Below are 144,179 nucleotides of genomic sequence, written 5' to 3'. Positions count from 1 at the left end.
TTAATTTCTTAAAATCTATTGTAGTTCCCCTGAAGAAGCCATTCAATATGGCAATCACGAGCCACCGTGGTGCAATGGTTAGCATGCCCGCCTTGCATACACAAGGTCGTGGGTTCGATTCCTGCTTCGACCGAACACCAAAAAGGTTTTCAGCGGTGGATTATCCCACCTCAGTAATGCTGGTGACATTTCTGGGGGTTTCAAAGCTTCTCTAAGTGGTTTCACTGCAATGTGGAACGCCGTTCGGACTCGGCTATAAAAAGGAGGTCCCTTGTCAATGAGCTTAACATGGAATCGGGCAGCACTCAGTGATAAGAGAGAAGTTCACCACTGTGGTATCACAATGGACTGAATAGTCTAAGTGAGCCTGACACATCGGGCTGCCACATAACCTACCCTAACCTAATCGCGAAATATTTGGAAAATAAATAAAATATTAAGACCTCGAGCTTGAAAAATCATTAATTTATTTTAAAATATTAAAATTAAAAATAAAATTTAGATTTCAATTAAATATAAATTTTAAATTAATATAACAATAAAATTAAAATTAATATAATAATAAAATTAAAATTAAAGTAAAATTAAAAATAAAAATAGAATTCAAATAATAACAGGTTGGCTGATAAGTCCCCGGTCTAACAAAGGAAAACACATTTTTTTGGTCAAAATTCGTTTTTATTATTTAACATAGATCCCTTCAAGAGCGATACAACGATTATAACGATCTTCCAATTTTTTTGATACCATTTTGGTAGTACTCCTTCGGTTTTGCCTCAAAATAGGCCTCAGTTTCGGCGATCACCTCTTCATTGTAGCCAAATTTTTTCCCTGCGAGCATCCTTTTGAGGTCTGAGAACAAGAAAAATCGCTGGGGGCCAGATCTGGAGAATACGGTGGGTGGGGAAGCAATTCGAAGCCCAATTCATGAATTTTTGCCATCGTTCTCAATGACTTGTGGCACGGTGCATTGTCTTGGTGGAACAACACTTTTTTCTTCTTCATATGGGGCCGTTTTGCCGCGATTTCGACCTTCAAACGCTCCAATAACGCCATATAATAGTCACTGTTGATGGTTTCCCTTCTCAAGATAATCGATAAAAATTATCCCATGCGCATCCGAAAACAGAGGCCATTACTTTGCCAGCGGACTTTTGAGTCTTTCCACGCTTCGGAGACGGTTCACCGGTCTTTATCCACTCAACCGACTGTCGATTGGACTCAGGAGTGTAGTGATGGAGCCATGTTTCATCCATTGTCACATATCGACGGAAAAACTCGGGTGTATTACGAGTTAACAGCTGCAAACACCGCTCAGAATCATCAACACGTTGTTATTTTGTGAGCTCGCGCGGCACCCATTTTGCTCAGAGCTTCCGCATATCCAAATATTGATGAATGATATGGCCAACACGTTCCTTTTATATCTTTAAGGCCTCTGCTATCTCGATCAACTTCATTTCATTCAAAATCATTTTGTAGATTTTTTGATGTTTTCGTCGGTAACCACCTCTTTCGGGCGTCCGTCCACTGCGTTCACCGTCCTCCGTGCTCATTTCACCACGCTTGAATTTTGCATACCAATCAATTATTGTTGATTTCCCTGGGGCAGAGTCCGGAAACGCATTATCAAGCCAAGTTTTTGCTTCCACCGTATTTTTTCCCTTCAGAAAACAGTATTTTATCAAACCACGAAATTCCTTTTTTTCATGTTTTACAGATGTCAAATTTTGACACGAATCATTTGAAGGATGGTACACCCAGAAAAAAGTGACCCCTTCTTTAAGTTAAAATGAACTCATTGTGAAGAAAGTTGAACTTCGTATAGCGCCAAAGACATTTTTATTTGTTTGAACGATGTGATTTTCGTAGAAATTAGGAATAATGCATTCCATATATTAGTTAACATTTTCCTATATTTATATACCACTATACTACAGAATGAAAAAATTTAACTAATTTGAATTCATATATGGAATGATTTTATTGAATTTTTTTCATTCATTTCGACAAATCTTACACATTTGTGGTAAAACTTTTACTTCATAATTAGAACTGCTTACCTTCGTTTTTAAATACAATTTTATTTATTTCTATAAGCAATTTTATCTTCAATAAAAGACATGTTTTATTAATATATTGAATATATTTATTAAGAATCAACAGCATCGAATCTCTTTGAAATATTAGTTTATTATTCCACTATTTCCAATTTCCGTGTGATATTATCAACTGTAAAACGCACTTTTTCTTCTTCTTGTACTTTTCACTTTTAATAAGTTGCTGCCTAACGATTTTGTCCTCCTTTTACAATTTCAATACCTACAAATATAAAAAAATCATAAAACATTTTTGTTGCAAAAGGTTAGCGTCACTGAATATTACCTGATAATTGAAGATTCCAAAATGAAGACAAATGAAAGGGTTGTTATTCTGCTGGTGTTTTCTTTCTTTATACACTATCACGAACATTGATAGATTTATTTTAAAAAACGAAAATTTTTCTCACTAATTTAAAATAACAAATATTTTATATATTTTATTTGTTATTTATTATATTATTTTACCATATTATTTTTTAACAATCTCTCCGTATACCAAAACAACGCGATTCCAACTAAAAAAACAACCGACGCGCAAATATATCGATTACACCCACGCGCAAACACATCGATTACGATGACAGGTATCGATTACAGGTAGACAATAGAAAAAAATTCCTATATTCTAACAAGTGTATTTCCTTAAGTTTTGAAAGGATTGCATACTTCTTAGTACGAATGAACTAAAATATTTTTCTATGCCATGTGTTGTTCGTATGTATGAAAAACTTTCTATTATAAAGGAAGTCGCAATTATCATTTTATAAGAAATTTTACTAATTTTGAGGAAACTTGGTTTTAGTTCGGTTTTTGTTTATTTTTACGAATGCTTTGTTATCGGTGAATAAAATTTTCTTTTTCAGTAGTAAATTCTTATACCCAGCGAAGAAAATAGTATGAGTAAAATTCCATGCCTTATTCTAGTTAATGAACTAATCCTAACTGCTTACAGTTTAGGATTTTTTTACTGAAACGAGTAAATTTTATTATTTTTCACAAAAATTTACCTTAATGGAAATAAAATGGATAAACTATATTGATGAAAATTTTTTCCTTTAGTTTCGAAGGCACTTTTTTCTGGGTGTACTATATAAAAATAATATGCATTTAATACTAGCGACGCCATCTATGTGTCAGACCGGGGACATATTAGCCAACATGATAATATATAAAATTTATTTTTTTTATAGCTCTCCATATTGAAAATCCTGCAGACTTCCTACTAAGACAATGTTAAATCAAATTTGCAAAATATTTTTCCTAAAACATTAAAATGAGCGGAGTTATTTCCCTGAATTGAGAAACAGTATCTCAATAAAAAGTAAACGAACATAACAATTTTACCTACCCATATAAATTTTATTATTTTATTTTTAATAAATTCTAGTACTTTTTAGCGGCACTTTTGAATTTGTCAATTATCTCATTAAGAGCCGCACAAATAATTTTGATTAAAGCGTTTTTTTTTTCAAACAAAGAAATTGTTATATTATCTTTTTGAAATTCTGTTACAATGTTAACATCAAGCAACCACCGCCCTAAAGAGCTAATCAACCTTATGATAATTGTTTGAACAAATGTCTAAAGTATTAAATATTTAAGTGGGGTAAATTGTATCTATGATGAGTATTTCAAAAACAAAAATAGTAAAACAAGCAGCAATGTGATGGCTAATGATAATGACAATGCTGATATTGTTATTGTTGAAACTGAGGAGAATCCCTGGCGTATAGAAGTCCGTATACAACAAAAAAATACAAATTCCCGCCGTCAAGTTGTTTATTTGTTTATGAAAACTGATCTATGAGATACTAGCGAGAACGAACTTATTGCTCTAAAAACATACACACGCCTATCATTCCATCTTATTCAGATGTTCATCTAATCAAGGCTACCTATATAAGATGGGGTAAAAATATGGAATAAAATAAAATGAAAACAAAATGTTTGAAATTTTTAAGTTTATTTCCCCCCAATGAAATGTTAGACTGCAGGAAATATCTATTACTGAAAAAGCGTATTCTTCTGGGGCAACTCAATTGCCTGAAGTTATCAAAAGATCACCCACCTCAATATATGATAATACACTAAAAAGATATTGCTCTTTGATTTTTGCTTTAATTTTTTTTTCATTCCATCTTGCATCCAATGTTATTATATATCTTAACGTTTAGATATGATGCGTTCTTCTTTTCAGTTTATTATAGTAAATTCAAATTTGTTAAATATGCCTTTCGTAAAAATAATTATGTCATTTCGAATGTGTAAAAACATACATATGCAGGCTTTGAGTGTTATGACGATTAGAATTGTGAGAAGCATCACAATTTTTTGGTTATCATATTTTCCCCCCATTTGTGGTTTGAACAAATGTTTAATATGTTGCTTCTGTTAGATGGATGCTGTTCTCTTATATTTTTGGATGACTGAATGGTTTTTTCCTCTTCCCATTTAGAAAATACTAGACAATGTATGAAAAGAAAAAAATTAACCATCTGTTGAAAAATGATTTCTAGTACAGAGGAATTGGTTGGTTTCTACAGCTGAGGCGTTGATAGACATTGGAAATGTTTGACATCTACAATAGAGTGTAATATTGAAATTAATTTTTCTGAAAAAAAAATGTTTTGAAATTTATTTAAACCAAAGCTTTTATGGTCCAATCCACGCCAATACCCTTCCCTTATGACTTTGGTAAACAAATCTTATATTCTTTAGGGAGTGTGAATTTATATCAATATGCTATCGTATTTTGGAAATTTATTAAATTTCGGTATACTCTAATATCTTTACCACATGTGCTATTATTTATTAACAATTAGTTTTAATGCAATACATAAATCATTAAACAAAATTATAACGAGAAATTTTTAACGAACGGAAAAAAATCACTAAACTTGAAGCTAACTGTCTATGATGTGATTGCACATCGGGCTGAAAACATTTCAAAAGATAAAATGAATGACCTGTTGAAATATACTTTCAATGTTTTAATCTTAGCATCAAAAAAAATCGAATTTAATAATTAACACATGTTTCCAATTAAATTGCTATTGGTGAATATAAAATAAATGTTTGCAAAAAATAAAAATAATTAATTTTTTTGTGGTCATATGAACCAGACCGAAACATACGGGATTTAAACACAAAAATTACCATAGTTGCTTTGATGTGGGTTTATGACAATATTACACCAAATCGGCTAATACATACATAAAACTATGATCCTTGAAGTCGAAGGAAATAATAATACAATGAAACCTCTGAAATGTGGACACTAGAGTTCGACCGAAACCTCGACTTCGGCATTCGGCCAAAAATCGATATTCGGCCACAAATCGGTCTTCGGCGACAACAGGCCGATTAACTGAAGCCGAAGCTTTTTGAATAATTTATTTCGTATTGAATTGTCCCAGTGTTGAATACAAATAAAACGTAAAAAATTATAAAAAATCCTTTTTTGTCATTATCAATATCAAACTATTGAATTTTGAATACTTTTAGTTCTAAAAAATATTATAAAACATGGACTGAATTACCTTTTATTAGTGTTTTTATGTTTTTGTAAAAAAATATGGTAATATTCACACCAAATCTCTTTAATTACAAATTTGAGGAAAATAATCGGCTTCAACCGATTATTGTTTTTTTTTTTTGCCGAACATTGGCTTCGGCCAAAAAATCCGTCAGTAACTCATTATGAATATTGGCATATATCTTTAAATGAAAAATGTTTTTCTTTACCTTAAGGAAATTTTGTCTTACTTCGAAGGGATGCAAAATTTCAAAGATAAATTTAAAAAATAATTTTATAAAGAAAATATTAAAAACTTTCTTTTGATGAATATTGGCATATATCTTTAAATGAAAAATGTTTTTCTTTACCTTAAGGAAATTTCGTCTTACTTCGAAGGGATGCAAAATTTCAAAGATAAATTTAAAAAATAATTTTATAAAGAAAATATTAAAAAAAAAACTTTATTTTAATGAATATAATCAATTTTTGTGATTGGTTTTTGTTTTAATTATTTGAAATAATTATTTTTTTTTTTTAATTTAATTAAATACTTAATTGAAAACATTTTGGTTATATTTTTTCTGCATAGCTTATAGTATATAACATATATATTAAAATTGATTTTAGATTTTTATTTAACTTATTTATTTGACTATTTATTAAAACTTTGTTTTATTTTCATTTTTAGGTAAGTGATGCAAAAAATCTTAAATATATATTAAGCTGTAAGTAATATGCATTGAAATTAGAAAATTTTAGGTGTAACCCATTTCCATGAGCCGATTCAACGTAATTATTTTACCGCTTTATTATTCTCTTTGAGCCCCGTGCTTTTCGTACAATTTCCCTTTACGGGTCATATGCCATAAAATTTGTTTTTGTTTTTCGTTCGTATTCATAAACATTTTCCATTTAATTATAATATATATTTTGGCAATTTCATTCATTTAAATTTAACCATAAACACACCTGTTATATTCCTATTAAACATATATTTGGATAACATGATACATTTAGGGAATCTTTTGAAGAAAAAAAAATCTTTAAACAAAAATCAACAGATAATCTCGTTGATATATATTTACGGACAGAACAGCACTTTTAAGACATTAAAGAAACGTTGACGATCAAATAAATTAGAGAAAAACAAAAACAAATCTTTAGCTAGAAAAAAATTGGCAATCGTTTGAAAGAGGAAAAACCAAACATTGAAAAATATATATTTTCTCTATTTATAAATATATACAAAAAAAAATATAAAGACAAACACACAAGAGAAGAAAAATCATCCGAATATTTAAGAAAGAAAGTGCCCCAAAGGTCTATGCGAATATCGAGAGAGTCTTTCGAACAAGAACATTAAAAGAGATACTCTCCGTGCGTTCATGCTATGAGCATAATGGAGACCGCATTAATTGTAGAACAAATTTATAATTGTGACAATTAAAAAAACTACACTTTAAGACCATAGAATATATTAGCTGACACTTTTTTTGTGGGTTTAGGTTTTTAATTAATTAACCTTAATTTATTCCATGTATATTTAATGGTTGCCATAAGTCTATCTATTACAAAAATTTTGTTCTCATATATGTGTGTATGATATAAAACAACTACTACTAGCATCAGTCTCACTCTCGCTCTCTACTGTGTGTAGGCTGATAGTTTTATGCTTGATTTGCAGTTAGCGAATGATTAAAGCAAAAATAGTCAACAACAATCCAAACCAACACAAAACTCTCTGAGAAACAAAAAAAACGTAATTTTTAATTATAGCAAAAACATTTGCTGTTTCTTATATATATGGACAAAACCTTGTATTGCTTGGTGCAAAAGAGTATCCATCTATTTGCCAAAACAGAACAACTTCGAACCAAATCTCATTTACTATGAAACACTCACTAAAAAAAATCTTTAGAATCGAAATGTACATGTGCCACTGATCACGCCTCACTACCAATTTAAGCATTGTCTGTGAGAGAAATTCAAAAGTAGGGTTGCCACTATTATCTTTTTATAGTAATTTTCCAAGGAAAAAACGCTATGTTGGAAATCTTTAGTTTAATCTTCTTTGTAATAGTTTCAAGAGTGAATGAATTAATTTTTTTAGTAAATTAAATCGAATCGATTGAAAATAAAATTGCTAATAAATTATTGTATTCTTTCAAAATATGTAAATTGTTATCGCCTTTTATCCCAATAACATCCTCTTTACTTTTCATTGTAAAAACATTGCAGTAGTCAGTGTTGTCAAATTAGGGAATTGGGGTTTTTTTTGTTTAATTTTTTTACTTTGGGGATTAGGCTGGGGATATAATAGTGGTTTCTAGATTTTTGTGGGGATATTTCCATCGCCAATCACATAATATTAAAATTGTTGTAGAAAGTGTAATTGCGACGTACAATAAGACTAACGTCAATCTTAACGATTTCATTTAGGTTACGGTAAATCACGTTCTTGTTCACCATCATATTTTAGTAACAAATTCGAAAAGGCCCTATTCTCTTTAGGAAGATGTAAGAAAAAAAATAGAAACTATTATAATTTTATTCTAAACGTGCTCTGGGTTACATATTCGGAAAACGCAAAATTTTGTATAGCCAAAAACTTGAAAGTCATTACAAAGTTTTTATCTTCTTTTCTTGTTACAATTTTTAACCGTCAGGGTAGTGTGCTTGATTAGCTTAATTATATAGACACCTGAAAATATTGTGTTTTGCGAATTTGTATAAGATTTGTATACATTTTAATTACAAACTTTTTTCCTGAAACAAATGTTTGGAAGAATTTTTTGACAATTTTTGTTCAACCACTTAACGGACTTGTAGAAGTCCCTACCAATTAAAGATTTTGATAATATGAGATACCAAGAAGAGAAAACGTTTTTTCACAGACCAGACGATGGCAACCCTGCCACTAACTATCTCCGATTATCTCTATGTATTGGTTTGGATATGAGATGTTTTGAATTTTCAATTCTATATGGCATTTTGTTGTTGTCGTTGTTATAATTTTTGTTTTTTTGCACAAAAACACATGAGAAAATTAAGTGGAAATCTTTGTATGCAGCCAAGAACAGCAACCACAAAATTTAGTCACAAACGAGTAACGAAACACTGCGGTAATAACGGGACGTCGGTTTAGTAATTTTTTCAAGTCTCCTAAGACCATACGAATTGAAAAAATACATATATATAAAAGAATTTTTTCTTTTTTAAACGAAAACGAACGCAAAATATTTTTTTGTATTTATTGTCGATTTTACAAAAAGAGAAAACAAACCCGTTGCGAAAAATTACAAAGCGGTGGTTTTTGTCAAAATCATAATATTTCCCTCCACAAAATTATTGAATAATAACGAAAATATAATTTAAAAAAAATCATCTAAGAATAAATTCAAAACAACGATTTGTGAAAAAAAGCAAAATAAAAAATCCCCGAAATAAAAACAACGTAACCTCTTAACCATAATTACGAAATTCATCGAACGGAACGACCTATACGAGAGAGAGAAAATCATCTTCTCGTCTTCGAAGAAAACTAAAAAACAAAAACAAACAACGGAACGAGTACGAGTAGAGAGCAAGCGATTTGTTGTGGTTCAACGTGGGATTTTCAATATTGTTGGATTAAAAAAAAGTTCTGCAAATTTTAACTTGCAAACTAAATTAAATTTGTGTAAATCAATAAAAAAAATAAAAATATATGTAATTAACGAACAAACAGCAAATACTACATGAGTGAAAATTAATAGAGAGCCCGAAGGAGAAATCGATCACAAAAGAGAGAATTTTCATATTTTTTTTAAATATACGAAAAAAACAATCGAGATATACACGTGAAGCATATAAAAATATATGTGTGAAAATTTTCGAAATAATATAAAAGTAAATAATTCGAAATATTACAAATTTGTTTTAATAAAGAAAATATAAATATCTAAATAAAATAGAAAATATAAATAGAGCCTTATCTTTGAAAATTTTTATTTGAAATTTGATAAAATTTACTGTAAAATCATTTTTAATAACAAACATATTTATGCTACATTATAAAAGCTTTAAAACGTGAATTCAAAGATAAATTTTTGTATAAATTGTTTTAAGATTAAAAAAACCTCACAAAAGGCAAAAGTTCTAGAATCATCGACAATTTTTCTATTGATAATAAAAATATTAATTTTGTATTAAAAACTTCAAATAATAATAACAAAAAAATCAATATCAAAAAATTACATATTCGAATATTTCAAAATTCATTAAAACGACAATAATAAATTTATATGATTTAAAAAAAAATAATTTTTTGCGAAGAGCAAGCTTATTAAAGTTACTGTAAAATCATTTTTAATAACAAAAATATTTATGCTATATTTCAAAAGCTTTAAAACGTGAATTCAAAGATAAATTTTTGTATAAATTGTTTTAAGATTAAAAAAGCCTCACAAAAGGCAAAAGTTCTAGAATCATCGAAAATTTTTCTATTAATAATAAAAATATTAATTTTGTATTAAAAACTTCAAATAATAATAACAAAAAAAAAATCAATATCAAAAAATTACATATTCGAATATTTCAAAATTCATTAAAACGACCATAATAAATTTATATGATTTTAAGTACAAAATTATTTTTATTATTATTCATCTATTATTTTTTTTTTAAGCTGAAGAGGCTAAACATTTATAAAACACTTTAAAAGAAATATAATCATTTTTATTAGACAGAATTTATGTCTTTAAATATAAAAAAATAAAACTTGTTAAGTTTGTTCCCAGGAAAATATAATAAAAACATATACAAAAAAAAAACAACTTTTAAATTAAATGAACATTTTAAAATTGTTTGTTTGCTTACTAAATATTTTATTATATATAGTCATTTGATTTGGGCTAAAAAAATATATAACATTTAATTTATCTTAGTTTTTATGCTTTAATTGTTGAATATCGAATTATTTCAATTAAAAGCTAATAACAATAATAAACTATATTTTGTGATTCATATTTTTTTTGTCGTGGCTCAACAATAAATTCACTTAAAACAAAGGAAATTAAAATCCAAAAAATATGAAACCAATGTTGTTACGCAGATAAATTTTCTTATATTAAAAAAACAGTTGCAAACTAATATAATAATAATTTGTGCTCATATAAAGGGCTAAGTGTAATAATCAAATTTAAATCAGAACAACGCTTTTTAGTAAGACAATAAATTAAAAAAAAATTCATTTTGTATGTGCATGTTACTTCGCCTAATTAAATTAAATAAAAAACTACACTTAATTTAATTAAATTAAATTAAATAAACTATTTTATTAAATTTTTCAATTATGATAAGAATATATTAATTCTTAAATTAAATTCATTAAATAAAAAAATTTAACCAAATCTAAAAAAAGCTTTAATAAAACAAAAAACGTTTGTAGGCATTTGAGCCATAGTTAAATATATTACTTATATAATAAAATTATTATTATTAATATTATTCTTAAATTATAAAAGTTGTTATACAAAGTAATATTTATTGTTGTTGATATTATTGTATTTTATAATTGAATGTTAAACTTTTCAAAAGTCAAAGTCTAAGACTATATGGAATTTTTAAATATTAAGAAAAAATCATTATTATTGTCATTATAGAGAAAAATAAATTTATTTAAATATTTCGTTGTAATTCCTATTTGATAATTATTATGAGCACTTGGATTTTCCCTATAAAAGACTTGGTCAGAGGCGATCGGTTACTAAAAAATTTAGTAACTGAATTTATTGCTCCACATCAACAATTTTCAAAGATATTCACCAATCATAATAAAAATGTAAAACCACCTGAAAGCAAAGACTGTTTTTTATATATCTGATGATATTTATTTTCAAGATATAAAACGAATTTAAAACAACGACTATTTATTTTTTTTTAGTAAGAAAAATAAAACGAACAACAACGATAAATAAAAAAACGAATTTTTAAATAACGATTTTATATTTTTTTAATGTTTAATAAAACATAATATTTTATTAAAAAAATATTAGAATTTGTGCCATATTTAGTTATTTGGTGGTATTGTTTAATTTACAAAAAAAAAAAACAAAACAATTGCTTTAAATAATTGTTAATCATTTATCTTTTCTAAGAAAAGCCTATTGTAAATATTTAGAAAATTTAAAAAAAATTATATATTAAACCAAAAATAAAAATATAACTCCCAGAATTTTAAGACATATTTTATAAAAGACGCTGTTTATATACCTTATATATTTATAAATATATATTTTTTTTTTAATTTCAGTTTTGTGGCTTTAGAATTTAAAAGCAAAAAAAACCTAGTCAAGTCTATTTATTATTTATATATTTTTTAATCCGCCCCATATTGTTTCTATTTTTTGTTATTTTTTTGCTAAAATAAATTTAAGTTAATTGATAAATTTTTAGTATAGATGTTTTAGACAAGTGTATGCGTTTTTTTATACTATATTCCTATACCAAATTGTTATTTATTAATTAAGCTATATGAAAAACTTAAATGTAAAACCGTACCAAGCGTACCATCCCTATAATATACCCTCAAATCAGCAACAACATAACACTCATCATCCACAAAATAATTCGCAGCAACATTTTTCCAATAATCTCTACAATAATAATAATAATTATACGACAAATACAAGATATCACCATAGTCCATATACAACAACAGCCAATACAACAAATTCTAATATTGCCTCACCCCCTAGTCTTCATTTGCCATTGGCTAATGCAACGTCATCAATACAGTTACAAAGTAATAATAATAACAATAACAACAACAATAATAATATTAATACATCGACACCACCTACGCTTGGCGGTTATTTAGCAGCTAATCAACAACACTTACTTCAACAGCAGCAACACCAACAACATTTATTAAGATTACAACAAAATTACAATCATCAACAACAACAACTGCAGCATCAGACTACAACAACACCACCAGCCAATATGTTGAGTATAAATCAAAATAATACCTACAATTATAATTTCCATTTCAATGCACTGTGCGGTGGTGGAGGTGGACCCTCAGGTGGCAGTGGTGGTGGTGGTGGTGGAAATATTACAAACAATACAAACAACAACATTAAATCATACCACAACAATAGCAACAATGCTCTCTCTCGTCCCCAACGACCAAACTCCCTAAACCTCAACGTCATGGCATCTTTGGCCACACCAATTTCCGGCTCCGCCTACTCACTACCATCAGCATCGGCCTTATCATTGTCGTCGTCATCATCATCATCATTATCTTCGACAAAAGCCATTGCTGTTGGTCCCTCAACAGCTCCTTCGTCCCTGGCAGCAACAAGTGGTAATAGTGGTAGTGGCTTTTCCTTTACACCTCCACAATTTTACAATCAAAGAGAAAATCTATTTCATTTCTCTGAGGCGGCTACAGCTAATGCTCACAATTATTTACAACAAAGTTTTAATAATATGCAACAACAACAACAGCAGCAACAATATAATTTACAGCATCATCAACAACAGCAAATGCAACAATTTCAATTATTGCAACAACAATTAAAACAACAACATCAAATGCAATTAAATAATAATTCAATTCCACCGATTGCAAAATGCAATTCATCCAATAGCCTAGCTGCCAACACATCATCATCATCATCTGCAAATGGTGTTACCGGCAGTAGTAGTAATTCAAACAATTTAGCAAATGTTAGTAATAATTCGAATCCGAATATTGTTGCTGCTACCACTTCAATAGCTGCTTCCATGGCATCATCGACTAATAACAGTCACTCGTCGATAACCAATCAAACGAATAATAATAACAATAATATTAATACCAGTAATAGCCACAACAACACCAACAACAATATTAATAATAATAGTCAAAATAATAACAATAGTAATAATAATTGTGATCGTCTTGCCATGGATGCCTGTGAAATTGCCAATTTCCTTGCCAATGAGCTATTTATGCAACAGGTAGTTAATTTTTTGTTTTATAAAAGTTATTATCTACGAGTCTATCTATTTAGAGGTGTAATTTTTTTTATATTCATTACGTTCACTTAAATTTTGCGAAGTAAAGAGCCCTACAAGGGAGTTTCTTATTACGTTTGTTTGTCTTTGAGAAAAAATTATATTGGAAAATATGGCAACCCTAGTCTTCATTGATAGAGCTTTGCTCTCGGACCAAATGTATCAAAATCAGGGATGAAAACTTAAATTTTCAAATTGTACCAACGAGAATACTAAAGTGTTCTTTTTTGGTTCATATTGTACCAAATTTCAAAAATAATAGATTGTAATATAGTAACTCAACTTGTAGAAGGAAAGGAAACTAGCAAAAACCAATCGTAAAATTATCCTAAGTAATTCTTACTTCCAATATTTTTTATACCCTCCACCATAGGATGGGGGGTATATTAACTTTGTCATTCCGTTTGTAACACATCGAAATATTGCTCTAAGACCCCATAAAGTATATATATTCTGGGTCGTGGTGAAATTCTGAGTCGATCTGAGCATGTCCGTTCATCCGTCCGTCTGTTGAAATCACGCTAACTTCCGAACGAAACAAGCTATCGACTTGAAACTTGGCACAAGTAGTTGTTATTGATGTAGGTCGAATGGTATTGCAAATGGGCCATATCGGTCCACGTTTACGTATAGCCCCCATATAAACGGACCCCAAATTTGGCTTGCAGACCCTCTAAGAAAAGCAAATTTCATCCGATCCGGCTGAAATTTGGTACATGGTGTCAGCATATGATCTCTAACAACCATGAAAAAATTGGTCAACATCGGTTCATAATTATATATAGCCCCCATATAAACCGATCCCCCACATCCCCTCACATCGGTCCATAATTATATATAGCCCCCATATAAACCGATCCCCCGATTTGGCTTGCCAGGCCTCTAAGAGAAGCAACTTTCATCCAGTCCGGCTGAAATTTGGTACATGGTGTTAGTATATGGTCTCTAACAATCATGCAAAAATTGGTCCACATCGGTCCATAATTATATGTAGCCCCCCATATAAACCGATCCCCCGATTTGGCTTGCGAGGCCTCTAAGAGAAGCAAACTTCATCCGATCCGGCTGAAATTTGGTACATGGTGTTATTATATGGTCTCCAACAACCATGCAAAAATTGGTCCACATCGGTTCATAATTATATATAGCCCCCATATAAACCGATCCCCCGATTTGGTTTGCAGATCCTCTAAGAAAAGCAAATTTCATCCGATCCGGCTGAAATTTGGTACATGGTGTCAGCATATGATCTCTAACAACCATGCAAAAATTGGTCCACATCGGTTCATAATTATATATATAGCCCCCATATAAACCGATCCCCCGATTTGGCTTGCGAGGCCTCTAAGAGAAGCAAATTTCATCCTTTCCGGCTGAAATTTGGTACATGGTGTTAGTATATGGTCTCTAACAATCATGCAAAAATTGGTCCACATCGGTCCATAATTATATATAGCCGCCATATAAACCGATCCCCAGATTTGACCTCCGGAGCCCCTTGGAAGAGCAAAATTCATCCGATTCGGTTGAAATTTGGTACGTGATGTTAGTATATGGCCAACAACCATACCTAACTAGGTCCATATCGGTCTATAGTTATATATAGCCCTCAGATAAATCGATCCCCAATCACACAAAATTTGGTGCATATCAAGTTCATAATTATATATGACCCCCATATAAGCGACCCCCGTATTTCAATTCTGGCTCTCTAAGTACCTTGCAAAAAGTCCATATAGATTCGTAATTATTTGTAGACTTAACTATACATAATATATACCACGTATGGACTAACTCACAATTTAGAAAACGATGTTAAGAAGTTTTAAGATACCACAACCCAAGTAATTCGATTGTGAATGACAGTCTTTCGTAGAAGTTTCTACGTAATCCATGGTGGAGGGTACATAAGATTCGGCCTGGCCGAACTTACGGCCGTATATACTTGTTGAGTATTAAGTTGAAGAACTTCACAATTCAGGATACCTCGCGCTAGCTGACACTTCGCTCAGATTTGGCCATAAAATCACTTGACATGAGAGAAGTTCCGACTGTCCCTCGATTTTTCACTCGGGAATGAACCATGATCTGGCAGAATTTTCGACATGCCTTCAGTATCAAAACTAAAGTTCAATAGAAATACTGCATAAAATCCTAAATAATAGTTCCTTTAAATCTATTTCAGGATATAAAAAATGATATGTGTGGAGCTCTTTTTTGATGCCTTGAATATTTTTAATATGCATTTTGCATTTAATCTTCCGAAATGTTGATTGTGGATATCAGACAATTTTGTCGATTGGTGCCCTACACCTTGAATTCCCATTTGACTTTAATTGGATCACTAAAGGATGTGAACAAGATAATTTTTATTGGGCAAAATTATTATTATTATAAATTGCCGCTGGGACTTCTAGAACATTTTGGGGGACTTCTAGAACGAACTAAATATTTTAAATTGTACCAAAAAGGTCATTGTAGTACATTTGTACTTTTGGGAAGTTATATGTACCAAATTTTGTATAATTTCACCAACTTTTAAAATCCCTGATGAAAATGTAACCTAACACAAATATTAAGGTGGAATTACATACACAGAAAAGAAAAATATCACAAAATGGTGTTCAATTCAAATTTTAATAAAATTTCAAAAAAATATGCAATTACAAATTTAATTTTAATTTTCAAAAAATATACAATTTAAAATTTAATTGAACCAATAATTTTTTAATAAAACAAGTAAGGAAAGTCTAAAGTCGGGCGGGGCCGACTATATTATACCCTGCACCACTCTGCAGATCTAAATTTTCGATACCATATCACATCCGTCAAATGGGTTGGGGGGCTATATATAAAGGTTTGTCCCAAATACATACATTTAAATATCACGCGATCTGGACAGAATTTGATAAACTTTTACAAAATCTATAGACTCAAAATTTAAGTCGGCTAATGCACTAGGGTGGAACACAATGTTAGTAAAAAAAAATATGGGAAACATTTAAATCTGAAGCAATTTTAAGGAAACTTCGCAAAAAATTATTTATGATTTATCGCTCAATATATATGTAATAGAAGTTTAGGAAAATTAGAGTCATTTTTACAGCTTTTCGACTAAGCAGTGGCGATTTTACAAGGGAAATGTTGGTATTTTGACCATTTTTGTCGAAATCAGAAAAACATATATATGGGAGCTATATCTAAATCTGAACCGATTTCAACCAAATTTGGCACGCATAGCTACAATGCTAATTCTACTCCCTGTGCAAAATTTCGACTAAATCGGAGTTAAAAATTGGCCTCTGTGGTCATATGAGTGTAAATCGGGCGAAAGCTATATATGGGAGATATATCAAAATCTAAACCGATTTCAACCAAATTTGGCACGCATAGCTACAATGCAATTCTACTCCCTGTGCAAAATTTCAACTAAATCGGAGTTAAAAATGGTCTCTGTGGTCATATGAGTGTAAATCGGGCGAAAGCCATATATGGGAGATATATCTAAATCTGAACCGATTTCAACCAAATTTGGCACGCATAGCTGCAATGCTAATTCTACTCCCTGTGCAAAATTTCAACTAAATCGGAGCAAAAAATTGGCCTCTGTGGTCATATGAGTGTAAATCGGGCGAAAGCTATATATGGGAGCTATATCTAAATCTGAACCGATTTCAACCAAATTTGGCACGCATAGCTACAATGCTAATTCTACTCCCTGTGCAAAATTTCAACTAAATCGGAGCAAAAAATTGGCCTCTGTGGTCATATGAGTGTAAATCGGGCGAAAGCTATATATGGGAGCTATATCTAAATCTGAACCGATTTCAACCAAATGTGGCACGCATAGCTACAATGCTGATTCTACTCCCTGTGCAAAATTTCGACTAAATCGGAGCAAAAAATTGGCCTATGTGGTCATATGATTGTAAATCGGGCGAACGATATATATGGGAGCTATATCTAAATCTGAACCGATTTCAATCAAATTTGGCATGCATAGCTATAATGCTAATTCTACTCCCTGTGCAAAATTTCAACTAAATCGGAGTTAAAAATTGGCCTCGGTGGTCATATGAGAGTAAATCGGGCGAAAGCTCTATATGGGAGCTATATCTAAATCTGAACCGATTTCAACCAAATTTGGCATGCATAGCTATAATGCTAATTCTACTCCCTGTGCAAAATTTCAACTAAATCGGAGTTAAAAATTAGCCTCTGTGGTCATATGAGTGTAAATCGGGCGAAAGCTATATATGGGAGCTATATCTAAATCTGAACCGATTTCAACCAAATTTGGCACGCATAGCAACAATGCTAATTCTACTCCCTGTGCAAAATTTCAACTAAATCGGAGTTAAAAATTGGCCTCTGTGGTCATATGAGTGTAAATCGGGCGTAAACTATATATGGGAGCTATATCTAAATCTGAACCGATTTCAACCAAAATTGGCACGCATAACAACAATGTTAATTCTACTCTTTGTGCAAAATTTCAACTAAATCGGAGGAAAAAATTGGTCTCTGTGGTCATATGAGTGTAAATCGGGCGAAAGCTATATATGGGAGCTATATCTAAATCTGAACCGATTTCAACCAAATTTGGCACGCATAGCTATAATGCTAATTCTACTCCCTGTGCAAAATTTCAACCAAATTGGAGGAAAACTCTGGCTTCTGGGACCGTATTAGTCCATATCGGGCGAAAGATATATATGGGAGCTATATCTAAATCTGAACCGATTTCAATAAAATTTTGCACATTTGACTATACTACTAATTGTACTCCCTGTGCACAATTTCAACCAAATTGGGGTAATACTCAGACTTCTAGGGCCGTATAAGTGCATATCGGGCGAAAGATATATATGGGAGCTATATCTAAATCTGAACCGATTTCTTCCAAAATCAATAGGGTTCTATTTTGACCCAAAACACATACTTGTGCCAAATTCGAAGTCGATTGGCCTTAAATTACTACCTAATCCCTTGGTTACAAAAATGTGTTCACGGACAGACGGACATGGCTATATCGACTCAGGAACCCACCCTAAGCATTTTTGTGAAAGAAACCATGTGTCTATCTCGTCTCCTGCTGGGTGTTGCAAACATATGCACTAACTTATAATACCCTGTTCCACAGTGTGGCGCAGGGTATAAAAATCAAACTATAATATATAATTAATAGTATAAATAAAATTTCTAAATGACTTTAGTCATTGATACTCACATTTCTATTATTGGGAGCCATGTGGTGCAATGGTTAGCATGCCCGCCTTGCATACACAAGGTCGTGGGTTCGATTCCTGCTTCGACCGAACACCAAAAGTTTTTCAGCGGTGGATTATCCTACCTCAGTAATGCTGGTGGCATTTCTGAGGGTTACAAAGCTTCTCTAAGTGGTTTCACTGCAATGTGTTTTCAATACAAATTTTAATAAAATTTCAAAAAAAAAAAAATATGCAATTAAATATTTAAGGTGGAATTACATACACAGAAAATACTATCATTCGTAATTTTCAAAAAATATACAAGTTAAAATTTAATAAAACCAAAATTTTTAATAAAAAAAATTAAGCTATAATATATAATTAATAGTATAAATAAGATTTCTAAATGACTTTAGTCATTGATACTCACATTTCTATGATTGAAGACATTTCAATTATAAATTAATGGGATCAATGTACGTTTGTGACCTGAAAATATGCCCATTTCTAAAAGTTATTGTAGTACAATTATACTTTTGAAAAGTTATATGTACCAAATTTAGTACAATTGTACCATCTTTTACATCTCTGATCAAAATATTGGAAATTAAGGTGGAATTACATACACAGAACAGAAAAATAAAATTTCAAAAAAATATGCAATTAAAAATTTAAGGTGGAATTACATACACAGAAAAAAACTATCACCAAATTTTTCGAAATTCTCAAAAAATATACAATTTAAAATTTAATTAATTGAACTAAATTTCTACTACAAAAAATCAAACACAAATATTAATAGTATACAGAAAACAACTTCACGAACATTTTTCCAATTAAAGTCTTAATTGAGTAATAGTATAAATTAATTTTTTAGTTGAGTTTCAATAATTTTTAATTGATACTATCATTTCTGTGATTGAAGACATTTCAATTAAAACTTAATTGGATCAATTAATTTCGTAATTGAAGACAAAAAATATTTTTTTGTGTATATAAATTAAATTTTTAATTGACTTTTGTCATTGATACTAAAATTTCTATGAAAACATTTCAGATAAAAATTAAAGGAATCATAATAAGTTCGTGGACTGAAAAATGCTCTTTTCTTAATTTCTATTAATTTTTTCTGCTTTTTCTTTTTCTTCATATGCTATTACAGTCCTTTGAAAACGTGTCAACAACTTAAATTTCCAAATTCAGACTCGACTTTAAGTAGAAATTGTGGTATATGTCAATTATAAACCGTCTTTAAAATAAATTATTGAAAAGATCTTCTATTCTTGAACGGCGTTTTGCTTTGTAGTCAAGATAGAAAATGTCAACAAATTTAAAGACGATTTCATTACTTTTGAAGAATTATTCTGAATTTAACCAAGTTGACCTAAGTCCAACAATTTTTTTTTTTTAATGTTAAGATACCGATTTCTAAGTCGAATCACTTAAATATAAAGACAAAACGACCAATTTATTAGTTTTCTTTTAATTATATAACTAAATGATTTAGTTATATATCGATGTCTCCATTCCAAAGTACTCTAACGCCCATTTTCATGAAGCTCCGTTAGTGCTCCGTTAACTAACGAACTTTTAAACCATATTATGGGCATAGCTGCCATCTTGCGTATATATTCCATATGCCAGTTAGAAACTTAACTGCTGAAAATTTTTCAGTTAATGTTAATCGGAAAAAAGATTTTTCCATTTTTCTTTCTGTTAACTGGCAGTTAAATCCTAACGGAGCAACATGAAAATGGCCGTAAGTCTAAAAAGTGAATTTTACAGGAAACAAGTTCAAAGTTTTTTTTTTTTTTTTTGGAACCGTATCACTTTTTTCGGTCTTAAAATCATGTTTATTGCAGATTTTTTCTAGTATGTACGAATTCAAAATAGTGATAATAGAACATGGCTAAAAATGCCTTAGACCACTTTAGACCGAAAAAGCTGTTTGCCCTTTTTGGTTTGGAAATTTTTAAAACTTTTGTCACAGGTTACGTACAATATTAACCATAACTTTTGATAGAAGTTTCCATCGACAGGATGCAATTCACATCAATTCGAATAAAAAACAACGAACTCCATCAAAAAATGCTAAGTCGACTTAGCGTACTCTGGAATGAGGACATCGATATCGAGGCCTATATGTTGTTATTTGTTTGTCGATATTTCGCCTTACATTTTGGTGAAGTTTACAGAAATCTTCATCAAAAATCTATCTTATAGACAATCCCATGAAATATAACATTGAAATCCATTTCTTATTCATACAAATCATATATAGATAGATACCCGCCAAGAAATCTTTTAAATTTATAAACATATATTTATATTGCATAGCATTCGCACCTGATCGTAAAATATAAAACAAAATTATGTTGCTCTTAATTTATTTTACCAAACATGCTTCTTGCAGACTTTTTGGCACATTTCTGAAAAAATATATGTACATATGTGAAAAAATGAATACCCGGCAAATATTATTCTATAATCATAGACATGTGTTGTTGACTTTCATTATTTCTTAACCATATATATTATAGATTTTAATGCAAGAGAGAGATATGAACATTGATGTTTGTCATTATTGCGTTTTTATAGGTCACACCTACACGTGATAAATACGAATTTGTATGAGCATATATTTTGGCTTACTTTTTAGTTTTTATTTTTCTCATAATTTGACAATATTATCAACATCTGGTCATGGTAGATTGGAAGAGTATGTTTAAATGTAAAATAAATAAAATTAAAATACAACAGGTATATAAGATCGAAATTTCAGCCGGCCGAATCTTCCATCGAATTTGTATATATCCACCATCGAATTTGTACTTAAGGTATTTGTTAAACTAAATGCAATAAAATTAAAAGAAATTTTTGTAAGAAATTTTCCCCAGCCCAACGATTTTTTTTGTGAGCAGATTCTTCAGCTGTGTCTACACCCTCAAAAAAATCGCTTCTGTAACATATACCCCAAACACATTTTGCTTCAAACATATATATTTTCAGGATTGGTCCAAACAAAATTTCATAATATAATATATGTTTGCATCTAAGCATATTATATTTACAAACATTTTATGTCCCAAACATAATATGTCCTAACATATTAACATATATGTTCCAAACATGTTATGCTAGTTTATGAAAATTATATGCTTGCACTTAAAAATATTGTGTTAAAAAATTTGAGTTCCAAACATATAATTTTTACACCCAAACATATAATTTTTACGTCCGTGTAATAACAAATTTGTTTGAGTATAGGCTATTTTTCTTTTTTTATGCCATTTTTAACCATCCTTTTCCATACGGGGCTATTTACAAAGAATTTAAGGAAAATCCATTTATATTGCTATTCATGCTATTTAAATAATTTGTTTAATTTTTGTTTGTTTCTATTGCACCGACGATCATTGTTATTTTTTCTTCGAAAAACCATCAACCAAAACAAAAGCGAGGCGATGACGAAAAATTGCACAAAAAAAAAACGGCGAACACACGCGTTGTATGAGAGGTTTTATTTTTAAAGATGAACTCGTATCCAAATTTTGTTAGGATTTTATTTAGTATTTTTGTTTTTTCTTTTTATTTCTTTTTGCTTAGAAAATTCAAAACACTTTTTTTATAGTTTTCTTTTGTTTTTGGCTTTTAGAAAAGAATAAAAAACTGTCTTTAATTAAAGTTAATTAAAAGCATTTGTTCTTGGTGTTTGCTTGTTTGTCATCTTATTTGGTAGATGTTTTTTATTGTTTATTCACTCGCATTCCCCATTTTTTGAGAATGGATGGAGAATAGTTGCTGTTTTTTTAATGTAAAAATTTAAATGCTTGAAATTTACTAAAGCATCTGAAATGCCATTAAAAAAATGACGGGAAAGAAAATAAAAAATGACAATTATTTTTATAATTTTTGCTGTTTGTTTAATTTAAACTCCATACTTTACGGTGCTTTGTTGCACTGAAGCTCGAGATTTGCAAAATCTTCTCATAGTAAACTTTTCCAAAAATTCAAATCATCGAATAGTCAGTTCTTGTTTCCCCTGCGGGTATATCTATAGAACCTTTACCTGAGAAATCTTAAAAAAAATATATAAAAAAGTTTTTATTTATAGATTTCCTTTATAGGCCACTGTATACACCGGTCATTTTTGTCAATTACACCCTCTGATGAAGTCACATGAATTTGCCTTCAAACATCAAATGAATTCCTCACTACAATCGGTGCATATCTACCAACTATAATAATTTGCATGTTTCAATTTTCGCTAATAATTATATGTTCAAAAGCCACCACACCTTTCAACTAATTATATTAATAATAGAAAATTCAGAAAAACCAATATATATGTATAACAAACATAAAACTTTAGTAGAGCCAATGAAATGAAACGATTTTTCTCACGTTTAAATCAATAAAAAAATTCACACAAAACTATAATAAATCATTATTTATTTTTATAGTATAAATAATTACTATTGACAAAGATGACTGATGACGGACGGACAGTAAGTATACAGTAAAGTTGTATTTAAAATGCAATTCTATTTAACAGAAATGCAATGAAACTGACAGATGTTCTAGGTATGCGATTTATTGCAATTAAGATGTAAGTGCGCTATTTAAGGGAGTACTTACGTTTTTTTATTCTGTGCTTGTATAATTTTGCATAGATCAGAAGCAGTAAAATGGATTCCATTGTTTTTCCAATAGATGGCGCTATTTATCAGTACTTCGTAGTAGTCCGACCGGTTACCACGGGACTAAATCTCAAAACGGGAGAACATACTCACAATTGAACGAAATAACACGGAAGTTAAAATTTTTTTATTGAATTTTGTCAAAATTGTATTTCTATAGAAAATTTTGTCAAAATTTTATTTCTATAAAAAATTTTTATCAAAATTTTATTTCTATTAGAAAATTTTGTCAAAATTTTATTTCTATTAGAAAATTTTGTACAAATTTTATTTCTATAGAGAATTCTTCAAAATTGTATTTCTATATAAAATACTGTCAAAATTTTATTTCTATAAAAAATTTGTCAAAATTTTATTTCTATAGACCATTTTGTCAAATTTTTATTTTTATTAGGAAATTTTGTCAAAATTTTATTTCTATAGAAAGTTTTGTCAAAATTTTATTTTTATTAGAAAATTTTGTCAAAATTGTATTTCTATAGAATATTTTATCAAAATTTTATTTCTATAGAAAATATTGTCAAAATGTTATTTCTATAGAAAATTTTGTCAAAATTTTATTTCTATTAGAAAATTTTGTCAAAATTGTATTTCTATAGAAAATTTCGTCAAAATTTTATTTCTGCTAGAACATTTTGTCAATTTTATTTCTATAGAAAATTTTGTCAACATTTTATTTCTATAAAAAATTTTTGTAAAAATTTTATTTCTATAGAAAATTTCGTCAAAATTTTATTTCTATAGAGAATTCGTCAAAATTGTATTTCTATTAGAAAATTTTGTCAAAATTTTATTTCTATAGAAAATTTTATCAAAATTTTATTTCTGTTGTTTTTTGATTTCAGCTTAAAACCATGCATTGACTAAACTACTAGTGTAGCTTAACCAACAGAGGAAAAGAATGTTTGTCAAATTTATTTGGGCAAAGCCCTATAGACTGCAAGATGGTTGGATGGACGTACGTTTCGGAATTACCACATTCCTCATCAGCTACTTGAACTGCCTGCATTTATTCTGATAATTGGTTGATGGTTTTGCTGCAAGTAGAGGATGCCGATGAGGAATGTGGTAATTCCGAAACGTGCGTCCATCCAACCATCTTGCAATCTATAGGGCTTTGCCCAAATAAATTTGACAAACATTCTTTTCCTCTGTTGGTTAAGCTACACTTGTAGTTTAGTCAATGCATGGTTTCAAGCTGAAATCAAAAAACAACAACAATGCTTAAAGAACAAAACCAACAATAAAAAAACAAACATTTTATTTCTATAGAAAATTTTGTCAAAATTTTATTTCTATAGAAAATTTTGTCAAAATTTTATTTCTATAAAAAGTTTTTGTCACAATTTTATTTCTATAGAAAATTTTGTCAAAATTTTATTTGTATAGAAAATTTTGTCAAAATTTTATTTCTATAAAAAATTTTCGTCAAATTTTTATTTCTATTAGGAAATTTTGTCTAAATTTTATTTCTATTACATAATTTTGTCAACATTTTATTTTTATAGAAAATTTTGTCAAAATTTTATTTCTATAGAAAATTTTGTCAAAATTTTATTTCTATAGAAAATTTTGTCAAAATTGTATTTCTATAAAAAAATTTGTCAAAATTTTATTTCTATAGAAAAATTTGTCAACATTTTATTTCTATAGAAAATTTTTTCAAAATTTTATTTCTATTAGGAAATTTTGTCAAAATTTAGAAAATTTTGTCATAATTTCATTTCTATAAGAAAATTTTGTCAAAATTTTATTTCTATTCGAAAATTTTTGCCAAAATTGTATTTTTATAGAAAATTTTGTCAAAATTTTATTTCTCTTAGAAAATTTTGGCAAAATTTTATTTCTATTGAAAATTTTGTCAAAATTTTATTTCTATAAAAAAATTTGTCAAAATTTTATTTCTATAGAAAATTTTGTCAAAATTTTATTTCTATAAAAAAAATTTGTCAAAATTTTATTTCTATAGAAAATTTTGTCAAAATTTTATTTCTCTTAGAAAATTTTGTCAAAATTTTAGTTCTATAAAAAAATTTGTCAAAATTTTATTTCTATAGAAAAATTTGTCCACATTTTATGTCTATAGAAAATTTTTTCAAAATTTTATTTCTATAAAAAAATTGTCAAAATTTTATTTCTATAGAAAATTTTGTCAAAATTTTATTTCTATAGAAAATTTTGTCAAAATTTTATTTCTATAGAAAATTTTGTCAAAATTTTATTTCTATAGAAAATTTTGTCAAAATTGTATTTCTATAAAAAAATTTGTCAAAATTTTATTTCTATAGAAAAATTTGTCAACATTTTATTTCTATAGAAAATTTTTTCAAAATTTTATTTCTATTAGGAAATTTTGTCAAAATTTAGAAAATTTTGTCATAATTTCATTTCTATAAGAAAATTTTGTCAAAATTTTATTTTTATAGAAAATTTTGTCAAAATTTTATTTCTATTCGAAAATTTTTGCCAAAATTGTATTTTTATAGAAAATTTTGTCAAAATTTTATTTCTCTTAGAAAATTTTGGCAAAATTTTATTTCTATTGAAAATTTTGTCAAAATTTTATTTCTATAAAAAAATTTGTCAAAATTTTATTTCTATAGAAAATTTTGTCAAAATTTTATTTCTATAGAAAATTTTGTCAAAATTTTATTTCTATAAAAAAATTTGTCAAAATTTTATTTCTATAGAAAATTTTGTCAAAATTTTATTTCTCTTAGAAAATTTTGTCAAAATTTTATTTCTATAGAAAAATTTGTCCACATTTTATTTCTATAGAAAATTTTTTCAAAATTTTATTTCTATAAAAAATTGTCAAAATTTTATTTCTATAGAAAATTTTGTCAAAATTTTATTTCTATAGAAAATTTTGTCAAAATTTTATTTTTATAGAAAACCAGTAAATGCTGTCCAAATTTTGTCAAATTTCTTTTTAATAGAAAATGTTGTTAAAACATTTCGTAAATATGTTAAGCTTTGAAAATTTCTTTACAAAACCGTGTACCCCTAAAGGAAACTGCACGTCACCAGCAAATATATACAGCAAACTGCTGTTTCGGAAAAGACATTTTCACCCTAGAAATTGTGCTGAAGCCACTATTTATCAACCTTTTTGACAAATAAGATTAAAGAACTTTATAAAATAACTGAAGAAAATGTCAAGTACAAATCTCGCCTCACTGCCTGTTTTCTTTTGAGTATAATAATCGGAGACCAAGATCTCTAAAAAAATTCACAAAAATCTTCTATTGCGATTGAATTGTATTTTTGATTATAACGTTTTCTTGAAAGTAATTAAAAAAAATAATTATTTGTGTGTTTGGAAAAATTATAATTGTTTACCATTAACATACACTTAGTGTGCACTTTTGTATATTTATTTAAAACAAACAACCGCACAAAAAAGATGAAAGTTTCTAATGTAGGTGAAAGAACAAAATGTTTACTTAACACTGAACTGAAAAACTTAAAATTAACCATCGATTGCTATTGATGGCATAACAAGAAAATGGAACACCATTTGGAAATTTTCAAAACTAAAAAAAAAACAATGCATATACTTTCTAAAAAAATCAAATTTTGTTTTCTAATAATTTTCAAATGAAATATTGAATTAATTTATTTGTTTCTCCCCTCTCTATGTGTGTTATAGCTCGTTTCTATGGAATGCATGCAAACAGGTGTGCCCACATTGACCACACCCACCCTAACACCCACAACACTGCGTAGCATAGAGGAATCCTTTATTCAACTGACAAGTGAGCCAATTAATGCACCATATCAGGCGGGATTTATACCACCACCATTGGGTTCATACAATGCCAACACAACGAATAATAATACGAATGCCTCAACGATAGCATCAAATCAGACGGCAAGTGGACTTACAACAACGGCCCTTAGCAATACCTATTTGGGAGATATCAGCGGTGGAGCTAGTCTACATGAATATGGCAATCTTAACGATTCAGAAACCGAAGAAAACTCTCAGGAATCATGGAATGACCAGAATTTACATGAAGAAAATTCCATGGCCACAACAGATAATTGTAAGTTGATGATGAGGTTTACATTCTTATAGGACAAATGCTAATGTTTCTTCTTTTTCTCTTTCGTCCCGTATAGCAAGTGCTGCCACGGATACAGCTTCATATCAGAATGGTTTAAACAGCATGGGTATGGGAAATATGAACAATTCCAATTCATCTACCACCAATGATTTCACCACTGTCAATTTGGCTGCCTTGGCTGTGGCCACAGCAGCTGCCAAAATGCAATCGAATTCAGCAAATCTTAACTCAAATACCTCATCAAGTGCCACTACAAAAAATGCTTCAAATGCTACTCCCACAACACGTAGGGGTGGTGGCCGACGTCCAGCTACAAATGCCAATATGACCCCCGAGGAGGAAGAAAAACGTCGAGTACGAAGAGAACGCAATAAACTGGCAGCAGCCCGCTGCCGTAAGCGCCGTGTGGATCAAACAAATGAGCTGACTGAAGAGGTGGCCTTGCTCGAGAAGAAACGTGAAATATTGCAGAAAGAAATTGAATCATTGAATGGTACCAAACAGGAGTTGGAATTTATACTAGAGGCCCATAGGCCATCATGCCAAATGACGAGAAACGATATGTTGGCCGTAAATACACTGGGTAGTTTAATAAATCCTTCGGATAATGCCAATATAACTGGGCTGGATACTACCTTGGCCTCAACGGCCAGAAGTAATTCGCCCATGGACTTGAAACCAGTATTGAATGACACATTATTAGCTCAAATCAAACCTGAACCATTAGATTCTACATTGGATTCCAATTCATCGCTAGATGGTCCTCCCTCGCCCAAAAAGATGTTGCTGACCAACAATAATCCCATGATACCACCGCCCCTTCCCAATGTTGGTACACTTTCCGCCTCTTTGGCTGCTGCTGCGTCAGCTTCTTTGAACACACCCATTGTTACCACGGCTCCCATTAGCTTTGGCTCAGTATTCTCAAACAATCCGGTATTGCAAACTACTATGATTAAACCCAATTCCAAACAACGTCCAAACTCATTGCCCACAATACCAAGGAACACGGCTCAAAATTTAGCCTTAAACATGAGCGATAATAAGCCACCCACAGACATAAATGGTGTGGCCATACAGACACCCTCCACAGGCATGTTCAATTTCGATTCCCTTATGGATGGAGGAACTGGCCTAACACCCGTCTCTGGTCCCCTAGTGCCTACATGTTCATCGCAAAACAAGCATCCCCTGGAATTGGTAACACCCACAAGTGAACCCTCCAAATTGGTGAGTTTATAACAACAATTGGAATTGGAGGAGTAGAGCGCCAATGAGATATGAATAAATCTAAAAAGAAAAAAACCTGTGACATGAGGAGAGAGAGTGCAAACGAAGCTGGTCTTAAAACAAAAACAAAATAAAAAAGAAAAATCTTTTAAAAAATCCCTATTTTTAAGAAAACAAAAAACAAATTCTTACAACTTGATTGAAGAAGAAAAAAAACAAAACCCAATTACTTTTTAAAAGTATAAATAATTTTTTTTAAAGAAAATAATTTTTGTATGTTTAAAACTAAATATTATTTTTAAGTATAACAAAAGAAATATAAAAAACTGTGTACGGAGAAGAAGAAGAAAAAATTAGTATATAAGTTAAATTGTCATTAAAATAATTTGTTGGATTGAACGAAGAAGAAGAAGAGATTGATATATTTTGAAAAACAAAATTATTATAAAGTCCCTCCACCCTATCCTCCCTGTCCATTAATTGATATTTTCCAATGGATTATTTCAATAAGAAATAAAACCGTATCCAACAATAATCACCATATACCCATCATTCGCTTACAAGAAAAAAAAATCTAAGAAAAATATCCATAGCAAGGCAAACGAAAACAATTATACTCCAATATTCTCCTTATAAAAATTCTGGAGAAATGGTTTCAATTGTAGACTAAACTAAAACGTGTGTCTAAAATTTCCAAATAATGTGAAAATCTACGATGACATCAGTGTCACCTGGCAAAATTTTCACATTAAACAAACAAACATATGTTGTTTTCTTTTAATTTTGTTGCTATCCTCTCCGCCCCAAAAATGATTATTCCCTTATTTTTGTAATGCTTTTTCATATAATGTATTATTATTTTTAACTATTTTTATAATAAAACGAATGAAAAATGGAACCCAGAAAACCAATTATATATTTTTTTATAATATAAATAACAAATTATTTTCTATTTTTGCAAAACAAAAAAAAAAAGCCTGCAACACAATCAAAAGAGTAATGAAACAACCAAACTTTTTATATAATTCAACAAGAAAACCTTTTTCATTGTAAATCATAATTACTGTTATTATTGTTTCTTCATTGTATTTGGTTTCTCTTTTAATTATAATTATTATTTTTTTTAATTCTATGTGCAATTATTTAAAAGAAAAACAACTTATATTTATTTTTTAATAAAAAGAATCAAAGAAAACTAAAAAAAACTACAAAATAAACTGAATATTTTTAATTTTCATTAAACTCGAAAAAAAAACAAACCAAGGAAAATATATACGATGATATTTTTAGGAACAACTTTTATATTTTTTAAATATAAACTTTTAAACGAATATTGAAAGGCAAATACAATTGTTTGCTTGCCGTTACTTCGTTCATCACAAGCTAAATTCCATTCAGACAACCCGAGATGTTGAGTTTTTTTTTGGCTTCTTGAGGTCTTACACTCAAAGAAGAGTTCTTTTAACCCTTTCGCTACCGATGTGCACTTGGAAGGACATTCGAAAAAGACACCAAATTCTATTTTTTTGGCTTCTTGAGGTCTTACACTCAAAGAAGAGTTCTTTTAACCCTTTCACTACCGATGTGCACTTGGAAGCACATTCGAAAAAGACACCAAATTCTATTTTCGCACTTAGTTTCGATTTATTTCTCGATGTTATTTGAAAGTAGAGGCTTTAATATAAATAAGCTATAATATTTTTCCATATTGGTGAGCACTAAAATACATTTTTATAAACTTTTTTAAAAATAAACGAAAAATACGAAAATTTGAGACAATTTTTCTACTATATGTTTCTAGTATATGGACATTCATACAAAAACTATAGCTGATACTACTTCGGGTTCTTTTTTGTATTTTTCTCACTCTTTGAAAGATATTATAGGCCAAATAGCGCTTATTTTCGTAAGGCCATTTGGTCACAATTCAAGAATCAAGTTTTCAGAACAAGCTCATATATCTCTTGAAGTAATTGAGGTATGTTCTCAAAATGACAATTTTTGTTCTACATGCTGTTAGTACAAGTAGAAACAGAAGAAAAATTTAAGTTTTTAACATTAGGTTTATTTCGGTAGTGTTTTAGCGGCAAACATTTTTTTGACGCTAAAACATATTCTTTAAAAGTAAATAAAAAATATTAAAGACAATCGTTGCAGCGATTGTCATAAATTCGAACTTATTTGCTCTTTTAAGGAAATACTTCATAGAAAATGGATGTACCACTCGAAACTATTTTAGAACATCTCCGAAGTAATGCACAAATAGGGGGTTCACATTACCCAGTAGTTCCAAATAGCTTCATTTTGATCGTTAATTCAACTTCAACTTTTGATGGTTAAAGACATTATAATTTTTTTTTTTTGCGAAAGCAAGTTTATGGTTCCCTAGTGGGTCGATGAACTGGCCTATAGGCGTTGAAACTTGGTCGTCTCGGATGTATGAAATTTTGCGAATATCTCTAATAGTTCGCGACATATTGACCTTACAATTTATTTTTTCCCAAAAATTTAACAAAGTGGTATCAGTATTTTGGACCTAAATGGATCATATTTTTCTTGTGTTCTTTCCTAAAATGCATTCCTTACAAAATTCTATACATATTAGAAGAAAACATTGTTTACCCACGCTTTTTTTGGCATTTGGACGATTTTTGGGAATGGTATATACAGCAATTTCTTTTAAAACGATTTTTCCTGCAAAACCTAATAAAATACAATGATATCGTAATTATTTCAAAAGTCGATCGATTTTAGTAATTTTTGTCTTTTTTTTTTCTTTATTACATAAGAAGAAAGTCCTTTCAACTACCATTCCAAATATCTACCGTAGCTTAAAATGCGCCAAAGATTTGCACTAAACCTCACTAACTCTGGTAAGATAGCGCATTTCTGTAAATCATATTGCATGGAAGACAACTGGCAGAATGTTCTTCGTTGTTCTAATGGTACTATTACGACATGTCCAGTTTGGCCATCATTTGTTTTGTAGTGCTTCGTACGCAACCAAATGTTGTGGGATTTGGTTCATCTTGAAATACCCATATAGTCGACTGCTATTTACTTTTAGGCTCATAAGCGGAAATCCACGATTGTCGATGACATAGACGTGTTTCAAAACACCGCGATCGTAATTTTGGAGCATTTCTTTCGACCATTCGACACAAACCCTTTTTTGAGCGATTGACAAATTGTGTGGGATCCAACGCGAACTTTTAGTAAATCGGTGTGAAACGTTGGTCTCCCGTGGAGACTAAATGTATCTAAATCTGAACCGATTTCCATCAAACACTTGACCATATCACTAATTGTACTTCTTGTGCTAAATTTTGAAGCAAATCAATGTAAAAATCTGGCTTCTGAGACCTATAGAATACATCCAAAATGCTGGGTTACTGCATTTATATGAGAATTTGGATCAGTTTTTGAAAATGACAAATCGTATTAACCCCCCGAAGTTTTGGGTCAATATATGTCACAGGTGAAACAGGGATCCAACCTTCGAAGTCTAATCATCAATGGTCTACACACCCTTAACATGCTCGAAAGAGTGGAAAACAGTCTTCTGCCAAGGCGTCTGTACTTTGGGAAAATTTTGTCAAAATTTTATTTCTATAGAAAATTTTGTTTCTATAGAAAATTTTGTAAAATTTTATTTTTATATAGAAAATTTTGTAAAAATTTTATTTCTATAGAAAATTTTGTCAACAATTTATTGCTATAGAAAATTTTGTCAAATTTTTATTTCTATAAAAAATTTTGTCAAAATTTTATTTCTATCGAAAATTTTGTCAAAATTTTATTGCAATAGAAACTTTTGCTAAAATTTTATCTCTATAGAAAATTTGGTCAAAATTTTATTGCTATAGAAAATTTTGTCAAAATGTTATTACTATAAGAAATTTTGTAAAATTTTTGTTTCTATAGAAAATTTTGTCAAAATTTACTTCTATAGAAAATTTGTCAAAATTTACCTCCTCCAGAAAATTTGTCAAAATTTACCTCCAAAATTTTATTTCTACAGAAAATTTTGTCAAAATTTTATTTCTATAGAAAATTTTCTAAAAATTGTATTTCTATACAAAATTTTGTCAATATTTTATTTCTATAGAAAATTTTGCTAAAATTTTATCTCTATAGAAAATTTTGTCAAAATTTTATTGCTATAGGAAATTTTGTCAAATTTTTATTGCTATAGAAAATTTTTGTTTCGATAGACAATTTTTTCAAAATTTTATTTCTATAGAAAATTTTTTCAATATTTTATTGCTATAGAAAATTTTGTCAAAATTTTATTTCTATAGAAAATTTTGTCAAAATTTACCTCCATAGAAAATTTTGTCAAAATTTTATTTCTACAGAAAATTTTCTAAAAATTGTATTTCTATAGAAAATTTTGTCACTATTTTATTTCTATAGAAAATTTTGTTTGTCAAAATTTACCTCTATAGAAAATTTTGTAAAAATTTTATTTCTATAGAAAATTTTGTCAAAATTTTATTTCTAAATAAAATTTTGACAAAATATTATTTCTATAGAAAATTTTGTTAAAATTTTATAGCTAAAGAAAAGTTTGTCAACATTTTATTTCTATAGAAAATTTTGTCAAAATTTTATTTCTATAGAAAATTTTGTCAAAATTTTATTTCTATAGAAAATTTTGTCAAAATTTTATTACAATAGAAAATTTTGCTAAAATTTTATCTCTATAGAAAATTTTGTCAAAATTTTATTGCTATAGAACATTTTGTCAACATTTTATTGCTATAGGAATTTTTGTCAAATTTTTATTGCTATAGGAAATTTTGTCAATTTTTTTTGCTATAGAAAATTTTCTCTATAGAAAATTTGGTCAAAATTTTATTGCTATAGAAAATTTTGTCAAAATGTTATTACTATAAGAAATTTTGTAAAATTTTTGTTTCTATAGAAAATTTTGTCAAAATTTACTTCTATAGAAAATTTGTCAAAATTTACCTCCTCCAGAAAATTTGTCAAAATTTACCTCCAAAATTTTATTTCTACAGAAAATTTTGTCAAAATTTTATTTCTATAGAAAATTTTCTAAAAATTGTATTTCTATACAAAATTTTGTCAATATTTTATTTCTATAGAAAATTTTGCTAAAATTTTATCTCTATAGAAAATTTTGTCAAAATTTTATTGCTATAGGAAATTTTGTCAAATTTTTATTGCTATAGAAAATTTTTGTTTCGATAGACAATTTTTTCAAAATTTTATTTCTATAGAAAATTTTTTCAATATTTTATTGCTATAGAAAATTTTGTCAAAATTTTATTTCTATAGAAAATTTTGTCAAAATTTACCTCCATAGAAAATTTTGTCAAAATTTTATTTCTACAGAAAATTTTCTAAAAATTGTATTTCTATAGAAAATTTTGTCACTATTTTATTTCTATAGAAAATTTTGTTTGTCAAAATTTACCTCTATAGAAAATTTTGTAAAAATTTTATTTCTATAGAAAATTTTGTCAAAATTTTATTTCTAAATAAAATTTTGACAAAATATTATTTCTATAGAAAATTTTGTTAAAATTTTATAGCTAAAGAAAAGTTTGTCAACATTTTATTTCTATAGAAAATTTTGTCAAAATTTTATTTCTATAGAAAATTTTGTCAAAATTTTATTTCTATAGAAAATTTTGTCAAAATTTTATTACAATAGAAAATTTTGCTAAAATTTTATCTCTATAGAAAATTTTGTCAAAATTTTATTGCTATAGAACATTTTGTCAACATTTTATTGCTATAGGAATTTTTGTCAAATTTTTATTGCTATAGGAAATTTTGTCAATTTTTTTTGCTATAGAAAATTTTGTCAAATTTTTGTTTCTATAGAAAATTTTGTCAAAATTTACTTCTATAGAAAATTTGTCAAAATTTACCTCTATAGAAAATGTTGTCAACATTTTATTTCTACAGAAAATTTTGTCAACATTTTATTGCTATAGAAAATTTTATAAATTGTTTATTTCTATAGAAAATTTTGTCAACATTTTATTTCTATAGAAGATTTTGTCAAAACTTTATTTCTATAGAACATTCTGTCAAAATTTTATTTCTATAGAAAATTTTATAAATTGTTTATTTCTATAGAAAATTTTGTCAAAATTTTATTTCTATAGAAAATTTTATAAATTGTTTATTTCTATAGAAAACTTTGTCAAAATTTTATTTCTATAGAGCATTTTTTCAAAATTTTATTTCTATAGAAAATTGTATGAAAATTTTATTTGTATAGAAAATTTTCTCGAAATTTTATTTCTACAGAAAATTTTCTCAAAATTTTATTTCTATAGAAAATTTTGTAAAAATTTTATATCTATAGAAAATTTTGTAAAACTTTTATTTCTATAGATAATTTTGTCCAAATTTTATTTCTATAGAAAATTCTGTCAAAATTTTATTTCTATAAAAAATTTTGTCAAAATTTTATTGCCATAGAAAATTTTGTCAAAATTTTATTGCAATAGAAAATTTTGCTACAATTTTATCTCTATAGAAAACTTTGTCAAAATTTTATTTCTATAGAAAATTTTGTCAAAATTTTATTTCTATAGAAAATGTTGTCAAAATTTTATTTCTATAGAAAATTTTGTCAAAATTTTATTTCTACAGAAACTTTTGTCAAAATTTTATTTCTATAGAAAATTTTGTCAAAATTTTATTTCTATAGAAAATTTTGTCAAAATTTTATTTCTATAGAAAATTTTTACAAAATTTTAATTCTATAGAAAATTTTGTCAAAATTTTATTTCTATAAAAATTGAAGTACATCTAAGTTGGAGAGGAACATTTTGCAAAATCCACCAAAATATCAAGAATTCTATCAATCTACCAAAGAGTATCTATGAAATGCAAAATGTAAAAAGAATATTCGCTGAGAAGAAACTTGATTTTTAGGACCGACTTAAGAGGAAAAGGTGTTGCCTTAGTCTTACACTACTTTTTTTCAACCCATGTATAAAATGTTGCTCTTTTTAGTAACATAGAAATTAGCTATAAAACCTTTAAATCCATATAAAGAACTTTACACCCAAAGAAACATAGCAGAAAAGTCTTCTAAAATATACGAAAGTCTGCTAAAAAATATAAAGCAGTCACAGTTTGTTGAAATAGCAAACATTGTCTGCTATTTTTTAAGCTCAATCACACAAAAATATTTTTTAGTTTTGGGTGCAACCACACATCATTACACAATGAAAGCAATATATTAAGAAAATGTCTTGTATTTGCCTTAAAATTTTGAATATTTATCCAATTAAGGAATTGGATAAATTGCTGATCGCATTTTGTGTGAGTGTAAAAAAACACAAAGCTATCCCGTGTAATTAAATTTTGTCTGAATTAAAAATATCTTCTTGTTCCTAAGAATAAATCATTGTAGTTCCCCCATAATTTAAAAATTAAAATGCAAATCAATATATATTAAGACAGGCGTTGTGATATTTATAAATAAAATAACAAACTAGACAAGCATAAATAAAGATTATTGCTTCTTTTATGTAAAAAAAAACACATACCTAATTTTTCTAAAAATTATATGGCCTTTTTATAAAACTGAAGAATTATTATAAATAATAAGAAGAAGGAAAAATTATTAAAACAAAAACATATAAATATATATAAACACAAAGATAAGAATAAAATGGAAATATAGGATTAATCAGAGAGCCTTATATAAAAGTGAATTTTTATTTCGGAGTTTTTTTTTTTAATACAAACTAAATGTATTTTTCTAAATATTTTGCTAAAACTATTGGTAATGTATTTAAATATTTTTATTCTACATATGCATATTAACATTATTAGCTTTTTTGTAAGGGACAAAAAAAAAACTACCAAAAATTCCAATTTAAAAACAAAAACAAATATTTTTATAATGCGTACAAAATTAGCAAACCAAACAAACAAAAAACATGAATATATTAAATCATCTAGACAGAGCAATTGTATCGTCCCTTAATAAAATTAATAAAATCTATTAAAGAAAATAGAAAGGACATTAACAATTTTAATGACAACCACATGGAACATTTTTAGCTTTAATTCATAATAATTAAAGAAATGAAAATAAACTCTAAAGATAAAAACTAATATCTAATCAAATGATTAAAATTTCTTTAACAATTAAAAAAAATATCTTTACAAGTGCATTTTAAAATGTATTAATGTCCAAAATTAAAAAAAAAAAACTAACAAACAAACTGGATGGCATATGAAAAAGAAATCCTTGGAAATGTAATAAAAGGATAATAGCAATAAATAAATAGCAGAGACATGTACAAGAAAATACTATAAGAAACACCAAATGATTTCATTTGATTAAGAAACAAATAAAAATAAAAAATTATGAAAAAATATATCAATTGTTTAATTCTTTTTTATTGGTAACTGGGGAGAAGAAAATATGTTCACAGACGAAATTATGTTTTGTTTTCAATCCCGAAATTAATTGATAAAATTCTAATTAAAATGTTTTTAATCGCAGAAATGATAGTATCAATCACCAACGTTAATTAAAAAATTTATTGAGCCAATTAAAATACCTACCTCGACCTTTAGAATTTTTCAAAACTAGCATAAGTCGACTTTTACAAACTTTGGAAAAGACGACTTTTCGATCTTCGAAGTTGGACTAGTTTTTATACCCTTCACCACTACTGTGGTACAGGGTATAATAAGTTTGTGCAAGCAGTAGTCATAGACCCATCTTAGATTTAAATTCTGAGTCGATTTAGCGATTTCCGTCTGTCTGCCTGCCTGTATGCTGATGTATTTTTGTGTGCAAAGTCCAATTCGCAGTTTAAGTCCTATCGTCCTTAAACTTGGCACAGGGTCTTTTTTCGGCTCAAACACGATCCCTATTGATTTTGGAAAAAATCGATTCTGATTTATATATAGCTGCCATATATATTTATAACCGATCTGGTCATAAATGACGTATTTATCAACCGATCTGCTTCCAATTTCGTATAATCGAATATTTTGTGAGTCTCGTAAATTTTGCATTATATCAAGATTCAGATTCAGATATAGCTCTCATAAAGGGTGATACGGTCAAAATTTGGTCAATATAAACTTGACGTATTTCTTTCAATTTTGCATTTAAAAAACCTGAACACCCCTCATTTTGAAGGTGTGTGTGTGTGTAGAATGTTGCTCCTATTTTGATTTTGGAATTCACTCTTCAGTTGTCAAAATGCCGTCCAAGCAAGAAGAGCAGCGTATCAAAATTTTGCTCGCGCATCGCGAAAATCCGAGCTACTCGCACGCAAAGCTGGCAAAATCGCTAAAAGTTGCCAAATCAACCGTTACAAATGTAATTAAAATGTTTGGGGAACGTTTGTCGACAGCCAGGAAGTCTGGATCGGGGGAAAACGAAAACCGGAAGCCGCTGAGACGACAAAGAGAGTTGCCGGTAGTTTCAAGCGAAACCCTAAACCTCTCTCTCCGAGATGCCGTAAATAAGCTGGGTGTATCGTCTACAACCGTGCATCGAGCCAAAAAACGAGCCGGACTATCGACTTACAAGAAGGTAGTGACTCCAAATCGCGATGATAAACAAAATACGCAAAGAAATATCTGGTTTGGCAAGCCATCTGTACCTGTGGCTTGCAAAGCAGCATTTTCATAGCTTCCGGGACTGTCAACCAAGAAATTTACATGAAAGAGTCTGCTGCCTTTCCTGAAGAAACACGGTTGTTCCGTACTGTTTTGGCCGGATTTGGCATCTTGCTATTACGGTAAAAAGGCCATGGAGTGGTACGCCGCCAACAACGTGCAGGTGGTTCCCAAGGACAAGAACCCTCCCAACACGCCGGAGCTCCGCCCAATTGAGAAATACTGGGCTATTGTCAAGCGGAACCTAAAGACGACCAAAAAAACTGCTAAGGACGAGCAGCAGTTCAAGGCAAACTGGCTTTCTGCGGCGAAGAAGGTGGACAAGGTGGCTGTACAAAATCTGATGGCAGGTGTCAAGCGTGAGGCCCGGCAATTCGGATTTGGAAAAGCGAAAGCCTAACTGAATATTTTTCCTGAATTTTATACTAATTGAACTTGAAAAAGAAATTTAATTTGATTTTTTAAATAAACGATTTTACCGATTTACACGCGTTTTCCCTTGACCAAATTTAAATTTTTGCACAGGGAGTAGAACTATTTAGCAATATAAAAATGCATACCGAATTTGGTTGAAATCGGTTCAGGTTTAGATATAGCTTGCATATATATTCGCCCGATTTGGACTATCAGGTTGGCTGATAAGTCCCCGGTCTGACACATAGATGGCGTCGCTAGTATTAAATGCATACTATTTTTATATAGTACCAACCTTCAAATGATTCGTGTAAAAATTTGACGTCTCTAAGTCAATTAGTTTGTGAGATAGAGCGTCTTTTGTGAAGCAACTTTTGTTATTGTGAAAAAAATGGAAAAAAAAGGAATTTCGTGTTTTGATAAAATACTGTTTTCTGAAGGGAAAAAATACGGTGGAAGCAAAAATTTGGCTTTATAATAAGTTTCCGGACTCAGCCCCAGGGAAATCAACAATAATTGATTGGTATGCAAAATTCAAGCGTGGAGATATGAGCACGGAGGACGGTCAACGCAGTGGACGTTCGAAAGAGGTGGTTAACGACGAAAACATCAAAAGATCCACAAAATGATATTGAATGACCGTAAAATGAAGTTGATCGAGATAGCAGAGGCCTTAAAGATATCAAAGGAACGTGTTGGTCATATCATTCATCAATATTTGGATATGCGGAAGCTCTGTGCAAAATGGGTGCCGTGCGAGCTGACATTTGACCAAAACCAACAGCGTGTTGATGATTCTGAGCGGTGTTTGCAGCTGTTAACTCGTAATACACCCGAGTTTTTCCCTCGGTATGTGACAATAGATGAAACATGGCTCCATCACTACACTCCTGAGTCCAATCGACAGCCGGCTGAGTGGACAGCGACCGGTGAACCGTCTCCGAAGCGTGGAAAGACTCAAAAGTCCGCTGGCAAAGTAATGGCCTCTGTTTTTTTGGGATGCGCATGGAATAATTTTTATCGATTATCTTGAGAAGGGAAAAACCATCAACAGTGACTATTATATGGCGTTATTGGAGCGTTTGAAGGTCGAAATCGCGGCAAAACGGCCCCATATGAAGAAGAAAAAAGTGTTGTTCCACCAAGACAACGCACCGTGCCACAAGTCATTGAGAACGATGGCAAAAATTCATGAATTGGGCTTCGAATTGCTTCCCCACCCATCGTATTCTCCAGATCTGGCCCCAGCTACTTTTTCTTGTTCTCAGACCTCAAAAGGATGCTCGCAGGGAAAAAATTTGGCTGCAATAAAGAGGTGATCACCGAAACTGAGGCCTATTTTGAGGCAAAACCGAAGGCGTACTACCAAAATGGTATCAAAAAATTGGAAGGTCGTTATAATCGTTATATCGCTCTTGAAGGGAACTATGTTGAATAATAAAAACGAATTTTGACAAAAAAATGTGTTTTTCTTTGTTAGACCGGGGACTTATCAGCCAACCTGTTAGTTCCTAGCCTTGCTAACTCATCCGCTTCGCAATTCTCCGGTATGTTCCTATGGCCAGACACCCATATTAGGTGAATATTGTCCTGCTCAGCCATCTCCGTTTTCGAGTTAAGGAACACAGAGTACAAGGATTTTATTGCAGGTTGGCTGTCTGAGTATATATTAATGGTAACATTTTTTGCAACATTACTTCTCAGCCAATTCGCGACCTCTCTTAGTCTTCAGTCTGATAAACATTACAGTGATTAGGTAATCTTTTTGCTATTCGAAGTTCCAGATCTTTAGAATATACTCCGAAACCCCACCACGGGAGCCACCGTGGTGCAATGGTTAGCATGCCCGCCTTGCATACACAAGGTCGTGGGTTCGATTCCTGCTTCGACCGAACACCAAAAAGTTTTTCAGCGGTGGATTATCCCACCTCAGTAATGCTGGTGACATTTCTGAGGGTTTCAAAGCTTCTCTAAGTGGTTTCACTGCAATGTGGAACACCGTTCGGACTCGGCTATAAAAAGGAGGTCCCTTGTCATTGAGCTTAACATGGAATCGGGCAGCACACAGTGATAAGAGAGAAGTTCACCAATGTGGTATTACAATGGACTGAATAGTCTAAGTGAGCCTGATACATCGGGCTGCCACCTAACCTAACCTACTCCGAAACCCCACCGTCCATTTTGGAGCCATCAGTGTAGAAATCTATATATCGTTTATTCCCCGGGTGCACCACGCCTCACTGTTGGGGTTTCAAACTTTTTGTCGAAAAGTGGTTTCATCAGTGTGTAATCCACTACGTTTGGCATATCTGGCATTATTTTGAAGGTATTAAGATGGTTTTAAGGTGTTAAGATGGTTGTTGGTATACATAGTGCACCCAGAAAAAAGTGACCACTTCTTTAAGTTAAAATGAACTCATTGTGAAGAAAGTTGAACTTCGTATAGCGCCAAAGACATTTTTATTTGTTTGAACGATGTGATTTTCGTAGAAATTAGGAGTAATGCATTCCATCTATTAGTAAACATTTTCCTATATTTATATACCACTATACTACAGAATGAAACAATTTAACTGATTTGAATTCATATATGGAATGATTTTATTGAAATTTTGTCATTCATTTGGACAAATCTTACATATATGTGGTAAAACTTTTACTTAATAATTAGAACTGCTTGCCTTCGTTTTTAAATACAATTTTATTTATTTATATAAGCAATTTTGTCTTCAATAAAAGACATGTTTTATTAATATATTGAATATATTTATTAAGAATCAACAGCATCGACGGTCCTTGAAATATTAGTTTATTATTCCCCTATTTCCAATTTCCATGTAAAACGCACTTTTTCATCTTCTTCTTGTACTTTTCACTTTTAATAAGTTGCTTCCTAACGATTTTGTCCTCCTTTAACAATTTCAATACCTACAAATATAAAAAATGATAAAACATTTTTGTTACAAAAGGTTAGCGTCACTGAATATTACCTGATATTTGAAGATTCCAAAATGAAGACAAATGAAAGGGTTGTTATTCTGCTGGTGTTTTATTCCTTTATACACCATCACGACATTGATTGTTATTTTCAAAAAACGAAAAAATTTCTCACTAATTTAAAATAACAAATATTGTATATATTTTATTTGCTATTTATTATATTATTTTACCATATTATTTGTTAACAATCTCTCCGTATACCACAACAACGCGATTCCAACTAAAAAAACCACGCGCAAACATATCGATTACACCCAAGCGCAAACACATCGATTACGAGACAGGTATCGATTACAGGTAGACAATAGAAATATAGGAAAATTTCCTATATTCTAACAAGTTTGTTTCCTTAAGTTTTGAAAGGCCAAGTGTTGTTCGTATATATGAAAAAGTTGTTCGTATATATGAAAAAGTTTCTATTATAAAGGAAGTCCCAATTATCATTTTATAAGAAATTTTACTAATTTTGAGGAAACTTGGTTTTAGTTCGTTTTTTGTTTATTTTTACGAATGCTTTGTTATCGGTGAATAAAATTTTCTTGTTCAATAGGAAATTCAATGGGAAATTCAAATAGGAAATTCAAATTCAATGCCTTATTCTAGTTAATGAACTATTCCTAACTGCGTACAGTTTAGGATTTTTTTACTGAAACGAGTAAATTTTATTATTTCTCACAAAAATTTACCTTAATGGAAATAAAATGGATAAACTATGTTGATGAAAATTTTTTCCTTTAGTTTCGAAGGCACTTTTTTCTGGGTGTGGTGAACGGTTTAATGTAGTCGGGCCCGCCCGACTTTAGACTTTCCGTACTTGTTAAAATTTGGAAAGGATTTTCTGAGCTGCGGTTAAACCGGATAATTTGACGAATTCATTAACCCAATGACGTCTTTTTCTTTGAAAGTGGATTAGTCGACTTTGACACACATCAAAAGTCGATTAGTCAATTTGAATCGATTTTGAAAATATCAAATATCGATTAGTTTACCAAAAGTCGACTTCTACGTTTCAACATTTTTTTTTACAGAAAGGTGAGTACACCTTTCTTTTCTTTTTCTTTGAAAGTGGATTAGTCGACTTTGACACACATCAAAAGTCGATTAGTCAATTTGAATCGATTTTGAAAATATCAAATATCGATTATTTTACCAAAAGTCGACTTCTACGTTTCAACATTTTTTTTACAGAAAGGTGAGTACACCTTTATGTACGGATTTAATTAGAATAGGGTAACTTATATGTCAAACGGAGGATTTGTTTCTTATACTATATGTTATATCAATTATCCCTAAAAAAAAGAATTTTATGAGGTGATGAAACATTTTATCAGCAGGGGGTAATCAAAACACACAATTTTTCATTTTCAGAGGGATTATAGTTGATGAGACATTTCTTAGATACTTGTGAGTTATTTATATTGGAACACTTACTAGCATTTTATATTTATTCATAGTATTTACTCTAGAATTGTGCTCAAATAACCACACATCAATCTTTACGACGTTTTTTTATGGTACTGCTGTAATGTGATGCCACTTAAAAAAGGAACATCCCACTTGCATACATACAAGTGTAGATTCTCGAGTGTGGAGACTCAGATTCCATGAGATTCCGTAGCAACAAGTGACATCTTATTTAATGGATTTCCAAAAAAAAAAATTGGAGTGAAATTTTGAGTAGAATGAATTTTATTTAGATATTTGTTGATACATGAGTACAAGTGTTTATGTAGTTGTAAATTCCATCGGGATGATACGTACAGGTAAGATGTATGGGATGGGATGCTTGGTTTACACTCAAAATAAAATGTTAAAGAAAATATGAGTTCTTATAATTTTAGATTTATTTCAATTTTCTAATTATTTACGTACACGAAAAAATTTTCAGTGAACCAATCTTTTCAAGACTTCAAACCCCGGTTTTCGGTTTTTGTATTTTCAATGTAAAATTGCAAATTGCAAAATGTAAGCAATTACATCTGAGTGTTTTAATAAACGGCAGTGGAAATATTCTCAAATTGGGGCAACGTACACTTGAATTAAAAAAATGTTATCCATCTTTTATTAAAATATCGATTTTTAATAAATTATTGATTTTTTAATGATATTATTATCATTAGATTGTCCTTTACGTTTTTCTAAAAATAACGGCAGAATCAGCTATGCTATTTATTTGTTTCATAGAACAATGGATTCTAAAAAAATCTTTTCTAAACCGACGGTTTTTTTGTTAACTCTGATATCATTTGAAGCTCATAAATCCGATCAGCAAACATTTTTTTTTTGCACTAACTTTTTATTTCAACTTTTTATTGCAACGACTTCTTTCAGCAGACTTTTTGGTGTTTTTGTCGAGTTTTCTGCTGTGTCTTCTAACAAATGTCTTTGTCTACAAAGAAATGTCTTTGCAAATGACAGCTTTCCTTCTTTCAACAAACTTGTTGCTGTTTTAGCAGATTTTTTCTGCTGTGTCTACTAACAAATTTCTTTGACCCGATTAAAAGTAGTTACAGCTTAAGAAAAAAATTGGCTTGATGGTGAGTAATTCACCACTATTGATGGTGAAATAAACACCGATCTTTTTTAACCCGACTTTAGAAAATCACGGTTTTTTATAACTCTAACTCTGATATCATTTGAAGCTCTTAAATCCGATCAGCAAACATTTTTTGCACTAACTTTTTATTTCATCAAGCAACGACTTCTTTTAGCAGACTTTTTGGTGTTTTAGTAGATTTTTCTGCTGTGTCTACTAACAAATGTCTTTGAAAATGACTGTTTTCCTTCTTTCAGCAGACTTGTTGCTGTTTTAGCAGATTTTTTTCTGCTGTGTCGACTAACAAATTTCTTTGACCCGATTAAAAGTAGTTGCAGTTTAAGAAAAAAATTGGCTTGATGATGAGTAATTCACCACTATTGATGGTGAAATAAACACCGACGATGCACTCTCAAAAAAAATCGCTTCTGTAACATATACCTCAAACACATTTTGCTTCAAGCATATATATTTTCAGGATTGGTCCAACCAAAATATTGTTTGTATTGTTCAAACATATTATGTTTCACCTTAGGGCATACACTGGTAGAAAAATATTTTTAAGGCGCCAATTGGTTACATCCATTATTTTACTTGCAGCATACTCTCTAGGTCTCTCTTTCTAAATACATATATAGGCTATTTCTAAGTTAATATATGTTTGCATATTATATTTATAAACATTTTATGTCTCAAACATAATATGTTCTAACATATATGTCCCAAACATGTTATGCTAGTTTATGAACATTATATGCTTGCACTTAAAAATATTGTCTTAAAAAATTTGAGTTCCAAACATATAATTTTTACATCCAAACATATGAAAAACAGTCTTTTTCGTCCGTGTGGAGAAGGCGTACATCATACCATCCATGAATATTTGGTTATGAGAAATTTCGGCACATCTTCGGAGTCCGTTAACATATATCATGCTAGACAATTTAGTCCATTACGATACCACGGTAATGAACCACTTTCTTAGCCCTGAGTGCTATCCGATTCTATGCTTAGCTCAATGGCAAGGTACATCCTGTAGTGAGCTAACTTATTTAGCTCAGTAAAGGATTTTCCATTTTCTGTAGACTTTCTCTTTTTTAGCAGATTTTTTTGCTGCGTCTACTAACAAATTTCTTTGGGTGTAAAATGTAATCTAATGGTCCTACACCTGTTAAAATTAGTATAATTATAATTTTTTTTAAGGTTATGGATACTAGCTGCGATTTCCATACGCAAGGACCTATTTCGAATTAACCTCTACCCATCTGTAACGTAATGTACACTGAAACAAAAGCATGCCCGGTTCCAAAGATTTTGTCTTTACTTTAAAAATTTTGGTATTGATTCCGAGCCAAAGAAGCGGAGAATACAAGTAAGGATACTTTTAAGACACAATTCTCTTTTAAATTTGGGTTTTGGGTTTGGGTTTCTAGGAAGCCAATTTTAATTTTTCGCCTTTTCACCTTTTGTCTTCATAAGCCATCAAAGTCCCTTAAAAACGAGTTAACGACAACTTTATCTTCCAAATTCACACTCGACTTCCAGTAGAATTTTTGCCATGTTTCAAGTAAAAACGTCTTTAAAATAAAGTGTTGAAAAACATGTCCTATATTTGAACGATTTGTTGCTTTGTAGTGAAGATGCAAAAAGACAACAAATTTAAAGACAATTTCATTAATTTTAAAGAATTTTTCTGAATAATTAAAGTCAAGTTGACCTTAATCCAAACATTTTTTCTTTCATGTAATGATACTCATCTTTAATTGAAATTACTTAAATATAAGGACAATACGACTTCACTGAAAAGTTTATCGACTTTTGGAGAAGGAAAAAATCTTTATATTAGAGAAATGCGTCTTCTATGCTAAGCAAAATTCGCATTCGTATTTTAAATACATTAAATCTTTGACCTCACGACAATATTTTTTTCAGTGTACATCTGTTGAAATTGCACCGAATAGAAACATCCCATTGAAACTTGTCATAAAAACTTCTTGTTGCAGTATGTGACTGCACTGAAAAAAATATTAACCTAACTCCAAGGACAAATTTCTTTAAAAGAAAGAAATTTTAATTTAAAAAAGTTCATAATCATTGCTTTAAACATTTTCTTTTTTAAATTTAGGACACAAATAATTGAAATTTACATCCATTCGTTAAAGTAGCATGTCTTTGAATTTTGATTGAATGCAATAATCTTTAATTAACTGAGACATTGAATCTTAGGATTAATGATAAAAAAAACTTCAGATATAGGCTCCTACTTAATATGAGGATATAGCTTCTTTGGTTTTAAGTTTTTTTTTTTTAAATTAAGAAAATAATTTTTGCTTGAAGTATTAGTATTAATTTGGATATTTTATGTGACATTTATTTTGTACATTAATACCTTTGTTGATATATCGCAAAAACAGAACGAAAATTCGATAGATGTAGCCTAATTTTAAATGAATAGGGCCTAGATTTAAAGTTCCATAAAAATTGTATATATTTTAAAGTGTCATCTTTGGCTCGGAATCCAAGTGAACTTTTTTTTGAGTGTGAATTTACAAATTAAACTTCTTGAGCGACATTAAAGCATATTTTCAACAGATCCACTAGCAATTCGTTCACAAATTTTTATTTTATTAATTTCAATTAATTTATATATCCCTTGTAACCATTGATATGAGCAGATCCGAAAATTGGTAATATATGATTATATCTAATTGCTATAGAATTAGATCTGACACAGGTTCGAGTCACGGTAGGGGAAATATATTTTTAATTTTGTTTATAAATTCGTAACCATTACGTTTTCAGATTATGAACGCTGGTTGTTGTTTTGACAACGTATGGTGTCAGTTTTACGTTGTCAGATTGACCCCATCTGTTCTCAGTTTGACAACACATGAGTGTTGATTCACGTTCATGAACGGATCGTTTCGAAATGACCACGCCGTTCATGATTTTTTTCTATGGGTGTGGTTAGATCGTAAGGGGCCAATTTTGAGATCTATCTAGATCTACCAATTTTTTACACAGAATAGTATTATAATAGTGTATTGTTTATTTAATTTAACTTGGTTTAATTTAATTAGGATAAAATAAACTGTGTTTAATTTAAGAGAAACAATTTAGGTGTAGTTTATTTAAACCGAAAATAAAACACTATGATTTACCCCCATTTGGCAATCTGATTAAACTATATTTAATGCAAGTAATTTTTTTTTCGAGTTTTATAATTTTTACTAACCGAATTTTTTGGGTGTATATAGCCGAAATGAATTAACATTTATCTTAGCAGCATTTGAGAGTGACATCTTCAAAATAATCAAATTACAAATTTAAATAAAACAATAACAAAAACAAAACAATCCGAAAAACGAACCAGTATTCATTACACATTCCGAATAAGATCCTCCTCATAAATAAAACAATCTCAAGAAAATCATCAACATCAACGACTTTATATTGCTTTTCATTAAACGTCAAAGAAAAATGATTGATATGGGAAAAACGTTTTTAACAAAAAATGATGCATCCAAAAACCCACCCATATCACAATCTTGGTGAGTGCACTAATGAGTGAAAATAGTCAATTTAAACTATGAGAATAAAAACGCATACTTGTCGGATCTTTTACGAGTACATTACCTTTGCCAAGGAATAGGGTTCTCAATAGGTCGTCTTCTACAAGGCCTTGTAACACACATCACCCAGCCTCTGCTGCTACGCCTTCCGCCCTTATATGAAAATGTTTAATTTTTTAAGTCTATACTGTTTGAATTTTTCAGCTCAGTATGTGAGTTAAACGTCCACTGATAAGACCGCTTTATTTTGTTTGAAAAATTTACTCAATCATCAAAAACGAAATAATATAACAAAAGGTCTTTGGAAATAAAGATATTTCAATAAAGTATTTTTACGTGGTGTTTTTTTTTGTTGTTGTTTTTGCTTTTTTGGAAGTTCAAAAGCCTTTTGTGTCTTCGTATTTGTTGCACTTATTCCTTAGATCGAAGAAAAACCTCAAAAATATGTTGCGCCATGCTATAACACGTTTATTTGGTCGGGGCTCTCACCAACTGAAGGTGTCACCCAATAATGTAATCCTCATTACCGGGTGTGACTCAGGGTTGGGGTAAGTTTACTCTACAAAAAAATTAATCAATCTCATATATGTATTAAAAATCTCGCATGTTCATATATATATCCATAGAATTATCTGAGAAATTATATTTCGGTAAAAATTTAATTTCTATAGGAAAATTTTGTCAAAATTCCATTTCTATACAGAATTTTGTTAAAATTTCATTTCTATAGGAAATTTTGTCAAAATTTCATTTCTATAGGAAATTTTATCAAAATTTCATTTTTATAGGAAATTTTGTTAAAATTTCATTTCTATAGGAAATTTTGTTAAAATTTCATTTTTATAGGAAATTTTGTCAAAATTTCATTTTTATAGGAAATTTTGTCAAAATTTCATTTTTATAGCAAATTTTGCCAAAATTTAATTTTTATTGGAAATTTTCTCAAAATTTCATTTTTATTGGAAATATTTTCAAATTTTCGTTTCTATAGGAAATTTTGTCAAAATTTTATTTCTATAGAAAATTTTGTCAAAATTTTATTTCTATAGAAAATTTTGTCAAAATTTTAGTTTTATAGAAAATTTTGTCAACATTTTATTTTTATAGAAAATTTTGCGAAAATTTTATTTCTATAGACAATTTTGTCAAAATTTTATTTCTATAGAAATTTTGTCAAATTTCATTACTATAGGAAATTTTGTCAAAATTTCATTTCTATAGAAAATTTTGTCAAAATTTCATTACTAAGGAAATTTCGTCAAAATTTCATTTCTATAGGAAATTTTGTCAAAATTTCATTTCTATAGGAAATTTTGTCAAAATTTCATTTCTATAAGAAATTTTGTCAAAATTTCATTTCTATAGGAAATTTTGTCAAAATTTCATTGCTATAGGAAATTTTGTCAAAATTTCATTTCTTTAGGAAATTTTATCAAATTTTCATTTCTATAGGAAATTTTGTCAAAATTTCATTTCTATAGGAAATTTTGTCAAAATTTCATTTCTTTAGAAATATTTTCAAATTTTCGTTTCTATAGAAATTTCCGTCAAATTTTCATTTCTATAGGAAATTTGGTAAAATTTAGCTTTCTATAGAAAATTTTGATAAAATTTCATTTTTGTAGGAAATTTTGTAACATTTTGCTTTCTATAGGAAATTTGGTCGAAATTCCATTTCTATGGGAAATATTGTTAAAATTTCATTTCTATAGGACATTTTGTCAAAATTTCATTTCTTTAGGAAATTTTATCAAATTTTCATTTTTATAGGAAATTTTGTTAAAATTTCATTTCTTTGGAAATATTTTCAAATTTTCGTCTCTATAGAAATTTTCGTCAAATTTTCATTTCTATAGGAAATTTGGTAAAATTTAGCTTTCTATAGAAAATTTTGTTAAAATTTCATTTTTGTTAGAAATTTTGTAACATTTTGCTTTCTATAGGAAATTTCGTCAAAATTTCATTTCTATAGGAAATTTGGTCAAAATTTCACTTTTATAGGAAATTTGGTCAAAATTTCATTTTTATAGGAAATTTTGTAAAAATTTTATTTCTATAGAAAATTTTGTCAAAATTTCATTTCTATAGAAAATTTTGTCAAAATTTCATTTCTATAGGAAATTTTGTCAAAATTTCATTTCTATAGGAAATTTTGTCAAAATTTCATTTCTATAGGAAATTTTGTCAAAATTTCATTTCTATAGGAAATTTTGTCAAAATTTCATTTCTATAGGAAATTTTGTCAAAATTTCATTTCCATAGGAAATTTTCTCAAAATTTAATTTCTATAGGAAATTTTGTCAAAATTTCATTTCTATAGGAAATTTGGTCAAAATTTCATTTCTATAGGAAATTTTCTCAAAATTTCATTTCTATAGGAAATTTTGTCAAAATTTCATTTCTATAGGAAATTTTCTCAAAATTTAATTTCTATAGGAAATTTGGTCAAAATTTCATTTTTATAGGAAATTTGGTCAAAATTTTATTTTTATAGGAAATTTTGTCAAAATTTTATTTCTATAGAAAATTTTGTCAAAATTTTATTTCTATAGAAAATTTTGTCAAAATTTCATTTCTATAGGAAATTTTGTCAAAATTTAATTTCTATAGGAAATTTTGTCAAAATTTAATTTCTATAGGAAATTTTTTCAAAATTTCATTTCTATAGGAAATTTTGTCAAAATTTCATTTCTATAGGAAATTTTATCAAAATTTCATTTTTATAGGAAATTTGTTAAAATTTCATTTCTATAGGAAATTTTCTCAAAATCTCATTTCTATAGGACATTTTGTCAAAATTCCATTTTTATAGGAAATTTTCTCAAAATTTCATTTCTATAGAAAATTTTGTCAAAATTTCATTTCTATAGGTATTTTGTCAAAATTTCATTTCTATATAAAATTTTCCAAAATTTCATTTCTATAGGAATTTTGTCAAAATTTCATTTCTATAGGAAATTTTGTCAAAATTTCATTTCTATAGAAAATTTTGTAAAAATTCCAAATTTTGTCAAGTATAGGAAATTTTGACAAAATTCCAAATTTTGTCAAGTATAGGAAATTTTGTCAAAATGTCATTGCTAGAGGACATTTCTATCTGACATTTTATCAAAATTTCTTTTCGGTGATAAGGCGGGGCAATGTTTCATTTTTTTTTTCATTAAAACAATTAATTAGAAGTGCACCAATATATACGACGACGATTATAGTTTTATCAAATCTTATCAAATCATGAATGGAAAAGATCTAAAACATTGTTTGTTTGTGAAAAAGAAAAAGTATTTTTTATATATGGGAATATATTTATTTTGCTATGGATGACTTTGCCTGGAATCTTCCTTCCAACTGCAATGTATTTTGTTTTATAGGGCATTGATTATACAGTTTAACCCTTTGACGACGAATGACACATATATGGTCCATTTCGTATTTCCGTTGTATAGTCTACAATTAAAACAAAAAATAGATTCTATCGACGTAGAACACATGTAGGTATGAAGTTGTAAATTTAGATTGGAGTATGTGTGCCTACTTTGTGTTGGGGAAAGTAATAAATATGAAATATATGGAATTTGTTCACTAATAATATTTTTATATTTCAGGTATTGGTTATCTGAGGTGGCTGCATTTATAGTATAATGTATATCAACTCCTTTTTTAACGATAACCGTCTAATTCGGTTACATAGTTTTTCTAAAAAGATAGGGACACTAATGGGTCACATGTGTCCCATTCATCGTCTAGGGTCAGAAAAAGGGTTGACCAACACAATGTATGGATACTCATTACTATTATTATCACAAAAAAACTTTAAATATTCTTGGCTTATAAGAAAAATAACTTTTTTAACAATAAATTTGTCAAACTTACAAAAAGTGCTCAAAACCATATACGCATGGTCATGCATACTTGCTAAGTCGCTTATTTTGTTGCTCATGACGTATTTTGTAGTGAATTATATAAAGTATTAAAAACAAATCTGACTATATATTTACCTTTGTCCCATGAAATTTCTCGTAGAAGGAAATATATTTTTTTACATTGTGAATATAAATTCGCAAGAAAAAACGGTTAATTCTTCGTCGTCAAAGGGTTAAGCAGATTTTATTTCCATAGTGGACATATGTATCTATATACCTATCTTTATAATATTAAACATTGTTGAAGTTTACTATTTTGTTTAATGGATATTTTAAATTTCCGCTAAATTGGATAAAAATAACAAAAATACCCATATAAACTATTATCGTATAAGGTAATGACCATAAAAGAACAGTACACTGAAAAAATATTGTTGTGAGGCCAAAGATTTCAGGTTTTTTTTAGTGTACACGCAGAGAAGGAAAATGACCACCCCATTCATTTCATTTCAGTTATTTATTCATTCTATATTCAAGAGCAAAATGTTGTTCGATGAATAGGAACCTTTTATGTTTTCTCCATAAGCATATACATGCTTGCAGAGAAAATCACTTGATTGCGACAAGCATGTTACATGTTCACCGCCTAAAAATATGATTTTGCTTTTAAACATGTTTGGGGTGATCATATACCTTCTATGGGTGTAGCTTCTGGCAAATGCTAGACCACCGCAACTTATGAGTAGAGGACAAATTGGTTTGTCGAAATTGGTCAGTATCGGTCCATGTTTTGGTATAGCCCCATATAGACCGATCTCCCGATTTTACTTCTTGGGCGTCTAGAAACTGTATTTACAATCCGATTTGCCTGAAATTAGAAATCTAGAGGTATTTTGGGACCATAAAGAGGTGTGTCGAAAATGGTCAGTATTGGTCCATGTTTTGTTTCTTGGGCGTCTAGAAAGTGTATTTGCTATCCGATTTGCCTGAAATTGAAAATCAAGAGGTATTTTAGGACCACAAATTGGTGTGTGGAAAATGGGGTGTATCGGTCCATGTTTTGGTGTAGCCCCCATATAGACCGATCTCCCGATTTTATTTCTTGGACTTCTAGAATCCGTAGTTTTTATCCAATTTGCCAGAAATTAGAAATCTAGAGGTATTTTAGGACCATAAAGAGGTGTATCGAAAATGGTCCGTATCGGTCCATGTTTTGGTATAGCCCCCATATGGACCGATTTCCCGACTTTGTTTCTTGGGCGTCAAGAAAGTGTATTTTCTATCCTATTTGCCTGAAATTGAAAATCAAGAGGTATTTTAGGACAATAAATGTGTGTGTATCGGTCCATGACCAAGACCAATCTCCCGATTTTACTTCTTGGGCTTCCAGAATCGGTAGTTTTTATCCAATTTGCCAGAAATTAGAAATCTAGAGGTATTTTAGGACCATAAAGAGGTGTGTCGAAAATGGTCCGCATCGGTCCATGTTTTACTCCCGATTTTACTTCTTGGGCTTCCAGAATCGGTAGTTTTTATCCAATTTGCCAGAAATTAGAAATCTAGAGGTATTTTAGGACCATAAAGAGGTGTGTCGAAAATGGTCCGCATCGGTCCATGTTTTACTTCTTGGGCGTCTAGAAACTGTATTTACAAACCGATTTGCCTGAAATAAGAAATCTAGAGGTATTTTGGGACCATAAAGAGGTGTGTCGAAAATGGTCAGTATCGGCCGATGTTTTGGTATGGACCCCATATGGACCAATTTCCCGATTTTGTTTCTTGGCCGTCTAGAAAGTGTATTTTCTCTACGATTTGCCTGAAATTGCAAATCAACAGGTATTTTAGGACCACAAATTGGTGTGTCAAAAATGGTCCACATCGGTCCATGTTTTGGTATAGCCCCCATATGGACTGTTCTCCCGATTTTACTTATTGGGCTTGTATAATTCGTAGTTTTTACCCAATTTGTCTGAAATTTGAGGACCTTTAAGAAGTGTGTCGAAAATGGTGAGAATTGGTCCATGTTTTGGCATAGCCCCCATGTAGACCTACCTCCCGAATCTGTAGTTTTTTATCCACTTCGCCTAAAATTGGAAACCTAGGTATTTTAGGACCACAAATATGTCAGCCAAATATGGTGTGTATCGGTACATGTTTTGGTATAGCCTCCATATAGACCGATCTCCCAATTTAACTCCTTGGGCTTCTAGAAACCGTAGTTTTTATCAAATTTCCCGAAAATGTAAATATACTGGTATTTTATACCCTCAAAAATCTGTATCGCATTTATTTTTACTGGTCCATTACGTATGTAAGACATCGATGTAGACCGATTTCATTTCCTAAGGGTATAGCAGACGCACTGATCATAAACATTTCTTGAAACTGAAAGTAAAATTTCCAGATTTTACTCCTCGTAATCATTTTAATAATGGCGGAAAAAAACCAACAGATTTAAGATTTCAAATCAAGACTTTATTTCATCATTTACACGAAATGTTTATGATTTCTCTAAAACTCAAACAAAATTGTTTCTCATAAATCCAGAATCTGATCTAGTCTTCATAGGTAGAATCTTAACATTTATCTTCGGGAAGCGTACTGGTTAAACTGATCTGCTTGGGAGAATATCTGTCATCAAATCCCCTGAAATTCTATATATTATCAAATAATCCGCTACGGCGAAGAGTTTTCAAAGTGAACTATTCATGGTGGTGGGTATTTAAGATTCGGCCCGACCAAACTTACTAATGTATGTACTTGTTTTTAATTAAGAAAACCGGTTTTACATTTACCTGGATTTCTATACTGTCATTTATTTGTGCATAAATAGTTTTGTTAATAATTCGCAAAAAGATAATTAAATATCGATTAATGAAATCTTTATCCTACACGCAAAAAAATATTTGTTGTCTTCAATCACGAAATTAATTGATCCAATTAATTTTTAATTGAAATGTCTTCAAACACTGAAATAATAGTATCAATTAAAAAAAATATTTCAATTAATTAAAAAAACTAAAAATGAATTGATCCAATTAAAAAATTAATTGATACTATTAATTTGTGTGATTGATTTTTGTTTCAATTAAAACATTTGTTGAATCAATTAAATTTTTAATTGAATATTTTTTAAAACTCAATTAAGACTTTAATTGGAAAAATGTTCGTGAAATTTGTTTCTGTGTATAGCCAACAAAATATTGACCTAATATGAAAATTAAATTTTAGTACACGCAATTATTACAATATTAAGGAGAAATTTCTTTAAAATAAGGATATTTTTAATAAAAGAAAGTTCATAAACTTTGTTTTAGAAATTTTATTCTTTGAAATTTACGTCCCTGTTTGAAAATCATATGTCTTTGAAATAAGGCAAAATTTCCGAAAAATAAAGAAAAACTTTTTTGATTAAAAAAAATAATCTTAAAAAGCTTTAAAACTAGGCTAAGGCAAAAATAAACAATTTTTTTATAAAAACAATAGTATGTGTCCAGTGATCTTTCTTCACAATTACTGTTTTTTTCTCAGCAATTTTTTTTTCCTATTTTAGAAAAACTTTCGAATGAATTTTATATACATACATATGTATACATTGTATATCCTTTATTTACTCTATTTTGAATCCAATATCAATTTGCCTTTCAGATATTCGCTGGCCTTATATTGTCATTCATTGAATATGACCGTCATTTCAGCATGCCACAATGTCAATTCTGCAGGAGCGAAAATGTTACAGCATCTGGATGATTCGAAGCGTATGATAACAATTGAACTTGATCTACGTGAAGCTGAGAGCATAGGAAGAGTTCAAAGATACTTGCATGATATGCTGAATAATGGAAATGAATATAAATTCAGTGCGCTGGTTAATAATGCGGGTGCTATGTGCTTTGGAGAATTTGAATGGCAGACATGGCAGCAAATTGAAATGCAAATTGAGATTAATTTATTGGGAACAATGCGATTGACCAGAGTATTGATGCCGTTGGTGAGACAACATCAGGCTCGCATCATAAATATAACAAGTCATTGTGGTTTACAGGTAAAAATCAAAAAACAAAAAAAAACATGATATATGGAATTTTATGAATGATTTAATTTAATTTTTGTGGCTATATCTTTGCTAGGCTTTACCAGCCCTATCACCATATGCTGCATCAAAAGCTGGATTACGATTCTGGACGGATTCCCTCCGTATGGAGATGCAACAATATGGTGTTGAAGTTATCAATTTTATACCTGGATCTTTTGTAATGTCCAGCAATATATCAGCCCGCCAGCAAGAGCATGCTAAAGCTATGTATGAGGAGTTTAGCGATGCACAACGTATATTCTATACTCCATATTTCAAACGATTCAATGAATACCTAACTGTGATTTCCGGTTTTAAACCACCAAATGCTGTGAATGATATTGATTTGTTGAACAAATTTAAAGATTCCCTAACAAATACACAACCAAAAGCCTTGTATATACATGAACCATGGCGGTAAGTACATATAGGCAGTATCGATATCGAATAAGCGACATTCTCGAATAATCACACTAAAATGGCGTTTTCGATCATTTTAAACAAGTAGGAACACCACACGCTCACAAAAAATCGCTTCTGTAACATATACTCCCAAACATATTTTGCTTCAAGCATATACATTTTTGGGTATTGCCCAAACATTTATATGTTTGATCTCTACCAATATATAATATGTTTGAAAGCATATTGGTCTAAACAATATATGTTTGGGTAGTCTAAGTTCCAAACAGTTTTGTATTTTTGCATCCAAATTCAATAATGTTGTCTTCCAAAAAACAATATGTTATTATGTGACCATATAATATGTTTGGAAGCATTTTGCACCCAAAAATATTATATGCTTAAAAAAAATTCTCCCAAACAATATTGTGCTCAAAATTTTATTTATTTATTTATATATTTACAATCATAATGAATTATGAAAATAAACAGGTAATATAGGTGCTAACAACATAGGTTTTCGACCTGAATGCTCAAAATTTTGTTTCTGCCCAATTGTATATTCCCCGACATCTTTCTCACTTCCACGAGATTTTTTTAGTTCTTAGCACCTTTTTCTGTAATACAAACATTGTAGAAGAAATTATTCAATTTTATGATTTTTTTATTTTAATTTTACCTTTTGCCGGACGGGGATTCGAACAGCGGACCACACAGTTTGTAAGGATCAAAGAAGTAGCTGATCAATTGCCCAAGGAAAAATAAAATGTTAATTTTGTAATAACAAGCAACAACCACCAACTTAATTCAATATCGCTCCCTGTTAAATAGCGCTCCAAGCTACTAAACACATATATGTTTATAGGCTATTTCTAAATTAATATATGTTTGCATTCAAGCATATTATATTTACTAACATTTTATGTCCCAAACATAATATGTTCTAACATATTAACATATATGTCCCAAACATGTTATGCTAGTTTATGAACATTATATGCTTGCACTCAAAAATATTGTGTTTAAAAATTTGTGTTCCAAACATATAATGTTTATAGCCAAACATATGAAAAACAGTCTTTTTCAACCGTGCAGAAAAGGAAACAAAAAAAAAACAATATATTAAAAATATACCTTGTATTTGGAAAAAATCTGAATATCAGCTTTTGTTTGCTGATATCTTTTAGGAGCTTTTAAGGATATTAGAATGTAAGGTTAAACAAAAATATGTTTAGGGTAACATTTTAAAACCTTAAAAATTTATAAGTTCTCTAGACCATGAAGTGCAAAAATATAACAGCAGACACCGGCTGTTGTTTTTAGCAGACTTTTTTCGCTAATTGTATATATACACAGAAAAACAATTTTCCAATTCAATCATGAAAGTATTTGATCCAATTAATTATTTAATTGAAATATCTTCAATCAAGAAAATGTTAGTATCAATCAGGGATGGAAAATACAATTTTTAAGACAGTACAAATAAGGTATTTTTTGAGCGAAAAGGTACTTTTCACTAAATTTCAAATAAAATTCTATTGGAAAATTATTGTCAAGGGCTCCTTTAGAAATAAAATGTTGACAAAATCTTCTATAGAAATAAAATTTCCATAAAATTTTCTATGGAAATAAAATTTTGACAAAATTTTCTATGAAAATAAAATTTTCCATAGAAAATGTTCTATAGAGATAAAGTTTTGGCAAAATTTTCTATAGAAATAAAATGTTGACAAAAAATAAAAAAAATAATTTTTTGACAAAATTTTCCAAAAGAAAACATTTTGACAAAGTTTTCTAGAAATAAAACTTTGACAAAATTTTTTTGATAGTTTTTGGTAAGATTTTCTCCAAATGTTGGTAGATTATTTTTCTCTCAAGTTTCGACCGTGACTGTAATTGCTTTTATAAAAATTGAGATTTTCTTCCCGCATGAACTTGTTTGCTTTGCCAAATTTGAAAAAGACTATTAGCAAATAAGTTTGTTAAAGACTGTCTCAAAATATTAAAATATTAAATATTTCCATCCATAAAATATTTTCCATCCCTGGTATCAATCACAGAATTAATTAGAAATAAAAAAATGTATTTGATTATAAAATTTTTTGATTTCTTCTGGCACTTTAACTGTTTCAATTAAAAATTTTATTGATTTTGGTCAACAATTAAATTAATTTTTTTAACCCATTAACGCCCCAAATTAAACTGCCGGACAAAAATTGATTTTATGAGTTTTTATAACCTCAGTAACGACTAAATAAAAAGATTTAAATAGAAATAAAAAACAGACACTTTTTAGAAAAAAGGGTGTTCCGTGGAGACATTGGGAAGATTAAATATGAAATTCTCCAAAAATCTCTACGAACTATTTTAAACTTTTCTAATAAAATAAACTTAAAAAGATGTTATATGCGAAGAATTATAGATTTTAGATCACTTGGTACACATAAAGTATTTTACGAAACTGCACTGAATATGACACTTGTTTATCAAATGCCACCAAGTGTCTTTGTTTATAGATCAGATGCAGTATAAGGCGTTCATACGTGTATTTAAAATTACAAAAACAACGGGTAGCTCATAGTTGTTTGACTTTAAACAGGTGCCCACATATTGGGACAGAGGGCGGTAATGGGTTAATTTTATTTATTATATTATTGTTTACTAATTTATAAATATTTTTCATTTTCTTGTAATTTTACAAGAGTTTATACTTTCTTATGAATTTTCCGTTTGTAAATATAGCTCTTCCTTACTGAGTGCTACCCGATTCCATGTTAAGCTCAATGACAAGGGACCTCCTTTTTATAGCCGAGTCCGAACGGCGTTCCACATTGCAGTGAAACCACTTAGAGAAGCTTTGAAACCCTCTGAAATGTCACCAGCATTACTGAGGTGGGATAATCCACCGCTGAAAAACTTTTTGGTGTTCGGTCGAAGCAGGAATCGAACCCACGACCTTGTGTATGCAAGGCGGGCATGCTAACCATTGCACCACGGTGGCTCCCGTCACAAAAATGATAGTATCAATTAAAAAATTAATTGATAACAGGTTGGCTTATAAAACCCCAGTCTAACAAAGAAAAACACATTTTTTTGTCAAAATTCGTTTTTATTATTCAACATAGTTCCCTTCAAGAGCGATACAACGATTATAACGACCTTCCAATTTGTTGATACCATTTTGGTAATACTCCTTCCGTTTTGTCTCAAAATAGGCCTCAGTTTCAGCGATCACCTCTTCATTGCAGCCAAATTTTTTCCCTGCGAGCATCCTTTTGAGGTCTGAGAACAAGAAAAAGTCGCTGGGGGGCCAGATCTTGAGAATATGGTGGGTGGGGAAGCAATTCGAAGCCCAATTCATGAATTTTTGCCATCGTTCTCAATGACTTGTGGCACGGTGCGTTGTCTTGGTGGAACAACACTTTTTTCTTCTTCATATGGGGCCGTTTTGCCGCGATTTCGACCTTCAAACGCTCCAATAACGCCATTTTTTATTATTGTTTTAATTTTTTTTTTTGTTTATATACTTTTGTATTTCTACTTTTAATTTTAAATTTTTTTTGTTAATCTATTAGTGATTTTTATTTAATGTACTTAATGCTTATTATACTTTTATCTGTTTTACTACCAATTTGTAATCAAATGCTATAGATACTTGTCTAATCACATACTGTAATAATAAGATTGTAAATCTTGTTGTATGTGATACAATAAATATATAAATAAATATAAATAGTCACTGTTAATGGTTTTTCCCTTCTCAAGATAATCGATAAAAATTATTCTATGCGCATCCCAAAAAACAGAGGCCATTACTTTGCCAGCGGACTTTTGAGTCTTTCCACGCTTCGGAGACGGTTCACCGGTCGCTGTCCACTCAGCCGACTGTCGATTGGACTCAGGAGTGTAGTGATGGAGCCATGTTTCATCCATTGTCACATATCGACGGAAAAACTCGGGTGTATTACGAGTTAACAGCTGCAAACACCGCTCAGAATCATCAATACGTTGTTGTTTTTGGTCAGATGTGAGCTCGCGCGGCACCTATTTTGCTCAGAGCTTCCGCATATCCAAATATTGATGAATGATATGACCAACACGTTCCTTTGATATCTTTAAGGCCTCTGCTATCTCGATCAACTTTATTTTACGGTCATTCAAAATCATTTTGTGGATTTTTTGATGTTTTCGTCGGTAACCACCTCTTTCGGACGTCCACTGCGTTCACCGTCCTCCGTGCTCATTTCACCACGCTTGAATTTTGCATACCAATCAATTAACTACTATTAATTTTTGTGATTGATTTTTGTTTCAATTAAAAAATTTGTTGAATCAATTTTAATTGAATATTTTTTAAAACTCAATTAAGACTTTAATTTAAAAAATTGTGCAATGAAACTAATTATTTACGAATATTCAATTATATAATTTTCAATTGTTTTTTATATGGAACTATTTTTGATATAATTAAAATGTAAAATGTCAATCATTTTCTCAATTGACTTCATTTTTGAATTTAAATAAAAAGATAGTTAATTTATCAATTGACTTTTTAGTTGGATTGTATTTTTTGTGATATTTTTTTCTATGTATGTACAACGATCAAATTAAATTAACACAATTAACATTTTAATTAAATAAAAATAATTTGAATCTGTACAAACTTGTCCGGGCGTAATGAGTTTCTATATACACAGGAAAAAATATCATTAAAAACTTAACTGACACAATTAACTTTTTAATCGCATTAAAAAAGTCATTCAAGAAAATGAATGACATTTTTACGTTAAAAATTTTAATAGAACCAATTAAAAAATTAATTGAAATTGCCAAAGAAATCTTTTATTTGTTACTTGGTTAAATAATAAAAAGAAACAAAAACAATTTTTTGTTCATAAAAAAACACACATGCTAAAGACTAAGTTGTTGATTTAAGCTATTGTCGCTGAATTTGCTACTACACCGAAATAATTCATTTATTAGTTTTTTTCGAAACTTTCTCCATTAACTTTGTAAGTTTTGAAGGTTTTTAATAGGCTTTTGGTCACTTATTTTTTAGTAAATAAAAAAAATTTGTTTTCATTTTATTTATTTATTATTTCTTTTCATGAACTATTTTTCGTATATTCTTCATTAAAACAACGAAACCTTCAATATATTCAATACGAAGAAATTTTATGAAAATATTTCTTCATTAATTTGCCATTATAACGAAAATTTGTTCATTCATTGTTCGAAATTTTTGTTATGAATATTTTATGAAAATTCAGCATTAAAATTCGTAAAAAGTACCAAAAAATGCATGAAGAAGTTTCAATAAAATTGCAAATTTTCCCTCTGCGACACAATATTGATATTGTCTCCTAGAATGTGTACACCTTTTTTCAATTCAAATCAACGAAATTTTTCAAAGCTCTTTTTCAATTCTCTAACCCAAAGAAGTCAACGAAATTTTTCAAAGTATCAAGCAGATTTGAGTCAATCTATAATGTACCAATGAGTTAATATTATGTATATAGAAGCTAATCCAAAATTTTCAATATTTTAAATTAGAAATATTTTTTATACAATTACAATTAAATTTTCAAGCATTATCTAAATGTCTTTACTTTAATTTTATTAAAAAAATAATTGTATCTTTTAATGTTATAATTGATTGCATTTTGAATTTCAATCAAGTTTTTAGCTGAAAAATTTTTTTTTTGTAAAGGCATGTGGACACCCATATTTAGGCATGGTAAATCTCTAGTGCCGGACATGCTGACATTTGACAAAGAATCGATAAGTTTTAGATTCGATATGTGAAAATGGATAAAAATCCATAATTACTCTCTGAAGTCCAATCAACAGTCGACTGGCAAGGAATAAATTTGGACTGCACTCTAAAGAAAAAGTTAGAAATAACAGCAAAAAATATAGTTATTCTAGCTGGAGAGATTTTTCTATTTGCAGCGAAATTTTAACAAAATTTGGGAGAATAGCTTTAAAGAAAAATAACTAACAACGCCTTTAAGCAAACAGTGATTTCTTTCTCATTTTCTGCTGACCGTTTGCTTTTAGCAGAATTTACAAATGATGATAAACAATAGATTTTATGTTGTACTAAAAAAATTCATAAACCCTACAAAGGACACTACACACATTCAGTTTAAAGCTAAATCCCCCATTTGATAATATAAAAACCCTAAAATGAAATAAAATATTTATTCTTTATTTTTCAGTTATAAACTATATCGTTTATTATTCCGCATATGTCCTACACCTTTAGTGGACTGGTTATGTGTAAAATTTTGTGCAATGCCGACATACCAGCAAGTGCAGGAAGACCTGCATTCATCGACAAATAAAAATTGTATTCAAAATAATTAAGATGATAATTTACCTATTGATGTATTGTTTTCAACATTTTTTTATTAGATTTTTCGCAATTTAATTTTTGTATAAATATGTACGTTTATTTCTAGATATTAAGAAAATTTTGTGGAGTAATAAAAAAAATCATACTCAATTCTAAGAAATTAAAATAAAATGAAAACTATTTGACAAAACATGGCGTAAAAAAGTAAACATAGTCGATGGTTCGAGTGATAATGTAGCAACCTAAAACAATTTGATTGGCAAAACTATTCTAAAACAGGTAAGAATCAGTCTGTAGGCTAGCACTACAGATTTTAAGTCTATTCTATTCGGAGGCCCACCAGTTCAAAAAATAACTCCATCTTCTAGATGGTTAGGTTGGGTTATGTGGCAGCCCGATGTACCAGGCTCACTTAGACTATTCAGTCCATTGTGATACCACATTCTCTCTTATCTAGATACTCAAGAAGTGAATTCGGTTGCTCGGTCTATTGGAGGAACATGTCCACCATCTTTGGTAGATTGTTTTAGAAGTTTATAGCATTGCTTATACCGATCTTTGGCCAAAATAGTATCAAAAGTCTGACTTCTAGGACCTCAGGAACTGTATATGGCCCGATATAGCTTTTCTTCGAATTAGACCAGTCTGTAGACAAAACACGAATCTGAGCCAAGTTTCGAATGGTTGCAGCAGATTACAATTATCTGTCCAATCTTAGTCTACACTCATCAATAACATATATGATCGGATTTTGATATTTCGATCCATTGCTTTTGAAGGTTATAATCTTCCGATTGCTTCAAGAGAAGAAATAATTCTTAAATAATGGCATTCATTTATCCGACCATTTCACATCTAGTCGTGATTTTGTATAAACATATATAAACCAAATCTACAACTTATTGCATTGGAAACGTTTGACCTTTTGATGGTACGAGTGATGAATGGACTTCAAAAGCTGAATTCTACACTTAGCACTCCATTCAAAGTCCGAAAATATGACCATGTCGACGTTCATATCCAGCAAATGACCAAACATAATATTAGGCGAAGGATATCATGATTGCCCGATATTCTCCACATGATACAATTTCAATGCCGATTAGAGGGAGGATAGGGATATCTTAAACAGACGAATTCTTCGTATTACGTAGCGGGTTTTACTTCTTTTCCTTGAATTCTATATACGAATAACGGTCACAAAAATTTTTTATAGATTCGATGTCCTCAAAGATAGACCCACAAGTACAGACATGTGGGATGGCTTGAATTGGGTGAGACCGGTTGCTATTTGCTAATGTTGAATCAAGCTGTGATCGATTCACCAACAATATATATTTCTTCTAAACTTATCGCCGGTTTTAATGTACAAAATAAATGAATGCCTTAGTTCTAATATTTTGTTAATATTGCGCATCAAATTGACCACAACTTTTTTTAAACACTTCCTGGCATTTCACATAATAATATTGTTTTTAACCAGATTTGCCATCTTTTGTTTTTGGATTGTTGATTTAGTATTTTTAAATTGTTTCGGATAAACAAATAAATAATTATATATTTTCCTTTCTTCATGGACACACAAATATTTATCACTCAAACCATATCCCTTTGGGAAAATAATTGGAAAGAATTAAAGCCAACTTGTGTATAAATAAGGACATATAATTTGTTTTTACTACGTAAATAAACCATATTTGATTACTCATAGTGTAGATTTTTCTGTGGTTGTGGATTAGGATTATCCCAACCATTGTCCATTGAGTCTTGGTTGCCTCCTCGACCAAATACTGCCATTAAATATATGAGTACTATGAAAGCTAAGACACCGCTAAGTACCAAAAACCATGTGCGTCTCCAAGGTGGTCGAGAGGATGGGGCATAGAATCTTCTGGACCAACGAGAGAAGATTTCGGCTGGGGTGCGACGAGCATACTTATTTTCATCTCTGTCAGAGCCTCCTATGGGTGATTGTCTTGGGAGCAAAGGACGACGACTGCTGGCTGTTTTTTTGGTTTGATTAAAATAATGTGTCAACTACTACTGTGTACTATACTTTTAGACCACATACTACAAGTTGGGCATAAATACAAATTGAGATTTTAGCGCAAATTAATTTAATAAATTATACTGAGTAGTAATTTTGGGTCAATTTGATTTGATAAGTTTTTATAATCTAAATATTACCGCTTATTTTCTATTTACCAATACTATAAACGCAAAATGCCAAAACTCGCAGAATTTCCTTTGGTTTTTCTTAAATTTGTACTCTTGATTTCAGTTACAATTTAAAAAATCTCAATTTTCATTTGTGGCCTCCCTTTTGTGCGGTCCATATATAAACGGAAAACTTACCATGTATATCATTGCCTGAGGGAGGATTAAATGCATCCATAAGCAAAACGGAATGTGGACTATCATTTTTCATTGTGGTATTAGCAAATACACCACCATTCACTTTGGAACGTTCGACCGAAGTATTACTACTATTTTGATTACTGTGATGTACTTTTGTCATGCCACTCATGGCCGCATTAGATGATGACATATTGGAAAGATTTTTTTGACTTGGGGCAAATTCATCACTTAACTGTAGACAATAGAAAATCAATATTCATTCATTACAAGAAATTGTCATTTGCCACAACTTACCAGAGCTAAACCTAAGCCATTACGTCCCCAATTAGTTTGAGACAGTTTTTGCTTTAAAGCTTCTGCTATAGGTGATATCAAGTTTGATGTTGGAAATATGTCTGTATCGCAAACGGGACAAAGATGTCCACTTGGAGCTGTGTTTGCTGGCAATGCACCTTGACGTGCATTCAAACAATCCCAATGGAACACATCTGAAAGGTAAATCAATATTTACAATTTGTTCCCTAAGCTTGTTAATCTCATACTTACGATAACACACCAAACGAACACATTCACCCTCTTCCAGGCCAGTGGAGCACAGGGTGCAATTTGACACATAGTCACTGTCTCTTAGCCATTGCAAATAAGACTGCACTATGCACTGTAAATTCAAAAATACCGACATGAGATCATTCACACATAAATTATGATTAGTTGTTTGGGTGTGGGAATACCTTGGGATGACTCTGAAGCATACAATGTTCACAAACATTAACTCGATGTTCAAAACAAAACTGATTCGTAACTTGTCTCTTCGGACATTTGCACAAACCCATCTTTTATAAAATTTTCGTTTATTTCTACTCGTATGTAGGAAAATTAATACAACACATTTAAGTGCCTCAAATAAATTAGATCGTATTGTTATTTACTTTATAAATTAACAGTAAATATTATATTCGTTTTAATTTTTTACTTAATATAAAGAAAGAAATGACCCGACTTTTTGACAATTGCCGATGACAGGCCACGTATAGTGTCGTTAATGGACATGGTAACCTTGTTATTCTATGTAATAGTATCTCGTATCTGTTACTAACAGAACCCGTATTTACACTCGTTACTTTTTATTCTCTCACTATAATGTAATCTTTTATCATGGAATATTCATTCGTATCCAATACTTCAATTGTACAACATCTTTCCATTGTAACCATTATTGAATAAATAATTAATATTACTGTTAATCTTATTTAACGCGTGTTATATTCAATTTCAATACACAACAAAGAATTGGCGACGAGGATAAAGCTCAATTTTATCAAACTGTGAATAAGAGTTTTCCTTTAATTAATCAATTTATAAATTCAATTGCCATAACCTAAAATGGATGCGAATCAATTAGCGGCATTATTGGAAGCTATCAACACTATGGCGACAGCCATGAAAAATCAACAGGCAACAATTTCAACACCGGCAACCGCCACCACCACAAGCGTTAACGTTATAACTAATTTCGATGTCTTCGACCCAAAAACAGAAAATTTCAAGACGTATAAAGAGCGATTGGAACTTCACTTTCAACTCAAAAATGTTTTTGATGACAAAAGTACCTGTGCAAAGCTTTTGTTACAATACATTGGATCACCAACATATTCAGTACTTTCCAACATAGCTGCACCTAAAAACGTCAGTGAATTGCAGTATGAGGAAATTATTAAGCTATTAGAATCTCATTTCTGCCCGAGAAAAAATATTCTGGTAGAACAACACAAGTTTCTGAGCGAACTTCAAAATGAAAATCAATCCGTATCAGATTTTGTCTCTGTTTTACAACAACGTTCAGCTGACTGTGGGTTTGTATGTGTTTGTGAAAAATCAGTTGCTGATATCTTTCTTCGAGCCCAGTTTATTAGAGGTATTCGTGATGGCCATATTCGTGAACAACTGTTGCAAACCCCTAATGCATCATTCAGACAAATTGTAGAAAAAGCTACAGCATTAGAGGCCGCAAAAGTGGACAATAAAGCAATGTCATATGGTCCATCAACATCATCATCTTCTGCAGAAATCAATCGCATACAAAAACAAACCAGCAATCGAAGAGGAAGAAGTAGACATCGTAGTCAAGACCGTGGCAGATCATCAAAGTCATCAGTAAAAATCGATTATAATCAATTAGGATTAAAAGGTATGTGTTTGCGTTGTGGTCGTACTAATCACCTTTCAAATGATTGCAGGATCAAAAAAGCCAGCCTACAGTGTCAATCGTGTGGCAAGATTGGCCATGTTCAGCGAGTATGTATTAAGCAAAAGCTCAAACATTCAACCACACATGCAATCGATAGCGACTCAGAAAATTCTTATGATGGAACATACCCCACCGATAACTTTTATGGTGTAAACAATGTTATCGATATCTATCAAAAGCAAAGCCAAATATCAACGGTGGATACACAAAAATTCTATACAACTATTTCGATCGAAGGGAAAAATCAAGTGTTTGAAGTTGATTCTGGAGCGGGGTATACGCTCATACCACAAAGCGAGTTCGACAAATTACATCTGAAAATGCCTTTAAGGAAGACAAACATTTCTTTCAGAACATATACCGGCGATGTGTTCCAGCCTGTTGGAGTTGTGGACGTGAATGTAAAATATAAAAACAACACATCAAAGGAGGAATTGTACGTGGTTTCATCAAAGCACACAGCATTGTTAGGGCGAGTGTGGATTCGCCACTTAAACATAAATCTAAATGATATCGACTTGGAACGTTCTGGCAATGGCAATGGAAAATATATGGTAAATTCGATTGACAAAATTATGGAAAAGTTCAGCGACATTTTTGAAGAAAGAGTGGGCTGTATTCCCGATGCAGTATGCTCTTTAAAGCTGCAAGAAGGTGCAAAACCAGTGTTTGTACGTGAAAGGCAGGTGCCCTTCGCACTGCGTGAGAAGGTAGAAGCAGAATTGGATAGCTTGGAAAGGGATGGCATCATCACTAAGGTAAACACCTGTAATTGGGGGTCACCATTGGTAGTGATTCCAAAGCCAGATGGCAACGTTCGCCTATGTGTTGACTACAAGGTAGCTGTCAATCCACAACTAGTTTCAGCACATTATCCAATAAAAAGAATCGACGAGATCTTCAACAATCTCAAAAATTCAAAATATTTTTGCAAACTAGACCTCTACAAAGCATACTTACATGTCCAGGTAGATGACGAGAGCAAAGTGATACAAGCAATTTCAACGCATAGAGGTGTATACCGTATGAATCGATTGTCTTTTGGCATAAAAACGGCTCCGAGTGAGTTCAACCGTATTTTAGACCAAATCCTCCAAGGTTTAGGGGGGACTATTTCCTACTTTGACGATATTATAATACATGGAGAATCACTAGAGCAGTGTGAGAATCGATTGGTCAAGTGTTTGGAGAGGCTAAAGGCGAATAATCTTCATGTAAATAAAAATAAATGTGAATATTTCAAAACAAAACTAAAATACTTAGGATATATTGTGAGTTACAACAAAATTTCAAAATGCCCAAACAAAGTGAAAGCTATTGTCGAACTTCCAAAACCTCAAAATGTAAATGAATTACGCCGTTTTCTGGGAATGGTCACTTATTATTCAAAATTTATTCCTGACGCCTCTACAATAACAACGCCGTTACGAAAACTTTTAGAAGAAGGAAGAAAATTCAATTGGACACCACAGTGTGAAAATGCATTTACGAAAGTCAAGGAAGAAATCGTTGCTGATAGGGTTTTGGTACCGTACAACGAATCCTTGCCTCTCACTCTTGCCTGTGACGCCAGTCCAACTGGAATAGCTGCAGTGTTATCACATATTGTGAATGGGGAGGAGCGACCCATCGCATTTATTTCCAGATCTTTAACCAAAGCCGAACAAAACTATAGTCAGCTCGATCGAGAAGCATTGGCAATAATTTTTGGTGTTGACAAATTTTTCAATTATCTACATGGGAGAGAATTTACCCTCATAACAGACAATCGTCCACTGTCTCGAATTTTTCACCAACATGCAAAAACTCCAGCGATGACGTCATCAAGGTTACTTCGATACGCTTCATTTCTTCAAAATTTTAATTACAAAGTAGTGCATCGCAGAGGTGAACACAATACCAACGCGGATTGTCTGTCGAGAGCACCAATCGAAAGTTCATCAAAATTCAACCACTTTTTGGATGAAGAAGTGAAGAACATCCAAGATCAAACTATCAATCAAATTTCTTCTACTACGGTGACAGCCGCAACCATAGCAAAAGAAACGGATCGAGACCCTGAACTTTTACAGTTGAAGAAGAACCTCCTGAGCGGAAAGAATGTGGATCCAAGTTATTCACTGCAAGATGGAATTGTATTCCGGGGCGATCGTGTTGTAATACCTCTCAATCTTCGTTCAATTATTCTCAGCGAACTTCACCATACGCATGCTGGCATAGTCAAAATGAAACAGTTGGCCAGAAGGTTTTGCTTTTGGAAAGGCATAGATGCCGAAATTGAAAATTTGGTGAAATCTTGCCCAAATTGCGCAATAGTGAAGAAGAATCCAGCCAAAGTAATCACACATCAATGGGAAGAACCAGGTGAGAATTTTCAAAGGGTGCACATTGATTATGCTGGCCCTTTTCAAAATCATTACTTTTTTGTATTGGTGGATGCTAAGTCAAAATGGCCGGAAGTAAGAGTGATTAGAGAAGCTCCAACCACTGAAAAAACTATAATTCTTTTACAAAATATTTTCGCCACTCATGGTTTACCCCAAATTTTGGTTTCGGATAACGCCACAATATTTTCAAGTAAAATATTCAAAGATTTTTGTAGCCGGAATGGTATTATCCAAAAATTCATTGCGCCTGGCCATCCGGCGACTAATGGACTTGCAGAAAGATACGTCCAAACGTTGAAATACAAACTGAAAGCGATGGAGAATGATAAAGCCACTATATTTGAAAAAGTTCAAGAAATTGTTTATCGTTACAGAGCAACACCTTTAGCAGATGGTAAGAGTCCAGCTTTATTATACCTTGGTAGAGAATTACGAATTAAATTAGACGCTATTCGTCCATGGAATAAATTAAAATCTTCTCCTTCACCTATTAAAGTGCGCCAATTAAGCCTGGGAGACAGGGTGCAAGTACGGTGGTACGATAAAAATAAACCTTCATGGAAATTTGGAAGTGTAAAGGCAAAGTTTGGAAATCTTCATTACCAAATAAAACTCGACAATGGATATGAGCTCAAACGCCACATCAACCAAATTTACAAATCCAACGTGGAAAAGCCAACTAAAACCGTAACGTTTGACTTGCCGCCTAAACCAAAGCCTGTTGTTGAGGAAGTCCGAATTGAATGTCGTGTGACAAATCCTGCCAATGTTCCACTTACACCAGCTACAAGTTCACAGCAACAAACACGTGGAGTATCCACACCACTAAGAAGATCGAGCCGCATAAGAAGGCCTCCAGCTCATTTTTCAGACCACATACGTTTTTAGCCTGGGAGACTATAGTGTCGTTAATGGACATGGTAACCTTGTTATTCTATGTAATAGTATCTCGTATCTGTTACTAACAGAACCCGTATTTACACTCGTTACTTTTTATTCTCTCACTATAATGTAATCTTTTATCATGGAATATTCATTCGTATCCAATACTTCAATTGTACAACATCTTTCCATTGTAACCATTATTGAATAAATAATTAATATTACTGTTAATCTTATTTAACGCGTGTTATATTCAATTTCAATACACAACACCACGTCAAGATAAAAACAACTTGGTTAGTAGACTACGTATCGCATGTAAAACAAAGTACCGTATGTGAGGAAAAACACGTATCCTATGATACGAAACAACTAATCGAACCCTTATGTTTGTTATTTTACGGAAAGAAAAGTTGCTTCTTTGGACCAATCCCCAAGATCATGCACAGTAATACGAGACTCCTTTATGTTTATTCCTTTGTGTTCATTTTACATTTTGAATTTTGGCTTCAATTTGTGAATCACTAACTTTTTATTGGCCCCTATATAGCAATTTTAAGTTGATCTGATAAAACAATATTACTATTTTTGATAATAAAACGTATTATACAATGCTAAAAATATTCATAATGCTTTTTCGTAGATTTTTTAAAAATTATAAATTAATTTTTAATACATATTTTGTTGTAAAATAACAGAGAAAATTTATATATTAAACCTTTAAATATAAAAAAAATACATATTTATTAATTTATTTTTAATGTCGTACATCAATGTTTAGAATTATTTTAGAATTTTTATTCATCTGTAGTCCAATGAGGCTCGGTTTGACTAAGGTAATAACGAATTCTAATTCTCATAATTTGTGAGATCATTTTCAGATCAAAACAAGTAAGTAAAGTAGAAAGTCGTGCGGTTTGACTATATAATACCCTAAACCACCCCCTACTGAATACGATCGGCTACTACACCAAAATATGAAATTTGAGTAACATTGGTTAATAAATAAGAGTATTATGGCTAAATTTTGGGAAAATCTAGCGATATATATATATGGGAGCTATATCTAAATCTGGACCAATTTGTATAATATTTTGCAGGTATGATTGATACCTCAGAAGGCTACCTTGTGCAAAATATGAGTACGATCAGTTAATAAATGAGGCCTCTATGGTCAAAAATAATGTTATTAGAGCCAAATTTTGCAAAATCGGGCGATATATATATGGGAGCTGTATCTAAATCTAAACCGATTTCGATGAAATTGATTCAGTTAGTACTATACAGGACTTAATCTAGCCAACTTTGAGTAAGATCGGTTAATAAATAAGGATTTTATGGCCAAATTTGGCAAAATCAGGCGATATATATATATATGAGAACCGATTTGGATCATATCTTGCAGGTTTGGTTGATACCTCAAAAGGTTACTTTTTGCTGAATTTGAGTACGATCGGCTAATAAATAAGGCTATTATGACAAAATTTTGTAAAATCGGGCAATACAATATGAGAGCTATATTTAAATCTGAACCGATTTCGATGATTTTTACCGCATATTATTAGTACTATAAAAGATTAGAGTAAGTCAAGTTTGAGTAAGATCGCGTAATAAATAAGTTTTTTATCAAATTTGGGAAAATCGGGCGATACAGATATATGGGAGCTATATCTAAATCTGAACCGATCTCGATGATTTTTAGCACATATTGTTAGTACTATAAAATATTAAAGTAAGTCAAGTTTGAGTAAGATCACTTAATAAATAAGGGTTTTATGGCCAAATTTGGGAAAATCGGGCGATACAGATATATGGGAGCTATATCTAAATCTGAACCGATTTCGATGAATTTTTGCAGACTTTAAGGCTGATGAAAAAGATAACTTTGTGCCAAATTTAACGAAGATCGTTTAGTAAAAAAGTGCAATGTGACCCAATTTGTCAAAATCGGGTTATACATATATATGGGAGCTACGAGTATATATAAATTTGATCCGATTTTTAGTAGCGTTCGTCCTTGTGCCCAAAAAACCCTGTACCAAATTTCATCCAAATAGGTTAATAATTGCGACCCGAATCCTGTGAACAACAAATACATGGACAGACGGATGGACATCCGTCGATCGGTATATATTTTATGGGGTCGATGGGTATATATTTTATGGGGCCTAAAATCAATATTTCTGGTAGGCACATTATTTCCTTTTTTTATGCAGTCATTAAACTCAATAAATATGTATAAAATATCCAAATTACAAAAGTATTCCATGTGAATCACAACAAAGCTTATGTAAAGAAATCGGCAATGATGCGATCTTGGACCTGTTTTGCTTTCGAGGATAATTCTGAGCGATATGTTTCATTATAAACCATTGTGTCATTATCAACTATATCGTTTTCTATTAATCCTTCAACGACTTTAACTTCGTGCTGGTTAATGATGTTATGAAGCACTGCACAAGCGTTCACTACTCTCCCTGCAAAATCTGGGTCATAGGAAAGAATTCGCTGAGGCGATATACATTTCCACATTTGTTTGAAGACTTTAAAAAATCTCTCCATGGGAGAAAGAGCTTCATACAAAAACTCGTTGTAGCGAAATTTTGGGCTGCCCTCAGGTTGATATGGTAGGGGAGTCATTAGCCAAGGTTCCAACGGATATTCTGAGTAACCTGATGGGTACAGAAATTTATTGAAATAAATTTTGTATTCTCATTCTCCTAAATTACATTACCAATTAAAAACGCCTCATCGTGTCCATTTTCAAAACTTTTCTCCATAACATTTCTCACACCTGAGGTATTCCAAATGAGCGTATTTTTTCGTGATCCGGGATGTTTTGCATTAACATTCAAAATGTTTAAATTTGGGTCGCATATCTGTTATCAGAAGTTTTTTAGAATTCAATTATATTTTGTGTTTCATTTACTAACCATTTGTACTTTTATTGAATGGATACCCTCGGGATTAACATAAATATCAGCATTCTTTCTAGGTGCCAATATTGAAACATATGTGCAATCTATAATGCCCATAGTTCCTGGTATAAAAGGCGTACTGGACGAAGCAAATGTTACTTTTGCTGCCATTTGCTCTATTTGAGTTTTCGGAAATTTTATGTGACCATTAAATAAGATTTTGTTGATGGCATCCGTTACACGATGTATAGCACGACTTATAGATGGCTGGCTCAAAGCTATGCCCGATTGTTCCCCAACAGGTTTTTGATAACATCCTGTTGCAAAGAAGCGAAGACAAGCTAAAACCTATTTAAAAAATATAATTTTCATTTTTGCTTCACTCTACATATAGTTTTATAAAGTTTACCTGCTTCTCTGTAGATATTGCGGATATTCTACTTCTTCTTAATTCACCATCAAGCTGGTAAATTAATTCCTCTGCTAAATTCGGCGGTATACTGTAAAGTTTTTTAAATTCTGTTGCAGTCAACTCAAAAGGACTGTCTACATTTCGGGGACTATGAAGTTCATCAGATATAACGCTTTTACATGATGAATTTCGACATAGATCGTATGCTAAATACTCAAAAGCCATATTCCGTATTCACTATTGTTTGGCTGACAATAATGTCGATAACATGCACAGCTGATTTTTAACGATAACTTTCTCGGTGAGTACTATATTCAGTTTTCAAGCTGAAACCCAGCTTGTTTTCACGGTTACTTTTTTAAATTAATTAATTTAGATATATAAAATAATCCGCAATCAATTCCTTGGATCGTTTCCATCAATTATTTCGCAAGACGTGATAAAAATATAATCGCCTTCATATATATTTTTGTACTTTTTACACACAAAGTGTTTGGCGAAAAACACGAACATAGTACTCACCTTAAATGAATGAATTATACATTTGACAAATCTACCGAGGTTTATACATAATATTAAACTAATTCTCTATTTTATGATATTTAATGGAAGTTCATGGTGAAATGACCACCTTGTCTTGCACACATGCTGTCAAAGATCTACAATTGGTTGGCAATTAAAGGTGGGTATTAAGTTCGAGTTTAGCCGCTAAAAACGTCATTTTTTCACGATTACTTTTCTTTAATAATCCATTTTAAGGAATACAAACTTTGTGAAAATTTGGTTTGGGCTTTTCCCCTCAACTTATAATAAAATTTGCAACAAATACGTATAATTCATTGTCTTTTCTTACTGATTTAGTTTTCACTTTAGCGATTTTAGCGGCTAAACTCGAACTTAATACCCACCTTAAACCTCTCAGAAATTTTTTTGTTTGCATTTCAGCGTTGTATAATTTCATTTCATTTATTTTATATATTACACAAAGCCTAAAAGGCCAATGCATTAAGATAATAATAATAGTCAAATGATAATCGAATGCGCATTCGATCATAAATTTGAGAGATGTTTTTTTCTTTTTAATATGGTCAGCAACTACTAGTACAATTAAAATGAATCCAAGACCGAATATCGTTTTGTCATGAATAAACTTAAACTTCGTATCAATTCTAAGCTGTTTCCAACACGCTTAATACGAGATATTGATGACTTTAAATGTTGATCCCGATGAAATTGAAAAATATTTATAATTTTCAATACAAAATTCAAAAATTTTAATCGTTTTCCTGTAAAATTTAAAATTTACTGAATTCCTTTTATATATTTTTTATATAGTATGTAACTCATTTATTTTAAAAAATATTATTTCGAAATTTCAATCCAACCAATCCTTCATATATTGGCATTTCGTTGGTGTTACGTCACCAAACGATGAGCAGTTTTTAATAACTGGACATATACCACAAGGCATTTGCACTAAACCGGGTGGGGCCAAGGGGGAATTTATAGCTCGATATACTCTACTTCCATCTGACATCAAGATTTTTTCAGCATTCCCATCATATACAACGGTTTTGAGAATAGTTTCTAAATCATCTTCATCCAAATTTACCTACAAATGAAAATTAAAACGCCATAAAATATGAATAACAATTTCAAGTGAAAAATCTCTTTCGCTCTGTAAATATTATCCTACGCATAAATTTATCCATGAAAATATATAACTACTTACTTTACTAATACCCAAATCTGATATGAATTTATGAACTTCTTTGACGGTACAACATGACATTTGTTTAAATGCTAATGGACCCTCACGCTTCTTTTCAGCATTTTCACGTTTCATTTGTAAAAATCGTAAACATTGTTGATTTAAAACATCAACAAATTCAGCTTCAAAATCTTGGTCTTGGTACCAGGCACCTCCGGTAACTGAACGATCCGGTTCAAGATTGTAAAGCATATATACTTTCTTTTTGCTGGCCTATGAATTGAACAAAAATGTGGAATAATGCTATTTTCATTTTTGCAAAATTAAGTATACTCACATTTACGGATTTCACGGCTTTTATCAATTTCTTTGTTTCCAAATTTTTGAGGATTTTATTTAGTTGGGTCATATTTAAATTCGACTGTATACGAATATCTCTTATCCATATGCCTTTACTACCGCCTTCCTCAATAATACCATATACAATTTTTTCTTCATTGTCAGCATCTTTTGGTAGAGCACTCTTTTTCGGATCCTTTGATCTGTAGACAAGTTTATCACCCTTTTTTAGCACTTCAATGGATCCTTGTTTTAATAGCTTATTTAGTCCTTCCACACGTACAGCAGCTGTTATATCTGGCAAATTTTTCTCTAAATCCTCATTATTGGCCCCGGCTGGTATTCCCTGAATAATAGCCAAAATCTGATGGGATATATCATCGCCTGACATTATGCTGAAACGAAAAACGCAATATGTTAGGAACCTTAGATTCACCATATTAGAATAAAAAGAAATCAAGTTTTGTTTTAACATAACGCTCATATAGACCAATAATACCTTTTTCGAATTTATAGACGATTTCCAATCTGGAGGTCTATTTTTAGGGATGGAGATATTATAGAATACGAATCATTTCATTGAAATAATTATATAAATTCCACAGGAAATTCCAAAGCCTCTTCATTGTGAGGTAGTAGATATAGACATCTACTCTAGTCGGATCCATATACCATGGCCGACACAAGAATTCTCCTTTGAAATAGCTAAAAAAATTCCTAATTACGATAAATATTCCTATGCCGAAAAAGGCGTCATTCGGGCATAAGAAGCTATATCGGATGGTAACAAAATAATCCAATTTCCCACTTATAATTTAAATGAAAACATCCAAAGAAAACTTGTCTCTCATTTTAAAACTAGAGAGAGATATTTACAATGTCTCTTCAATAAAAAGTCCTATTTTTAAAATATCCGAATACAAGAGCTCTCCATTGTGAGGTATTAGCTATAGACCTCGGTCCCATATACCGGGACTGATACAAGAAGTCTCTTTCTCTAAGAATTTTAATAATAGTTTTTTCAGTTATGTCTTGCTCATAGAGATATTTTAATACTAATACTAATTTTATTATTTTGTGGCATTTTTAGTTTGTTCAAATCACATCATTATTGATGTTATTTAATTGCTCCATTTCAATTTGTAGCTTTTTTGCTTGTAAAGCTGTCAAAAACTTTTGTAGCTTAAAATATTCTGCTCTTTGCCGGTAATACTCAGTCTCTGCTGCCACAAGTTCCTTATCTAATTGAATTCTTCTTTTCGATTTGGGAGAATTCGATATTTTAGGTGGAGCCCACGAATCATTGCTGTTATCATCGCAGACAGGTTGTTCAAAACCCACATAATCTACCATACACTACAAAACAACAAATGTTATTGCAAGCAACCAACTATCCAAAATCCAATTATACCTCATCTTCGGCTTCAAACATGTCATCTGTATTTAAATATTCCTCATCTACGCCATCACCATCATAGTTATCAATATTATCCTCCGGGTGTTTTTCTTCTCTGGTCTTAGTTTGGTAATTACGTTCTATTTTTATTTTCGCTACTGGCATTGGGGAGTACGTTGAAAGATTTCTTAGCAATAACTTCATACGTTCCTGGTTTCGTGGTAACTGAAGTCCTTTAATGGTCGCATCTAGCTCATGTTTTGACTTCAAATGGCTTAGAATATTTCCTGTAGTGCCTTGATAGTTTTGTTCATGTCCACACATACGGCATCGAACGCGATCACGGCTTAACTTCTCAAAGAAATGCCATACTAAACTGCGCTTCCTGGGACGAAGGCTATCATCGTATTCATTTTCGCTCATATTGCGTTACACCAGTACAAAAAAAACAGCAAGTAATGGTAAATTGTTTGTCTTTTTCCAGTTATTCTAGACCCTAGAGTATTATTTGGCCATCAAGGTATTAGGCCAAAGTTATTTTTTGTATACAGTTCTCCAACAAATAGTTATGAGCTGGTACCTAAAATTCTTCTCGCGACGTTACACACTGTCAAAATGATAGAGCAACGAAAACTTTGAATTTAGATAGTTGGCAAGACTACTTCCATAACCACTCACATGTCATAATCATACCGTCAACAACAAAAATAACAACCAAGACTCCGTAAACAGTACAGTACAGAATAAACCTGCGTGAAGTTAGCGACGTCGCTAACTTTCGATAACAGGGTTATCGAAAAAATAACAGGGTGACACAGAGACGACAAAAACTGAATTAATATGAGACGGACAGACAGAATATTTAATGAAATTTATGTATATCCGTGCTTAAAAACAACGATTTTTACACAGAATATGGTAGAGAACATCTTTACCTACAATTTAATGTGCCACATGTGCCTGTTCAATGTTATTTAGCTTGGTTATTACTGGGTACTGGTGGTCAGGACACTATTTCCCATGTGGAGTCCAGGAATGGACTTCGTACACAAAAGTGACAACGGATATTGATAGAGGACATCAATACCTACAATTTGGTATACCACATGTATCTGGGAAACGCCGAGTGTAGAACAACATTTTCCAGAAACTGTTGGACGCACTGGTGGTCAGGACAGTATTTCCAGCGCTGAGGCCAGGAATGGACTTCGTACACAAAAGTGACAACGGATATTGATAGAGGGCATCAATACCTACAATTTGGTATACCACATGTATCTGGGAAACGCCGAGTGTAGAACAAAATTTTCCAGAAACTGTTGGACGCACTGGTGGTCAGGACAGTATTTCCAGCGCTGAGGCCAGGAATGGACTTCGTACACAAAAGTGACAACGGATATTGATAGAGGGCATTAATACCTACAATTTGGTATACCACATGTATCTGGGAAACGCCGAGTGTAGAACAAAATTTTCCAGAAACTGTTGGACGCACTGGTGGTCAGGACAGTAATTCCAGCGCTGAGGCCAGGAATGGACTTCGTACACAAAAGTGACAACGGATATTGATAGAGGGTATCAATACCTACAATTTGGTATACCACATGTATCTGGGAAACGCCGAGTGTAGAACAAAATTTTCCAGAAACTGTTGGACGCACTGGTGGTCAGGACAGTATTTCCAGCGCTGAGGCCAGGATTGGACTTCGTACACAAAACTGACAACGGAACTTGGTAGAGGACATCGATACCTACAATTTGGTATACCACATGTATCTGGGAAACGCCGAGTGTAGAACAAAATTTTCCAGAAAATGTTGGACGCACTGGTGGTCAGGACACTATTTCCAGCGCTGAGGCCAGGAATGGACTTCGTACACAAAAATGACAACGGATATTGATAGAGGGCATTAATACCTACAATTTGGTATACCACATGTGTCTGGGAAACGCCGAGTGTAGAACAAAATTTTCCAGAAACTGTTGGACGCACTGGTGGTCAGGACACTATTTCCCACGTGGAGTCCAGGAATGGACTTCGTACACAAAAGTGACAACGGATATTGATAGAGGGCATCAATACCTACAATTTGGTATACCACATGTGTCTGGGAAACGCCGAGTGTAGAACAAAAATTTCCAGAAACTGTTGGACGCACTGGTGGTCAGGACAGTATTTCCAGCGCTGAGGCCAGGATTGGACTTCGTACACAAAACTGACAACGGAACTTGGTAGAGGACATCGATACCTACAATTTGGTATACCACATGTATCTGGGAAACGCCGAGTGTAGAACAAAATTTTCCAGAAACTGTTGGACGCACTGGTGGTCAGGACAGTAATTCCAGCGCTGAGGCCAGGAATGGACTTCGTACACAAAAGTGACAACGGATATTGATAGAGGGTATCAATACCTACAATTTGGTATACCACATGTATCTGGGAAACGCCGAGTGTAGAACAAAATTTTCCAGAAACTGTTGGACGCACTGGTGGTCAGGACAGTATTTCCAGCGCTGAGGCCAGGATTGGACTTTGTACACAAAACTGACAACGGATATTGATAGAGGGCATTAATACCTACAATTTGGTATACCACATGTGTCTGGGAAACGCCGAGTGTAGAACAAAATTTTCCAGAAACTGTTGGACGCACTGGTGGTCAGGACACTATTTCCCACGTGGAGTCCAGGAATGGACTTCGTACACAAAAGTGACAACGGATATTGATAGAGGGCATCAATACCTACAATTTGGTATACCACATGTGTCTGGGAAACGCCGAGTGTAGAACAAAAATTTCCAGAAACTGTTGGACGCACTGGTGGTCAGGACAGTATTTCCAGCGCTGAGGCCAGGATTGGACTTCGTACACAAAACTGACAACGGAACTTGGTAGAGGACATCGATACCTACAATTTGGTATACCACATGTATCTGGGAAACGCCGAGTGTAGAACAAAATTTTCCAGAAACTGTTGGACGCACTGGTGGTCAGGACAGTAATTCCAGCGCTGAGGCCAGGAATGGACTTCGTACACAAAAGTGACAACGGATATTGATAGAGGGCATCAATACCTACAATTTGGTATACCACATGTGTCTGGGAAACGCCGAGTGTAGAACAAAATTTTCCAGAAACTGTTGGACGCACTGGTGGTCAGGACACTATTTCCCACGTGGAGTCCAGGAATGGACTTCGTACACAAAAGTGACAACGGATATTGATAGAGGACATCAATACCTACAATTTGGTATACCACATGTATCTGGGAAACGCCGAGTGTAGAACAAAAATTTCCAGAAACTGTTGGACGCACTGGTGGTCAGGACAGTATTTCCAGCGCTGAGGCCAGGAATGGACTTCGTACACAAAAGTGACAACGGATATTGATAGAGGGCATCAATACCTACAATTTGGTATACAACATGTATCTGGGAAACGCCGAGTGTAGAACAAAACTTTCTAGAAACTGTTGGACGCACTGGTGGTCAGGACAGTATTTCAAACGTTGAAGCCAAAAATAAACATTAAACACGAAAAGGAAAACATAACTTAAAATGGGATTTAATAACTTAAATTCTTTCATATGTACAAAGATCATTTATTACATATTTACAATTAATATCATGTTTTTTCTTTTCAATAATTATTGTTATGACATGTCGATCGTGCAAAGGGTGCATATTTAAAGCACGTGTTTCGTAAGTTATCTTGGTAACTCTGCTAAAAGTGTTATAACACATAACAAAATGGCGGACTGGTGTATAACAGATTCCATGGCATATGTGTGTAAGGTAGTTGCACTTAAAGAGCTCATTACACATATTTTTGTTTTCATTAAAAATGTAGATTATTAATTGCACATAAAATAATAAATTCATTAAAAATGTAGATTATTAATCAAACATAAAATAAATAAATTGATTTATAGGAAGAATAAAATACTTCCTGTGAAAATTGAACAAAATTGTACTTCACATTTTGAGATTTGGACAAAGCGTTGTTAAAACTAGGAAAATTTATTGCCTTGGTGTACTTTATAACTACAACTCAAGAAATTGTACTCTCTCATAGAAGAAAAACTGAACCAAATGTAAAGGAAAAACTATTAGCGCCAAATCATTACCATTTTTACCATACAGTAGTTCTTTTTGACAACTTTTGGGAACCGTACTAAAAAATTCTTTTGCTTTAGTTCATATTGAACTTATATGTACGGTCATTGAACTTTATATCCACGTTTGGTTCATAAAATGTTTGATACATACTTAAAACAAGTAAAAAATCATTGGGCTGTTTAAAATTTCCAAAACATTATAAAATTTAACTACAAACAAATAATTTCTTTGCACTACAAATAAGTTAAAAATAAGTTGTTTTGCTAAGACAGCTTAAATTTACAAATAAAAAAATTATTAACAATGTGAACGTAGTATGATTCTACGTTCACATTGTGATTGAAATCTTTCGTTTTCGAGAATTTTGCCTTTCAATACAAAAGTGAGATATCAAATTATATAAACATTCATATCTAGTGTGAACATAGTACAGTAGTACGTCCTCATTGCAATTTTACTTTTTCGAGATTTGCAAATAGCATTTTCATATTAATACTATGTTCACATTATATGTCTATAGACATATAATGTGAACATAGTATTAATATGAAAATGCTATTTGCAAATCTCGAAAAAGTAAAATTGCAATGAGGACGTACTACTGTACTATGTTCACACTAGATATGAATGTTTATATAATTTGATATCTCACTTTTGTATTGAAAGGCAAAATTCTCGAAAACGAAAGATTTCAATCACAATGTGAACGTAGAATCATACTACGTTCACATTGTTAATAATTTTTTTATTTGTAAATTTAAGCTGTCTTAGCAAAACAACTTATTTTTAACTTATTTGTAGTGCAAAGAAATTATTTGTTTGTAGTTAAATTTTATAATGTTTTGGAAATTTTAAACAGCCCAATGATTTTTTACTTGTTTTAAGTATGTATCAAACATTTTATGAACCAAACGTGGATATAAAGTTCAATGACCGTACATATAAGTTCAATATGAACTAAAGCAAAAGAATTTTTTAGTACGGTTCCCAAAAGTTGTCAAAAAGAACTACTGTATGGTAAAAATGGTAATGATTTGGCGCTAATAGTTTTTCCTTTACATTTGGTTCAGTTTTTCTTCTATGAGAGAGTACAATTTCTTGAGTTGTAGTTATAAAGTACACCAAGGCAATAAATTTTCCTAGTTTTAACAACGCTTTGTCCAAATCTCAAAATGTGAAGTACAATTTTGTTCAATTTTCACAGGAAGTATTTTATTCTTCCTATAAATCAATTTATTTATTTTATGTTTGATTAATAATCTACATTTTTAATGAATTTATTATTTTATGTGCAATTAATAATCTACATTTTTAATGAAAACAAAAATATGTGTAATGAGCTCTTTAAGTGCAACTACCTTACACACATATGCCATGGAATCTGTTATACACCAGTCCGCCATTTTGTTATGTGTTATAACACTTTTAGCAGAGTTACCAAGATAACTTACGAAACACGTGCTTTAAATATGCACCCTTTGCACGATCGACATGTCATAACAATAATTATTGAAAAGAAAAAACATGATATTAATTGTAAATATGTAATAAATGATCTTTGTACATATGAAAGAATTTAAGTTATTAAATCCCATTTTAAGTTATGTTTTCCTTTTCGTGTTTAATGTTTATTTTTGGCTTCAACGTTTGAAATACTGTCCTGACCACCAGTGCGTCCAACAGTTTCTAGAAAGTTTTGTTCTACACTCGGCGTTTCCCAGATACATGTTGTATACCAAATTGTAGGTATTGATGCCCTCTATCAATATCCGTTGTCACTTTTGTGTACGAAGTCCATTCCTGGCCTCAGCGCTGGAAATACTGTCCTGACCACCAGTGCGTCCAACAGTTTCTGGAAATTTTTGTTCTACACTCGGCGTTTCCCAGATACATGTGGTATACCAAATTGTAGGTATTGATGCCCTCTACCAAGTTCCGTTGTCATTTTTGTGTACGAAGTCCGTTCCTGGCCTCAGCGCTGGAAATACTGTCCTGACCACCAGTGCGTCCAACAGTTTCTGGAAAATTTTGTTCTACACTCGGCGTTTCCCAGATACATGTGGTATACCAAATTGTAGGTATCGATGTCCTCTACCAAGTTCCGTTGTCAGTTTTGTGTACGAAGTCCAATCCTGGCCTCAGCGCTGGAAATACTGTCCTGACCACCAGTGCGTCCAACAGTTTCTGGAAAATTTTGTTCTACACTCGGCGTTTCCCAGATACATGTGGTATACCAAATTGTAGGTATTGATGTCCTCTATCAATATCCGTTGTCACTTTTGTGTACGAAGTCCATTCCTGGACTCCACGTGGGAAATAGTGTCCTGACCACCAGTGCGTCCAACAGTTTCTGGAAAATTTTGTTCTACACTCGGCGTTTCCCAGACACATGTGGTATACCAAATTGTAGGTATTGATGCCCTCTATCAATATCCGTTGTCACTTTTGTGTACGAAGTCCATTCCTGGCCTCAGCGCTGGAATTACTGTCCTGACCACCAGTGCGTCCAACAGTTTCTGGAAAATTTTGTTCTACACTCGGCGTTTCCCAGATACATGTGGTATACCAAATTGTAGGTATCGATGTCCTCTACCAAGTTCCGTTGTCAGTTTTGTGTACGAAGTCCAATCCTGGCCTCAGCGCTGGAAATACTGTCCTGACCACCAGTGCGTCCAACAGTTTCTGGAAATTTTTGTTCTACACTCGGCGTTTCCCAGACACATGTGGTATACCAAATTGTAGGTATTGATGCCCTCTATCAATATCCGTTGTCACTTTTGTGTACGAAGTCCATTCCTGGACTCCACGTGGGAAATAGTGTCCTGACCACCAGTGCGTCCAACAGTTTCTGGAAAATTTTGTTCTACACTCGGCGTTTCCCAGACACATGTGGTATACCAAATTGTAGGTATTGATGCCCTCTATCAATATCCGTTGTCACTTTTGTGTACGAAGTCCATTCCTGGACTCCACGTGGGAAATAGTGTCCTGACCACCAGTGCGTCCAACAGTTTCTGGAAAATTTTGTTCTACACTCGGCGTTTCCCAGATACATGTGGTATACCAAATTGTAGGTATTAATGCCCTCTATCAATATCCGTTGTCACTTTTGTGTACGAAGTCCTTTCCTGGCCTCAGCGCTGGAAATAGTGTCCTGACCACCAGTGCGTCCAACAGTTTCTGGAAAATTTTGTTCTACACTCGGCGTTTCCCAGATACATGTGGTATACCAAATTGTAGGTATTGATACCCTCTATCAATATCCGTTGTCACTTTTGTGTACGAAGTTCATTCCTGGCCTCAGCGCTGGAAATACTGTCCTGACCACCAGTGCGTCCAACAGTTTCTGGAAAATTTTGTTCTACACTCGGCGTTTCCCAGATACATGTGGTATACCAAATTGTAGGTATTGATGTCCTCTATCAATATCCGTTGTCACTTTTGTGTACGAAGTCCATTCCTGGACTCCACATGGGAAATAGTGTCCTGACCACCAGTACCCAGTAATAACCAAGCTAAATAACATTGAACAGGCACATGTGGCACATTAAATTGTAGGTAAAGATGTTCTCTACCATATTCTGTGTAAAAATCGTTGTTTTTCAGCACGGAAATACATAAATTTCATTAAATATTCTGTCTGTCCGTCTCATATTAATTCAGTTTTTGTCGTCTCTGTGTCACCCTGTTATTTTTTCGATAACCCTGTTATCGAAAGTTAGCGACGTCGCTATCTTCACGCAGGTACAGAATAATCATATTTTCCCTTCGAAATATTTACAATGCCACTTACCGATAATGAATTGGATGCCGATGAGACGTTCAATATCAGTGAAAATAATTTCGAACGAATTCAAAACAAAGCATCAAAGGTAAAACTCAAAAAGGATTCTCACTTATAACAATTCACATGCGAATAAAGGTTTCCAACAAATGAATTGTGACACGAGTTGCCAAAGTTTTTTTATTATTTATATTTACCGGCATCTTTTCTCACCGGGGAAATAGGCATAATACCCCAATTATATGCTAAATGCCGGTAAAAAATTAAAGTTTCACAAGCCGAAACTAAAATTAAAAGTGCAAAAAAGCAAATATCTGACATTTCTTTGCAAAACATGGCATGGAGGCATCAATTCAATAACTTTACGTTTTTTTAACTTACATAAAATACTATACAATAACAATCACCTGTAAAACGCATATTTAACACCGACCTAGCAAAAACTTGGTAGATAGTTGGGGGTGCAAAACTGCCCATAACCTTAACAAATTCGTCTCACACTCTCATAATTACCATTTTTATAATACGCAAAGTTACATAGAACACTTTCCATGCGTAAAAATTCAATAGTTGGTGCAAAGTATATCAACATCTATTAGTAGGGTATCTGAATCTGTCCGAGAATACATCTTTCACATTATTCTTTGTCTTTTTATTTCTAGATCGGTTATGCTGATGGTGTTACTGACGGGCGTGATAGTGTATTTCAAACAGGTTTTGACTTGGGATATAAAGACGGCTTACGGACTAGTTTTGAAATTGAAAAATATCGCCACTTTTTTGGAAATATAAATACAGAAAAATTGAATGATGTATGTTCTGATATAATGTCTGAGAAAGAAACATATGAAGAACTTCCAGAAAATCGTGTCAAATATTCGCATCATTTCCAATATTTAAATCATAAAGACGAGCCGCTTACTAAAGTGTCACAAATCCAACATGAATATGTCAATGATCTAATGGAGCGATATGAGCTAAAAATGCCAAATGCTTCGGCTTTATTAAGAGCGCACTGCAGTACAAATTAACATAAAAGTTTTGAATGGATTTTTAGTTTTTTTAACTTTAATTTAAATTACAATGTAAATTAGTATGTATGTAAATATATTTGCATGTAAGAATGACAGACATTTACAAATAAAGTCCTTCTGGTGTTCCCTCCTTTTTGCGATAGAGAACACTTTCTTTTGATTTCTTAAAATCTTCGTTGGTGACTTTCATACGTCGCTCACGCAAAGCCATCAAACCAGCCTCCGTACATATGGCCTTGATATCGGCTCCTGATAAATCATCCTTAGCCATAATCAATTCGCTTAGATTGACATCCTCGGCAAGTGTCATACGAGATGTGTGAATATTGAATATACGGCGTTTGGTTTTTTCATCAGGCAGGGGAAATTCAATTTTACGATCGATACGTCCAGGACGAATAAGAGCTGGATCCAAGGTTTCAATCCTATTCGTAGCCATGATAACCTTGCAAAATATCAAAAATGTTAGTATATGTTGGATATTCTTAATTTTCTACATACCTTAACATCACCTCTGGAATCGAAACCATCCAGTTGATTCAGCAGTTCTAACATAGTTCTCTGAATTTCTCGTTCACCACCGGAATTTGAGTCGTAACGCTTTGTGCCTACTGCATCGATTTCATCAATGAACACAATGGAGGGAGCATGTTCTTCTGCAACTCGGAAAAGTTCTCGAACTAATTTAGGGCCATCGCCCAAGTATTTCTGAATTAATTCAGAACCGACGACACGCAGGAAAGTAGCCGACGTTTGATTTGCTACGGCCTTGGCTAGCAAAGTCTTACCAGTACCAGGAGGACCGTACAAAATTACACCTTTTGGCGGTTTAATACCCATTTCTTCATAGTACTCAGGATGTGTTAGAGGTAATTCCACAGATTCTTTTATTTCCTGAATCTGCGTATCTAATCCACCAATATCAGCATATGTTTCTTGTGGTGCCTTCTCTAACTTCATAACCGTAACCATAGGGTCTGTGTCATCACTAAGAACACCCACAACAGCATGAACTTTGTGATTTAAGAGAACAGAGCAACCAGGCTCCAATTGATCTTTATCAACAAAGGACAGTATACTAACATAATGCTCAGAACCAACACTTGTAGACACAATGGCATGGTTATCATCGATAATCTCTTCTAAGTTGCCCACTGACATCGGGGTTCCTCTCAAGTCATCGACCTTGGAACGTTCTTCCTCATTTTTCTCGTCTTGGGGTTTAAGTCTTTCCTGATTGCGTATGAATTCTTCCTCCATCATAAGATAATCCTTTATTCTTTCCAATTTCAGTAACTTCAAGCGACATCTTGTATGTGGAGTTACTTGCGGCAATTTCATGGCCGCATCTGGACCCTTGGAACGCTTCTTCTTCTTTCCTACGCGTGTTGGAATTGGAGGCTCATACTTCTTCTTTTTGTCTTTGTCATCTTTTTTGTCTCCTGACCCGCCTTGCGCTGATTGGTTTTGACCCTAAAAATATATGTAAAACATTCAGTATATTTTTTTTAGAATTATTTGTTAATATAGTTATTTACCATAGTGAGTGGTAGATATTTAACAATTCGTAATTTATTACTATCTTTTTATCGTTTACTTGATGTTTAACTTGCAAAATTGTTCGGCTTGCAAGTCATGTACAGATACCAAAGTAGCAATGGTTATCTGCCTGCGTCAGTTAAATTTTATATACGGCGTCGATTGTTTTTAATTAAAAGATTATAGTGTGTACACACTTTTTGCCTAATGACTAAAAGGCAACCCTAAACAATATATTCAATATGGTGCATATCGCCGCAAAGTAAAACTTCTCCATTGCATTGGAATTAGATTTTTTAAATATTAGAGTTTGAAATGGAACCCTAAAAATTGCAGAACAACTTAAGTGCAACACAAAACGAGTCGTTATAAATTTATACACACATCTTACCGAGTTTCTTTTGACATTGGGCATCGCATTTGACATCGCTCGTTCTTACCTTGTGGCTTTTAGTGTGAATAGCGTGGCTGAACAAGATGGTCAAATCATGGGCCCATATGATTACAATTTTTTTATTTCGACAAAATTTTAAAATGTCAAAATCATATGTTTATGGTGATTGCAGCTCTCCAAATGACACTGCATAGCAAATGCATCTCAAACAAACTCGCGCATTCATAGCTGGAGAATTGTTCAAAGATGACTTGAGGATCTTGGTAACATATTCCAGACCCAAAATACCACGCACATCAGTTTTTAAACTGCATCATAAACTGTTTTTGTTAATAGATGGCGAAGATCCATTTGACTGACTTCCATTCTTAACTTTGGTGGTATAGTCTTATTTGTCTCATATCGGCGTTCCTCGGATGAATTATCCACTTCACAATTACTCATAGGTGACGCAATTAAATTTGAACCTTTATTTCTCTCTGGATTTTAATTATTTTTTCAGGACAATTGAAAGAATAAATAAATGCCACTTTTACCAATGCCATACGATTCTTTTATCAGCTGATTTTGACTTCTTAAAATTGTAAACAACATACTGAAATTTGTTGTTTTTGTTATCGTGATTCAACCTCCTTATTCAGCCATGGTGAATAGCATCGCCATTGAAAACCAAAAAAAAAAATAAATAAATAATATGGCAATGTTTAAAGTTGGTGCTTCGGAAGTAGACAAACGAGCGATACGGACGAAAACTGGCTTGGCCAGGCCTATGACTATACCCTGCCAGCATTTCAAAGTTCCATTTCATCCTCATCGCTACTACAGACTCGTATATGACTTAAAATTCGCTTAAAATTTTGAAAGGTTTATTGGTGAAACATTTTCGCCTTTCCAAATGGAATAAAGTGATCGTTTTTTCAGATATTTTTCCAAACACGCTGCCTCCATCGAGAATAAACAAACTGGGTGATAGACTCTGCAACATGTAACTTGCTACTTCTACAACAACATCATTCACAACAACATTTTATTAATGAAAAAATTATGTTAAATGTGATGTGATAATCGGAAAAATTTTATATTTATAAGAATTCATAAGGTTTAATCAAACTAATAAACATCTAAACCGTCGTGTTTTACTTGACCACAATGATTCTTTTAAACTATCTTCAAATGTACTTTTTCTGATACTTTGAAGGGGCTCTTATTGGCGTCGTTCTAAATTTATCTAAAAAAGCACCTAATAATTGCACTGATGCGATACTTTTTTGTAGTAACTTGGCGTAGTACAACTTCTCAATAGTGAAGGCGCTTTTCCGACCTATTTTGGATATCGTATACTACTGTTTTCGACGTGGTGGGGATTCTCAGAAGCGCCGTCAAATTCAAAAAATGTTGGCAGGGTAGCGCCATAGCGAAATAATTTGGCAATTTATTATATTCTTGTAAAAGTTTCCATAGTTCATTGTAGGATTTTTTGTTTCTGAGGTAAATGTCAATTCAGAATATCTCAAATCGGGATGAAGTTTTGGAAAAAACGATTGAAGGTACGGTGGTTGTGGGGACATATGTGCAAATTTTTGAACAATATGTTCTAGTCAGTAAACTGTATAAAATATAGACCTTATAAATGATTGGCAATAAAATAGTTTGGCAAATCGCAATATTATATTTTACCGTAACGCCGTCATCTGCAATTGGGCCTGACTTCAATGTCTCATCTCTTTTTAGATTGGATTGCATTAAGAAGAAGAGCGTATTCACAACCTGCCACATAGAATGGTCCTACTTGATAATTCATCGGTAATTTTTAATAAATCGTATATGTTTATTGGTATGGCATTGATTCAAAATAAATTTTCAGTTTATAATTCGATTGGAGAAGCTGGCCTCTTCAGCGAAGACAAATTCTTCATTCACTGTTACATTCAAACGATGTAAGTATTAAAGGCACATCACAACAACAAATTATATGCGGTGAAATTTGTCACATTGTAGGAAATTATGGGAAATTGCAGCAAATTGCTTCCTCTTTGTCATTTAGGAAATAGAAAATTTCAGTGCGGCAAATACTAATTCTCCCATTTAAAGTTTAAGCTGATCAATGTAGCTGGAATATCATTTTAGAAAACATTAAACTTGCCAAATTTTTGGCTGTCTATTATTACAGACCATCGCAAACAGACTACCTCTTATTGAACTTCAATTTCTATATCCAGTTTGAACATTGTCACTTTTTAGTGAAATCACTTGAGGGATCTTTTAACTTGTGTCCAGATTGAGGAACTAAATTGTCCAGATTGATTTCGGCTGAATCCAAGAAGTTTGTCAGGATAAGCGATTAGGTGCGATGTTTTTTGTGGCCCTTGAATGCAAAAAGAACACATGTAACATAAGCTGATATCAATTCCGTCTAACCAGGTTAGCATGCTCGCCTTGTATACCCAAGGTCGCGGGTTCGATTCCTGCTTCGACCGAACACCAAAAAGTTTTTCAGCGGTGGATTATCCCACCTCAGTAATGCTGGTGACATTTCTGATGGTTTCAAAGCTTCTCTAAGTGGCTTCACTGTAATGTGGAACGCCGTTCGGTCTCGGCTATAAAAAGGAGGTCACTTGTCATTGAGCTTAACATGGTATCGGGCAGCACTCAGTTATAAGAGAGAAGTTCACCAATGTGGTATCAAAATCGACTGAATAGTCTAAGTGAACCTAATACATCGGGCTGCAACCTAACCTAACCAGGATTTGAAACGGTTGCATTCACATAGCCGCAGGATCATTGTTCCGGATTGTGTTCTCCTCACTGACCGCTGGTATTCACTGATAATCCTTTTTGTGCTTAAAAAACCCAGGTGTAACTCATGCCCTTTGGTATTCACTGCGCATGAAGTTTACCCAATGTTGTAAATGTCTATAAAACACCTACCATGGAGGATAAACTAAATATATACACCTCCGCTTGAAGGTGCGCGACATAGCAGAGAGAAAATCCACGAAATTTTGAGCACAGGAGTGCGCGGTCAACTAATGTTTGACTCGAAATTCAAGAGAGTCAAGCTAATGTGGTTCCACTACTACGAGACCATGAAACCAATAGTGTAGTGCATCCGGCAAATGTTTCCCGAAAAAGGCGAAGACTAACCTAACGACCAAAAAAGTGATCAAAAAACCATCACAGGATCGTACTATTTCGAATTATAAGGAAGACTTTTAAAATGTTGTAGTCTTTTTGTAATTCGTGTCAAATTGGCCACCTGAGGCTTCGAATTACAGAGTCAAATTAAATTAAATTCCGGAGCTTTTAAAATAAGATAACATCGGATGTACTTCTTTCATATATTTCTTATTCTTTAGTGCTTTGATAAAAACCAATACTTGGTTTATTATAAGAATTTTCGAAAAAAAAAAAAAAACAATAATAGAAATATTTTTTTAGTCAATGGCCATGACAGACCAAAACCACGTGAAGGAAACCCTGCCCTGCCTGAACCAGAAGAATACATGTGCCTCATGAGGGCTCAGTCAAAATCAAAAAAGGTAAATTCATAATCATAATTACGATTCAAATTAATACCTAAAAATATCTTTGCAGATTTCTACTGTGGTAAAACATGAAGATGTCCCAAAAATGATGACCATGTATGCCCAATTTATGAAGAGTAATATGGATGGTTTAAAACGGGTTAAGAAAGTCAAGAGTAAAGCAAAGGCCGCTAAAGGATAAATTTTAGAAGTAATTTAACATTTAAACTTAAATCTTCCTACACTGCTTTATGTTTCAATTTTTAGCGCATTTATCATAATTTTTCTACAACACACATGTAAATGGGGTTCAATAGAAACAGCGGAATTTGATTATAAATATGAAAAAAAAAATAGTTTTATTTAAAAACTACTAAGTATACAATGTGGACATAATACGCAATGAAGTTTTATTTTTTTTTACACAATCTAACTACATTAAAAAAAAACTAGGAATAAACAATTGAAAATATTTACTATATAATGGAGAAGAAGAAAAAGGACCAGCACATTTAACGTTTCGTTATTAGACCCTTTTTCTTTAATTGACGTAGTGCACATTTAGCAGCAGTACATTTGGCAATTCGATAGTTTCTACCGATGCCACGATATGTACCTTTACAAAACACTTCAACAGTGACACGAACACGACGGCCATCGGCAAGTTTTTCAGGTTTACTGAAATATAAAATATAATAATAATAATATTAAAATAAAACTCAACATTCAATATAACAAAATTCATACCCAAATTTGGCAGTTTCAGGTTCAAGTTCCAATAGTTCCCTTATAGGTGATTTTGGCACAAAATTACTAAATTGCTCTATTTCTGGCCGCATCATATTATAATACACATGCCATACAGCATCTAAGGACATACTAGAATCCAAAAATATGGCACCAGCCACAGATTCAAAAACATCTCCCAAAGCCTTGGGTACTTCAACATCTTCAGCATCATCACATTCTTCCTCAGATAATAAATAATACTACATGAAAAATCAAATCATTATTATTATGGAATTATTTGTGTTGTGTTATTTGAGACAAACCTCTTCGCTTATGCTATGTCCATTTTCAGTCTGTATACGAACAAATCTATCTATGACCTCATTCAATCCGGGCGATAAATGTCGAAAATATTTATGAAATCCATGCCTTACGGCCAGTGAGGCAAATATTGTGTTATTCACTAAAGCTGATCGTAAATCCGTCAAAGCTCCTGGGGAATGTTGTCTTGGATCCTCATACAAATGTCTTGTTATTAAATAGTCCAACACGGCATCACCCAGAAATTCCAAGCGTTGGTAACAATCTGTCAAACGATTGGGTGTATATGAAGCATGTGTCATGGCTTGCAATAAATATGAACGATCACGGAATTTATAACCCAAAATATTCTCAAATTCCTCATAGCCTTGTAGGAGAGCATCAAGTTCTACGTGGGCATTGGGTGTGTAATGCAACAAAGGTGATTTGGGCGGAGTCCATTCGCCATATACCGTAATCATATTGTCAGAATCTGGTAAAGTGCTACCGGGAACTCTAGGCTTCTTGGGGTCATAGGGTAAACGCTCATATGGTATGACTCTTATTCCCAGCCACGCCATAAATAATAGAGCACCTCTCAAACCACACTCAATGAGATATGCTCCAATCAATGCTTCTACACAATCGGCAACAGATTTATCTGTAACCAACCACAAATATCAAAAAAGCCATAGTTTACCAAGTACCCAATGAAAAAAATTGTTTCTGATTCAATCACGAAATTAATTGATCCAATTAATTTTTTAATTGAAATGTCTTCACAGAAATGATATCAATTAATTGAAAGTCAATTAAAAACTTAATTGGTACTATTAATTTTTTTGTAGTTAATATTTGTTTCAATTAAAAAATTTGTTGAATCAATTAAATTCTTAATCGAATATTTTTTAAAAACTCTATTTAGACTTTAATTGGAAAAAATTTTGGTGGAATTTTTTTCTGTGTATCAATTACACTCACCTGGAATGCTATGTTGAGATACTAAATTGTAGGGAATAAAACAAGAAAATTCATGGGGCACATAACTGCGATCATCCCATTCACGTTCCAGTTTCATTTCATTCATATCACCCGAATCATCCTAAACGTGATAGATATAGTTTTTGGTTTAATTTGATATTTTTTTTGTTTTTGGATACTACAATGACTTACAGCAATATTGCAACCCCATTCTTCAGCCTTTTGTCGTACTAATTCGCATATTTCGGCATTAGTTAGCTTTTTTATATTAACCAAATTTACCAGACTCCAATAATGAGGTGGTATTTTAGCTTCTATTAAAGCCTTCTCCAGTTCTTTGGGGACGTAATAACATGGAGGCAACCAATTATCATTTGGTTCGAATTTCGTTGCGATCATATACTCCCCCAATTGTTTTCTCCGGCCCAGGCGATAGAGATTTAAATTGGCAACTTGTTTAGAGCGCAAATGACTTAGTTTTCCCTCATGAACATTGTCATAGGTAATATACAAATAAGTAGTAATGGCATATTTTAAGAAAGAATCTCCTATACATTCCAATCGTTCTAAATTGATGCCGTCATTGGCATTGGACATTGTTAAGGCTGTTAAAATTATACTTGGACTGGGACCGGGATGCGTCGACAAATCAGGCTGATAATCAAAACTAAAGTTAAGAGCAGGATACTGTTGTGGACTTTCATGTGAGAGTTCTTTTGGGGTTTCATGATCCGTTAAGTGATATTCCTTGCCTTGTGAATCAAAGTCCAATTGAATAGACTTTTCACCATTCTCCTTAATCTGTAGATTCTTTGTATCGTTAAAACTATCGAAGACATCTCCGCAACCTTCTACAATAAACATTTCATTGGGATGGTCTTTTACATATTTAGCATTCAAAGCGTGTAGTATTTCTACATCTAATATATGTTTTAACGTTTGCCTATTATTCAAAAATTCCTTAAATTGCGTTACATTTTCATCTACATAGGGTATGAGTCGTTTCAAAATATCCATTGAGAATTCTGAATCCTGGGAGGTTTCTCGCATTTGGTTATTCGTTTTCTTATCCGGCAGTTTTATCGTTTGATTATATTCAACTAGCATACCAGAACTTTGAATATCTTTCATAAATTGTTGTGTTGATTTTCGGAATTCTTTGATGGATTCTTTTAGATCATCACTAATTTGTGACCTTATATCGGGAAAGTTGTAACCCACTAGCAGGTTTTTGGTTTCTTGATAGTCTCGTTCATTTGCTTTGGTTTCCTGTATTATAGACAATTGTTTATTCAACTTCTCAATATCCTGTTCTGTTTCAATTGTTTCCGCTTCATTTTTTGATGTTAAAACAATGTCATCGATATCAACATAATCCTCATCATCTTCATCCATTTCGGCCTCGCTGGCAAAACTAGATTGCCCGTATGAGTCTACATCTGAGTCATAGTAATTTTTATCTTGGTCATTCTCGCTATCTCCAATGTCTAAGTTAATATCTCGGAAGGTTGGAGAGATAGCCCTTACACTTTTACCACCTGAAAAAAAAACGAAAAGACAAAGAAAATTAAAGGATTTCAGAACCAGCTAAAGAGATTAAAGAATAGCCATATTTGAACAAATATAGAATCTATAAAAAAAATAATTAAAAATTTGAACTTACAAAGTTTAACGTATGGCGGTAATATTCCATCCAACAACTCATCGTATTCCTCATCTTCTTCGCTATCAGTTACAATTTTGTATTCAAGATTCTTGGCCATGTCGTTCGACCATGTACCGATTTCTATGAAACTACCACCCTCTTCCATAAGTTTTCGTTCTGCATCCTCCACAATTTCATTAGCTGTTTTATTGCTATTTCCATCGCTGGAATTAAATATAAGATCTTCAGGAATTTCATTTACACCCGATTCCTTATCTTTGTCATTTGTGTCACAATCCTTATTTGAATCTGTTTTTAAACTTTCTTCTGCTACAGGCGAGGGTTTATGAGCTTTACATTTCTTCAAAACATCCCTAAGACTCCATCCGAAATCTAACATTGGCCATTCTTTATCTTCTGTTAGTTCTGGTTTCCCAAGGCCAATATCACGAACTACATTTTTTCGTATATCGTCGGCTAATAACAATCCATTAATGCGATATAAAATACAGGGTAAACACACCGCTGTTCGCCATAGCGATGCGGGAAACGGATGAACCGTACATAGTTCAGGAACTAGAATTTGTTTTAATTCAAGATTCTCACGTTTCGCTCTTTTTGTTGCTTCTGAACTGGTGGGCAATGCAACACCTTTACGATTTACATAGCGTGGTGTGAGAAAATTCAGTCGGGCACTAGTATGATCCACATCTAAGAGTGGCTGTTTTGGTTGTATCTTTAGGCCATATTTTAGAAAGTAGTAATGCATAAAGGTTAAATATTTTCGACTTGGGAATATACTTAGCGGCGAGAGTTGATGGCATATTTCAGCCACATAGAAGTAGTGTGGTTGATCTTGATTTCGATACCATGGCATGACAACAGCATCTTTAAAAGTATCCGCTGAAAATTTTGTAGCATGACGAATTTCTTCTGGCACTGGTGTGGGCATCATATTAGCATTTTCTTCGATTAATTTCAAGAACTTCCAGTCTATGATTTTTCCCAAACCGTCTTCCGTCTTTACAGTAGGTACTATGAATACACAGTTTTCCGTTGATTCTGGATCAAAGAGCATTAAAAACTTTTTCAATCGCAAAACTTTTGTAAATGTATAATTGATGAATGTGTTGATGGAAGATACGTTCTCCTCAGTGAGCACAATTCGCTGAGGGTGGAGAACTAATGACACCTTAACCTCTCCGGAACGTGTGAATATGGGAAAGGAGCTAACTTTGGGTATTTTCTTAAGCGTTAGAATACCAAAGCCTTGAGATGCATCTTCAGGCGGATAGATTTTACGCCCTCTTGTATTTTGTTCCTCGGGTATGGGACATTGCAGAGTGAGATCCAATAAATATAGATAACATTCCATTCCAGCAGTTGGGCGACAATCACAAAATTCGGAAGCAATCTAAAAAAAAAATGTCCACACATAACGAAGATAAATTGTAACATAGAATTAATAAAGCATAATAAGATTCTGAATGCCAAGTGTAAAGTCATATTATGGAAGCAAATATGTCTTACCCTTTTGTAATAGTATTGTCTTCTTTTAGTGGTACCTGGTCGGGGTTCAGCATTTTCTTGCACAATTTTTTCATCCTGTTCTTCCAGATCAAAATTTTCCCAATCTTCTTCTATTGGTCGGAAACCTTCTTTACCAATCGGTTGCAAATTATTATCCAATTCTCCAGACTTATGTAAAGCTATACAAGCTTGTAATGCTGTCATTCTTCTTGCTAATACATGTGTGGGCATTGGCAAACCAATAATATCATATTTGAGAGGCGAATTAATAGGTAGTCTTAAATTGTATTGATACATGGTTATGCCATTTCGCTCTGTACGCGAACACCGCCATAGGGGTGTGAGTTTTGTAAATGTATCACTTGGTAATTTGGCACAATACTTATTCACTAAGGCTATCGAATTGCTGAGATCGACATAGGCTCCAGTTAGTAATTTGTCCAATGGTTTATATGGTTTAATACAATTATTAAATATGTCGGCTTCTCTATGTTCGCTTTCGGCTGGTTCTGTATTGGCACAATTTTGTAAAAGCATCTGAAATGAAAGTTAAATGATGCTATGATTTTCAGCGATTTAATATTCCTACGGCATTCACATCTGATCCTATAATATGGGTGATGGTTTTGTATTTACAAGGTGATGAGTTTGTATTGGTCATCGAGCCGCATTGCCACAATTGACCGAAGAGACTGATGTCATCAGCATATCAACGTTATTGTGGAAACAATTAGATATACTTGGAGTTTAATTAATTCAATTAAAATTAATTGCAACTATTAATTAATCTTTTAATTGATACAATCAAAATTTTGATTGATGTCGATTGGAAACTAAGTTTTTTTTTAAATTGATTCAATTAACTACTTAGTGAAATTTCAATCCAATTTTCAATTAACTTTTTACTTAAATCAGTTAAAGAATTAATTGAGTTTTGCAATCGACAACTGTTAAATTTAATTAAATTGTTAATTAAATAATTAAATCTTCAATAAAACCCACGAAAATGTTCACTCATTTTTCTTTAGCTAACTTTGTGTTCTCAATTAATTTTTTTTATTAAATTTTAAAAACATCAATCATTTTTTAACTGACTTAGTCATCCGAGTTTAATTAAAAAGTTAATTTTATCAATTACATTTTTTAATTCAAAAAGTTTTCAGAATCAATTAACTTTTTAATTGGAAATATGATATTTCTTCTGTGTAATTTCCCAGAAGGGCTGCCTTACTAATGCGACGAATGAAACTTAAGTTAGTTAATAGTTTGATATTAAAACCAACGTATACAATTGGTTTGTTATGATCGCGGTTGCCACTCAAGCCAAAAATAATCTACAAAAATTCAGAAAAAAAAATTGCTATGGAACGAGCGGAGGTAACATGCTGAGTGAATCATACAGTGAATAGGGTAGTTAGATATATATACTCTCGTAGAATCTTTGTTCATGTAAGCCCAGATGTCCACCGTTTTCTTAATTGTTATTTTTCTAATTTTGTATACTTTCGAATTATGTTGCTGTTTTATAAAATATTTCGTAATCGTACTCCATCTTTTCTTGTTAGTAGTTTTAGGTTCTGTCACTCGGTCAGGGCAAATCAATTGATTATACTTAAGAGTTTTGCCCTATTTGGGTGGATCTTTCGGGGTCAGAGTAGCCCGTGTTTTTAACGCGCTACCCTCAACTTTGAGAACATTCAATGTTTCCTGTCCTACATATCGAAAAAAGCTACTTCTTCATTTTGCTAATCTGACATAATTTTTTTTTGTTTTCTCTTTGTGAATTAATATGAATTATATGGTTTTTAATTTACATGTCCTCTTGATTTGTTTTTTTTTCTGCAGCAAACTTTATAGTATGCAGTGTCCATTACTTGTCTTACCGCTTAATATGATCGTCATGTAAAATTATTAATACTAATCCATAAATATGTGATTTAATTTATACTATTATTATTATTATTTTTTTATAGTATTTTTTCTTTTTTTTTATAAACATAAACATAAATTTATATTTATTTATTGTTTCCTTTTTAAATAATTGTTACCCATATTATTATTATTTTTAGTCTTAAGTCATTATGTTTATATAATTTTGTATTCTATATTTTGGAGTAGTTTTTATTGTAATTTAATCTATATCGGCCCATGGCTTCAAATTACAAAATCGAGAAAATAAATAAAAAAAAAATAAAAAAATAAAATTGTAAATTTTTTTCCTAAAGAAAATTGTGTCAAAAATTTTTTTTTTCTAAAGAAAATTTTGTCAAAATTTTATTTCTATAGAAAATTTTGTCAATATTTTATTTCTATAGAAAATTGTGTTAAAATTTTATTTCTTAAGAAAATTTTGTCAACATTTTATTTCTATAGAAAATTTTGTCACAATTATATTTCTATAGAAAATTTTAACTCTATAGAAAATTTTGTCAATATTTTATTTCTATAAAAATAAATTTGTGAAGTTTGTCTTAGTTGGAGAGGAATATTTTGCAAAATCTACCAAAACAACATTCTACCAATCTACCAAACAGTTAAAAATATACCATTTTTGGTAGAATTCTACCAAATGTGGCAACCTTGATTGTGATACCATATGGACCCATTTTACTCCTAACAGATTGGCTGATAAGTCCTCGGTCTGACACATAGATGGCGTCGCTAGTGTTAAATGCATATTATTTTTATATAGTACCAACCTTCAAATGATTCGTGTTATTGTGAAAAAAATGGAAAAAAGGAATTTCGTGTTTTGATAAAATACTGTTTTCTGAAGGGAAAAAATACGGTGGAAGCATAAACTTGGCTTGATACTGAGTTTCCGGACTCTGCCCCAGGGAAATCAACAATAATTGATCGGTACGCAAAATTCAAGCGTGGTGAAATGAGCACGGAGGACGGTGAACGCAGTGGACGCCCGAAAGAGGTGGTTACCGACGAAAACATCAAAAAAATCCACAAAATGATTTTGAATGACCGTAAAATGAAGTTGATCGAGATAGTAGAGGCCTTAAAGATATCAAAGGAACGTGTTGGTCATATCATTCATCAATATTTGGATATGCGGAAGCTCTGGCAAAGTAATGGCCTCTGTTTTTTGGGATGCGCATGGAATAATTTTTATCGATTATCTTGAGAAGGGAAAAAACATCAACAGTGACTATTATATGGCGTTATTGGAGCGTTTGAAGGTCGAAATCGTGGGAAAACGGCCCCATATGAAGATGAAAAAAGTGTTGTTCCACCAAGACAACGCACCGTGCCACAAGTCATTGAGAATGATGGCAAAAATTCATAAATTGGGCTTCGAATTGCTTCCCCACCCACCGTATTCTCCAGATCTGGCCCCAAGCGACTTTTTCTTGTTCTCATACCTCAAAAGGATGCTCGCAGGGAAAAAATTTGGCTGCAATGAAGAGGCGATCGCCGAAACTGAGGCCTATTTTGAGGGAAAATCGAAGGAGTACTACCAAAATGGTATCAAAAAATTGGAAGGTCGTTATAATCGTTGTATAGCTCTTGAAGGGAACTATATTGAATAATAAAAACGAATTTTGACAAAAAAAAATGTGTTTTTCTTTGTTGGACCGGGGACTTATCAGCCAACCTGTTAACTCAATGGTGGTGGCTTTTATAGAAAAATCTAGAAATTATTGATATCATGTTTATTTTTTTTTTGTCAGAAACTTACCTTTTCAATTTCCCGATATTCTGCCAATTGTTTAACAATTGTATCTGTAGCGATTTTCACATGTTGTAGTTTAAGCATTTTTTCAACGTCAATTAAATATTCCGTATCATGCAAATCCACGTCTTCTCTTTCAGCTAAGCAACGAAAATGCTTTTGTTCTTTGGGTTTTTTATTAGTGTTGGGACTTGAATGAATAACTACGTTATCCTTATCATTAGAATCTTTAGAGTTATCTAAAGCAATTTCATTTAATGCCTCGTTTAGATCCAACACATCAGGATCTTTTGTAGCATTTTGTTTTACAACATCTTCAAGAGTTGTTTTAATTTCTGTCTGTACTTTTTCTTTGAGATCATCAACAATAATATCTAAATTCAACACGTCATAATCTTCGTGCGATTCGATCACAGAATTAGAGGAAATGCTTTCATTCAAATCTAATTTAATGCTTCCATTTGTTGTATTTGGTGACGTGGTGTCGAGGCAGACATCGGACGAGCTTGGCTTTTGGTTGTCGTTTTGATCACAGTTGGCATCTTTTATTGCTGGCGTTACTTCTTTGATTTCCTTTAAGACAATATCACTACCAGCAATAGTTGGTTTGGATGGATGTTTGTTCGTTATAACTTCGGGATTCAATATTTTTATAGTGCCTTTACTCGACCCATATACGAACTTTTGCTTTGTATATACCCCATTTATTTTTCTATCATCATCGTTTTCTTCTTCATTTGATTGTTCTGAATCAGTTAAGGTGTTATCTTGATCCTCGGGTAATTCACAAATGAATCGATGACTTTTATCTGTTAATTGTTCATTGCTTGCGCTGAGATTTTGATTATCGTTAGCAACATCTGATGCCACTAATACCACATGATAGGCTGGTACTGCCCTTGCTCGACCCTTGCACTGTACATAACTACGATATGTCGTTGGGGGATCCCAACGGACAACCAAATTACATTTGGGTACATCTATACCCTCTTCTAGAACAGAAGTCCCTATTAGTACATTGCAGTCATGCATACGAAATCTTTTGAGAACTTCTTCTTGTCTCCTATGTTCTGATTCCGCCTCTTTGGGCTCTGTTATGGGATCAGCTACTCTATCGGTAGTAAATTGACATTTTATGAATTTCAATTCAGGGTCAGATCTGCTCATTTCGGCCAAAAGTTCAAAAAGAACGCGAGCCACAAAGCTAGAATTACAAAAAATTATGGAACATAATGTATCACTACCATCATTATGATCGCGATGATGTCTGCGAAATTGTCGTCTTTTGGGCCGGTTATTCGATGGATGACGATGGTTGGTTGAAGCTGTTGTCGCTGTATTAGTTTGTGAAACATCATTTGGTTTTCGTGTAAGGTTTTGAGAGTTGTTTTCATTTTCACCACTACCTATATTTTTCATAGCTTGGAATTCAGGTTTGACAATTGAATCCAAATTCTCCACTATAGATCTACTCTCCAATTGTTGCTTCTCGACCGCCTGTTCAACACTATGACATTTCGTCTCTAGGATTCTAGAGAGTTTTTGAAAATCCATTTGGTCCAATTCCGTGCTTATTCTTTTTATCGTATCGTTTTTACTGGAGTTGTCCTCTGGCTTAAACAGGCGTAGTACTTCCAATAATCTTAATACCTTAAAATAAAAAGAAGGATACATAACTTTTTCATCACACATGGGACATAATATAAATGTATCGATTCTTTATAATCTTTATATTCTTCATACCTTTGGACTTGAGTGTAACTCAACGCATTCCTTTTGATTGGTCTTAAATTTTCGAAAATTTTGTTCGCATATTGCATGCACTTCTAAAAGAGCTGTATTAACAAGACATAGTAGAATGTAATGTCGTTCATGGGGTGTTTTAATTTTTTGTTTTTCAATTCTCTGGTACATATTGAAAGCTACACGATCTGCTGACCAAGGGCCCATTTCTTGCAAAACTTGCAACATGGTGTCAAGAAATTCGAGTGGTTCCTTTTTTGGATCTGGAATGTCTTTAAGTTCTTCTAGAAATTCATCAGTGCAATATATTTCGAATGGATCATAGCGATGATCATTAAGAAATGCTTTACGTGTAAGCAAAATATCTCGAAGGACAAAGCACAGTTCATCTTGATTGTATGGGGCACATTGTACGATATATTCAAAAGGTTTTGCACAATATCTGGAATAAAAAAAAACATAATTATTAGATGATTAAGTTATTAGTCAGTTTGACTTTTTTCCTAAAAGTTTGAATAAAAATAATGTTATTGCCTAATTTAAGGGTAATTGATATTATAGCATATTTAAGACTCAATAAATTGACAGTTCTTCCTTTTTATTTCCCTGTAAATCCGCCAACTTTTGTATATCAGTCTCTTGAATTCTTGAGAATTGAAGAGAGACAATTTTCGTCTGAGTAAGAATTTGTAATATAGTTGCTCTTTAAGACCAGAACGACAGCAGAAAATCTGCTAAAACAGCAAAGGAAAATCAGCAACTGTTCGCTGATATAGCAAAAATCGTCTGCTGTTTCTAATCTCTACTACACTTTTGTTTAGTTGGACTGAAGAAAACAAAAAAGTAAACTAATGGCCATGGTCTAACCGGAGGATAGACCACCGGTTAGTAAAAATGTCGTATGGGATGAGCTGTTTTATCGACACGATAAATAATAACAAGAAATAATAGAAATCGTAATCCAAGTACATTGGACACATAAAATTACCTTAACACTGTAACAATATCACTAGCAGTTTCTGTTTTACATTGCACCGTTTTCTCCAGATTGTTAAGCATAGCAGAAAGTTCTGCCAAATCACATCCCGCACTGTGGAGGGGTCCAGCTAAGCCCAGAACTTTGGGCATTTCATGTATTTCATCAGCTTTGTAGAATAGCTTAAACAAATTTTTAATATCGTTGTGGACTACGTCCTGATGACAATCTTCCAAAATAAGTAGGTATACATTGCTAAGCTTCAACACGCCTTGTTGGAGCAATTGCAAACATGTTTTTGGATGCAAAATGTAAACATTGAATCCGTGGGGTATTTCGCAATTCGGACTATTACTTTGTTCCTGATACACCTTCAAATCGGTTAGATGTTGCAGCATTGTGAACATGGCCGGTGCCTTATTGCAACTGAGATAAATGCTTATTTTGGAATTAGTCAATGTTGCACGTTGTTCCCGGCTCAACTCTTGTAGTAGTTTTAATGCTATGAAAAATTTGGAAGACTTGTGTCCCAGACATATCATTGTGTTGCGCTCAAAAGCTGACGCGAGCAATTCTATTTGATAGTCACGGGGACTAAATACCGCTGTATGCAAATTATCACACCAATGGAAAGACATGGTGGATGGAATTTAATTGTTTTATTTTTATAAAAAAAACTTGAAAATTGACAAATTTTCCTATTTTTTTGTGCGAATTGTTTGACCGAAGAAATATGACACTTGCTTGAATATAAACAAAAGAAATGCACTGTAATTCAATGTTGCCAATTCCTTTTTTACAAAAACAGACACGTCAAATTGATTAAAAAGCCGCAGTAAACACATGCATTGGAGAAAAGCTTATATTCAATACACTTTCAAAAATTCTTTCAAAGGAAAAGACACTAGCGCGAACTTAGAAAAAATTCACAAAATTTTCTTATTTAAACTTTATTTAAACAATCCGAAACAGACGCTTTTGTAATTCAAAATTGATATGCCGATATAAATTGGCAACAGTATAATAGTTTATCAGAATTGTGACTCCAAGGCAATTAATAATATCCACGAACTTAATAAGTTCACTCCTTGGCAGTAGCTAGACTGATAAAATGTAGAGTTTGTTTTCGACGCATTGCTGGATATGTTACTTGAATTCATCCAATTGTATAAGGAATTCATGATAGAGTCTAATTTACCGTGGAGTACATACAAATTTTGCATTTTCAAACAAAAATTTAAATTTTTGGAAAAACAACATCTCTGACCAATATAATAATAAAGGACCAAGGAAAGATTAGTTTAACAAAGCAAAATCATTGTGAATTGAGATGGACGTCCATAGACCAAGAAATTTTAGATATCTCAAGCATTTCTTGTCGATGGTTACAGATGATATTCCCATAGACCCTATAATACATAGATGATCCACTATTCTCTTTAAAAAACATGTGTCAGTTCCAAAAATTCATTTTCTGACATTTCGTTTTGATTTTTTCGTAAAGAGTCAGTCCCAAACATTAATTTTCGTGCATTTGCTTTTGTTTTGTTCGTAAAGAGCAATGCTGCTCAAAATTAAATTTCGTATTTTCGCGGTTTTGGTCACAATTTTTTGTTCAAATATGAACTTTTAATATATTAATTTATTTATAAATTCTCTGTTGCATCATAAACGTTCACAATGTTATCACAATGGGCTGAATAGTCTAAGTGAGCCTGATACATCGGGCTGCCACCTAACCTATCATAAACGTTCTAATTTTGTGTAAAATTGGCAAACTTACAAAAAGGAAAACGAAAGAGATTGTAAGCGTGCTCTTATTTTTCTCGTTTATTCTTAATCTTCGGAACTGTCAAACATACACCCATGGCACATCTATGTATTATAAGGTCTATGGATATTCACAAATGTATACAAATATAAACAACTTTTGGCAACACTGTTTGACAGCTGCTGTGGAATAGACTGCGGGAATTTAAAAAAAAAAGTTTGTTGATTTCAGAAATGAGGCGATCCAAAGCACCATCCATGGTAAATAAAAATAAACGTCTTTGCGACAATTTTCGCAATAGTCCGGTTGTTGAAGAAACCCATGGCTCAGATCCAGAAGACGAATCGTCCTTAAATTGGGGCTCTAAGAATAATCCCTCTGTTCTTGGCAGAACCAAAAGGGTCTTTAATATTGTCTGGCGGGATGTTTCAAATAAGAAACATAAGACGTGGAAAGGTGATGGCTCCATGGAAGTAAATCTTTCCACCATGAAAGCTATTCTAAAGGACGAAAAAGGAAACTATTTGGGATCCACTACGAGATTTAAGTTGGCGGATTTAATAGAAGACTACCAAATGGTGGTAAGTGGAAAAGAAATTGAAATACAAAATGAGATAAAAGATGAAGATGAGTTTTACGAACTACGTAAGAAAGAAATTACAAATCGTAATTGGGGTTCCGAAGAATGGGCTTCGCCTGAGGAGAGAGCAGAAGAACAGAAAAAGCCAAAAGGTGGATTTTATTTTAAGCCAATTTTGGTATTGAAATCTCCAAAAATATCTCGTTCGTCAATCAAAACAAACCATGACGAATTTAATGAATGCGAGGCAACATGGGGTACCAGCACAAATAAAATGAACAGTTATTTTAGCGATGGTCCAGACTCCAGTATTTATGATCGCAATGAAGAAATTCTGAAGAAAGCAGGAAAATGGGTACAAACTTCTACTTCTACTGCTTTAGAAAAACAAGTTTACCAATATCAGAGCCTCATATGCTTTGTAAAACCTTCGGAGTTACAACAGTATCTCTTCCAGCAGATAAATGAATACTATGCCGAAATTAAAAAATCTGATAATTGCGAACTAAATTCTCTTAATATTCCTCATATCCTTGAGCAAATATGCAATCATCCATCATTTCTAAAACACATAACCCAGTCCAATGATCTTGTTCAATATTTAGCATCTTCTTTGCCTATTTGGTCTGAAATGGGCCCGTTTGATTCTGGAAAGCTCGAGTTTATACAATATTTTATGCAACCCTCCCCTGATAAAAGAATGGATAATCTTGTATTGATATCAAAGAGTTTGAATAGTATGAATATGCTTCATGGACTATGTGATTTCATGAATATAACATGCTTACGACTGAATAACTCTGAATCAGAGGCAAGTAAAAAGCAAACAATAATTGAATATCTAAAAAAGACCGAAGAAAATGAGAGAAAAGTATTACTTTTGAACGATATACTTAATCTAAAGGAAAACAGTTTCACATTTGAAAACGAAAAAATTATCGTTTTTGAAAATGTCGCAGAAACTATGATGGAACTTAAGAAACTTACGAATTTAAAATTGGTAAAAATATATTTTTTAATAACTGCCTTTAGTATTGAAGAATTACTATTTACCTCCAATGAGCTGGATAAACCCGATGGAGAAATGATTGATGAACTTCTCAACTTGTATAAATCTGAATTTGATGATAATGAATGCTACACACATTCAAAAATGGAATGTAAATGCCATGAGCAGAAACAAAATAATGGCTCAAAGATCAGTGATAAATTCAAAATGTTTAAACATTTGATAGCACCATTCGATGAGCAGTTTTTAAAGGTGAGTATTGTCGTATTATCACTTAATAAACATTGAATTCAATTGCTATAATTTTCAGGAGGCATCTTTAGAAAATTCCACCGAGAATCTTATAACAATATTTTCTGCGACAAATCTCTAAGTAATAATCAAATATATAAGCCAGTGGCATATGTAATCACATAAATATAAACAAATTATGTTTTTGTAAATCAATTAGATGTAGCAAATATCTATAAATGTATTTTAAATTTATAATTTCTTTTTCACTTCCTATAAATTTTAATTTATATGCGTTATACAAGTAATGGAAACTGCATTAAAATTCATTGTCTGTTATCTACTTTCATGACACTGTTTTTTGCAAATTCAAATGTTTGGAAATTCACAATGATATTTACAATAGTTTGAGAAATGTAGATTTAAAAAATAAAGTTAAAGTCGACCATCTTGATTTGGACATATTGTCTGAAGCTCGTTTGACCTCGTCAAGAAAACATAAATAAGCTTTTTAAAATAAATAACATAGTAACAAAGGGTAAAGGTGGGTACTAAGTTCGAGTTTATCCGCTAATTTTCACTAAAGTGAAAACAAAATCAGTAAAAAAAGTTATAAAATTATACATATTTGTTGCAGATTTCATTATAACTTGATGGGGAATATCCCAAAGCAAATTTTCACAAAGTTTATATTCCTTAAAAAGGATTATTAAAGAAAAGTAATCGTGAAAAAATGATTTTAGCGGACTTAGTACCCACTTTAACAGTGACAATTTTTGATTTTCGCCTGTGAAACACTAAATTAGTATATTTGGGAATTCTGCATGTCCCACGGTTAAAGTATTTCACCCCAGGCATACCTTCAGGTATGAAATAAAGTTTGAAAAACACCCTCTTATTGTCTCAGGTAAACAATTATCGAAAATAATGACTTCTATCACCGCTTAAAATGGATCAATATATGATGAGTAATGCTGTAATATGAACACAACCTGAATAGGAACAAGATTTGAGTATATAAGAATTTATAAGAATAATTCATTCAATAAACATTGTCATCGTTTTGAATAATGCCTTTGTATATAACCCCATTTTGTATTCAACGGATGCCAACAGCTGTTCCCTTGCAGTTGTCGGAGCTGACAAATAACAACGGCGACAAAATATTGTTTTTCCGTGGGGAGGAAGCTGTCAAAATTTTCTTGTATTATTTTCTCCATTTGTTGTTAACGAATGTACTTGTTGTTGTGCATCCAACCGCGAAAGGAGAGTGAGTAATATACACATATACCCTAATTTTATGCCAAAAAGCACAAAAACCATCGAAATCCCGAAGAAGAAGTGAAATTTTTACATTAGAAATTTAGTTAGAATATTATTGTTTGTGTTAAAAATAGACCATGTCTCATCAAACGGGCATTAAAGGTATGTGCAAAATAAATTGCCCCCCAAATTGGCCTATGAAATTTTGCTTATCTCTTTTTTTCTCAATAGCTAATGAAAAACTATTAAAAGTTTTTGGAAAAGCAAAGAATGGAAAATTACGTGTCATAAAAGTTTCTATTGAAAATGGTAAGTGGCACCTACACACATACACATGTATTGGATAAAACACTCCCGCAGTGAATGCCGCCGCTGCTTAATGAATGATGATCATTGGTTAATTTTTTCTTGCAGAAGAATTGTCTGTTTCGGATACGGCGGAAGTAAAAAAGGATTGGGAAAAAGACTTTGATAAACTTGTTGCTCCGCTGATTGATGATAATGTACCATGTTACATTTTATATCGGCTCGATACAAAATCACAAACCGGGCACGCCTGGCTGTTGATAAGCTGGGTACCGGATTCGGCAACTATACGACAAAAAATGGTTTATGCTTCCACTAAAGCTACGCTCAAACAAGAATTTGGTTCTTCTAATATTACAGAGGAGATACACGCCACCAGTCGAGATGAAACTACCCTGGAGGGGTATCATCGCCACAAAAGGGCATATGCCGCCCCGGCTCCATTGACCTCGCGGGAAGAGGAATTAGCTGAATTGCGTAAGACGGAGGTGAATACAGAAATCAACACAGATACTCGACATCAAACACTAGGTGGCATTTCTTGTCCTCTGTCTGAAGCTACCAAACAAGCACTGAACGATATGCTCAGAGGCTCCTATGATTACTTGCAATTTCGCATTGATTTGGAAGCCGAACAAATACATGTATCACATGCCGCTGTGGTCTCACTTTCAGATCTTCCAAAACAAGTACCAGATGACCATGCTCGTTATCATTTGTATTTGTTTAAACACTCGCACGAGGGTGACTACTTGGAATCCTATGTCTTCATATATTCAATGCCGGGTTATTCCTGTTCCGTTAGGGAAAGAATGATGTACTCCAGTTGTAAAGCTCCATTCCTAGATACTTTACAGTCATTGGGAATAACTGTAGCTAAAAAGGTAGAATGAAACAAAATGTTCATCCAATATAGATCAAACCCACAGGAAGTATTTTCAAAAATCCAAATGCCTAAATTGGAGCTGGTTAAATGTGAAATTTTTCTTTCAAATATATGCGTGGGTTTGGCCTTTATTGTGTGAATTCTTCGCATAGCAATGTGTCTAAACGTGTTGTATAATATATTTTCTTGCAGCTGGAAATTGATAGTGGCTCAGAATTGACTGAAGAATTTCTACAAGAGGAATTACATCCTAAGAAAATGCTCCACCGACCGGCTTTTGCCAAACCAAAGGGACCACCGAATCGTGGTGCTAGACGTTTAACGAAACCACAAGAACAATCTTAAATGATATATTTGATATATGTTTACAAAACTTTTGGTTCCATTCACTTAGCCTTATTAGCTATTATTATGATTTATATATTTTTTGCGTTCTGTATGCGACTGTTAGAAGAACTTAGTTTTCATATCGCATGAAAAATTTAAGTAACAGAAGAAGAGAAGAAATATTGTTTAGCAACGAATGAAATTTTAATTAAATCAAATAGACTGCGTTTTCTTTTAATCTTTATTATTATTATTTTTTTGTGTGCGTTTCTTAGCCTTATTGTAAACAAAAATTTATATATATAATTTTCTTTTTGTTTATTAAATACCTGAGTGCATTAATGGTATATATAATTTTTGCCTAACTATGTATTACTTTCTTATAAATATTAAAATTTTGGACAAATTTATATACAAACATACATGTATTGGATATATATATATTTATTTGATTTAAAGTGTTTAAGTAATGAAATAAATTTCTTGACTTGACTGGTTAATTAAATATTAGTGATTGATGAAGATATGACATAGGCATATTCTTCATTTTACGTCTTACTCAATTTACTAGAATTCTTGTTCAATAAAATTATCATTTTACAAAATTTTTTAAAAATTACAAAATTAAAAATTGTAGTGGATCATTGAATAATAAAAATATTAGAAATACATATCCATTTGAAAAAGGCAATGCGACCTTGAACTTGTTTATTAAAACCGATGATATAAAATAATAGGCCAGTATTTCAAAGTTCGATTTTAAGCCCATCACTGCCATGACTCTTAAGTGCCACTTAATACAATGGCCAACTGTGATGGAGAAATGTACAAACAAAATGAATGTGTTTTATCATCACTTTTGTGAAAAGAGCCATTTTGTAAAAAACCAAGAGTAAAAAGCTTCTTAAAATTTATTTTACAGACATCGGCAGAATATATCATAAATGCAATTTGTAACTCAACATCATTCGGTTATTAACGTAAAACATTATGTTCAATGTGATTTTATTCGTATAAATGTTATACTTGGAAGAATTTATATATTTTTATTCAAATTAATCTTAAAAATTGTGTTTTACTTGACCACAATGATTCTTTTACAATTTTCTTAAAATGCACTTTGTCTAAAGGTGAGTACTATGTTCGGTTTTTTTCACCAAAACACAAAATTAAAAGTACAAATATATTTATGAAGACGGTTATATTTTGATCAAGTTTTGCCAAATAATGGATTGAAAAGATCCAAGGAATTGATTGCAAATAATTTTATATTTCTAAATTAATTAATTAAAAAAAGTAACCGTGAAAACAAACTGGGTTTCAGCTTGAAAACTAAACATAGTACTCAGCTTAAGACTTTGAAGGGGCTCTTATTGGCTTTGTTCTAAATTTATCTAAAAAGTCACATTAGCGTTTCTAGAAATTTTAGCTAGGGGGGCTATAGCCCCTATCTATGGTACAGTAAGGTAATACATTTAAAAATCTATTAGGTTTTCAAATCCTGGGGGGCTAAACATTTTCTGGAGGGGGCTAATCCCTCACCCAGAGGACTTTCTATGCTTATAAAAAGGCACCTAATAATTGCCCTCAAGCTATACTTTAATATAGTAACAGCGCTTTTTCGAGTTTTGCATATCGTATATGACTGTTTTCGTCGTGGTGGGGATTCTTAGAAGTGCCTTAAAATTCAAAAAAATATTGGCAGGGCGATGAGCAGCAAATACAACACAATTTCAATTTAAAGGTGGGTATTAAGTTTGAGTTTTTTCATCAAAGTGATAACTAAATCAATAAAAAAAGCATAAAATTATACATAAAAAGTTTTCACAAAGTTTGTATTCCTTAAAAAGTATTATTAACCACCCTGCCAACATTTTTTGAATTTGGGGGCGCTTCTGAGAATCCCCACTACGTCGAAAACAGTCGTATATGATATCCAAAACTCCTCGGAAAAGCGCCGTCACTATTGAGAAGTTGTACCACGCCAAGTTACTACAAAAAAGTATCGCATGAGTGCAATTATTAGGTGCCCTTCTGGATATATTTAGAAGGACGCCAATAAGAGCCCCTTCAAACAATCAGAGAAAGTGCATTTTAAGATAGTTGTAAAATAATCATTGTGGACAAGTAAAACGCGATTGTTTAGATGTTTATTGTTTTATTAAACATTTATAATAATTATATGAATGAATACTAATAAAAAAAATTCATAAATATAACATTTATAGGACTATCACATCTCATTTAACATATTTTTATTCATTAATAAAAGATTGATGTTGAGTTACATGTTGTAGCGTCTATCAGCCAGTGCTTTTATTCCCAATGGAGGCAGCGGAAAGTCAAAAATTGTTCACCAATATACCTTTTACAATTTTAAGCGAAATAACTATGTTTTCAGCACTTCATTATCGCTTTTATTTAAATAAATTATAAGAAGCTAGTTATGCTTGGTGTTTTACAAAATATAAAATGGCTCTTGTAACAATAGTGATGGCAACATACTTTCATGCGAATAGTGATGGCAAAATACTATCACAGTGTGCGATTGTTGCAGTGTCACTTACGAGTCTGTGGTTGCGATGAGGATGAAATGGAACTTTGAAATGCTGGCAGGGGCCTTATACTACGTTGAGTATTAGGTCGTATTTTTCATTTAACACCAATTCATGCACTGAGTGATAGAAATTTTTAATTATATTCGAACAGTAAGAAATGTGGTGATGAAAAATACGACATGGGTCATAAAATGACACCAACGGAGTATAAGGGTTAAAGAAAAGTAATCGTGAAAAATGGCGATTTTAGCGGCTAAACTCGAACTTAATACTCACCTTAGGGTAGGTACTATGTTCGGTTTTCGAGTTGAAAACCACTTTATTTTCGCGATTACTTTTCCTTAAATAACCAAAATTATAAATGAAAACAAACTTATTCCTGTAAAGTCTTGCCGAAATCTAGAGGAACAAGAAACTACGCATCAATTGAGTTAATTTGTCTGCTTTATATTGAACTGTTTCAATAAAGTAACCACGAAAATTTCAACGCGAAAAGTGAACATAGTACTTACCTTTAAGTATAAAATCCTTTGTCAACATAAATTATACTGCACAATAAAAATGTGGAGAAAATGATTTTTATGTTATAAGATACATAAACATTTCATATAAATTTGAAATAACGTTTTCGAAATAAATTAGAATTCCAATACATATGTATTTCTAATGGAAGCGAAATATGCCTTTATTCGTATTTAAGTTTAGACAAAAGCTATCGTTGTTACAGTTTGAGAGTTTTAACTGACAAAGTACGCGAACAAACCTAGTTGTATACCAAAACAATAAAATTGTTTGATCTGGCAACTTCAATACTATTGCAAAAATCCCGTTAACTTATGATGATCGTCCAGTAAATGGTTAGTCCTTTTCATTCGTTATGTAAGTGTACAAGATATAACAATAAAATGTAAGACGGGTTTTAAGGATGCGTTGAAAGTATTGTTTAAATAACGATTGCATTGAATCTTCGAATTAATGAAGTACATACTATCACATCATAGTAAAATGAAACAATTGCGAAAAGATTTTTAGGTGATTATGACCTTTGTGATAAATTCGCGGTTAGTGTCGTCGTTTCCTTGGACAAAAATTAAAGAAGAGAAAATATCGTTTTCGGTTCATAACAAAAATAATTTATTTAATGTTTTCTAAAGTGATTTTCTTCTCTCCCACTCTCGCATCGTGAGCCTTCATTATTTCCGGCGTTGGTTCATCTTCCTCGGCTGCCAACTGAAATATGTGAAATTTTATTAAATTAAAAAAAAAATGTGCATATAAAACTATTTGTGTTACTTTGTATGACTCTGCAACGGCTTCATCTCTATCGGTTCGCCATTTATATTGCCAATATCGAACTTCTTCCATTGATGTGCCGGATAATGACATTATGAGCAGAGATACTGCTCCACCCATACCTCCTAAGAAACCTCCGATAATACCACCCGCTGCCATTCCCCTCAATCCCATATTGAATTTGTACAAAGCTCCTGATAATGAACCGGCCGCCAAATATTCATAAATGGACGATTTTTCTCTATAGACTGAAACCAAAGTGACAATGCCGCTATAATGGATGGATAGATATTTGCAAGGTAAGTAGATTTCTATTTTTTTATTCCAAATTAATGTCAAAATACTTACTAGTATGAAGTGGTAAAAAGTGCTACACGCCATCCCCATTTTATACCTCCTTTGGCAAAGCTCATTGTAAACTTATCTTGTAATTTTCTCTAAAAAATAGATTTTCATCTCACTGTAGCGAAAAAGAAAAAAAAAAACAAAAATAATTTATCTCATACCTTAGCATCCAGATGCGATTGGAAGGCAGTGGCTTGATTATTCTCCATAAAGTCTATGTATGATGCACGTGATTGTATAATACCGCCATATATAGCCCCCACTAGAAATCCCAAGAAACCGGCTTGATAAATTGAATTCAGCTCTGGAGATATTGAACCGAATTCACTATAGGATGGAATAGTTGTTCATACCTGGTCTTAATATTCATATGTAATATACTTACTCAACTTTAAAGATTTCTTTTATCCGATCCCAACCAGTTTCGTTTGTTGGTGGCCGTTGTATAAATGACTTGTACGTCTTTGTGTCCTTTGATACGACATCATTTTCATCTGAGTGCAATGGTAGAATGCCAAGCATTATCCATTTGCCAGGACGTCGTAACATAGATAGTTTTTGTCTTAACATTATTTTAGACTATGGGAATATTTCGTTTTGTAAACAGACTGCGAATCCGAGATATTCTCAAAAGTACAAATAAGGCAATCAGCTGTTTGATGCTTAGTAAAACATATGATAGCTGTGACAGGCCGAAAAGAATTAGGAATGCCAATTTGGACAATATATTTCAAAGAGCAGTCATTATTCCACCTATTCTATGTGTAGTTTTATTTATATGAAGGCATAAAAATTGTGCCCCTTGCAAATGAAAATGTTATTTATCTTTAACTCCCCCCATGATGCGGATTCCAACTGGCGTGATAAGATAAATTCAACATGGAATTCCATAACCACGCTAAAAGCATATTCCAGTTCCAATAAAACCTTCTATACAAATTTATAAGTTGGCCAAAGACTCGATTACCCAAAAATATCAAATTCTATTGAAAGGTAAGGTCAAAGCATATGAAAAAACGGGAACCCAAACGGCTCCTTAGGTATAGGCAATAATGCAGATATAGGCAATAATGTACGCATCATCGATATCAACGCTGGCACTGTATTGAGTTTTTGTTGACCACAAATCTCTGTATCGGAGGGATAGAACTAACAGGTGACTAACCCGTGGTGCAATGGTTAGCCCGCCTCGCATACAAAGTGTAGTGGGTTCAATCCCAGTTTCTACCAAAGTTTTTCAGTGGTGGATTATCCCCTCTTTGTAATGCTGGTGAAATTTCTGAGTGTTTCAAAAATTTTCCAAGTGGTTTCACCATTCGTACTCAGATTTAAAAAGGAGGTTCCTATTTATAGAGATAATCATGGAAACGGTCAGCACTCATTGATAATTCAGTCCATTGGTACCATTGACTATTTAGTCTATTTACCACAATGCATTAAATCCCAGCAAAAAAAGCGTCGCCAAAAAAGTAGTGAAAGTGTTCTTTTTTGGATCCGGAAGTGGTGCCAAATTGACGCAGAAGCGATGAATTTAACATGGGCTTGTCATAGGACGGATGTCCAACATTTCAACAGCCGCTGCACTGAATTTGCATCACTTCTTAAGGTGTGAGGTGAATTCAGTGTTTTGGATGTGAATTAAGAATTTTTGTGAAATTTTGACAAATAAAAAATTTTTTTATGATTTTTAATACATTATAACGCTTGTCTGGAACGTTTGTCATCAAATATTTTCAAAAATTCGCAATTTTTTTTTTCGGCTAAATTTAAAAAATTTGTACCATTTTATTAATGCTTAATACGTTTTTAACCTATTTGAAACAAATAAATATAAATTTCCCATTAAAAATATGAAAAAAGCGGGTTATAAAAAAAATTGACTCAAATGAACTTCCTGTGCAGTTGAAATAAAGAACATCTTTGGCAGAGCATTTTTGGAAGTTTTTTTAAAGTTGTGTATGGAGAAGAACTCCCAAATTTTTTTGCTCGGATATTCTAAGTGAGCCTAAAAAAGTAACAGACCGACACTATACCTAACCTACCGTAGCCTTATGAAATATATGTATCTAATTAAAATTTTTGCTTATCATTGTGTCTCCACCTTAGGGAGATTCCCTATAATTGCGATAAATATAGGATGAATGGGCATACCTTCATAGAACAGAGAAATTCGGGCCTGTGTCTGTAACAACTGAGAACTTCATGAAAATTTCATTTCCTTCAATATTTGAACAAAACAATTTTTTTAAGGACAAGGTGTCGATTTATTTTATTTAAAACCCATTGTCATATACATACTATAAAAAAAGAAATCTTTAAAGATATTACTTAAATATTGATTATTTATGATATTATTTTTTTTCACTTAATCTCTCCTGCTACTATTCTTTTTCGTTTAATGCTGACCTTATTAGCATTCATATGAATTTTGTCTTTTAAACTACCATCAAACGTGGAGCAATATTCATAGACATTAGTTCTTGGAACAATAATTTAGCAGCATAGGGTAATCGTATTTGAGATATCTGGGTCTTATTCTTACAGCCCTTGCATTCAAATGTGTTATTACGTAAATTAGCGATTGCAATTAGACCACAGAAATTACAAACGTGTATACGATATGGATCGGAGACTTCAAAAAGACGTTCCCTCAAAAATTGTGCTGCACCATGAGATATTTGACAATCACGTTCCATCTCACCGAAACGCAAACCACCATCACGAGCTCTGCCTTCCATAGGTTGTCTTACAAGAATTTGCACAGGTCCTCTGGCTCTAGAGTGAATTTTATCGTCCACCATATGTTTGAGACGTTGATAGTAAGTGGGACCTAAAAAGACTTGAGCGTTGATCTTGCGTCCAGTATGGCCATTGTACATAACCTCATTGCCACGCAAATGGTAACCGTACTCCTGAAGGAAAGTTGAAATTTTTTGTACGTTGACAGCATCGTTAAAGGGGGTAGCATCACCAATTTCACCTTTGTTTGATCCCAGTTTGCCCTGGAGGCATTCAATTAAATGCCCAATTGTCATACGAGATGGAATAGCGTGAGGGTTAATAATAATATCAGGGGCAAGTCCCTCGCATGTGAAAGCCATATCCTCTTGGCGATATTGAATACCACAAGTACCCTTTTGACCATGACGTGAGGCAAATTTGTCGCCAATTTGAGGAATACGTACGGATCTTACACGAATCTTGCAAAACTTGTAGCCTTCACTATTCAATGTCAACATTACTTGGTCCACAATACCAGTTTCAGAATTACGCAGGAAAGTGGAAGCATCTCGTTTAGTAAACCGTTTTGTTGTGCTGTCAAGTTCATCATCGTTTTCGGGTAAAGTCATTGTTTTTCCAATTACTACATCATCACCGGACACACGAATGCCGGGAGCAATAATACCATCGTCATCCAATTTGTCGTAGTGAGCATTACGCATTCCTTGACAGGTTTGCCGATTTGGCTTCTCAAAGTTTTCTTCTTGATCGCCTATACGTTTGTTTTCTGAATCCTTATATGAACGGTAGAACACCGACCGGAAATAACCTCTTTCGACAGCTGATGCATTCAAAATGACAGAATCTTCTTGGTTATAACCGGTATAGCAAAGAATAGCTACAATGGAATTAATGCCGGCTGGTAATTCTCTGAAACGTAGGTATTCCATGGAGCGTGTTGTAACTAAGGGTTTCATGGGATAATATAATACATGGGCCAGTGTGTCCATCCGTACGTGGAAGTTAGTGATATATACACCCATAGCTTGTTTACCTGGAAATGAAGAAGGTACATTAGATTTCATTTTTTCGTATATCGACAAGTGTAACTTACCCATAGCACTTTGATAGGTATTACGGGGAGACTGGTTGTGATCGGGGAAAGGTATAATAGAGGCACATACACCCAATATCATAGCGGGATGAATTTCACAATGGGTGTATGTTGTACAGTAAGCATAATCTTTGTCGTGTTTTAAATCGTAGGGTGACATAGCAATCATGACTGTCTCTTCTTCTAGTGTATCAATATATTCGACTACACCGGAAGCTACTAAAACTTGCCAACTGTAGTTGTTGTAGTCACGTTCCTTTAACATTTCAACATGGGTTTTCTTAAGTAACAACGAACCATTTTCAACAATCAGTAATGGGCGACAAATACGACCTGCGTCAGTATAAATTCTTATTTCACGATCACGAATATCACGAATCATAGACACTTCGGAGACAATGATATCCATCTGTCTTCTCAATTTTCTTAATGTAGCCATCAACTGTTCGGGATCTCTATGAATGCCCACCCAACAGCCGTTAACGAAAATCTTAGTGGCATCTGCAATAGCAGATGGGGCAATTTCTTCCAAATTTTCCATAGACCATTCTTCCAAGAACTCCAATATAGGCGAGGGCTGAGAACCGACAGAAATATAGGCCATAAGAGCCAGATTCTTTACTAGGCCGACAGCAGCTCCCTCCGGAGTCTCGGCAGGACACAACATACCCCACAGAGTGTTGTGTAATTGACGAGGCTTAGCCAGTTTACCATCACGACCAATGGGTGAATTGACACGACGTAAATGTGATAATGTTGAAGCGAAAGTAAGACGATTCAATACCTGAGACACACCAGCACGGGCCTGATGAGCCTTTTTCTGATCGCCCCAATTGCCAGTGGCCAAGGAATAACGCAAGCCATCGGTAATAATATTTGTTTTAATGGCCAATTCCAAATTGAAATCTTTTCCGCGATCAATGAATTTTTGTGTATACATGCGAACTTCTTTCAAAAGATTTTTGAATAGGCCGCGGAACAAAAAGGCCATCAAGGGTCCTGCCAAATCCAAGCGCTTGTTACCTATAAAACCATAAAATGTTTTAGACCATTATAAAGCAACTCTTGTAGTATGCTTACCATAGTGATCCCGATCGTCTAATTCTCTACGACCCAATGAGGCCAGTAGTAAGCGATGAACCATGTAACCCAAGAAGTATGCCTTTTTCGTCTCACAAAAATCGGAAACGCCCACATGAGGTAACATTTCTTTCTGTAGAATTTCTTTTGCGTACTTTATACGTTTATCTTTGGTTACACCAGGACGAGCGCCTCTTGTACCAATAAAATTCAAAGCGACGTTTTGTTCTTGCACTACAAAGGCCTCATCCAATGAAGGCTTAACCATTTCCATCATTTCTGGATCATCAAAGTCATAGATAATGTGTTCCAATATATCACGATCTGCCACAAAACCCAAAGCACGGAATACAATCATTATAGGGATTTCCTGTTTGATATATGGCAGAATGGCAATAATACGTTGACCAATGGCGGACTTTTTAATGTTCTGTGATCCTCGAGCCATCATATTAACCCATAGGGTCGATGTGGGACGTGAACTGTGTTCCAAACATGAACGAATTTCAGCTTTGTAGGCGTATTTGCCATCTTTCATGCTGAACACATAGACTGTGTTTGTTGCCATTTTCTCCTGGGCTATTAAGACCTTTTCGGAGCCGTTAATGATGAAGTAACCACCTGGATCCAAAGGGCATTCATTCAATTCTGTTAAATCACGATCTGTTAGTTGTGAAAGCAAACAATAGGTGGAACGCAACATAATGGGGATTTTGCCGATGAATGTTTTTTGATGTTGTGTTTCCACTGGGGCTTGTCCTTCGACTATTTTCGATTTAGTTATGTCAACATACAATGGCGCTGAATAGGTTAAATTCCTTAAACGGGCTTCATTAGGCATCATAGGGCTAGGAGAACCATCTTTTTCCCAATGTGTAGGTTTCGAAAGATAAATTTGTTCAAATTTCAAAAGGAAGCGAGGCTGAGTAAAGTAAATTATGTTAAATAATGGTTATCTATTGTCTTGAGATTAAACTTACCGGGGTTTCAATTTCTCCCGAGGTGTGCTGGGCTTCGGCTTGTAAATCAATGGCTGGCGAATCTTCCACAATTCGTTGTACGGACATCTGAATGAATTCGTCGAAACTGTCCAATTGTTGCCGTACCAGACCCTTTTCATCAAAATATGCGTTGATAACAATCCAACAGGCTTCCTGCCACAATTCATGTGAAATTTCCTCAGCATTCTCCTCTTCGTACATTTCTTATAAATCATACAAGGAAAAGTTAAAAATTTCCATAAGTTTGTTCAAAATAATTTACTATGTGCTAAATAAATATTTTCTACGGAAATTAAGCAAAATAAATATTTGCATGAAAATAATTATTTTCATCATTTCTCTCCAAATAATTTTCGGCGTTTCTTGTCGCCATATTTTTTTGTTGCATTCAAATGTGGCACATATTTACTTACGGTCATCATTGTCGTACATCATCTTGAAGGATTTTTTTCGCGTAACCCCTCTGGCGGTGTTATATTAATTTTTATTTACTTTTGCACCAGTTTTTTATTAAAATTATCGAAGAAAATTTTACCAGACAAAAATTACCACGCAAAGCGGTTTTCGTGGTTGTGTGTGTGAGACGTCAACTATTGACGTTTGTTTATTTTCAAACGAAGTTGCCACATTGGAGCACAATTTTACAATTAGTTGGAAGCGTAACGTACATTTGGTACTAAAACCGTGATGTATTAACCCTTCGTTGCATGACATTGCATATTTGATATGTTACGTTTTTGCCTATATGACCCTATTCTTTTGGACAGTTTACCGTTAGTTTTTTGGTCTTTCTCATTCTTTCCACGTTAGGGAAACTCTTTGGTAAGACTTGAAAATATGTAGAATTGACAAGTATATACGGCCGTAATTTCGGCCAGACCGAATCTTATGTACCCTCCACCATGGATTGCGTAGAAAGTTCTGCGAAAGACTGTCATCCACAATCGAATTACTTGCGTTGTGGTAATACTTACCGATGGCAAGGTATCTTAACACTTCTTAACATCGTTTTCTAAATTGTGAGTTAGTCCATACGTGGTATATATTAGACAAAAAAGTTATGTATAGGTAAGTCTACAAATAATTACGAATCGATATGGACTTTTGCGCGGTACGTGGAGAGCCAGAATTGAAATATGGGGGTCGCTAATATGGGGGGTCGCTTATATGGGGGCTACAATTATGAACTTGATATGGACCAATTTTTGTGTGATTGGGGATCGATTTATCTTAGGGCTATATATAACTATAGACCCATATGGACCTAGTTAGGCATGGTTGTTAACGGCCATATGTACAAAATACCAACTGACTCGGATGAAATTTGCTCCTCCAAGAGGCTACAAAATAAATCTCGGGAACGGTTTATATGGGGGCTATATATGATTATGGACCACTTTTGACATGGTTGTTAAATATCATATACTAACACCACGTACCAAATTTCAACCAGATCGGATTAATTTTGCTTCTCCAAGTGGCTCCAAAGCCAAATCTCGGGATGGGTTTATATGGGGATATATATAATTATGGACTGATATGAACCAATTCCTGCATGGTTGATGGATACCATATACTAACATCACACCATGTACCAAATTTCAGCCGGATCGGATGAAATTTGCTTTTCTTAGAGGCTCCGAAAGCCAAATCTGGGGATCGGTTTATATGAAACTTGCTTCTCTTAGAGGGTCTGAAAGCCAAATTTGGGGGTCCGTTTATATGGGGGCTATACGTAAAAGTGGACCGATATGGCCCATTTGCAATACCATCCGACCTACAATCAATAACAACTACTTGTGCCAAGTTTGAAGTCGATAGCTTGTTTCGTTCGGAAGTTAACGTGATTTCAACAGACGGACGGACGGGCGGACATGCTCAGATCGACTAAGAATTTCACCACGACCCAGAATATATATACTTTATGGGGTCTTAGAGCAATATTTCGATGTGTTACAAACGGAATGACAAAGTTAATATACCCCCATCTTATGGTGGAGGGTATAAAATGTTATCATAAATATACATAAAACGGTACTAACATTTAATTAAAATGTTTATCGATTCGAAAATTAAATCATGCAACGAAGGGTTAAGGTCAGTACTATCCCTGCTAGCATTTCCAAGTTCCATTTCATCCTCATCGCTACCACAGACTCGTAAGTGACACTAACACAGTCGCCAACTGTGATGGGGGAAGCGTATCAGAAAGTACAAAATGTACATGAAGGTATTTTACCATCACTATTGTCACAAAGCCATTTTATATTTTGAGAAACGCCAAGCGCAACTAGCTAATTATAATTTATTTAAATAAAAACGAAAAAGAAGTGCTGAAAACATGAGCTCCGTTCGAGAACCCGATAATTTTTGATAATTATTACAAATTTTTACTGGAAGTCGTTTACACCAAAACGCCAGCAAAAGAGAGCCGGAGAGAGACTACATTTGACAGTTATGAGATAGAGAAATCAGCGTTGCCGTTTTGGTCCGATCGGACCAAAATTGGTCCAAAAGATTTCTAATTTTTAAATTTGGTCCGATGGTCGGACCAAATGGAATTTGGCCCATTTTGGCCCATTTTCATAAATTTGGTAAAATTTATAATTTTTCCTAAAATTTAAATTTTCTATCACAATAGTTTATGTACAGTGACTAAAGATAAAAAGCTTAAAATATAGGCTAATACCGATTTCACACTGAAAAAAATATTGGCGTGAGGCCAAAGATTTCATGTGCTTAAAATACGAATGCGAGTTTTGCTTGGCATAGAAGACGTATTTCTCTAAAATAAAAATTTTCCCTGGTCCAAACGACTATAAACTTTTCAATGAAGTCGGTTTGTCCTTATAGTTAAGTGACTCGACTTAAATTGGGTATCCTAACATGAAAGAAAATTTCGTTTTACTAAAGTCAAAATGGCCTTAATAATTCTGAAAAAAATTTCAAAATTAATGAAATCGTCTTTAATAACATATTGTTGACTTTTTGCATCTCGACTATAAAACTAAAAAGCGTTTAAAAATAGGAGATATTTTTTAAAACTTTATTTTAAAGTTGTTTTTTACTTGAAACATATAATAATTTTCAGTTGTAGTCGAGTCTGACTTTGGAAATTTAAGTAGTCGTTCAGACGTTTCCAATGGACTTTGATAGCACATGAAGAAAAACAAATTGATATATTCGAATTTGTTCCTAGAATCAAGTACGCAAAACTCAAATTTAAAAGAGAATTGTGACGTAAATTTCTCATCACTTCTATTCTCTGATTCTTTGGCTTGGAATCAATACCCCAATCAAAATCGTTGCTTTTTTTCAGTGTGGGATTAGATACCATTTCAATCACAGAAAATCGAATATTTCGCGTTGATGTCAACCAAAATTGACTTTAAAATTCGACCTTTTCAAAAAGTCAATTTTTCTTCAAATAAAAAAAAATTGAAAAGTCGATGTTTTGATGTGAAGCGCTAAATTATATCAGTCCTTTCTGATTTACTTTACTTTTTTAATAAAATCACTATGTGCAACAATAAAATACTTTTAAAAGCATTTTTCTTCGAAGTTGGAAATTTGGTGATTGTCGTATAAATGTTATATTTATAAGAATTTATAAATGTTAAATCAATCGTGTTTTACTTGACCACAATGATTATTTTACAACTATCTTAAAATTCACTTTTTTTAATAGTTTAAAGGGGCTCTTATTGGCGTCGTTCTAAATTTATCTAAAAAGGCACTTAATAATTGCACTCATGCGATACTTTTTTGTAGTAACTTGGCGTGGTATAATTTCTCAATAGTGACGGCTCTTTTGCGACGAGTTTTGGATATCGTATACGACTGTTTTCGACGTGGTGGGGATTCTCAGAAGTGCCCTCAAGTTAAAAAAATGCAATATAACGAGATCTCGTTGATTTGAGGATTTAACAGCTGTTTTTTGATTACAAGTGGAAAAGGTAACCATTGGAACATTGGTCAGTTTATGATGAATATTATTATTTTTTTGGGTATATTCCTGTTTTAACCGACTCGAGACGAATCGTTCGTCTAGATTGAAACTAAAATAACTTTAAATACATTTGCTAGAAAATCCTGAAATTTGTCATGAACTCATTATTTATGATTTACTATCGAACACCGAACAATTAGGATTCCACATACTTTGGTTTTCGAAATATCAATATGGGATTTTTGACGAATCGTTCGTCTCGAGGCGAACGAAAATGCCACGAACAGGCAGTTAATTAAGGACCGATATTGATAAGTCGCTTTCTTAGGGATTATCAAATTGCAGACTGAATGGAAAGTAAGCCACTAGACGCTCAAGAAATTAAATCCTATTTCTAATTATGGACCTTAAGGGTACATACCGACATCGTGTAACGAATTTAAAGCGGATCGGGTGAAAACTAAGCATTTAGCACGTTTAAGAAATCAAATCTGGGGATCGGTGTGTATGGTGCCTATATCGAAATATGGACCGAAATATGTATCATATTTGCGGCAATCACTTAAAGGTGCAACTGATAGCATGTACCGAGGCAGAACGGCACCTGAAGTAAAAAGAAACCTTCAGGTCTGTCAGGTCGATCTAGGGATCGATATATATGCGCCCTACATCTATACCTTGTAACCTTGCAGATATCTCAATTGGTTCGTAAGTTAGCGTGATTTCTATAGACCGACGAACGAACGGACATGGTTGATCAATTTAGAATTTCACTCACGGTTGGTAGAATTCTACCAAAATTTCACTCACAGTTGGTAGAATTCTATCAAAAATTGTAGATTTTTTCTGTTGGGTAGATTGGTAGAATTGTTGATGTTTTGATAGATTTTACAAATTATGCCTCTCCAACTAAGAGGTACCCCACAATTTTTCTATAGAAATAAAATTTTGACCAAATTTTCTATAGAAATAAAATTTTAATAAAATTTTTTAAGAAATAAAATTTTGATAAAAATTTTTTAGAAATAAAATTTTAAAAAATTCTCTATAGAAATAAAATTTTGAGAAAGATTTCTATAGAAATAAAATTTTGAAAAAAAAAATTTATAGAAATAAAATTTTGATAAAATTTTCTATAGAAATAAAATTTTGGCAAAATTTTTTATAGAAATAAAAATTTGACAAAATTTTCTATAGAAATAAAATGTTGACCAAATTTTCTATAGAAATAAAATTTTGACAAAATTTTGTATAGAAATAACATTTTGAGAAAATTTTCTATAGAAATAAAATTTTGACAAAATTTTCTATAGAAATAACATTTTGAGAAAATTTTCTATAGAAATAAAATTTTGACAAAATTTTCTATAGAATAAAATTTTGACAAAATTTTCTATAGAAATAAAATTTTGAGAAAATTTTCTATGGAGATAAAATTTTACCAAATTTTCTATAGAAATAAAATTTTGACCAAATTTCCTATAGAAATAAAATTTTGGAAAATTCTCTATAGAAATAAAATTTTGAGAAAAATTTCTATAGAAATAACATTTTGACAAAATTTTCTATAGAAATAAAATTTTCAGAAAATTTTCTATGAAAATATAATTTTGAACAAATTTTCTATAGAAATAAAATTTTGACAAAATTTTCTATAGAAATAAAATTTTGACAAAATTTTGTATAGAAATAAAATTTTGACAAAATTTTTTGTAGAAATAAAATTTTGACAAAATTTGCTATAATTTTGACTAAATTTCTATAGAAATAAAATTTTGAGAAAATGTTCTACGGAATTAAAATTTTATTTGTTGTTTTGATCTCAGCTTAAAACCATTGCGTTGACTAAACTACAAGAATGGCTTAACCAACAGAGGAAAATAATGTTTGTCAAATTTATTATTTTGCCAAAATTTTCTATAGAAATAAACTTTTTTTCTATAGAAATAAAATTTTGACAAAATTTTTTGCAGAAATAAAATTTTGAGAAAATTTTCTATAATTTTGACGACATTTTCTATAGAAATAAAATGTTGACGACATTTTCTATAGAAATAAAATGTGAAACAATTTTCTATCGAAATAAAATTTTGACAAATTCTCTATAAAAATAAAATTTTGACCAAATTTTCTTTAGAAATAAAATTTGGCCAAATTTTCTATAGAAATAAAATTTTTACAAAATTTTGTATAGAAATAACATTTTGAGAAAATTGTCTATGGGAATAAAATTTTGACCAAATTTTCGATAGAAATAAAATTTTGACAAAATGCTATAGAAATAAAATGTTGACAAAATTTTTTATAGAACAAAAAATTATGAAAAAATTTTCTATAAAAATAAAATTTTGACAAAAATTTCTGTAAAAATACAATTTTGACAAAAGTTTTCTATAGAAATAAAAGTTTGACAAAATATCTATAGAAATAAAATTTTTTTGTTTGGTAGTTCTTTGGTAAATTTTTTTCCATATTTTGGTAGATTATTTTAGGCTCGTGTGGCAACCGCGATTTCACTACGACCACCGAACGACATAGCTAGTACGGTAGAGGTTATAAAAATGTACCAACTCTCGCAAGGTCATCAGTCTACTATTGTTCCATTTATAATATTTAAATGTTTATTTAATATTTATGTAATAGAAAACAGCTATTTGATTTCATTTCATTTGAATTCGTTCATTATTAAAACCATTTGCAATAACGTTGATTTATTTATACTTCATAATATTTGTTTGTACACAATATTTCGCACGTAATAAAAATTAACTCAATGCATAAATATCTACATTTTAGGGCAATTAATAAATTATTTTCTATGGATTTATTATTCAAAAATATCTAGTTTGAATATTTATGCCAGCTATTGCTTTTGTATATGTTCAGTTCAGTATTTCATATATGTATATGTGGTATATAAAATACAATGTGAATATAATATTCACATTGTTTTGATCCAAAAATAAATTTTGTATAATTTTTAATAAATAAGGGCAATATGGCCATATTTGAGAAAATCGGGTGTACGTTAGTTAAATGAACTGAAAAAGAGAAAAATATCTATAAACAAATGATGTATATGGGATGAAAGTGTACGCGTATATGGGAAATCCCAAACACAGTTTGCAATATCCGTTTTAATAGGTTAGGAAAATAAAGGAATTATCTTTCACATTTAAATCTGGATGCCAGTATTTTTCCGGACACATTTCTCTCGAGGAGTACACTGCACAAACTGCACATTTTAAATTTTTTGTTAGTAACTCGATTGTAAAAAGTAAAAAGATTAAGCTCGCTTAAAGGATAGTGAATAATCAGTTTTGTTCGCATTCAAATCTATCTACGAATGGTAAATTTTCCTCAACGATTTTATATTCAAATTCAATGTTGTGGCAATTTGGCTCCACTTAAACATCTGGTAATTGGTTACTAATGAAGACATCACTATCAATCATAATCTTCTTGGTGGGGGTTTTCATCCATCACAAAATCGCTGAGTAAACTCCAATGCTGAATACTTCGTATTTGTTGATTTAAAAAAAAATCGATGGTCATAATACGGCACAGCGTGGTAAAACACAGTAGCCACTTCAAATGTCTCTAAAGACTAGCTAATGGTTTCGTTGCTTATTATTGATGGCTTGGAGGGTGAGCAATAATGACAAAATTGATTGTCGTGAAATACACCGATTGTGGAGTTTGATTTTGTATTGGCCGTTGGTCTTCTTCTTCGTCTACCAAAAATCATATGCCATCAATAGTTTTGTAGCTATGTATGTACCTTAGTTACTTTAAAGAACACTTTAAGCCGATTTAAATCTATGTTTCTTTATATCTAGCCTCACAAATGGCTATATAATATTAATGGTGTATTAATTAAATGCCTCCCCACCTTCTTCTAGTCCGGTGTGACATTAGTAAATTAGAACGTTCTTTGATTACAGTAAAATCTATTTCAAGGAAACTTTTATTTCGAATTTTCGATTGTATTCATTAGGCATTTTCGTTAGTATTTCGTGATGAGATAATTGTGTAATTTGTGTTTGTTTGAAATTTGAAAATGTTTGGTTATTGATCATTTCTAATTTCCTGTTGCAATTCCCATAATATAATTTGAATATTATATGTGATTATTTAAAATTATTTTTAAAATTGTTGTATATTTATTTTTAGACAATAATAGTTCAATGAACTTATGAAAATCTTTTCAATTCCATCTCGGGTTAGTGTACACGCAGCGAAGAAATATTATCACCTCAAACATGTTTCAAGAGCAAAATGTTATTTTTCTATGGTGACCATGTAACATGTTTGTCACTAAAATGTTATTTTCTCGTCAAATATAACCAGCTTGCCGAAATCAGATACATGATTTCCTAGACAAGAACATGGTTTCGAAAACCATGTTAAATGGTCACCACCCAAATATAACATTTTGCTATTAAAACATATTTGAGGTGATCATATTCCTTCTCTGGGTGTATGTACTTGCGGAGAGAAACGTCTTTGGGACTGAAAGATAGAGCGAGGAAGTAAAATATTAAAATAGTAAAATATTCTGACTAGAATATTTTATAGACCTATAACATTTTTATCTTAACAATGTTCGACGTAAATGTCGCAAACGAAAATAGTACCATCTTAACTAGATGTTTTTGGGACCTAATTTTTAGCACATTACACCCAAAAAAAGGTTTACTTGGATTCAAAGATGTTGACCTTCTCTTAAGGATTTGGCATTGGTTCCGACCTAAAGATCTTTAAAACAAAGGTACCATACACTCAAAAAAAATGGATCCTCTGCTTCACTAAAGCCAATTTAACTTTATTTTACTTCATGGACTTATAAAATTGGAAGTTGTTCCACAAACATTACTTTTAAAGCGCATCCCGGCATCCCCTAACGATTTTTTTCACTTCCGATACAATCCTTTTGGGCAAGTCTTAGAAAGTACGGAATTAGGCCGTTTTAAGTGCTCATTTATGTTTTGGGCAATTAAATTTCGCAAAAAAATTATAGAAAATCAATAAAAAAGTAAACAAAAAATAATAAAAAACTAGTATATTTATATGGCCGTAAGTTCGGCCAGGCCGAATCTTATGTACTAGAGGTGTGCACGTGAGTAATATTTTACTCACGCACACTCACGAAAAGAAAATTTGTACTCACGCACACTCACGCACGAAAATACCGTGACTCACGAAAAATATCGTGACTCACGGAAAATGTCGTGACTCACGAACAATTTTTTGAGTTATTTACCTTAGCAACGTGTCTGAAAACATGAGCATTATTAAAATCGAGACCGTTATTACACTCTTAACATCCCAGTTGTCCTTAAATTGTAAATGAATTTAACTCTTAAGCGTTTTCTGTTGGTGAGCGGGATTATTTTCGTGAGCGTAAATCTTTCCTCACGCACACTCACGAAAATAATATTTTCTTGACTCACGCTCACGCACGACATTTTGGTTTGTTAATCACGCACACTCACGCCGTTGCCATGAGCGTGACTCACGCGTGAGTCACGAACATTTTCGTGAGTCACGACAATTTCGTGTCACGTGCACACCTCTATTATGTACCCTCCCCCATGGATAGCGTAGAAACTCCTACAATCGAATTACTTGGGTTGTGGTATCTTAAATCGTTTACTAAATTGTGAGTTAGTCCATACGTGGTATATATTAGACAAAAAAGGTATGTGTAGGTAAGTCTACAAATAATTACGAATCGATATGGATTTTTGCACGGTACGTAGGGAGCCAGAGTTGAAATATGGGGGTCGCTTATATGGGGGCTATATACAATTATGAACTTGATATGGACCAATTTTTGTGTGATTGGGGATCGATTTATCTGAGGGCTATATATAACTATAGACCGATGTGGACCTAGTTAGGCATGGTTGTTAACGGCCATATACTAGCACAATGTACCAAATTTCAACTGACTCGGATGAAATTTGCTCCTCCAAGAGGCTCCAAAACCAAATCTCGGGATCGGTTTATATGGGGGCTATATATGATTATGGACTGATATGGACCACTTTTGACATGGCTGTTAAATATCATATACTACCACCACGTACCAAATTTCAACCAGATCGGATGAATTTTGCTTCTCCAAAAGGCACCGGAGGTCAAATCTGGGGATCGGTTTATATGGGGGTTATATATAATTATGAACTGATATGAACCAATTCGTGCATGGTTGTTGGATACCATATACTAACATCACGTACCAAATTTCAAGCGAATCGGATGAATTTTGCTCTTCCAAGGGGCTCCGTAGGTTAAATCTGGGGATCGGTTTATATGGAGGCTATATATATGGACCGATTTCGACCAATTTTTACATGGGTGTTTGAGGCCATATATTAATACCACGAACCAAATATTAACTGAATCAGATGAATTTTGGTCTTCCAAGAAGCTCCGGAGTTCAAATCTGGTGATCGGTTTATATGGGGACTATATATAATTATGCACCGATGTGGACCAATTTTTGCATGGTCATTAGAGACCATATACTAACACCATGTTCCATTTTTCCAATTTCAGCCGGATGGGATGAAATTTTCTTCTCTTAGAGGCTCTGCAAGCCAAATCGGGGGATCGGTTTATATGAGGGCTATATATAATTATTGACCGATGTGGACCTATTTTTGGATAGTTGTTAGAGACCATATACTAACACCATGTACCAAATTTCAGCCGGATCGGATGAAATTTTCTTCTCTTAAAGGCTCCGCAAGCCAAATCTGGGGATCGCTTTAAATGGGGGCTATATATAATTATGGACCGATGTGGACCAATTTTTGCGTGGTTATCAAAGACCATATACTAACACCATGTACCAAATTTCAGCCGGATCGGATGAAATTTGCTTCTCTTAGAGGCTCCGAAAGCCAAATTGGGGGATCGGTTTATATGGGGGCTATATATAATTATGGACCGATGTGGACAAATTTTTGCGTGGTTATCAAAGACCATATACTAACACCATGTACCAAATTTCAGCCGGATCGGATGAAATTTGCTTCTCTTAGAGGCTCCGAAAGCCAAATTGGGGGGTCGGTTTATATGGGGGCTATATATAATTTTAGATCGATGTGAACCAATTTTTGCATGGTTGTTAGAGACTATATACTAACACCATGTACCAAATTTCAGCCGGATCGGATGAAATTTGCTTGTCTTAGAGGGTCTGCAAGCCAAATTTGGGGGTCCGTTTATATGGGGGCTATACGTAAAAGTGGACCGATTGACCCATATGCAATACCATTCGACCTACATCAATAACAACTACTTGTGCCAAGTTTCAAGTCGATAGCTTGTTTCGTTCGGAAGTTAGCGTGATTTCAACAGACGGACGGACGGACGGACATGCTCAGATCGACTCAGAATTTCACCACGACCCAGAATATATATACTTTATGGGGTCTTAGAGCAATATTTCGATGTGTTACAAACGGAATGACAAAGTTAATATACCCCATCCTATGGTGGAGGGTATAATAATCATCCCCGCTTGGAATTGACTTTTTCACTTCCTCCTGTGCAAATATCAAAAACCTATGTACATACATTTCCATGAAATGAAATGCGTTCAAAGATTTTTGAAATGAGTAAATTTTCCCTAAATTGTGTCCTTCAAAATATGAAATTTTCTTCAATTAGACAAAAATTATAAACTTATTTGTGACATGTTGAAATTAGTAAAGTATCTTATTTAACATTTTCTAAAATAAACCTATAATTTTCTTTCAAGGCTTTTATTGGAACAATTTTCGCGAAATTTGTTTCTGTGTAACACATAGTTTTTTAGGACTTATTAATAAATTTAGTGTTGACTATATACGAAGCTTTATTATTTGATAGACATGCGGAATTTAATGGAACGACGCAAATTTAAAGCAGCGATTATGAACGTTCTTTTCATTAAAAGTATTTTACTTAATATTAAATATTGTGTAAATTGATTATCTTAATATTTATCTTTAATATTAGGTCAATATTTTGTCAGTATAAAAACAAAATTAAAAGGTCAATGATATCAACTAGAAACAAGAAATGTAACCATAAAAAATGAATATTTTCACTGATAATGCTATTTTAATACCGGACATACACATAAAAATCCGATAGCGAATTTCCGATAAAAATATAAAAATTCATCTACTTGCCACCCATAATACTACTTACCCACCTTAGTCGACCCACATCAGGTTAGCCATACAAAAACACACAAACGTTTTTTTACCTTATGAATAAATTATTTCAAATCTTAGCAAAAAAAAAAAGAACAAATAAATATTCATGAGTTCTCATGATTTAATAATAATTACGATGATTATCTTACAAATTATAAGGGACAGTCTATTACATTGTCTGCTACTTCTCTATTTGATCGCCCTTTTTGTAAACATTTATTGCATAAAACTCGGGCAAGCGATACACTTTTAGGCGATTAGTACTAAATTGACCATTTGTCACAGCTTTGACATAGAAAATATCCTTCATTTGCAATTCCCTAAAGTCATTATCGTGATGTTGAATATTTCTCGGTCTGTAGCCTTTGTGATTTAGTAGTTTAACATAGATAATGTCGTTATCGCTCAAGAGATTTCGTCCTTGATAGGGTGAGACATTTCTTGATTTTGGATATACCAATATTGGTTGTATGGGAATTATATCGTTTGGTGTGGCTGGATAAAAATCATTAGCTGCGAATAAGGGTAATACAGCGGCCATTGTCAGTGGTCCTAGACATAAGAATGTGAAGATAATGATGTAGGAATTGTTTGTATTCTGGAATGAGAGAAAAAAATTTTAGAAATTAATGAAAATTTTGGCTTTTATATATTTCGAGATTAGAGAACAACAACAAACATTAATCAACGAAAATCGCTTTATTGTTGTTCACAAGATTCCCCATTGAACCAATTGCCGAAACGCTTTTGTCTACAGAAATTAAATTTTGACAAAATGTTCTTTATATAAATAAAATTTTGACAAAATTTTCTATAGAAATAAAATTTCTATAGGAATACAATTTAATAAAATTTTGAGAAAATTCTCTATACAAATAAAATTTTAAGAAAATTTTCTATAGAAATATAATTTTAAGAAAATTTTCTATAGAAATATAATTTTTACAAAATTTTCTATAGAAATAAAATTTTTACAAAATTGTCTATAGAAAAAAAAATGTTGACAACATTTTCTATAGAAATAAAATTTTTAACGAAATTTTCTATAGAAATAAAATTTCGAGAAAAATTTTCTATAGAAGTAAAATTTTGACAAAATTTTCTATAGAAATAAATTTTTGACAAAATTTCCTATAGAAATAAATTTTTGACAAAATTTCCTATAGAAATAAAGTTTTGAAAACATTATCTATAGAAATAAAATTTTGACAATATTTGCTATAAAAATAAAATTTTGACAAAATTTTCTATAGAAATAAATTTTTGACAAAATTTCCTATAGAAATAAAATCTTGACAAAATTTTCTATAGAAATAAAATTTTGACAAAATTTCCTAAAGAAATAAAATTTTGACAATATTTGCTATAAAAATAAAATTTTGACAAAATTTTCTATAGAAATAAAATTTTGACAAAATTTTCTATAGAAATAAAATTTTGAAAAATTTTTCTATAGAAATAAAATTTTTACAAAATTTGTATTGAAATAAAATTTTGACAAAATGTTCTATATAAATAAAATTTGTACAATATTTTCTATAGAAATAAAATTTTGATAAAATTTCCTATAGAAATAAAATTTCGAGAAAAATTTTCTAGAGGAATAAAATTTTGGCAATGTTTTCTATAAAAATAGAATTTTGACAAAATTTTCTAAAGAAATAAAATTTTGACAAAATTTTCTAAAGAAATAACATTTTGACAAAATTTTCTATAGAAATAAAATATTGACTAAATCTTCTATAAAAAAAATTGGCAACATTTTCTATAGAAATAAAATTTTAAGAAAATTTTCTATAAAAATAAAATTTTGAAAAAATTATCTTTAGAAATAAATTTTGAGAAATTTTTTCTATAGAAATAAAATTTTCGACAGAAATTAAATTTTTGAGAAAATTTTTTAGAAATCCAATATCTTTAAAAATTTAGATTTTCGTGTTAGGTAGGGTTTTTTTTCGGGAACGGGATCCCGGGAATTCCCGGGAATTCGCTATGTTTTCGTTCCCGCTTTCCCGGGAATTCCTGCACTTAATTCCCGGAAATTTTTCTTTACATTATTATATATAAAATAGAGAGATAAATACTACAAATATTTTTTGTTTTGATTATTTTTAGTACCATGGGGTAAATACGGGATTTTAAATCCCGTCTAATGTGAATGGGGTATAATTAAGCCTAAGTATACTAGAATACACAAAATAATTTAATTTAATTGTTTTCGGTATTTTTGTTAATATATAATAAACTTCCTATTTAAATAATGTACCAAGTAGTAATAGTTGCTTTGTCTGACATACAGTCGTGGGTTCTAGCCCAGGTTCTAACGACCTCCCAATTGTTTAAAAGATGGTTGCTCTTCCTTGTTAAATTGTAAGGGCCGATGTTGAATGTGAACCACACCTAAACGCCAAGTTTTTTTCCGAATTTTATTTGACATTTCAGACTTACTCAATTTGAACCATGGAGAGATACACAATCCAACAACGTGTTAAAGTTATCCAGACTTATTATGAAAATGGGCGTTCAAATCAAAATGCATATCGTGCACTTCGTGATTTTTTGGTCAATTTGATCGTCCAAATGTGCGTACAATCGCAAAAATCGTGGAAAAATTCGAGTAAACAGGGTCTGTAGAAGATGTGAGAACACCAGTGCATGCTCGTACAGCTCGTACTGCAGAAAATATTGCCGCTGTTCGCGATAGTGTGGCTGAAGAGCCGTCCACCTCAACTCGTCGTCGTGCCCAACAATTGCACCTCTCACGCTCGTCGTTGATGAATATTATGCATAAAGACTTGCATTTACACGCTTACAAGGTGCAATTGGCTCAAGAACTAAAGCCTCTTGACCATTCCAAACGTCGTGAATGGGCAGAATGTTTCCAAGAAATGGCAACAGTGGATGATCAATTTTCGAAGAAAATCATCTTCAGTGATGAGGCACATTTTCACCTCAGTGGATTCGTCAATAAACAGAATTGCCGCATTTGGGCGAATGAGAATCCAAAAGTGATTGTCGAAAAACCAATGCACCCATAAAGAGTGACTGTTTGGTGCGGTTTATGGGCTGGCGGCATCATCGGTCCGTATTTTTTCCAAAATGAGGCCGGTCAGGCAGTTACTGTGAACGGTGTTCGCTATCGTGAGATGATAACGAACTTTTTATGACCCGAATTGGAAGATATGGATGTGGACGATATGTGGTTTCAGTAGGACGGTGCAACTTGCCACACAGCTAACGAAACAATGGCTCTTTTGCGCAACAAATTCAATAGCCGTGTTATCTCACGTAATGGCGATGTCAATTGGCCGCCAAGATCATGTGATTTGACACCGTTGGACTTTTTTCTTTGGGGTTATTTGAAAGAAAAGGTGTACGTCGAAAAGCCAGCAACAATTCAAGAGCTAAAGGATGAGATAATTCGGCACATTAACGGCATAGAACCGTCATCGAAAATTTGGACCATCGGATGAAGGTGTGCCACCGATGTCGCGGCGCCCATTTGGCCGATATTTTGTTCCATACATAATTGAGTAATACCAATATATCACAATAAAATAAAACTACAATAATTTCCTAAATAGTTGTGTTTTATTCAAAATCAACATCGGCCCTTACAATTTAACCACCAGGCAACATTTATCATGGTAGTTACTTTAATTTCAAATATAGATGGTGTATTCTTTTTGGGAATATTGACCGAAAATTTGCATATAGTAAAATATAGAGGCTCTGTTTTATGATGGTGACATCAAAATAAGTTTCTTCCATTCCATACAATTTTAATGTAAAAAATCCGACTTTATCGAAAGAGACTGTCCATTATAAACATTGTAAACGTTTTTTTTTTGTATTTTGTGTAGTACAAAATATCTTTAGTATATATATAGTATATATGGCTGATATAAGAGATTAACATAATATACATTGTTAGTTGTCCAGACAGCGCCTTATAACCGTAGGTTTATGCGATTTCTAATTTATTCAAACGTCAAAATATATGGCACATCGAAGCGGGTTTCCCTTTGACCGGGATCCCGGGAAATTCGACAAAATGTCCCCCTTTCCCGGGAATGGAAAAAGTCCGGGAAAAAAAACCTAGTGTTAGGTCATACAAACCAGTCTTGGAGTGAACTATGACCTCGGTTGATTTCACCATATCATCGATAAACACTGCTCCTTGGCGGATCTTCATAGCCAAGAACTGAATTAAGCTCATTGATGCACAGTTATTTAGTCGATCCACACCGACGGTTGTAAAAAATAATCCCACGAATATGTTCACGATTTAATTTCATTTTTTTTTTGGAAAGATGAGTCTTTTAAGTTGCTATTAACAACACAAATGACGCTCATGTGTCAAAAGATTCTGGGTACTGATACTGAAGCTTTACGATGGATCTGTCAGTAGGCAGATTCCAACACTGCACCGAAAAAAGTGAACTGGTTTATAGGAAGAATGAACTACCACGCACGAAAATTGAACTAAATTTTACTCCACATTTTGAGATTTCCACAAAGCGTTGTTAAAACCAGGAAATTTTAATGCCCTGTTGTACTTTTTAACTGCAGTTCACGAAATTACATCATCTCATAGAAGAAAAAATTAACTAAAAGTAAATAAGAAAATCATTGGCGCCAAATCATGATCATTTTAACCATACAGTAGTTCATTCTTACTATTATTGGGAATCGTAGGAAGATTTTCATTTGTTTTAGTTCATATTGATCTTATGTGTACGGTCATTGAACTTTATACTCACGTTTAGTTCATAAAATTTTTGAGACATACTTAAAAAAGTAAGATTTCATTAAGCCGTGGAAAATTTCGATAAAAAATAATAAAATTTAACTACAAGCAAATAATTTTTTTCCAATAAAAATAAGTTAAATTTAGCGGAAATTTTTTTCTCTATAGGGTTGTCCAATCTCGAAATATAAAAGATAACCCGCTTAATATGGATAGTTTCTCAGCAGACCTATATAAGTTTAGCCACTATACAGTAAAAACGGTTGACCTAGGTTAGGTCAAAATCAGAGGAAAACTACCATTAAATTTTATCTTTTTTATTATTCAGCTTACTCTCATTTTCATTTTCGCATAGAAGATGGTATCGTTCGTTAGCGTCATGCTTTTTAAATATCTCTGCATGCTCACGAATTTTTCTAACAGCGTTTTTTGTTTTATTTCAAATTATGATTAAATCCATGTGAACTGCATCATAATATTCTATGGAATTTCTTATATTTGGATGTTACATAGTCTTCAAAACTACTTGTGGTTTGGGATGAACTACTGACACAAAGTTAATTAATTATTAATACAAGCGTCTCAAAATGTTTAATGCTATTTGTTATATTAATTTAATGAGTGACGTTATAATAAAACAATACTTGGGTTTGGTTATTATCAAACAGTTTTGAGCCATGACAAAAAAAATCGAAACTCTTTTTCTTTTTGTTTCAATGCTGGAAGATAGATACATTCCTCCTCGAAGTTTAGGGGTGACGACCCCAAAAATGTTTAGGGTTTGCATATATATGACGTTTGACCATTAGTCTAACTGATTGGTCTCTACTTCCCTAATTAAAATATTCACTGCCAAAAAGAAAAAAGAGAAGTTTCTTTTACCGCACGCGCTTCTTTCTGCCTGTATTTGCATAAACTCTGTCATACATTAATCATTTGAAAAATTATATTAGTGGCGGGGTAGTGGCGTAAATTTATTATAACCTTGACGGAGTACAAATCTTCAAAATTAATCGTATGTAATAACATTAATATTAATACATATACAATTACCATATCAATCAAATAAGCCTATACAAAAAATCCAATTTTAGACACGTGATCTAAAATAATATATTATTACACTTAAAAAGATATTATTTTTAACTATATATTTTGATGAAGAATTTTCGGAAGAATTTGATTTCGACCGAAAGTCTCGAATATTTCTAGAACACCCATCATAGGATGGGTGGTATACTAACTTTGTTATTCGGTACTTATAGAAATATTGGTCTCAGACCCCATAAAGTATATATATTCTGGACCGTGATGAAATACTAAGTCGATCTAGGAATCTCCGTCCGTCTTCCGAACCAATAACTCTAACATCCGAACTTAACAAGCTATCATGGCACGAGTACTGTTATCGTTCTGACATCGGACCATTAACAGTAGGTTTAATGTTGGAAATTATAGAGGTATTGCTAAACTGAATGCCATTGGTGCGGTTATAATAAGTTTGTAATTCCGTTTATGATTAGGGAGAAATTCTAAGATGATCTTACGATATCAGTATCTCCGTCTTTCTGTTGGTTATAATCACGCCACTGTCTTCAATAATGAAGCTATCCTTCTGAAATTTAGCACATATTCTTTTTTGTTGCTTGTAAGCAGGTCAATTTCGAAGGTGGACTATACCGGTCCCGGTTTTCATATAGCTCCCATATAAACCGACCATCGACAATTTGCTTTATTCACCATCTATACACTGTATTTTTTTATCCGATTTGTCTGAAATTGGAAATATCCGTAGGTCCATAACGCCTCCGTATTGATATATATCCCCAATTGACTTCTAGAAATAGAAATCTACACGGACGAAAAAGACTATTTTTCGTATATTTCGGTGTAAAAATTATATGTTTGGAACTCAAATTTTTTAACACAATATTTTTAAGTACAAGCAAATAATGTTCATAAACAAGTTTGGGACATATATGTTAATATGTTAAAACCTATTATGTTTGGGACATAAAATGTTTGTAAATATATTATGCTTAGATGCAAACATATATTAATTTGGAAATAGCCTATAAACATATATGTGTTTAGAAAGAGAGACCTTGAGAGTATGCTGCAAGTAAAATAATCGAAGTAACCAATTGGCGCCTTAAAAATATATCTACACAAAGAAAATTTCATTAAAATTTTTACTACCAGTGTATGCCCTTAGATCAAACATGTATATTTGAACAATACAAACAATATTTTGTTTGAACCAATCCTGAAAATATATATGCTTGCAGCAAAATATGTTACAGAAGCGATTTTTTTTGAGGGTGTATATGTATTTTGGGTCCACATATAGGTGTGCCAAATACAGTGTGTATCGGTCCATTTTTGGACGATCTCCCGAGAGGTAGTCCACAAAAACGTATGGTGTGTTTTGGTCGATATTTTGGCATAGCCTCCATATACACCGATATTCCAATTTAATTTGATGGGATATGAGGCGTACCTATGATCCAAATGTCCGTAAAAGAGGTAAAGTTCTCCGATTTTACTTCTCGTGCTCTTAGGATTTCGATCATAGAACGCCTTATTTTACCGGATTTTCTGATACGTTAAGGAAGTTAAAGATTCCATTATATTTTTAGGGAGGTATGTTTGTTCAAATGCAATTTCAGCCTATAATATTTTTGTTGGTTTTTGTCACTCTCGGTCTGTGATATTAGCGAAATCAAAGTGCGAGATTGTACAGCTGATATTATCCTTTGATGACAATTGTCAAAAATTGGTTAATTTTGTTTCAACAAGGTCGCATGTTGGTTTGAGATGAGCCACGTGGTCAGCGCTGTCAGTTTTTTACTCACAAAATAGCAAATGCCGATTTTTGCGCCAAAAATGACGGTATTTTATTTCTATAGAAAATTTGGTCAAAATTTTATTTCTATAGAAAATTTTGTCAAATTTTATTTCTATAGAAAATTTTGTTAAATTTTATTCATATAGAAAATTTCGTCAAATTTTATTTCTATAGACAATTTTGTCAAAATTTTATTTCTATAGAAAATTTTGCAAAATGTTATTTCTATAGAAAATTTTGTTAAAATTCTATTTCTATAGAAAATGTTGTCAAAAATTTAGTGCTATAGAAAATTTTGTCAAAATTTTATTTCTATAGAAAATTTCGTCAAATTTTATTTCTACAGAAAATTTTGTCAAAATTTTATTTCTATAGAAAATTTTGCCAAAATTTTATTGCTATAGCAAATTTTGTTAAAATTCTATTTCTATGGAAAATTTTGTCAAAAATTTATTGCTATAGAAAATTTTGTCAAAATTTCATCTCTATAGAAAATTTCGTCAAAATTTTATTGTGGTGGAAACCTTTCTCAAAACTTTATATCAGTAGAAAAATTTTGCACATTTTTATTTCTATAGAAAATGCTTTCAAAATTTTATTTCTATAGAACAGTTTTGGCCATTTTTTCTATAGTAAATTCTTGCAAAATTTTATTTTTAAGAAATTTTTTGCAAAATTTCATTTTTTATAGAAAATTTCGTTAAAATTTTATTACTATAGATAATTTTGTCAAAATGTTATTTCTATAGAAAATTTCGTCAAAATTTTATTTCTATAGAAAATTTTGTCAAAAATTTATTGCTATAGAAAATTTTGTCAAAATTTTATTTCTATAGAAAATTTCGTCAAAATTTTTGTTGCGGTAGAAACCTTTCTCAAAACTTTATATGGGAGCTATATCTAAATCTGAACCGATTTCAACCAAATTTGGCACGCATAGCTACATTGCTAATTATACTCCCTGTGCAAAATTTCAACTAAATCGGAGCAAAAAATTGGCCTCTGTGGTCATATGAGTGTAAATCGGGCGAAAGCTATATATGGGAGCTATCTAAATCTGAACCGATTTCAACCAAATTTGGCACGCATAGCTACAATGCCAATTCTACTCCCTGTGCAAAATTTCAATTAAATCGGAGTAAAAGATTGGCCACTGTGGTCATATGAGTGTAAATCGGGCGAACGATATATATGGGAGCTATATCTAAATCTGAACCGATTTAAATAAAATTTTGCACACTTGACTACACTACTAATTGTACTTCTAGGGCAAAATTTCAACCAAATTGGGGTAAAACTCTGGATTCTGGGACCGTATTAGTCCATATCGGGCGAAAGATATATATGGGAGCTATATCTAAATCTGAACCGATTTCAATAAAATTTGGCACACTTGACTACACTATTAATTGTACTCCTAGTGCAAAATTTCAACCAAATTGGGGTAAAACTCTGGCTTCTGGGACCGTATTAGTCCATATCGGGCGAAAGATTTATATGGGAGCTATATCTAAATCTGAACCGATTTCTCAAAATCAATAGGGTTCTATTCTGAGTAAAAACACATACTTGTGCCAAATTTGAAGTCGATTGGACTAAAACTGCGACCTAGACTTTGATTACAAAAATGTGTTCACGGACAGACGGACATGGCTATATCGACTCAGGAGCCCACCCTGAACATTTTTGCCAAAGACACCATGCACTAACTTATAATACCCTATTCCACAGTGTGGCGCAGGGTATAAAAAAAAGCTTTCTCACAACATAATAATTCCATGAACTAAAATATAATTAAATTAGCTTTTGTGCCATAAAGGGGTTCACTTTTTTTGAGTGTATAAAGAAAAACATTTTTAAGTCAATTGTTACAACGGTTTTTAAAGTTAAGTTTATTTGTTATTTAATTTTATTTTATTTATTCATTTGCATATTTATTATAATTAAAAATTACAATAAACTAAAACAACTAAAGCTATCGGCTTAAATTTTATTTGCTCGTAAGTAGGTTTTTTAATATATTGCTAAAATGAATAATTCGGTAAATGTGATCTCTATCACAATTTTAATATTATCAAATCTAAGTTTATAATAGAACAGCTCCCCTCAAAATGCTGCTTCTTAGGCTCAGAATCATAAAAAAAATTCTTAAGTGAAGTCATGTTTCAACCGAAGTAACATATTTTGATATATTTTGCTCTTTGAAAATGATCACCAGGAATCATGCAAAACTTTCTTCACAGTGTAAATTAAATTAAAACAAACTTTTTTCTTCCTTTGTTTCGTATGAGTAAAACCCGTGAAACCCTTTTCGTATTGTGTATTTTTTTAATCTGTCAATTCGATTTTTTTGGATCACTTGCCACTACCGAGTTTCAATGAACAATTGATTTTATCTTAACTTTCCATGTTAACATTATAGAACAAATTTATATTAATCTTTAAAATGCATTTTATTTTTTTATAAGGCCGATTGATATTCATAATTAAAAAATTCACTTTTACCAAAAAACACTTTCATTGATTTAATTACCATTTTTTTTTGTTAAATTTTAAATTCCCGACACACGAAAATTTTCAAATAAATTTTAAGAATATCTACACAAACGAAACGAAAAAATATAATAAAACTAGCGGATTACAATGAGTCGTTTAACAACGTTCACAGCGAAGACCATCAGCCAACTGAGTCTGCGTAAAGTCTAACACAATAACTTCATTTGCGCTGAATCGCCATCCAATCGTTGTGATGAGGTGACAAATGAGCCAAAACAAAATTTTATAAACATCGACCCAATGGACACTAAACAAACCATCAAAACAGATGTAGCTAAATTAGAAAAAAAATTCAAATAAAGAAAGAAAATAAAAAACAAAAGCAATATAACAATGAAATATGAATACTGAAAAGGTGAAATAAAATCAATAAATTAAATGGACTCATAAAATATTAATGCGAAAATTACACAAAATGTCTTTATTACAAACAAAACCAGACATTTTTCAACGATTCGATTTCGATGGTTATGGATACGGAAAAAATGATAAATGTAAATATGTTAATGTAAATAAATATTACATCTTTCATATTTGGGTCATTTTTGAATTATTTGCAAAAGTTTTACAATTCAACTAGACGAAAATTGCATAATTGACCCAATATTTGAATTCCATTGCATTTTTTTTGTTTCACTTAAAAACAGGCTTGGAAAATGCATGATAATCAAGTATCATCATAAACCTGTGACTTGATTTAACAATAGATAATATGTATAATACATTTTAAGATACGAAATCTGAACTGCAAAAATAGCTAAGCTGCCAAAAACGCTGACTTAAAGATTAGACACTAAAAAAATTAATGGAACCTTCAGAGCACTAAACAAAATTTAGCTCTTACGTTAGTTAAATGTACTACAACTACGCTGTTCCTACAAATACTCTTCGAAAGGCGCAGCGAAGCGGCCCGGGTTACGCTAGTTGTATATATATTCTTGATCAGGGAGAAGACGATATAACAATGTCCGTCTGCCTGTCTGTTGTAATCACGCTACAGCTTTCAATAATGGCGCTATCGTCCTGCAATTTGATTAGTTTTTTATTTGCAGTCAGTTCAAATTCGAAGATGGGCTAGAACGGTTTTGATATAGCCCCCATATAAACCGACCGCCCGATTTAGGGTCTTGGGCTTTTGGAAACCGTCTTTCTATCAGATTTGCATGAAATCAGTAATCTAGAGGTATTTTACCACAAATTCTGAAAATTGTGAATATCGGTCCATGTTTTGGTATATAGACCGATCTCTCGATTTTACTTCTTGGGTTTCTAGAAACCGTATTTTCAATCCGACTTGCCTGAAATTTGGAATCTAGAGGTATTTTGCGACCACAAATAGATGAGCCGAAAAATGTGTATCGGTCAAGGTTCTAATGTAACCCGATTCAGATTCAGAACCAAGGTTTTTCAGAACCACAATTAAGCGAGCTGAAATTCTATATATTATCAAGTAACCCGGTACGACGAAGAGTTTTCAAAGGAATCTATTACATTTCATTCATGTTGTGGGTATTTAAGATTCGGCCTGGCCGAACTTACGGCTGAATTAAGAAAACATTGTTTAGGTATTTTATTTTGTAAATTTATCGATTTAAGTAGAACTTTGTATGCAATCCACCTGGAGATTAAATCCATGGTGGAGGTCGAACTTTCGACCGTGTATCCATGTGATTCCCGGTGCTTTAATCTCGAAAGTAAAGTAAATAGTTTTTTTTTTTTAGTGTAGCTGAAGCTGACTGGACTGAATGATAAAGTCCAGTCCGGATATATTTACTTGTTATACCTTCCATATATTTACTTGTTATACTTTGTCATTCGGTTTGTAACACATTCAAATATTGCTCTAAGACCCCATAAAGTATATATATTCTGGGTCGTGGTGAAATTCTGAGTCGATCTGAGTATGTCCGTCCGTCCGTCTGTTGAAATCACGCTAACTTCCGAACGAAACAAGCTATCGACTTGAAACTTGGCACAAGTAGTTCTTATTGATGTAGGTCGGA

General features: G+C 32.1%; 13 protein-coding genes across 17 annotated transcripts in view; 6 read left to right on the top strand and 7 right to left on the bottom strand.

Moving 5' to 3' along the window:
- kay (transcription factor kayak) overlaps positions 1–29,786 on the top strand; it is a 251,579-nt gene extending 221,793 nt beyond the window's left edge. Inside the window, exons 1-3 of one of the 2 annotated variants that reach the window (XM_075292645.1) lie at positions 11,909–13,608; positions 27,228–27,624; positions 27,701–29,786. In XM_075292645.1, coding sequence (XP_075148760.1) covers positions 12,133–13,608; positions 27,228–27,624; positions 27,701–28,887 — 3,060 coding nt within the window. In that variant the 5' untranslated portion in view covers positions 11,909–12,132 and the 3' untranslated portion in view covers positions 28,888–29,786. Of the gene's footprint in view, positions 1–11,908; positions 13,609–27,227; positions 27,625–27,700 lie in introns of those variants that run through there. The other variant, XM_075292646.1, reaches the window with a different exon arrangement.
- Positions 29,787–48,254: 18,468 nt separating this feature from the next.
- On the top strand, positions 48,255–62,924 carry sro (SDR family oxidoreductase shroud). 2 transcript variants are annotated; one of them, XM_075292640.1, is made up of 5 exons: positions 48,289–48,336; positions 48,462–48,587; positions 55,548–55,944; positions 56,030–56,391; positions 62,598–62,924. In XM_075292640.1, the coding sequence occupies exons 2-5, from the start codon at positions 48,484–48,486 to the stop codon at positions 62,743–62,745; spliced, it is 1,011 nt and encodes a 336-aa protein (XP_075148755.1). In that variant the 5' UTR covers positions 48,289–48,336; positions 48,462–48,483; the 3' UTR covers positions 62,746–62,924. The 2 variants fall into 2 exon arrangements, with proteins under 2 accessions (XP_075148754.1, XP_075148755.1); XM_075292639.1 differs by having other exon boundaries at positions 48,255–48,587.
- Positions 62,925–64,378: 1,454 nt separating this feature from the next.
- Positions 64,379–66,127, bottom strand: LOC142222482 (zinc finger protein-like 1 homolog). The gene is made up of 5 exons (XM_075292642.1): positions 65,824–66,127; positions 65,639–65,750; positions 65,387–65,580; positions 65,090–65,324; positions 64,379–64,737 (listed from the first exon to the last, which is right to left on the bottom strand). Exons 1-5 carry the CDS (start codon positions 65,923–65,925, stop codon positions 64,436–64,438), a joined length of 945 nt encoding a protein of 314 aa, XP_075148757.1. The 5' UTR covers positions 65,926–66,127; the 3' UTR covers positions 64,379–64,435.
- A 9,122-nt stretch (positions 66,128–75,249) lies between these two features.
- Polr3F (RNA polymerase III subunit F) lies at positions 75,250–85,440 on the bottom strand. Of its 2 annotated transcripts, none has more exons than XM_075292636.1 (4): positions 85,302–85,440; positions 75,988–76,384; positions 75,672–75,923; positions 75,250–75,551 (listed from the first exon to the last, which is right to left on the bottom strand). In XM_075292636.1, exons 2-4 carry the CDS (start codon positions 76,378–76,380, stop codon positions 75,315–75,317), a joined length of 882 nt encoding a protein of 293 aa, XP_075148751.1. In that variant the 5' UTR covers positions 76,381–76,384; positions 85,302–85,440; the 3' UTR covers positions 75,250–75,314. The 2 variants fall into 2 exon arrangements, with proteins under 2 accessions (XP_075148751.1, XP_075148752.1); XM_075292637.1 differs by lacking the exon at positions 85,302–85,440 and adding an exon at positions 76,489–77,055.
- Positions 78,033–86,473, top strand: LOC142222480 (uncharacterized). Its single transcript, XM_075292638.1, has 3 exons — positions 78,033–78,121; positions 85,255–85,380; positions 85,955–86,473. The coding sequence occupies exons 2-3, from the start codon at positions 85,291–85,293 to the stop codon at positions 86,321–86,323; spliced, it is 459 nt and encodes a 152-aa protein (XP_075148753.1). The 5' UTR covers positions 78,033–78,121; positions 85,255–85,290; the 3' UTR covers positions 86,324–86,473.
- Positions 86,266–88,020, bottom strand: Rpt2 (26S proteasome regulatory subunit Rpt2). Its single transcript, XM_075292635.1, has 3 exons — positions 87,865–88,020; positions 86,828–87,799; positions 86,266–86,771 (listed from the first exon to the last, which is right to left on the bottom strand). The coding sequence occupies exons 1-3, from the start codon at positions 87,865–87,867 to the stop codon at positions 86,427–86,429; spliced, it is 1,320 nt and encodes a 439-aa protein (XP_075148750.1). The 5' UTR covers positions 87,868–88,020; the 3' UTR covers positions 86,266–86,426.
- A 1,930-nt stretch (positions 88,021–89,950) lies between these two features.
- Positions 89,951–92,181, top strand: Srp14 (signal recognition particle 14). 2 transcript variants are annotated; one of them, XM_075292634.1, is made up of 5 exons: positions 89,951–90,062; positions 90,124–90,196; positions 91,698–91,798; positions 91,854–91,994; positions 92,051–92,181. In XM_075292634.1, exons 1-4 carry the CDS (start codon positions 90,039–90,041, stop codon positions 91,983–91,985), a joined length of 330 nt encoding a protein of 109 aa, XP_075148749.1. In that variant the 5' UTR covers positions 89,951–90,038; the 3' UTR covers positions 91,986–91,994; positions 92,051–92,181. The 2 variants fall into 2 exon arrangements, with proteins under 2 accessions (XP_075148749.1, XP_075148748.1); XM_075292633.1 differs by having other exon boundaries at positions 91,854–92,181.
- On the bottom strand, positions 92,164–104,111 carry Dcr-1 (Endoribonuclease Dcr-1). Its single transcript, XM_075292631.1, has 10 exons — positions 103,385–104,111; positions 102,397–102,838; positions 100,660–102,303; positions 96,969–97,505; positions 95,457–96,852; positions 93,986–95,331; positions 93,794–93,914; positions 92,836–93,473; positions 92,531–92,772; positions 92,164–92,461 (listed from the first exon to the last, which is right to left on the bottom strand). Exons 1-10 carry the CDS (start codon positions 104,008–104,010, stop codon positions 92,296–92,298), a joined length of 7,158 nt encoding a protein of 2,385 aa, XP_075148746.1. The 5' UTR covers positions 104,011–104,111; the 3' UTR covers positions 92,164–92,295.
- A 1,206-nt stretch (positions 104,112–105,317) lies between these two features.
- Positions 105,318–107,469, top strand: LOC142222475 (uncharacterized). The gene is made up of 2 exons (XM_075292630.1): positions 105,318–106,984; positions 107,043–107,469. Exons 1-2 carry the CDS (start codon positions 105,377–105,379, stop codon positions 107,103–107,105), a joined length of 1,671 nt encoding a protein of 556 aa, XP_075148745.1. The 5' UTR covers positions 105,318–105,376; the 3' UTR covers positions 107,106–107,469.
- A 686-nt stretch (positions 107,470–108,155) lies between these two features.
- On the top strand, positions 108,156–109,963 carry twf (twinfilin actin binding protein). The gene is made up of 4 exons (XM_075292629.1): positions 108,156–108,388; positions 108,458–108,535; positions 108,641–109,416; positions 109,611–109,963. Exons 1-4 carry the CDS (start codon positions 108,364–108,366, stop codon positions 109,761–109,763), a joined length of 1,032 nt encoding a protein of 343 aa, XP_075148744.1. The 5' UTR covers positions 108,156–108,363; the 3' UTR covers positions 109,764–109,963.
- Positions 109,964–113,413: 3,450 nt separating this feature from the next.
- 140up (RPII140-upstream gene protein) lies at positions 113,414–114,595 on the bottom strand. The gene is made up of 5 exons (XM_075292628.1): positions 114,327–114,595; positions 114,103–114,268; positions 113,945–114,033; positions 113,597–113,867; positions 113,414–113,533 (listed from the first exon to the last, which is right to left on the bottom strand). The coding sequence occupies exons 1-5, from the start codon at positions 114,509–114,511 to the stop codon at positions 113,438–113,440; spliced, it is 807 nt and encodes a 268-aa protein (XP_075148743.1). The 5' UTR covers positions 114,512–114,595; the 3' UTR covers positions 113,414–113,437.
- Positions 114,596–116,181: 1,586 nt separating this feature from the next.
- On the bottom strand, positions 116,182–120,447 carry Polr2B (RNA polymerase II subunit RpII140). The gene is made up of 5 exons (XM_075292627.1): positions 120,271–120,447; positions 119,837–120,060; positions 118,857–119,778; positions 117,777–118,799; positions 116,182–117,716 (listed from the first exon to the last, which is right to left on the bottom strand). Exons 1-5 carry the CDS (start codon positions 120,290–120,292, stop codon positions 116,377–116,379), a joined length of 3,531 nt encoding a protein of 1,176 aa, XP_075148742.1. The 5' UTR covers positions 120,293–120,447; the 3' UTR covers positions 116,182–116,376.
- Positions 120,448–132,125: 11,678 nt separating this feature from the next.
- On the bottom strand, positions 132,126–142,349 carry LOC142219421 (uncharacterized). Its single transcript, XM_075288413.1, has 2 exons — positions 142,154–142,349; positions 132,126–132,620 (listed from the first exon to the last, which is right to left on the bottom strand). Exons 1-2 carry the CDS (start codon positions 142,154–142,156, stop codon positions 132,204–132,206), a joined length of 420 nt encoding a protein of 139 aa, XP_075144528.1. The 5' UTR covers positions 142,157–142,349; the 3' UTR covers positions 132,126–132,203.
- Positions 142,350–144,179: the final 1,830 nt, after the last annotated feature.

The sequence above is a fragment of the Haematobia irritans genome, chromosome 1 (assembly GCF_050003625.1).
Source record: "Haematobia irritans isolate KBUSLIRL chromosome 1, ASM5000362v1, whole genome shotgun sequence".
In the NCBI taxonomy this organism is placed as follows: Eukaryota; Metazoa; Arthropoda; class Insecta; order Diptera; family Muscidae; genus Haematobia; species Haematobia irritans.
Note: the sequence above shows the minus strand (reverse complement) of the source record. Positions and strands in the feature narration are given on the sequence as shown.

What these genes read in the sequence shown, in the direction of transcription:
- Rpt2 (XM_075292635.1), bottom strand. An exon ending in ATTCCAGAGGTGATGTTAAG is followed by an intron (nt 86,772 to 86,827) that starts GTATGTAGAAAA and finishes ATATTTTGCAAG; the next exon opens with GTTATCATGGCTACGAATAG.
- twf (XM_075292629.1), top strand. Translation starts at nt 108,364, where the DNA reads ATGTCTCATCAAACGGGCATTAAAG. An exon ending in TCATCAAACGGGCATTAAAG is followed by an intron (nt 108,389 to 108,457) that starts GTATGTGCAAAA and finishes TTTTCTCAATAG; the next exon opens with CTAATGAAAAACTATTAAAA. An exon ending in AAAAGTTTCTATTGAAAATG is followed by an intron (nt 108,536 to 108,640) that starts GTAAGTGGCACC and finishes TTTTTCTTGCAG; the next exon opens with AAGAATTGTCTGTTTCGGAT.
- sro (XM_075292639.1), top strand. Translation starts at nt 48,484, where the DNA reads ATGTTGCGCCATGCTATAACACGTTTATTTGGTCGGGGCTCTCACCAA. An exon ending in GGGTGTGACTCAGGGTTGGG is followed by an intron (nt 48,588 to 55,547) that starts GTAAGTTTACTC and finishes TTTGCCTTTCAG; the next exon opens with ATATTCGCTGGCCTTATATT. An exon ending in TATATACATGAACCATGGCG is followed by an intron (nt 56,392 to 62,597) that starts GTAAGTACATAT and finishes TTTATTTTTCAG; the next exon opens with TTATAAACTATATCGTTTAT.
- LOC142222482 (XM_075292642.1), bottom strand. Translation starts at nt 65,925, where the DNA reads ATGGGTTTGTGCAAATGTCCGAAGAGACAAGTTACGAATCAGTTTTGT. An exon ending in TGCTTCAGAGTCATCCCAAG is followed by an intron (nt 65,751 to 65,823) that starts GTATTCCCACAC and finishes TTGAATTTACAG; the next exon opens with TGCATAGTGCAGTCTTATTT. An exon ending in ATGGCTTAGGTTTAGCTCTG is followed by an intron (nt 65,325 to 65,386) that starts GTAAGTTGTGGC and finishes TATTGTCTACAG; the next exon opens with TTAAGTGATGAATTTGCCCC.
- Srp14 (XM_075292634.1), top strand. Translation starts at nt 90,039, where the DNA reads ATGGTCCTACTTGATAATTCATCG. An exon ending in TCCTACTTGATAATTCATCG is followed by an intron (nt 90,063 to 90,123) that starts GTAATTTTTAAT and finishes ATAAATTTTCAG; the next exon opens with TTTATAATTCGATTGGAGAA. An exon ending in CTCAGTCAAAATCAAAAAAG is followed by an intron (nt 91,799 to 91,853) that starts GTAAATTCATAA and finishes ATATCTTTGCAG; the next exon opens with ATTTCTACTGTGGTAAAACA.
- Polr3F (XM_075292636.1), bottom strand. Translation starts at nt 76,380, where the DNA reads ATGTCAGGCGATGATATATCCCATCAGATTTTGGCTATTATTCAGGGA. An exon ending in AAGCCGTGAAATCCGTAAAT is followed by an intron (nt 75,924 to 75,987) that starts GTGAGTATACTT and finishes TTCAATTCATAG; the next exon opens with GCCAGCAAAAAGAAAGTATA. An exon ending in CAGATTTGGGTATTAGTAAA is followed by an intron (nt 75,552 to 75,671) that starts GTAAGTAGTTAT and finishes TTTCATTTGTAG; the next exon opens with GTAAATTTGGATGAAGATGA.
- 140up (XM_075292628.1), bottom strand. Translation starts at nt 114,511, where the DNA reads ATGTTAAGACAAAAACTATCTATGTTACGACGTCCTGGCAAATGGATA. An exon ending in AAAGAAATCTTTAAAGTTGA is followed by an intron (nt 114,269 to 114,326) that starts GTAAGTATATTA and finishes TCCATCCTATAG; the next exon opens with TGAATTCGGTTCAATATCTC. An exon ending in AATCGCATCTGGATGCTAAG is followed by an intron (nt 114,034 to 114,102) that starts GTATGAGATAAA and finishes TCTATTTTTTAG; the next exon opens with AGAAAATTACAAGATAAGTT.
- LOC142222475 (XM_075292630.1), top strand. Translation starts at nt 105,377, where the DNA reads ATGAGGCGATCCAAAGCACCATCCATGGTAAATAAAAATAAACGTCTT. An exon ending in TCGATGAGCAGTTTTTAAAG is followed by an intron (nt 106,985 to 107,042) that starts GTGAGTATTGTC and finishes TATAATTTTCAG; the next exon opens with GAGGCATCTTTAGAAAATTC.
- Polr2B (XM_075292627.1), bottom strand. Translation starts at nt 120,292, where the DNA reads ATGATGTACGACAATGATGACC. An exon ending in CGGGAGAAATTGAAACCCCG is followed by an intron (nt 119,779 to 119,836) that starts GTAAGTTTAATC and finishes TACTTTACTCAG; the next exon opens with CCTCGCTTCCTTTTGAAATT. An exon ending in AGACGATCGGGATCACTATG is followed by an intron (nt 118,800 to 118,856) that starts GTAAGCATACTA and finishes ATGGTTTTATAG; the next exon opens with GTAACAAGCGCTTGGATTTG.
- LOC142222480 (XM_075292638.1), top strand. Translation starts at nt 85,291, where the DNA reads ATGCCACTTACCGATAATGAATTGGATGCCGATGAGACGTTCAATATC. An exon ending in TTCAAAACAAAGCATCAAAG is followed by an intron (nt 85,381 to 85,954) that starts GTAAAACTCAAA and finishes TTTTATTTCTAG; the next exon opens with ATCGGTTATGCTGATGGTGT.
- Dcr-1 (XM_075292631.1), bottom strand. Translation starts at nt 104,010, where the DNA reads ATGTCTTTCCATTGGTGTGATAATTTGCATACAGCGGTATTTAGTCCC. An exon ending in GACAATACTATTACAAAAGG is followed by an intron (nt 96,853 to 96,968) that starts GTAAGACATATT and finishes TTTTTTTTTTAG; the next exon opens with ATTGCTTCCGAATTTTGTGA. An exon ending in CCTGAAACTGCCAAATTTGG is followed by an intron (nt 92,462 to 92,530) that starts GTATGAATTTTG and finishes TTTATATTTCAG; the next exon opens with TAAACCTGAAAAACTTGCCG.